Raw genomic sequence first — 142,231 nt, 5'->3', positions numbered from 1 at the left:
ACTCTATAAGCCACACCTCATAGTGCCACGCTGTATGAGTTTATAAGGGTCAATTACATTCAAACTACCACAATTACCTATTTTCATTAGTAAGGCCTTACATACATTTATTTCAATTTGTGTGTTAAAGTCACTTGCTATTATCTGCCTTGTTGCACAAATTGCCCTTGATCTGGGCAAGCTCTTCTAACCCCAGGCTGTGCCAAGCCAAGATAAAAAACCAGCCTGTTCGAAGGATGGAGATAGAGACAGAGACACATATTGGAACACTGGACTTAACTCCCTAGGTTCAAATGAGAAGCAGAGGGAGGGAGATCGTGAGCAAGGAAAGCAGAACCAGAGGGAGCCTTCATCCGACGATGGATGGAGATAGAGACAGAGACCCACATTGGAGCACTGGACTGAGCCCCCAAGGTCCAAATGAAGAGCAGAAGGAAGGAGAACATGAAAAAGGAAGTCAGGACCGCGAAGGGTGCGTTCACCCACTGATACAAGGGGACTGATCGAATGAGAGCTCACCAAGGCCAGCTGGACTGGGACTGAATGAGCATGTGATCAAACCGGATTCTCTGAATGTGGCTGACATGGGGGCAGACTGAGAAGCCATTGACAATGGCACTGGGTCTTGTTTCATCTGCATGGACTGGCTTTTTGGGATCCTGGCCTGTTTGGATGCTCACCTTCCTGGACCTGGAAGGAGGGGGGAGGAACTTGGATTTCCCACAGGGCAGGAAACCCTGACTGCTCTTGGGAATGGTGAGGGAGGAGGAGAGGGAGTGGGGAGAGCAGGAGGGTATTGGGAGGAGGGGAGGAAGTAGAAATTCTTTAAATAAATAAATAAGGAAAAAAAAAGAAAAAAAAAAACCAGCCTGTTTGATCCCAAGGTCAGAATATTCTGAAAGACCTTCTTTTTCTGAAGAACTCTTTCCAGCCAGACCGCAAATCCAACATTCTTATTGAGCGATAGCTCTCAATTATCACCCACTTCCTTTTCACAGTATGGTGGTTTATCAACACTATAATAAATCCAACATCTAGCCTAAGGCTATGCACATGGTAAGTTTTATTGCCAGTTTGTTAAATTAATTCTAGTCCTGGCTTCTTCTCAAGATGATAAAAGTGGGGTGGGTGTAGTTCACAAAGACTTATATATGTGAAAAGTACCAAAAGAGAAAAACTCAAAGTATCCACACATAAAGAAATAAGGAACTAAAAAATCCTTTCTGTTTTGATTTGATCAGTATATCTTGTGTCCATGTGCTGAAATACAATTAGGAATACAATTATTATGTTAATTTAAAATAAAATTGAACAATAGGAAGGGGATAAGAAATACTCTTTTATGAAGAACAGGATAAGATAGTTGGGAAAGCATCAATATAATATGATATTACACTTGGCTTGTGTCCTAGTTTGCTTTCCATTGCTGAGATAAACACTATGACCCAACTTTGGGGCAGAAAGGATTTAACTAGCTTACACTTCCACATCACAGTCCATTATTGAAGCAAATCCAGACAGGAATTCAGAAGATTCAGAAGAAAGATACTTACTGATTTGCTCATTCTTCTTTCTTATATAATCCAGGACCAGCATCTGCCTGGGTTGGTAACACCCACAGTAGACTAGGCTTTCCCACGTTGATCATTAATCAAGAAAATGCTCAACAGACTTGCCTACTACAGTCCAATCTGATGGAGGCCGTTTTTCAATTGACATTCTCTCTTCTCAAATGATTCTAGATTGTATCAAATTGACAAAACAAACAAACAAACAAACAAACAAACAAAATCCAACTAGTTAGCACCACTTACCAATTCAGCCTTCTGGGCTCTTGTATTTTATTTTGTTTTATTTGTACTGGTGGACTGAATGCATTGCATCACTGCACCAAGGCCTCTTCAACTGAGAAATTCCATGAATAGTTGAAATGAGCTACGAGGACTTTAGCTCACTGAATACTCCAAATGTTGACCCAAGTGCATTGAACCCTCACAATAGCCCCATGAAGCAATGCTTATGTTCCAGATTTACAGTTGACAAGTTGAGGGGAGGAACATATTTGACTGGTCACTTAACATGTCATCATCAAATAAGTCTCTTTGGCTTAAAGGTCGTTTGCAGCTAAAGGCAAATCAGACCAGCAAGATAAAGGAAGGATTACTAACATTCCCCCTTTCCTCCTAAAATCAAAGCATAAGCATCCCTTTGTGATGGTCTACTGTCAGTTCCCAATGACTTACCATCCCCCAAAAGGCCAACTCTCCTTTCTTTTGATTAAATCAACTCACTGGCCCACACTTCCCTGAGTTTTACTTTTTTGTATAAACTCTTGTACATGTAACTTATGAAACATGACATTCCCTTTTTCCCATTAATGTGTCTTTTGCTAGTTCAAGTCATTGATCTCTTGGCTACTGAACCTGAGAAGATAAAGAAAAAGTATTTTCCTCTCAGCCACCATGCAGGCAGCTAAACAGCAAAGCTGGAATTTGAGCCCAGATTTCACTCTGAAGTCCATGCTCACTGTTAAGTTACATAGCCTTTCCTGTTGGTGGACTGCTCAAATCTCTTCCCTCAAGCAGTTGAATTAAATATTCATAATTACACATAAAAGAAGAAAATCCTATTTTATTAACATAAGAAAAAAATCAGGATAGGGATCAAATGCTTGGTATCTAGGTTTTAGAAAAAGTTTTATAAATAAGATCTTTTCTCTACAAAGGGAAACCTGAAAATATAGCAAAACCGCACTGGTGCTACTTTTTTAGTCTCATGGAAAGAAAACAAAACCTCCAATTGGATGCACAACTGTTTAACATTTCTTACAAAGCCTGTGTCTCATTCTTTAATGTATGTGGTTTGGGTAACAAGATATGTGCTAAACAGTATTGAACCTTGTGGGAGTGGGCAATTCTTGGTTTTGTATGAGAGAGAGAAAATTTACCCAGACTGTCATTGATCTCACTGAGTAGCTTTGACAGGCCTTGAACTTAATTTAAGGTCCTACATCCTTGACCTCCCAAATACAGTCTCCCACCACTCGGCCCAACTTTGTTCTGCATCTCTCTCTCTCTCTTTTAGGTTTTATTTATTTAGTACATAGTGTTCTGCCTGCATGCTAGTGCAGTGCTAGTGGCCTCTCAGACAATCTCAATAGTTGAAAAACAACCCCTGAGTTTCCCCCCTTGTTTCTATGGCTTCATGGTTTAAAAGCAGCCTGTACCAGCTATTCAGGGTTCTTGGCTTGAATGCTGAGTGACCCTGTCATGACAGAATTAAAATCCTCATACTTTTACATCAACTGCGCTATGAGAGTGTTTTCTTGGGGTGACTCCTCCTCGGTAATTGGACTCTAGGGTGCAACATTTGGTGCATTGGCCTGGAAACGAGTTGCCCCCACACCCACTCTGGACCCACCCAGTTGGAGGCAAGAAAGAACGAGCTCACTTTTATGTCTGTGTGTTTGCTTGCTGTTCCCATTTCTTCTGTTTCTGTGTTATTTTGAGTCATTAATTTAAAAATTGTACCTGCACAGGGCTAGTATTGGAGTGGGTCCAAGCGGGGAGGTAGATGTGTCCTGAGATCCCTTACCCCAGCCCTGGCTTGAGGACGCTCCAAGGGCATTTTGTGGGAAGGGCCACCTTGCCCCTGTCCCCAGGAGGCGTGATCTGCCTCCATCTGTATTTTCAGTTTTGCACCGCACAGCATCTGGTTTTGAGTTTGTGTCTGTCTTTTTGTATTTTCGTTTTTGTGTATCTGTTTGTTTTTTAACTCAAATCTACTGCTATGGGAGCACCTGGCAGACAGCAGTGTCCGGGAGATGTGCTTGCCCAGTTGCCTGCTTGCCCCATGACAGGCCACAGCCGGGTGTACTTCCACCATCTGCGGTGTGCTGCGACCTGCTCCAGGCCTGGGTGGGAAGGCCCAGGGGGGAAGTTGACTGGGGGGGGGGGGGGCTCCACGCAGTGCTCCAACCTCCCTGAGCCTCTGCCCTGTACCCTGTGCCTCTCTGCCCACGTGCCCACTCCCAGCTCTGGGGAAACCTGCCGGGCAGGGCAGTGAGGAACCAGATGGCTTCGAGGGCGAGACTTTGAGCACCTCCATGATCTCAGGCGCCAGCAATTGTAATGGGTTTGCTGCGAGCTGCCCAGCAGGCAGGGCCAGGCAGCCAGTCTCAGGCAGGGCCGGGATGCTCATTTGGTCTCCAGCAGAGTCCCCGCCTGCTAGCCACGTGGCGGCAGGAGAATGGGACAGGCAGATAGGCACACCATACAGAATGAAATTAAACATTTATTCAAAAAAAGTAAAAAGAGACAGAAGCTGCTTCTTCCCAAGAGAGTGGCTGAGGCTGCAAGCAGGAAGGAAGTGGGCATGGCCTGTCTCTTAAAGAGACAGTGCATTACAGCAGCCTGTACAAGTCCACATTTCCTGTTGCCCTAGGAAGGGAAGGACCAGCCTCCATTGCTCAGAAGGCTGTCTATGGGGACACCCCAGATAGTGGTAGGTGGGGAAAACTTGAGAAGGGGAATTAGAAGTTGCTTTTTCTTCTCCTTCCTTGAGAGGAATGTAGCTTTTCTGCATCCCTAAGATCTGCTCCCTCCTGGACCCTCTCCCTCTTCCTCCCCTGGAGGAAGCACTTCCCTCACCTGTTCCTGAGGCCCACTGGAGAACTTCATCCCTCTGCCCTAGGGCTGGCTGCATCTATGCTGGGAAAGGGGAGGTACGTCCACAAGGGAGAAAGGGCCCTCCCAAGAGTTTCTCCTTCACTTGGTAGCAGGCCAACTACAATACCGGCCTTTTTCTGCCTCTGATCTTTACTTTAACCCTTCCTTCTCTTGGGACCCTCAGGCCCTGACTGCACTTATAGAATCTTTTCTGGTTACTCATCAGCCCACTTGAGATGATTGTCAGCAGCCCTTACAGGTGCTTCTTACCACAGAGAAAAAACAGCATGTTTTCTTTGAGGCTCCGAAAAACGTCCCAGGAGCTGAAGGCAGGCCAACCCAATTACTGAACTAGAGGATGCCTTCCCTTTAACTCAGCCCAGTTGAGACTTCAATATTCCAGCTGGTAGGGAGCAGCTTCATCTTTACTGCCAGATTCTATTGGTGAGTTAAAAAGGGGCTGGCAGATGCCCCACCAATTTGGCAAAGATAAGAGCAATAGTACAAAGGTCTGATAAAACACCTGCAAAATTTTTAAAAAGACTATTGGAGGGGTACAGGATGTACACCCCTTTTGATCCCATGTCAGCAGATCACCAAGCTGATGTAATGATGTCTTTTATAAGCCAGTCAGTGAAAGACATTTGTAGCAAGCTGCAGAGGATGGAGGGACTGCAGGGATGCTCCCTCCAGGACTTAATAAAGGAGACAGAAAAAAAGAGATGACCGGAGGGATTGTAGACAAGAGAGAAATTTGACTAGAATCTTGGCTACAGTGGTAGGGGAGAAGGAAAAGACAGAACTTAGACAGATACAGAACCCGGCCAGCAAAGACCAAAGATGAATAAAGATGGACAAATGCCTTGCACCAGGACCTGGCCAGTTTTCACACCACCAATCTAGAGGTAATCCTACTCTAATATGTAGATGACTCGTGCTGGCTGCAGAGACTGAGCAGGAATGTCTCAAGGGTACTCAAGCCTTACTCACCTGACTAGGTGAACCCTAGGCTACAGGGCATCTACCAAAAAGGCACAAATCTGCAAGAAGCAAGTGGCCTATTTGGGGTACCTCTTGGAGGGTGGACAGAGATGGTTAACAGACAGTCAGAAACAGACCGTGGTCCAAATTCCCCCACCCACGGGGACATGAGAAGTCTGAGAGTTCTTGGGGACTGCTGGTTTCTGTAGGCTACAGATACCGGGTTTCACTGAGCTGGTGGCTCCACTGTATCCACTTACCAAGGCCAATGTTCCTTTCTCTTGGGGAGAGGACCAACAATGGACTTTTGACAAAATAAAAAGGGCCCTCCTTTCGTCCCCCGCTTTGAGTCTCCCTAATGCCACCAAACCACTTACCTTATATGTGGATGAGAACAAAGGGGTAGCCTAAGGGGTGCTAACTCAGAAACTGGGGCCCTAGAAAAAGCAAGTGGCCTATATCTCAAAAAAAAAAAAACCAAAAACCTGGACAATGTAATGGTAGGATGGCTCCCTTGCTTCTGTATGGTAGCCACAGTAGCCTCCCTGGTCAAAGATGAAGATAAATTGACTTTGGGCCAGCCACTAACTATAATAGCACTCCAATGCCTTAGAGACAGTTATTTGCCAACCCTCTGATAGATGGCTTTCAAATGCCTGCATAACCCACTACCAGTCACTATTGCTCAACCCCGAACATATCACTTTCGGAAATGCAATGACACTGAACCCCGTCATCCTGCTCCCCAATTTGGAATGCACTGCTTGGGTACCTCATGGCTGTCATCAGATACTGGCCGAGTACCACGGGACCAGGGAAGATTTGACTGATTGCCGGCTTCCTGATGGAGATCATACCTGGTTCACTGATGGCAGCAGTTTCCTCAAAGAAGGTGAGAGCAAAGCGGGGGTAACAGTGGTAGATGGGCAAGACATCATATGGGCAGCGGCACTGCTACCAGGGACCTCAGCCCAAAAGGCAGAATTAATAGCCCTGATTAAGGCACTAGAGCTATCAGAAGGACAAAAAGTAATCATCTACACGGACAGCCATTATGCATTTACAACAGCCTACACCCATGGGTAGGCTGAGATCTTTAAGAGGCAGGGATTGTTAATATCTGCCAAAAAGGAGATTAAAAATAAGACTAAAATCCTGGCATTATTAAATGCCCTCTTCCTACCCCAAAAGGTGAGCATTATTCATAGCCCAGGACACCAAAAAGGCAATGATCTTGTCGCCAGAGGAAACCATATGGCCGATGAGGTAGCTTAGCAGGCTGCACTGGGCCAAAGAATATTGTCTCTGGTGGAGACACCAGCTTCCCCAGAGTCAGAGGATCATTTCCAATATTCCACACAGGACCTAGAAACTATCCAAAAACTCAGTGCAGATTTTGATAAACAACAAAGAGCTTAGAGGTACCAGGGCAGAATTGTATTACCCAAAACTGACGCCTCTGAGCTGGTTACCCAGATACATTGATGGACACATTTAGGACACAAAAAGATTAAATATCTTATAAAAAAAAAGACAGATTTTTATATTCCAGGCCTTAACTCCCTCATACAGCAGATGATGCCAACTTGCATCCCCTGTGCCAAGGTAAATGCAGGACACCAGAATGCCCCGGACAGCATAAAAAAAGAGGGGAGACTGTCCTGGTACACACTGGGAAGTGGACTTCACTGAGATAAAACCAAAAAAATATGGTAATAAACATCTCCTAGTTTTTTATAGACATCTTCGCCAGTTGGACAGAAGCTTGTCTCACCAAACGAGAAACAGCTCAATTGGTAGTAAAGAAGATACTAAAAGATATTTTTCCTCAGTTTGGTCTGCCCAAGGTAATCAGGTCGACAACAGCCCAGCCTTTGTTGCCCAAGTAACTGAGGAAATGGCCAACCAACTGGGGATCAATTAAAAATTACATTGCGTATATAGACCCCAAAGTTCAGGAAGTAGAAAGAATAAACAAAATCATAAAAAACCCTGACCAAATTAGCCTTGGAAATTGACACTAGAGACTGGGTACAGCTCCCCCCCTCAGCCCTGTTCCATGTGTGAAACACCCTGTCTCAGCTTGGATTTACCCCCTATGAGATCTTATATGGAGGACCTCCACCCTTGGTTTCCTTGTGGGCCCCTCATTACCCATCTGCTCACAAACCCTATCTGCCGGAGTCCTCCAGATTGTCCAAGCCTGGGTGTGGAAGCCTCTGGCCGCCACCTACCAGCCTGGACACTTGGAGGTCTCGTACCCATTCCAGGTTGGCAATTCAGTGTATGCCTGGAGACATCAGTTCCAGAACCTTAAAGCTTGCTGGAAGGGACCTTACACCATACTCCTTACAACACCCACCACCTGCAAAGTGGACGACATCGCGGCCTGGATCCACACATCTTACGTTTAGCTGGCACCTCTGCAAAATGACCCAGCATCCTCCCAATAAAAGCATCAGCACATCCAAAATCCTCTGAAGTTAAGACTTGTCAAAACAGCCTAATGCTGTCGGTTTTGCTAGCCCTTGCTTTGATACCCCTGCCCATCTATAGCAATCCCCATGCACCCCAAAAACTGACTTGGCAGGTTTCCTCACAAACCAGGGATCTGGTTTGGACCACTTTCAAAATAGCCCCTCCAGGTACAAAATAGCCTACCCTCACTCCTGATGTTCATTCGTGAGTGACTTAGCATAACTCAAGCTTTAATGCTGACCCTAAAATATCAGGCTCTTAAAAGAGATCTCTAAAATCCCAGGATTGGGATTTGGCCAAATAATAGGAAGGAATGTAGAACTCTGAAATAACTCTGAGGCCTCTCAGCATTAGTGCTTCCCCCCCCTCCCCTGGGAATCAGGAATCTAACAATTACCCACACACATCCTGAAATGTTGGAAAATTTCCATCTCCCTGAGTCTTTGTGAATGTTCTCCAGATAAAACTCGGTTATTGAAATTGGAGCAACATAACCCTTAAGATGTTGACTCAGTTCCTGATGTTTTGACTTAGTCCCTGGGAAGGGGCCAAAGTAACCCTCAAATGTTTCCTCTTACCTCACCTGATCTGGCAACTGCCTTCCAGTCCTGGCTCGGACCAATTATTGTTAATAGCCCTTTGAATAAGCCAATCCAAATAGTTGAAAAACAACCCCCGAGTCCTCCCCTTGCTTCTATGGCTTTTTGCTTTAAAAGTAGCCTGTACCAGCTATTTGGGGTCCTTGCCTTGAATGCTGAGTGACCCCATTGTGACAGAATTAAAATCCTCATGCTTTTACATCAACTGCAGTGTGAGAGTGTTTTCTTGGGGTGACTCCTCCTTGGTAATTGGACTCTAGAGTCCAACATTAGAAGAGGGCATCAAATCTCATTACAGATGGTTGTGAGCCACCATGTAGTTGCTGGGACTTGAACTCAGAACCTCTGGAAGAGCAGCCAGTGCTCTTAACTTCTGACCTATCTCTCCAGTCCCTGTTCTTTATCTCTTAAAACTTCCTCAAAACAGCTGAGAGAAGCTTTTATTCCCATTCTTTTTGTGATAAAAAACTGAGACTCAGACCTATGAACCAATTTTGTCAGAAGTCATGGAGCAAGTTCATGAACTTGAGCTTCAATTCCTGTTCTTCAAAAGCTGACACTTTAGCTATTCTGACAGGTGTAAGATGGTATCTCAAAGTGGTTTTGATTTGCATTTCCCTGATCGCTAAGGAAGTTGAGCATGACCTTAAGTGTCTTCTGGCCATTCGAAGTTCATCTGTTGTGAATTCTCTGTTCAGATCAGTACCCCATTTTTTAATTGGGTTGACGATACAGATGGAGGCCCGCGTTGGAGCACCGAACTGAGCCCCCCAAGTTCCAAACGAGGAGCAAAAGGAGGAAGAAAATGACGAAGGACTGCGAGGGATACTATCACCCACTGATACAAGGGGTCGGATCTAATGAGAGTTTACCAAGGCCAGATGGACCGTGACTGAACGAGCATGTGATCCAACCAGATTCTCTGAATGTGGTTGGATTTTCTGAATGTGGCTGGCCTGCAGTCTTTCCGAGAAGCCATTGACAATGACACTGGGACTGGTTTCCTCTGCATATACTGGATTTTTGGGATCCAGTCTGTTTGGATGCTCACCTTCCTGGACCTGGAGTGAGGGGGGAGGAACTTGGACTTCCCACAGGGCAGGAGACCCTGACTTCCCTTGGGGACAAAGAGGGAGGAGGAGAGGGAGGGGGGGAGTGGGAGGGCGTTGGGAGGAGGGGCGTAAATGGAAACTTTTTATAATTTAATAAAATTACTAAAAGAAAAAAAAAAAGCTGACACTTGTAAACATGATAAAATGTAGAGAGACACAGATACATGATGAGTTTAAATTGATGAGCTTCAGAGTCGAAGGCACATCTCAGGGTCTCTAAAACCAGAAGATGGCCAAAGGCTACTGGGGAAATTATCTTAAAATTTCAGAGGATGCTTATAATCATCATTAACAGCCCTTTATTAAATATGTAAAATAGCAATTGCTGTAGGCAAAGAAGGATAACCAAGTCAATAAATTGCCTGGACATATTGCAGATTAGAGAGGAACATAGAGTCTGTGGAGTCGCAGAAGTGGGTGGTAAATATCACCTGCTCCTTACAAAGTGAGCCACAGCAGAGAATAGGGCTGGCCTGGGAAGGCTACAGTGCCTCCTGCCACAGAGGGATGAGCATCAGGCTTCTCTGCCTCCACCAGACCCTGGCCGCTCTGTCTGACAGAGTGCCGGGCACCCTGCACAGGCTTCGTCCTGAACTGATCCTTAGAGCCCACAAACAAGAAGAGACTGAACATCGGTGAGAGCTCTGTTCAACAAGCCAGGGGTCTTGGCTTGGGAAGCATGCCTTCAGTGACTCAGCGGAAGAGACTGTTTCTTCTGCTTGTACTGTGAATTTCCTAGCGTCCTCCAAATCAGATTTGAAACGTGTTTGGCACTGATGATCGAACCTAGGGCCTCATCTATGCTAAGCCTGTCTTCACTACTCCACTAAACCATTGTGGCTACAGTTGAGGAGAATGTTTGGGGGCCTCATCTGGGCCCCAACTTCCATAGTGCTCTGAGCTTGTATGTGAATGTATGTGTGATATACATATAAATGCACCTGTGTGTGATACTTGAATCTGTGAACAAGTATATGTGTGTGTGTGTGTTTGGTGTGTGTGTGTGTGTGTGTGTGTGTGTGTGTGTTTCCATAGGTGGGTTTGAATGTATTTGCACCAGCAAATGTGTAGAAGTTAGAGGTCAATGTCAGATGTCCTCCATTTTAGACAGGCTCTCTACTGAACCTGACGCTCATGGTTTTGCTAAACTGGTTATTAGTAAGACACCAGGTCTGCATGTCACCACTCCTCTCTCCCCTGAATACCAGGTTATAAATTTACATTCATGCCTGGCTTATACATAGGCACTATGGATCTGAACTCAAGTCCAAATGCTTTCTACAAGCACTTTACCTACTGAGTCATTTCGGAGACATTTCTTTTTTGAGAGTCTCATTTGCTGTGTTGCTAGGCTGGTCTTGAACCCATTATTCTCCTGCCTCAGCTTCCCTGTGCTGTGGTTATAGCATACAATGTCACATCTGGCTCAAACTTACATTCGCAAGAGCCCTTAGCTGTGTGTTATACGGTGAGCTCCTGGAGACAGACTTTATGCTGAGCCAATTTTATTTCCAGAAAGCTTACATCTATGTAACCACGGCCACAGTAGGATATCTCATGGTATTCCCTGACAAAAATTGAGGGAATAAAGTAGTAAGCTCAGTCTTTGATGTCCAATAAAGTAATTACCAGCTACACATGTCAAGTGAAACATGCAAGTATAACTTTATGAATGAGTGACTTAACGTTTTCTTTCAAACAGGGAAGGTCTGTAGCCCAGACTGGCCTGGAACTCACTATGTAATGACTAGACTAGAACTCATGGCAATCTTCCTGTTTCTACCACTGCATTGCTGAGTTTTCTTGATGTGAGACATCTCACCATTATTAATTTTTTTGAGACAAGGTCTTAATGTATCCCAGGCTAGCCTCAAATGCATAAGGTCAAAGATAACCTTGATCTTCTGATCATCCTGCCTTTACCTTCTCCTGTATGCTAGTATTAGAGGTTTATGACATCAGTCCAGTTTATATGATGTTGGGGTTTCTAAGACAATGCTTCATGTATGTTAGGAAAGAACTCCACCAACTGAACCATATCCCCAGCCCTGAAGTATTATATTGTACATACTAGCCCAAGTCTACCTAGCTATAGTAAGCAACTAACTATTATTTTAGCATAAAAAGAAAAGATTTCCCTCACTTCTAAAAGTTTCCCAGTGATCTAGTGGAAATCTTTCTCTCTCCATGTTAAGGATTTGAGTGTCCATGTAACTATAACGTACCATGTGTTGTTGTAGGTGGAGTTTTTCTGTGTCTTGGCAGCTCCTCCCAAATATCCACTGAGGTTTAATATAAATTATAAATGCTTGATCAATAGCTAAGGCTTATTACCGACTAGTTCTTACAACTTAAATTAACCCATTTATATTAATCTGCATACCACTATGTGGTGTTACTTCTCTTTCATTATGCACATCCTGTTTCCTCTCTTTGTCTCACTGGGGACTCCTCTTTCTCCACCCTTCTTCTTTCCAGAGTCCTTAATCTGTTTTTCCCACATAACCTTATCCAGCCCAGCTATCGGCCAGTCGGCTGTTTTATTAAACAAATGACAGTGTAATTTATACCATGTACAGACAGATTATTCCAGAGAAAGCATGTTCTCTTTTGTGTTTGTCTCCTCTGAGTATGAGGGTTTTTATTTCCACATTCCGGGGTCTATTACAGTTCCTGGAAGATGGTGAGTATTCAGTAAATGTTGTTGAAAGCATGAAAGACTCAGTCTTAACCAGCAGGAATGACCTGTACCCATAAACAGTCTTTTGCTCTCACATAATAGAAATCAGTAATATAGAGGCCCCCGTGAAGAACAGCAACAAAATCTCCTGATATAACCATGGAGAACTGAATTAGTTCCAGATGGGGTCAGTGGTTTGTCCACGATCACTAGAAGCTTAGGGCATGAATGAGATTCAAAGTGTGCAATCTTAAGCATTCATCTTTCTTACTTCACAAAACATAGATGCATACACACCCATGTCTAACAGGTGAGCACAGTGATTCCCATGATACCACAGGATGTTCCAAGATATCACATTGCCTTTTCAGTCCTCTGGCTCACGTATAGAAAACACAGAAACAGCAGCAACTCATCCTGTTTCAAATGTTTCCCAAACCTGGCCATGGGCTGACTCCAACCCTAGGATGTGCACTGACCTTCTCATCACAAGACAATGTTCACTCTACCTGATCCAGCTCTTCACTCACTAGAGAAAGGACAACACTCTATTGTTCTGTAATGTCCTCCTTGAAAACTTGGTGAGTAGCAGGGAGAGGGAGGGAACTGCCATGCACCATAGGGCTTGAGTGTGCCTGGGTTCTTCACCAAGCAGCACTGCAATGGTAGGAGAGAAGTCTGCTCCTCCTTTTACAGTCAGGTTAAGCCAGTTTAGATGCCAGTCCTAAAAGCCTGTAGTTGGAAAGTTTGCATTGGAAGCTGTGTTTCTCTGCTTCAAAAAAAAAATGTTCTTGGTAGAGTGACCTATTATTTAGAACCCAGACAAATAGATTTTCTGTTGACATTTCAATACTCAGCTTTCATGTTCCATTTGTTGCCAAGAAACTCAGGGTTGAGTTATGTGTCAGTTAATAATATAGCTTTTTTAGCGTAAGTTTTCTTCATTAAAAATAAAAGGGAAAGATTAATTTTAAGTGTTTATGAGTATGCAAGGTTTCATATAGGGGCCTTGAGTACCAGCCTCAGCACCCCATCAGGGTCTAGCTAAGATTCACTATAGGAAGGAAAAACCTGGCTAATTGAATCTGAGGGTAAATGGTGTGTATCCTTCTGGTGTTAGTTTTAGTGTCAGGAAGGATACACAAGTAAAGGGGTCATGTAGCCTTCCTCTGTGGTTATGGAGAATCACTGAGGCCAGCTTTGTGGCTGTGTGTGAAGTCCCTGTATTGAGGCCGTAAGATGTCATTTTCTGAAGCCATTAATGTAAAGCCTGACTTCAAGAGGTTAGAGGTTCCAGAACCAGGAGACATCTGCCAAGAACCATTACACACAGGGATTAGAACCAACCCAAGAAAGAGAGGCTGTATCTTGCAGGCAACAAAGCAGAGCCATTTAAACCATTTGATAGTAGGAATCATGGAGCTACAGGATTTGGAGCATGTCCTGCTGGGCTTTTGCCTTGCTTTGGTCCAGTATTTTCCCATATTGTTCTAATTCCTCCTGTTTGGAATGGTAATGTATATTATGTGCCAATGTATGTTGAAAGAATCATACCTGTTTTTTATTCTACCAGGGTTACAGTTAAGAGATCTCCTAGAGTCTCACAAGAGGCATTAGACTTGCAAACATGGTTGAGACTGTGAAAGACTACGGAGCTTTTGAAAAGTAGGACTAACTGCATTTTACATTGTGATAAGGCCACAAGCCAGTGGAGGGAATGTGACAGTTTGAATGAGATAGCCTCCCAACGTCTTATGAACTTCAATGCTTGGCCCCTATTTGTTAGGGGAAAATAAGGAAGTAGCCTTATGGAGGAAGTGTGTCACTGGGGATAACTTATGGTTTCAAAAGAGTCTTCTCTGTTAGCTGACTCTCTCTGCTTCCTGTTTGTGGTTCAGGACCCCATGCTAGGAAAGCTTTCTACCACCGAGCTACTAAACATCCTCAAGCCTTATCTTTTATTTTGAGATAAGGTTTCATTAAATTGCCCAAGCTGGCATTGTGCTTGGGATCCTCCTGAGTGACTAGAATAACAGACATGTCTGAATCTACCTTTTCATTCTAATGTCAGAAAACTCAAAAGTAACTGCTGCCTATGATCTGTTCTGGCTTTTTTTTTGTCAGGGTTTCTCTGTAGCTTCGGAGCCTGTCCAGCAACTAGCTCTCATAGACCAAACTGGCCTTGAACTCAGAGAGATCCACCTGCCTCTGCTTCCTGAGTGCTGGGATCAAAATCTTGCATCGCTACTACCCGGCTCTGATCTGTTCTTTTAACACTTTAAGTTCTATGCATCTCAGGCAATTCCTCTGGAGAATTCATGGTCTATTGGTGTCTATACAATTTAGTTAAACTTTCACAAATTATCATCTAAATTAAAGCAGAATCTTAATAGGCAATCCTTAATGTCCTTCTTGTCATGGAGAACTTTATCTCTTGGGAAGAAAAAAAAATTCCCTTTAAGCAAGACTGTATAATACTTTTTCCATAGTGATTAAAGACCATGATTCATTTAAAAAATGTTTAATGTATGTACGTGTGTGTGTGTGTGTGTGTGTGTGTGTGTGTGTGTGTGTAAAATGGTATAATGTAGCCTGTCTGTTCAATAAGTTTCTGAAAATAAAGGCAAACAGTGTAGGGCACCCAAAGCATCCACACTTCAGAAGAGGTTTGCTTCCTGCCCACTCAGCATGAGCGATGGTATGTGGAAGTGTGAGGGTCCTTAGCCCAGGCCACAGAAGAGGCCTCCCTAAGGAATCTGCTGCATCAGCATCATTCCACTAGTCAAGAAGGCTGTACTTTTCCCAGGGTCCCTCACAGAGGACTTGATGCTTACCCAAACACCAGCCTCTTTGGTCTTCGAATCAAGCATGAATTCAAAGTGCCAGGCTGTAATGTATAGGCAGTGCCCACTACATTTACCCAGAATCCTGTTTCTCATTTATTTGTATACTCTGAGCTTCTCTAGAATGAATGACGCAAGCCCTCTACTTTAATGGAATGCAAAACTAAGGACAGTGGTGCAGGACAATTGTCTATATTTTGTCAGTTATGTTTTAAATAAACGCTGATTGGCCAGTAGCCAGGCAGGAAGTAAAGGCAGTACAACCAGATAGAAAGTAGCGGCAGGTCAATGAGAACAGGAGAATTCAGGGAAGGAGGAAGCCCATTACCCCAGTCCTGTCCCAACCACAGAAGAAGGAAAATGTGATTACCCCACTGAAAAAGATACTGAGCCATATGGCTAAAATAGATAAGAATAATGGGTTAATATAAGTTATAAGAGTTAATAAGAAGCCTGAGCTAATGGACCAATCAGTTTATCATTAATATAGACCTCTGTTTGATTTCTTTGGGGCTAAATGATTGTGGAACCTGGTGGGAGGACAGAAACCCAGACAACAAATGGCATCCACGTGGACAACTGCATCCACATAAAACCTAACAGAGCTTGGGAATTCTAGACAGAAAAGAGTAGAATAAAGCATTACTTATTGATAGCAGCATTTTCTCAGATGTACTCTGCTCTGCTTGCTAGCGGCAAGCACTCTCATTTAAGAGAGGCTTCCTAACTCAACTTTAGCTGCTAAACCCTACAGCTCTTTAAGAGGTCCTGCCACAAAACACTTAAATGGTGTTGATAAAAGCTAACTGCATGCTTTTTGGTTTTCAGTTATAGCAGGAAAAAAGTTGTGCCATTTTAAAAGGCCACCTTTCTGGGCCATTCTTCCAGTGCAAACTCTGACTCTTTGAGGGAGGAGGTCTGGCTACAGAGAGAGCATATGAATGTTGTTTGTGGACACAATGTTGCAGCTTGCTTGCTGGCAAGGACCTTGAAATGTCATAGAGTTGTGGCAATGATCATGGTACCTCCACCATGAGCCTGGAATTTCAGAAAGCTAAAGAATTGGCTGGATCTAGCAGTCAAAGCCACAGATTTAATCCTCTCCACATTGCTTAGCAAATTAAAGTCTCATGTGGTCAGAAAAAAAGAGAGCTATACAGTAAAGAGAGAGTCAAAGATGAAGAAAACCTCTAAATTATTTTACAGTGTGTTAAAAATATATGCAGGCTAAAGATTAAAGCCCTTTATGTAAAAAAAATCAAGAGTAGGTGGGTGTGGTGGTACACACTTTTAATCCCAACACTTGGGAGACAGGGGCATGCAGACCTTTGTGAGTTCAAGGTGTGGTGGTACACACATTTAATTCCAAAGCTTGGGAGGCAGAGACAGACAGATCTCTGTGAATTCAAGGTGTGAAAACATACACCTTTAATCCCAACACTAGGGAGGCAGTGACAGACAGATCTCTGAGAGTTCAAAGGCAGCCTGGTCTACAGAGTGAGTTCCAGAAAAAAGATACACAGAAAACCTATCTCAAAAAGCCAAAAAAAAAGTAAAAATAAAAGAAATAGAGGTTAAAATAGAGCCATGTAAAGATGAAAAATTATACAGAGTGGACACTGCCTGTTATTATGTTCTCTTTGAATTGTTGAATGCTGAGGATGGAGCAACAGCTGCTAAAAGATATTTGTTTAAAAATGCTACTAAATTAATACAAGATAGGTATTTTGAAAATACCTTGGCTTCAAAACTGAAGTCAAATGGTATGTTACATCGGAGAAGAGATTTTGCTTTTGTTTCCACAGGAAATGAGAGGTTGTGGATTCATTTTGAGTTAAGAAAAATCAGGTTTGATCAAGGAAGCCCACCTGAGAAATCTCCAGTAGGAACAAATGGCCTGGATGTCTGAGTTCTACATCCAAAACAGCTTCAATACTGCTGCCTGAGATGATCAAGACTCACAGAATACTTCAGTCAGGACTTGATCATAATTCTAAATTTTCTTTAGGTTCCCATAAGATTATCAGCACCCCCAAACCAACAGGAAAACTTTGCCCATATTCCCCAAAAATGGTCTATGTATGTTCTTTTTTTTTTCTTTTTAAAAAGCATGGGAAGTTGTGAGGAACAATTGTCTATATTCTGTCAATTATGGTTTAAATAAATGCTGATTGGCCAGTAGCCAGGCAGGAAGTATAGGCAGGATAACCAGACAGGAAGGAGAGGCGGGTCAATGAGAACAGGAGAATTCAGGGAAGGAGAAAGCCCATTTCCCCCAGTCCTGTCCCAATCACAGAAGAAGGAAAATGTGATTACCCCACTGAAAAAGATACTGAGCCATATGGCTAAAATAGATAAGAATAATGGGTTAATATAAGTTATAAGAGTTAATAAGAAGCCTGAGCTAATGGACCAATCAGTTTATCATTAATATAGACCTCTGTGTGATTTCTTTAGGGCTAAACAGCTATGGGACCTGGTGGGAGGACAGAAACCAGGCAGGATAGAAACCTCCAACAACAAGATAGCCCTTGTCATCAACTTGCACATATCATCTCACAGCAGAAGAAAAATGGAGGGAAGCCACTTCTGATGCTCTCATGTATTCCAACTCTAACCCTATGGTGGTTTGGATAGTAATGGCCCCCACAGGTGCATAGATTTAAATGCTTGACCACCAGGGAGTAGCAATATTAAGAGGTGTGGCCTTATTGGAGTAGGTATGGCCTTGTTGGAAGAAATGTATCACTATCAGTGGTCTTTGAGGTTTCAAGTATTCAAGGCTTGCCCAGTGTCTTTCTTCTTGCTTGCAGAGATGTAGAACTCTCAGTTACCTCTCCAGCACCATATATGCCTGCATGCTGCCATGCTTCCTCCCACAACAGTAATGGACTAACCCTTTCAATCTAATTAAATGTTTCCCAGTCAAATGTTTTCTTTTATGAGTTGTTGTGGTCATTGTGTCTCTTTATAGCAATAGAAACCCTAAGACAGATACCAAATATATGTGCAGGCTATTTCCCAAATTCTTTCTGACAACCAAAGGTCTGCGCACAGTTTATTGCTATTCTGACACTGTCTACCTGGAAGTGGTATAAGATCCTATAGCCTTGGGATACAGTCCCACTAAGATGTGTCCCATGTCAGATGTCTATCAAAATCCAGGCCTCATGTGCTGACTCTGACAGAATGCTTCTATGATTTCTTCCTCTAGTTTGCTACCATGCTAGAATGGATGGCAGAGTCAGGAGGACCCTTTCCTTGTGCTTACCTGTTTATTACAGAGGTTATAACTCAGAACTGCCAAGTGGATGGGATGCACAGGCTAAAGTCCAGGTAGCAGAAATTTAGGAGTTGTCTTGGAACAGTCTTTCCCTACATCTCTACGTGGTCACCAATTTGAAAGTTGTTCAAACTCCTCAGGTTAGAGTTTCAAGGAGGTGTCATTTCATGGGTCTAACTAATGAGGTCACTGACCACTGTTAATTAAAATCACTCTCAGCCTTTCTCCCTTCTCTAGATCTTAGGAGGTTGACTAAATGTCTGGACCCTCTGAAATCGTGGGTTTGAGTTGCTTGGCAACCTATGTCATCTATAAAAATTTTCTAACAATCATTATTTCAGGTATAGTAGACAAGGGCTTAAGTAGACAAAAAAATAGTTCCTTTTACTTTTACCACTCTGGAACTATTTCAAGAGTCAGAGATAAAACCCAGATTTTCAGACAACGGGATGTTTCTATGGCTTTTTGCCACTTAATGTGGTGGTTAATTTGGGGTTGTGTCTTTTTTGTTCATTTTGAAACAGAATCTTGCCATGTAACCCTGGCTCTCCTGGAACTCCTTATGAAGACCAGGCTGGTCCGTAACTCCCTATGTATCCCTGGCTGACCTTGGACTTCCTATGTAGATCAGAGTGACTTTGAACTCCCTATGTTGACCAGACTGGCCTTGGACTCACAAAGATCCACCTGCCTCAGCCTTCCAAGTGCTGAGATTAAGGGCGTGTGCCACCATGCATAGGAAAGGTGGTTAATTTTGAGTGATAACTTTATTGGATTAAAAAACACCTTGGATCTGTAAGATGGCTCATCAGATAAAAGTTTTTCATTTGTGCATGGTGACCTGGAAACCTCTGGGTGGTGACACATGCCTTTAATTTCAGAAATCAAGACGAGAAGCAGACAGATCTCTGAGTTTGAGGCCAGCGTGGTCTACAGAGGAAGTGCCAGGAAAGCCAGGGCTACAGAGAAACCTGTCTAAACAAAAAGAAGATGATGAACCACAACAATCTTGAGAGCTCAGTGGTTTAAATGCATGCACTGCTCTTCCAGAAGACCAAGGTTCAATTCTTAGCACTGACATAGTAGCTTATAACAATCTGTAATGCCAGTTTCAGAGGATCTGATGTAGTAGTCTGACATTCTTAGGCACCAGGTATACTTGTAGTATATAGCTATACATGTAGATACAACATTCATACACATGGAATACAAATCATTACATCTTCAAACAAACAAACAAACAAGCAAACAAGCAAACAAACCACTTTGGGCATTAATGAGGCACACCTTTGGGTATATCTGTGAGGGTACCTGTGGAAGATTTAAGCTTGGTGAAGGTACCTTCTTTTGGGTTGGGGTCTTGGACTAAATAACAAAAGAAGTCTTCTGAGAGACAGCACTTCCCTTTCTCTGCTTCTTGATCTGCCAAGATGTGAACATGGGTGTCATCAAGCACATGCAGAGGGATCTCTTCTTTGCTTCTACCTTACATGGGTTCCGGGGATTAAAACTCAGGTCATCAGAATTGGGCATGAAGTGTTTTTATCTGGTGATTCATATTACTGGCCCTGATTTGATACTGTAAGTTTATTTCATCTTGTTTAATGGCCCAGTGTATGGCCGATCTTGGGAAGTGTTCTATAACAGGCTGCTATTGTTGGTTGTAGTGGTCTAGACTAACAAGGCCAAGATGGGATGAGTGTTTTCCTGTTCTTTTACACCATTATTGGCTTTCTGTCTCTTGTTATTTGCATTGAGAGAGGTATCATAACCTCCAACTATAATTGTGGGTTTATCTATTTTTTATAGGAATTATTAGTTTTTATTTCATCTGGTTTGAAGCAACATTATTAAGTACATATAAACAGGATTTTGTAGTCTCTTCATATATTCATTCTTTTACCATTATGTAAAAAACAGTATCTTCGTATTGTTTGTTCTTTAGCACAAGCAATCAAGTTATGGTATTTTCCCCAGAAATATTTCCTTCATAGATTTATATTTTTTTTGACATAGATGATGTCTTAGCTACTGTTCTATAGCTGTGGCAAAGGCAACCTTTAAAAGCAGGTGTTTCATTTGGGTCTTGCTTATACTTTCAGAGACTTAGTCCATTAACTTCATGGTGGGGAGCATGGTGGCAGGCAAGCAGCAAGCAGGCAAGCTGCTGAAGAAGTAGTTGAGAGGTCACATCTTATCTGCTATGTGGTGGGGGAGCAGAGGTGGGGGGAGGAGAGAACAAGACTGGGACTGGTGTTAGGAAAAGTGTCCTCCAACAAGGCCTCCTAATCCTTCTCAAACAGTTCCACTAACTGTGACCCAAACATCTAAACATAGGAATCTATTGGCAGGGTGGTTGGTTTTCTTATCCAAACCATAACAGATTAAATCATGCTACCCTATTTACTCTCTGACACTCCTCTATTAAGTTTTCCTATAAGGGGCCCACTAGTGAGACTCAGAGGTTGAAGGAGAGAACTGACTTTCAAACATTGTTCTTTGACCTACACACACACACACACACACACACACACACACACACACACGAGGGCAGGTGTACCCCAACCAAAACAAACAAAGCAAAGTGTAATTTTTCAAAAAGTTTTCATTATGTTTGCTACATATATAACAATGTCTATTTTACACTGATATATAAAGAATCATCAGCCCTCTATATCCTTATCTTCTACAATCATTGATTCAAACAACCATGGATCAGAATGCTTTCAAAAACATGTGATGTAAAAACATATTTGATATCCTTGGAGATTAACAACTATTTACCTTTATATTACAGTAGGTAACAGAAGTCAGAGATGCCTTGAAGTCTATATATGTATGTTATAAATATGACACCAATTTACATTGGGGTTTCAGCATCTCCAGAGTTTGAAGTGCTTGGCATCCTAAAACCAATTTTATTGTGGGTACCAAGAGCAGCATGATTACCCATCTCTTCACGTGTGACTTCAGAAGTGAGCATTTCCAATACCTTCCCAGCCATCTGTGCAGTTCCTGCTTTGGTCTAAAGTTACATTTTTGTACTAATTATTCCATTGTTTTGATATACATATACTTCCGAACAACGTCTTATTTCCCAATTCTTGGCTTTTTTTATAAGATAAATTGTACTATATATACACCCCCGTGAGTGCTTTTTTCCCTCCTCAATGTTTTTAGGGGACACCATAATAATCAAGCTGATGAATAGCTATAATTCATGTATCTTCCACTACTGCATAGGAGTCTATGAGAATATAAATGGACGGTAATCTGTCCATTCTTATAGTGACAGACATATGACTGGTCCTAATTATCTTACTTTAATAATGCTTCAACAAGGAATCTGGTGTGCACACATAAGCAGTTCTTAAATCTAGTATTCCTAGGAGTGTAATTTCATGCTTGTCTTTAAATTTCTCATTTTTCTTAATCTTCATACCATTTTAATAATTCTTAATCATTTTTTACTTGCTATATATTATCTCAACCAGAGTATGCATTAAGCTATCTCTCTATTGTGAAACATCTAGAATTTTCTCCCATTTTAGAAACTTTGCACAGGCTGGAAAATAAAAAAAAAAAGTAGAAGTCTCTGCTGTTTTAGGTCCTGGAATTTTTTTTTTTTATGTCAAGACAAATTTACTAACTGAACCAATTAACATTCCATGGGAGAATATCTACTGTTAGAAAAAAAAAAAAGAAGTATTCTCCATCTAGGCAGTTGTTAATCCTTAAACTCAAAAGTGAAAATCAAACAAATAAATGAGAGCTAGATCTATAATTTTGAAGGGTTTCTCAAACCCTCTGAAGCCTGTATGTTGATGGTGCTATTGCATATGAAATATTGTACTTCTCTTAGTCTACCTGTGTTCATATAAAGAAATACCTAAGGCAGGGTACTTTATAAAACTTTATTTAAGTACCATTTCAGGAAACTCAAGGGCATGGTTGGCATTTGCTTGCTTCTAGGGAGGGCCTCACAGTAGATGGCACTAAAAAGGGTAGGGAAAATTCAATAGTGACCAGCAGCAAACATAGAGAAAGGATAGGACTCACCTAGCAAGCTGCTGTCTTGGGACCCCCTTGTGAGAGGAAGCACACACTTCCATGATAAAAGCATCAATACCTCTTAAGAACTGGTCACCTCCCACTGAGCCCCATCTTTTAAAAGATTTCATCACCTCCATACTGCTATCCTCCTGGGGGTGAAGACAGTACAGGAATTCCTAGGTAGACCAATTCTACAGGAACTCTAGCACCCTACCATAACATTACCATACCTAGCCCAGTAAATTCATAAACCAACTCTGCCTGGTTGTAAGAAAAACAAGGCTACAGAGGAAGGCAGGATTAAAGGCCTTTTCATTCAGGTGCAGCAAAAAGTATTCATATTATTTCAAATATTAAGAAGCAATAAGCTCTCTACCAAAGGGCTGTGAAGAATGAACATTCTCAGGATGTTATAGGTAGGGGAAACAACCCTGGTAAAGGAAAAAGTTCATAAGATGAATATATATGGGAAATTATACATGTGCTGAAAGTGGTAGATTTGAATGGTAATATGAGCATGAGAAAGAGCTGAGAGTCCTTATTAGGGACAGAAATTAAAATATCAATATACATGATTTTAGCAGTTGATCTGAAAGCACAAAGGGAAACACAAAACTTCTCCTCCCAAACATTTTATTACAAAAGCTTCCTATTGCACACATAGTAAACAGTCTGCTTTTATCCTATAACTGTGCCAAGTGCAGTACTCAACTCGGCAGCACACAGGGTTTTTTTGTTTGGGGCATGCACATGTGTGTATGTGTGTGTGTGTGTGTGTGTGTGTGTGTGTGAGTGTGTGTGTACATTTGAGGATGCAAGTAGATGCATGTGCACATATGTACTTGGGAGTGTGTGTGGAGGTCCAGAGGTTGGTATCAGATGTGTCCTTGTAGTGTTTTTTATTTTTTGACACAGGGTCTTGCACTGACCCTGTAGTTCACTGATTTGCCTGGATCAACTGGCCAGAGAGCTACAGGGATCTGCCTGTGTCTGATTCCACAACATTGGTATCACAAACAGACACTGCCATATGTGGCCCTTTATGTGAATTCTGGGGATCTGAACCCAAGTCCTCATCTATGTACAACAAACACTGATGGAACCATCTGCCCAGCTCTGGCACATCAGTTTGAAAATTACTGACTAATATAATCCAGTGCATTCTCAAACAATACATTTTGTCCAATGGCTTTCATTTTACAAATAGAAATTTTAGAAAACCTGAAAAATACTTACTGTAATTGTTTTTCATAAAATGGCTTTTAAAACTAAAAGTTGACTTACAGGTGAAACTGACTTTAACACTGACGTAGACTTGGCTTTTCAGGATGCTCACATTAGTAACACTATCAACTTGTGCAAAAAATTTTGTTTTTAATTATTTTTTTTATAATGAGTGGGTACTCATGTGGGCACAGCATGCAGTTGGAGTCAGAAGACAACTCTGCCGAGTCAGTACTATCGTTCACCTTTCCTGGGTCCTGGTGACCGAACTCACATCTGCAGGCATGTGCACCTCTGCCAGCTGAGCCATCTCACCTGTTCTAGTTTCATTCTGAAGATCTAACTGAGCAAGTCTAGAGTCCAGCACCGCAAGAAATATCAGTAAGACAAAACTAATTATAATGGTTGTATTTACAATTGCCTTCACAGTTTAATTACAATAGAGCATTTGATTTTTTTTGGCACATGTCTTACTTTCCTCAGAAAATTAATACGATCAGTTGTGATGATGGAATGGAGATGTCTTTATGGACTTTGACCAGAAGCATAAAAATACTTTATTGTTTTAGTGATATTTTTCCTAGTGACTGAGTTTGTATAAATTTTTTCTCTTGAAAACAATTTGTTTAGCTTTCTGGCATAATTATTCCATTCTCTTAAAATACCCAATTTATATACATTAGACAGGCAGATGATGTTAACTTCTTAAAGTTTGATTGTAAAGTTAAGGACAAAAAATTACGTTTTAAAATTCCAGATTAATTAACTGAAACATGATTTCTTTTTAAGATAGTCTGACATAGCCTAAGATGGACTATAATTCATTATATAGACAGGAAGACCCTGAACTCCTGATCCTCCTGCCTTCACCTCTCGAGTGCTGGGATCACAGGTGTGAGTTATCATGAGCATCTGATTAGAATAAATTGATTCAAGGTTATAAAGTTCTCAGTACAAAGAGATTAGACTTCTTGTAGCCTCTTTTCAAACCACCCCTTGGATGCTTAATGGGATAAGCAGACAGTGTCTCATTAAACATGGTTTAACTGTTAAAAGAGAGCCTCTTCAAGGAAACTTGGAAATAATAGAAAGATGCACTCTTGTTAGGGGTTACCCAACCAACATAGAATATGTTCACTTCCAGACTTCAGAAAGTGTCGCACGTGAAAGTCAGAAATTCAAAGGGAGTCACTGTCAACACAATTTTGATAGATATCCCAGTGAATGGCAGAGAGGACAGAAAGCAACAAGAACAAAAATACATGCTATTGTTTGTTTACTGGAAGTGCTGGGGATGGAACCTGGAGCCATGTGCATGGTATGCAAGTGCCCTACAACTAAGCCAAATCCCTACCCAATACTATCTTTTAATATAGATTTTCAACTCTGGTATGGATTTGCTTTATGATAAGGAATTGTTCCATGTGCTATCTTCTCCCCAAGGCGTAGACTCTCTCAGTATTAACGAACTAATGTACATGAAGGATTCAATGACTTCCATGAAGTGAGCTGACAAATGATCTTCAGGACTTACCTGAAGACTTCTAAAATTTCTCACTACGTAAAAAAGTGAAACCAATCCACAATAGGTACAAATTATATACATTTATTAATAATTTTAAATAACACTCTTGTATAAATTCTTTCATATATTCAAATCATACACAAATTTAGAAATGCATCATGAAACCTAGTACAGTACACATATGAGACATGTTTTTAATTTTGGGTTAGGATTTTAGTGACATAAATATAAGTTTTATGTTTTAGAAACATTCCCTAATTAATTGGGTTGAAATTTAAGAGTACAGAGTGCTGTGCCTAGCATTACAATTGACTAGAAGTCACTTAGCTTTGGGCTAGCTTGAATCTGAAGCTCTGGGCTCATTCCAGGGCTGCTGCAGTTTCTGCATATGCATAAGTAACAAGAAAGATCCCCAAGGCCTTTGAAAAATTATCATTCAAACCACTGACATTTTAATGATATATAACCGTTAGCCATTAGATATTATTTGTTTGACTTCTTCAGCCTGATAACTTTTTCTTGCTTCTTCCCATGGCACAGTCACTGGCTCAGAGTGAAAGAAAACAACGAATTAACCCTCCATCACCTCCACCAACCCTGAGCATAGACACTAAACCCAGTTCAGTTCCTAAACCACTTGCTGTCAAAAGTAGCAACAGTTTAAGTGTGTGTGTGTGTGTGTGTGTGTGTGTGTGTGTGTGTGTGTTTGTATGAGATCACAAAGACTTCTACTACCCTAATGATTACACTGGGTTCTTTTAACTTATTTTGAATATTTTGTCAAGAGAACTTTCCTTGAGCGATACAGAAACTCAATTCTCACCCACACAGTACTTCAAAATGTAAGAAGCCAGAGACAGTCATTTAGAATCAATCTTATGTTTACAAGCAACAACACAAATAAAAAAAGTATAGGACCAGGGTGAATAATCAATAATCAAGCTCCAACTGTCTCTCATCTCCGAAATTACATCTTGGTGATAAAATAACCCAGACTAACTGGCAGGTTATTGAGTGTTGCTTTGATGGTTACTGGCTCTTGGAATATTCTAAGTGATATCATTTGGGACTTACATAATCTTGTTAAGAAAAACAAAGAAAGCCCTATCCTTCTAGCCCATGCCGGCCTTTTTGCCCTCTCTAAAATTCAAGTGTCCTGGGGAAAAATAATGCACTAAGGATAATCAAATAAATAAGAGATTTTACTACCCTTTTTCCTTTTGTATAATTGAAAAGACTTTAAATAAGAGAGCCCTGGGAAGCAGTGTGGAGGGCATCAGTGATAGGGAGGTCAAAGGCATGCTTGAATCTGACGAGAACACTCACCTACGGGAAATGCACAGGGCTTACTAAGAAAGTCAATGAAGAAGCAAGCAAGCATCAGTTCATTTATAGCAGTGATGACTATTTCTCAGCAAGGTTCACATAGGTATTATATTTTAAAAAGAACACATAATCAATACTAGACAAAAATTGTTCAAACATAGATTTTCCAGAGGACACCCGGTGCTGGATGGTGAAGCCCCAGAGAATGAAAACCCTGCATTGTGTTTTCTGATGGTTTTCTACTGTAATTTCAAGAGAAGATTGCCTCATTGTTGATCTTTAGAGCAAAAATATTTCTACAAGCAGAGTGCTGTGGTCACTAAATAATATTATTTAAAATACATTTTAAGGCTATACCTTTTCATCATGTGAAAAATTAATATGACCTAGGAGCCTTAGTTGATAAACATTCTTTGTGGTTTAATTTCTGTGTTATCTTTTAGGATTTGTTTCAAGGAATCTCTACTGAACTGGAATCTTGACTATTTGACTGGTTTTTAGGCGCCTACAAACACTCTTTATTTATTTCTTGGGTAAACATCTGTTTAACAAATGTTTGGTTTTTATCTCCTTACCTTTATTTTTGGCAGGAGATGGGGTATCAGTGAGGTAATCACTCTGCATAATGCTCTGTAATTTGTGTGATGCACTCAGCACACACTTGTGCTGCAATTGCTAGAGGAAGCCCCCCCCATTACAGAAATTCATTCATTTTAATGAACTCTGACAGTTTAACCTTCTCATCATTAATTCTGACTTTAGATAGAAATCCTCATGTGTTCTTTCCACAAAGTCATTTGTAGCTATGTGGCCCTGAATTGTGCTTGCAAAGCACATACATCACACACACGGGGGAGCACACTTGAGAGCACATAAGGACTGTAGTAGAATCATCCACATATGTGAATCTTCATCCCAGCCTTATAGGGCCTAGGGCTAGTAGATTCATATATAGAGAGATTTATCATATAGCCAAATGACTATGCTGTAGAGGTGAGAATTGATTCCAAGCATAAAAATGGTGTGCATTATATAGCCCTGAATGATTTAGTCTCTCTTTGCCTCAGTTTCATCATTTATAAAATGGGTACAAGACCATTTCATTAGGAGGTCATGGCTAGGATCAAAGAACACACATGGAAAAGTGTTTTGTAAATGACAAAGGACAATGAAAATATTGATCTCTTATGTAATTTTCCGGATTAAACCAATAGACCCATATGCTATGCTCATCAGCCAGTTGAAAATGGTTTCTGTACAAGGAGAGGCACTGTTTACTCTAATAAAGAAGTCACATATGCAGAGCACCCTCAGGTGGACTCCGGATCCTCTACTCCAGTCATTTCCAAACCCTGAGACAAACGTGGTGTCTCCTACAGAGGATGAACAAACTGTTTTGCACTGCGAGGAAGGTAAGTCTGAGTTTCCTAGGTCTAGTCTTTGTTTGTATTTCCCTAACCACATGGACTGGGTCACCTTTTTTGACTTGCTTAGTCCACACCTGTCAGTGCATAATGGATGAAAAAATCAGTACTCAGCCTCAGGGGAAAATGGCACCTACAAATAAGGACAAAATGCACACTCAACCAGAGTAACCCTCTGCCAGACAAGAAGAGGGATGGATTCTACACTAAAGAAGTCAAATATCCCTCATGATTCGTGGGGACAGGTTATGCTCATATATCAGTGGCCTTTATTTTGGAGGCTATGGGAGGTACATATGTATTTCATGGGCATAAAAACGAGGTGCCCCATGTAACGTGATGGCTTTTCTTTTTTAATTTAAAAGTTCTGTCCTTTGGAAGACTGTCTTTTACATTCAGGAAAGAAGTCTTTTTCTGAGGATGTTTACACTGAGCAATGTAAAACACACAGAGTGGCTAATTAAGTGAGTATCTAGAGAATGCAGCCTTTGTCCCAGTTTAATAATACAGACTTCAAATCTATTGCTTGAATCTATCATAAGTCAAAGAGCATATGAATCTAGGTTGAGTGAGGAAAGATTAGAAACATTTGACCTCTTATAAATTTCAACGGTGTCCAAATAGGGACAAAAAGTGAATGGTGTTCAACAGAGTTCTCAGCTCTAGCAATATTGCCACCTATTTTACAGTATTTTAACCAATTTCCATATCTTCTTTTTACAACACCATTAACTGCTATACAAATAAAGTCTAGATGATAAAATAGGACATGATTTTTTTACAAATAGATACAAGTACAATGTGGAGCAGGTATGCTACATTAACTATGTACACCTTGTTTCTTTAGAGGCAGGCACCTCCCCTGAAGAGGATCATCAACTTTCTGCTCTCTGGGTGCTGCACCTGCCCTCACCACAGAGGCTTATCCTGTGCTTTCATCCCATCCTTGAAGGAGACTCATGGGAGGAAAGCCAAGCCCTTCTTCAGATCCTCTTGGAACTTTTCTGCCCTTAGTCTACACAGAGCCAAGATTGTTTAGTGTGGTTCAGCCTAGACACCAGCTTTTCATCAATTATAGCTTTTAGTAGAGTGAAATGAACACAATTCCTGCCTCTTCTTAAAATATATGTTCCCAAAATGAAGATGATCTTCTATCAGTCTTTCCCTCCACATCAGCATTTTGTCAGGGCTGGTGAGATGGCCACTTTCCCAGCAGTCCTTTGAGAGGCTGGGTAGACTTGAGCTACTGTGTGGGATTCAGCCTTTCCATACACACATGTGGTTTGCTACAAAAATATACTTTACTTCAAGTCCTCAATGATAATGAGTGCTTCAGATCTTCATGGGGATGAATTAAGAGCAACAGATAGGCTAAGCGCACTACAATTTGTACCTGAACAGTTCATTTGCACGATGCCATTCTCAGCAAACTCTACCCAGGCTACCTGGGGCTGGAGGGCAGATGCGTTTTAGTGAGTATTGTGTTCTGGCACTCCAGGAGGACAGCCCAGCTCCTCAAGCTTTGTAGTTATGAATGGGTGTCGTCAGGGTCAGCTGCCCATTGGGAGCCACTTCACTGCCATCGTCCTCCAACAATCCTGACACATCTGCATTGGGAATGCTGTCATGGTAGCTGCTGAAACTGATATTGTCTTCTTTCAGCTCGATGGTCCAAAAGGGAGCATTGAGTTTCCGGTTTTGGTACTCCCGGTACATATACACAGCTCCTACGAATCCCATTAGCAGCACTACCACAATGATGATGACTGTCAAAATGATGATGTTAAACTGGGTCCATGATACATCAGCGAGAGCTGAGGTGCTGTTTTCAGAAGAACTTACTGAAAAGATAGTCTGCAGGGTTGTGGGGGTAAATGTACTATTTATAACAGGGGTGGGCACTGATGTGGTCAAAGAGGCATTGAAAACCAAAATGGTAGAACCTTCAGGAGTTGGAACAATAACTTCTGAAAATAAAAACAGAGAATGAAATGTAAAAGACAAAATTATCTAGTTTTGAGAAACAATAAAAGAAATACACATGAGAGTGGAAGTTGATGTGGGATGTTGACATGGTACTCTGCCCAGGGTAATGCAAGCTAAAAATAATTTTTAAATAAATATAACGATAAGGTATGGGATCTAGAAAGCCCAGCTATTGCACCTCCAATGTGTATGACACCCATTTTGAAACTTTAGGAAAATTCTAACATAAGAGTTTTCCATCCCTCCTTATTGGATGATAATCTCTGATATTTCTGTAAAGGCAGTAAATGTGCCACCAACATTTCTACCATCACACAGTTAATGGTGACAATTATGTGACCAAACATATATTCAATACATGTGATGGCATTCCATGAAGGTAAATTTTCCTCAGAGGAAGACTAAAAATATATTAAAAAATTACACTTAAATGCTCAGAGATGATGTCAGCCAAAATAGAAAAGAGCTTTCCTTTAATTCCACATATAGAGTTCTTGCTTTGTGTATATTTGAACTATTGACAAGTATTTAACCAAGGAACTACATTTTAGACTTCTCAAAAGCATAGCTCAATGGGAGGATGAAAGCTTTGGTCTTGTTAGGACTGTATTACTACAAGAAAGTCAATCTCTCAGAATTTTAGATTTGTCAACTGTTAAACATGGGTAATAATGCCTGCTTCACAGAGCTTTTGGGAAGATTTAAATGAACATTATACATATTCAATAAAATGATTATAAAAATAGCTATTATTATTCATCACCACAGCACACTACATCAATTGACCTAACACAGGCAAAGCTTGTATTTCTTCATGGCTAATAAATACCATCAGTCTGTCTTCTTGGTACTCGTTGGACTGGATAAGGTATACCTTCCACATGGTGGAATGCAGAGACAACATTTCTACAATCTAATCACTAACATAGTAGAAATATGCCACAGGTCACAGACCAACTGTACCTCAGCTCAGTAATCAGTGTGCATTAGAATATCACAATGAGTAGTTTGTACAAGAACAGGAACTAACATCTCTGTCGTCTAATAATCCTTAAATATCCCTAGCTCCTCCTGCATTCCTAACTAACTTTAGTTAATCCTCACTGAATTTCTCTACAAAAAACATTCTATTGTATGAATGGCATTTTCTTTTAAAAAACCAAAGGGAATATTAATGAAATTTCATATACCACAGACAGAGACATGTCAGCTCAAAGTGTGAAGAGGCTAGGACAAACTCCAGTTTTGCAGAGGAACTTCTAAGCAGACTACAGGTCCCTACCTGAAAAGGTCTTTGATGATTACTGATGAAAACAAATGATGGGACCTTTCAATTATAACAGACAGAGAGGAGGAAACATGAACACGCTTTGTCTCACTGTCGCACCGACTTTGTCTTAGTCTTCATAGTTCTAGAGTTGATGCTATTGTTTCAGGAGATAATCAGGAAGGGAAAGAAACCTCTTTAGGGAAAAACCTATCAAAATACATTTCTAGAAACTCCTCTGGCTGAACTGGAAGGTTTACAAGGCTAATTGCAGTTGTCTAGAAACATTCACCGTTGGCATTAGATACTAAATGTGTAATCTTAGGTAGAGCTTTACCTTGCCTGATGCAGTTGTTCCGGAGGTCTCGAACATACCCTTCTAGGCAGTCCTCACACCAGAACCCAGTGGTGTTATGGAGGCAGTTGATGCATTCACCACTCTCGGGTCTGCAAATCTTTGGAGTTGTAGTTGGGTCCACATGGCCATGACAACTGCACGGTATGCAGATGCTGTCAGAATTGTAAAAGCCATTTTCACACTTATTGCAGTTCTGTCCTGTGTAACCATCTTTACACCGGACACATGTAGGCTCCAATTCACCAGATTCTAAAATAGAAAGAACATCAAAATAATTCAGTAAATTCTCAACTTACATTAAAAAATAGTAAATTATTTGCCCTCCAAAAATGTTTACAAATCTTCCCTGGTATACTCTCTCACTCACTGTTAAGAGAAACAATACTCACAACAGTTTACTAACTTTTCAGCATACTGAAGGAATGATGGGCATGTCCAGAAAGCCTATGCTTGGTTTCTTTCACCTTTCACTCTATCCATTTACTCATGGATAAGTTCACTCACTTGCACAGTTAACAAAGGAAAATGGAGTGTATATCCACTCCATTTCCCCTGTCTTATATTACAAACTGGATATGATATACAAACTGCCTGTATACCTGGGTCCACAAGCTTTTCAAATTTAACATGCATGACTGTCCTCAACACCTTAGTGATGGTCCCAACACCCATCCACTTACCTAGGTCCCAAACTTTAGAACCAACTCTTAGTCCTCCATCTCCTTCCCACTTTTGAGCAGTTAGCAGTTCATGTCAGTGATCTTTTAAAAGACTCCTATATTGGCGTGAGTCTACTCCAGTGTTGTGCTCCTGTGTAAGGCTCGCATCATTTCTTACCTCCAGCGCTCTCAATATTTCCTAAAGCTCTTTACTGTAGTACACTCCTACAGTCTCTAGCATCTCCAGAGTGAATCTGAGTACATATCCTAACAACCTAGAGAAGTTGCTTCAATTCTAATGGGCTGTCAGACTAGTGAAAACTTAATAGAATTTTCTACTGAAAATGATCTAATCCCTGCCTTGCTGCGGGAGTACCTTCCGCTGCTTCAGCCAATAGTCGCTGAAGCACGAGCCCACAGTGCTGCAGGAGAGCCTTCTGCTCCGTCAGCCAATAGCCGTTGAAATACCAGCCCACTGGGGTGTGGTATATTTCTCTTCAAAAGAAGAGCGGCAAGCCTTGGCTCAGCCTCTTTGTTCCGGTGCTTGGTTCTGGCTCCTGCTCCAGCGACTAGGCTCCTTTCCTGACGGTTTATGTGTATGTAAGTTTACCCCCCCCCCAAAAAAAAATACCCCTTTAAAACATAACTGGTGTGGGATTGATTTGCCATTATTTGGCGCCCAGTGTTTGGCTTAAGAACCATCCCATACCCCCTGGCTCAGCTGCCAGCCTCTGGCTTGGCTGCCTGCCACCAGCTCAGCTTGGCCAGCTCGGCTTGGCACGAGCCCTCCCTCAGCCATAACCTCCACACCTCCCAGGATACACAGGTCCAGACAGTCTCTGCTGGCCTACTTTGCCCTGTTCTACATGGACTTCTAAATTTTTCCTTGCAACGTGAGTCAAAGAGCTCACAGCACAAGCTCCCTTTGAAGTTCCAGCAAGCTGTTTGAAACCCCTGCCATCCACCATAACTGATTGGGAGTGCTGCAAGCAGCTTGACCCTTAATCCCAACACAGGGACACGGGGCCCAAAGCACTATGCCTCTTTAGCAACAGCGCAGTGGCTGTGTCACGACCCTTTGCATTGGGTTGAACAGAGCAGCAGGGCAGGAGAGCCCGGCCGGGGTAGGCCAGGCTGCCTTGTTTATTGGCCACTAGAAGCTCTCTGAACTTTTGTGCTCTGTGCCTGGCCTCTGGATTTTTTCTCTGTGTACATCTGACCTCTCAATTGACTCATTTTCCCCAGTTTTTGAACAAATAACAGAGCAGATTTTAAAACAGGATTTGTCGTGAGGCCTACAGTGGTTCCAGTTGCGACTCGGAGACATCCCCATCTGGTGGCTGAAAGGTAAAATGGCAGGTTTCTTTTTTAATGGGACTCTAGGAGCAGCTTTTGCTGCCACTTTGGTAGAAATCACAAGTGGCCTATATGCCTATGGAGGTACCTCGATTTACTGGTTATTAGGTTTTAGTTTCCTTCTTAATGTTATATCATTGTGGAAATATGTGGCATTAATTGATAGGATTAATACTATGATAGGCAAAATTGACTCCTTATCTAAGGGCACTAAGAAATTACCTGAAAGGATCCAGGCTGTTGAATTTGACTTTGAAAAGTTATCACAGAGTTTTGATAAGGTAACAGACAGAATATACCTCCAGGATGACAATTTACATGATATCCAGGGGCAGTTCAAGGAGGAGATACTATCTTTAAAAGGAACCATTAAGACCTTGGAGTCACAAGTGCAGAATGGGGACCAAAAAATTGATACCTTAGTGAAATCACTAGAAACACATGCAGGTCAGGAGATTCAGGATTTAAGAGAGGTGATGATACAAAGATTTGAAATGATTGAAAAAATTATTGGAACTGATGAATTGGGTGAGAAGACACAAGGGCAAGATACAATGCCACCACCACCTGTTAGAACTGACTTACCCAGGGTTTTAGCAACATACCCTGTAATTTATTCTGACAAAGCATCAACTTCTAAAGGCTCAAAGGGAGCCAAAGAATCTAGATGGATGCCAGTAGGTATGAATGACCTAAAGGAAATTAAGCAAGCCGTTGTTAATTATGGCTTGCACTCTACATTTGTTAAGGAAATGATAAGGACTTGGACTTCTAATGTCAGGACTATCCCCCATGATTTCTCACAGTTAGCTTTAGTGGTCCTTGAAGATGGACCTTCCTTGATGTTTGGAGTTTATTTCAAGGAAGAATCCAAACATATGGAACAGCAAGGAAGAACAAAAGTTGTAGAGGTTTCACAGGATCAAATTCTTGGTGTAGGAGCTTACGCTGATCCACAGGTCCAAGCTCTTTATGATGATGAAGTATTGTCTCTATGCCATAAGGCAGCTTTAAATGCCTGGGGTAGATTACCAGAGCCAGGAAGAAAGGTAGAGTCATATACTAGGGTTAGGCAGGGACAGGGAGAACCCTATACTGACTTTTTGCAAAGATTTATTAAGGCTCTGAACACAGGAATAACAGACCCAGAAGCTAGACAACTAATTCTTGAATCACTGGCTTTTGAAAATGCAAACTTAGATTGCAAAAAGATAATTGGGCCTTTAAGGTCTAGATCAGCACCTATGGATAAATGGATCCAGCATACCATGAATTTTCAGACCTTTAATTACAATGACGAATCTTGGGTAGGAGAAGCAATTTCTAAAGCGATGAGGGGACATCAACCTGCCAAATGTTTTAATTGTGGTAAATTTGGACATCTAAAAAGGGATTGCAGGCAAGGTATTTCTAGGAATAACACTTCATCTGGGAATGGCAGGAATAGGAAACCTCGGCCTTCAGGTATATGTAGGAAGTGTGGTAAAGGAAGACATTGGACGAATGAATGCAGATCAACAACAGACAGACAAGGCAATCCAATACCATCGGGAAACTCCCTGAGGGGCCTCTTGCAGGCCCCCAAGCCAAAAGTGGCCCAGTCATTCCCAGTAACCGTGGAGGACATGTCATACCAGGAAAATTAAAAACTCTAGAAGCTTCTGTACAAGATCATAAGGTTCTAAATGATGCAAATTTGGAGGATAAGTCAGAAATTCAATTAGGAAATAAGAAACATGTATTTTGGCAAACTTCTATAAATGATCAGAGACCAAAGCTGAGAGTATGTATAAATGGAATTGTGGTTGTTGTCTTGATAGACACAGGAGCAGATGTGAGTATCATCACTCCAGAATCTTGGCATCCAAATTGGCCTCTTCAAGAGGCAGATGTTCAATTATTAGGAATTGGAATCATATCTCGAGTTAAACAAAGCACGAAATGGGTTCACTGTATTGGGCCAGAGGGTCAAAGAGGAAAGTTAAGGCCATATGTAGCTGATATTGCAATAAATTTATGGGGCCATGACCTGCTACAACAATGGAATACCCAGATTAACATTCCTGGAGTCTCAGGAAGTCATGATTCTAGGAAGGATGTAATAAAGTACTATGCACAAAGGTCACCAGCCATTCAGGCTGTACAAGAACATAAAACAACTAACAAACCTTTAGAGATACCTACAGCCCTACCTTTAAAATGGCTAACTGAAAAGCCAATATGGGTTAAACAATGGCCTTTAGCTGAAGATAAATTGCAGGCTTTAGAACAATTGGTACAGGAGCAATTAGATGCTCAACATATTGAGGAATCCACTAGCCCTTGGAATTCTCCTGTGTTTGTTGTAAAAAAGAAATCTGGCAAATGGAGAATGGTGACAGATCTAAGGGCTGTCAACAAGGTAATTCAACCTATGGGCCCTCTACAGTCTGGACTTCCTCTGCCTTCTCTGTTACCCAAAGGATGGCCTCTTATAGTTATTGACTTGAAGGATTGCTTCTTTACCATACCATTACAAGAAAAGGATAGAGAAAAATTTGCCTTCCCAATGCCTACTTATAATAACTCCCAGCCTACTAGGAGATACCAGTGGACTGTCCTCCCACAGGGAATGCTCAATAGTACCAGCCTGTGTCAATACTTTGTAAGTCAGCCACTGGAAATAATATGTAAGCAATTCCCTAAATCTATAATATACCATTACATGGATGACATTTTGCTATCCGATTCAAACATAAATACTTTAGAAAGAGTGTTTGAGGAAGTAAAGATAATGTTGCCTAAATGGGGATTACAAATTGCTCCTGAAAAGATTCAAAGAGGAGATTCTGTTAATTACCTAGGTTACAGAATAGGTTTACAGAAAATTAGGACAAAAAAGGCACAAATTAGAAGAGACCAGTTACGGACTCTTAATGATTTTCAGAGATTGTTAGGAGACATTTCCAGTCTACGACCAGCTGTTGGGATAACACCTGATCTAATAATTCATTTAAACAAAACCTTAGATGGTGACAAAGATTTGAATAGTCCCAGGGAATTAACAGCTGAAGCAGAAAAGGAACTGACCATGGTTGAGGAAAAATTACAGGAGGCACATGTAGATAGGGTGGATCCAAATCTTAATTGCATTCTAGTCATATTGCCTTCCAGAATTTCTCCTATGGGAATTTTAATGCAGAGGGAAGATACTATTTTAGAATGAATCTTTTTACCACACAAACCAAGTAAAAAATTGAAAACTTATGTAGAAAAGGTCTCTGAATTAATTATAAAAGGTAAACTGAGACTTCGTCAACTAGCAGGTACAGACCCAGCAGAAATTATAGTGCCTTTCACTACTGATGAAATAAAAAAATTATGGGAAGACAAAATGAACCATGGCAAAGGGCTTGTGCTAATTTTTTGGGAGAAATTAATAGCAACTATCCAAAAAGCGGTAGACTTAACCTTATAAAGAGAACTTCTTGGATTCTTCCTCGAATTGTACATGATGCTCCAATAACTGGAGCCCATACATTTTATACTGATGCTAATAAATCAGGGAAGGCTGGTTACAAATCAGATGAATTGAGTAAGGTGGAACAAAGCCCTTATGATTCTGTCCAGAAGGCAGAATTATATACCATTCTTATGGTGCTAAGGGATTTTAAAGAACCTCTTAATATTGTTACAGATTCACAATATGCAGAAAGAGTTATCTTGCATATTGAAACTGCTGAATTTATACCAGATGATACAGAGTTGACTTCATTGTTTATCCAGGTACAAGACATAATCAGGAATAGGCTTTGCCCAATGTACATAACACACATCCAGTCCCATACGGGTCTGCCAGGTCCTCTAGCACAAGGTAATGCAGAAATTGGTCAATTATTGATTGGAAGCATGTTGCAGGCCTCAGAATTTCATAAAAAACATCACATCAATAGCAAAGGTTTAAAGAAAGAGTTTTCCATTACCTGGCAACAAGCTAAGGAGATTGTAAAGAGATGCCCTACTTGCTCTTTATATAACCAAACACCACTACCTGCAGGGACTAACCTGAAGGGTACTCAAAGGAATGAAATCTGGCAGATGGATGTCTTCCACTTTGCAGAATTTGGAAAATTAAAATATGTACATCACACCATTGACACTTATTCAGGCTTTCAGTGGGCAACTGCTTTAAGCTCAGAAAAAGCTGACTCAGTAATCACACATTTATTAGAAGTTATGGCCATTATGGATATACCTGCACAAATAAAAACAGATAATGGTCCAGCTTATATATCTAGGAAAATGAAACATTTTTTTGCTTGTTATAATATTAAGCATGTTACAGGTATACCATACAACCTACAGGTCAAGCAGTCATAGAAAGATCAAATCGAACTACAAAGGATATGTTAAATAAACAGAAAGGAGTTGGAAAATGCCCCCAGAAATAGATTACATAATGCCTTATTAACCTTGATTTTTTTTTAACGCTAATGAGAAGGGAACAACAGCGGCAGAAAGACACTGGATAATGGAAAAGTCTGCTGAACTAAATCAACCGGTTTATATCAAGGATGTGCTGACCTCTCAATGGAAGCCAGGAGATGTGATACGTTGGGGAAGGGGTTTTGCTCTTGTTTCCACAGGAGAAGAAAAATTGTGGATACCATCAAAATTAATAAAGGTTATATTTGAAGAGAAGAAACCTCTTGGAAAGGAGAGATGACAGCATCTACAATGATGATAACCATATAGGTGGTAAGAAAAACATAGAATGGGGGCAGGGTTCTCTTCTTATCTCCACAGGAAAACACTCATCTTTGAAAAATTCAAAGGACCCTGGATGTTTGAATACTGACAGATGGAAAAATAACTACCCAATATGGACTATCAAGAATTGAATAGGTTCTGTGAGTATGAAGCTCTGGAATATACTAAATCATATTTCTGAATTTATAGAGCTGGTTTTGGAGTTGGACTCTTGGCTCCATCCCTCTCTAATTCCAAGCCTGTTGTTAGGAGAAAAACCCAGAGTTTCTGGAGTTTCTGTCTTATGTCAAGAGCCATGATATGAGACAGAAAGAAATATGAGTTTAGAAAACATCTTTGCTTTTCTTCATATCTATCATACTTTTCATTGAATATGTCTCTCATACCTTTCATTGAATATATGTTTGTATATGTCTATATAATTAATGTTTAAGTTTTCCACAATGAACAATGAGTTTTTCCTGCACTGACATTTGAAGTTTCCAGGAAGAAGATGGGACCTTCCATAACAACAACTCCACTTGGTTGATATGACGTCATGATACTGATAGTACTACTACATGTCCTGTTTCAGATATCAGCTGCACAGATGATTCCAACTTGGCTAGCTGAAATGGTGCACATCTTGTACAACATTCTGGCCAGACCTCCACAAAATACTCAGAGACTGTTTGCAATTTTAAAAGACATTGATCTTGAAATTTAACCAACATTTTACTTTCACAGGATCCTCCAGAAAGAACCTCACCCCCATGACAGCTGGAAGTAATTCTAGAGGACGATGTCCCCTTTCTCAGCAAAGTTTGTCCTCAGGTTTAGGAATAATATTTAGGGATTGATTATAATTAGTATACGGTTGAAAGTTGGGAAAGGAATTTTATAAGCTCAGGGATCTTTTTGAAAAAAAAGAGGGAAAATTGGATAGATAATAATGGTATTTGTGAGTTATTGTTTATATATAATTACATCAGCATAGATTTTTGTATATGGATACAAAGTTAAATTATATTGAATATTGTATGTATGCATGCTTCTACCTGTTTAAAACATTTTTTATGTATTGATATATATTGTATTGATATATGTATACCATATTGCAGTGTACATTTCCACCTCTGATTAAGATACTCATATATTGTTTATGTATTGATATTTATTGTTTACATTTAGAGGTCATTGTCCTCATTTATTGCACAGTTGTTTATTCTCTTAGTCTTTAAGTTAGATACATGTTAAGAATTGTAGGTCAATAGTCATCTATGTCTGTCATATTTATGGTTAGACTAATCAGATTCTTTAGATACATAGAGATTATATATAAATAGTCTTCAACCTCTTTGAAGAGCTGTAGAAATGGCATTTAATTTAATCTTAGAGTTCTGTGTAGTGAAACACAATCACTCCTGGCAACACCGACCTATTCCCGAGAGATTGTTGAGCACCAAAGACACTCCACTTGGAGCTTGTCTTCTTGACAAAACTGGCCTCTGGGCAAGGAATTGCCCATACCTCAACTACTGACAAATACACGGTATCCAGAAATGGATAAGCAGAACTGTCAAATCTTACCAAGACAGGGTAAGATGGTTTTGAAAAATCTCTTGCCTGTTAAATTCTGGAAATGGATAAAATCCGGAAATGGATAAATACAACTGTTAAATCTTGCCAAGACAGGGTAAGATGGTTTTGAAAAATCTCTTGCCTGTTAAAAATAATCTGTCAGTTATTCTAGGCCTTAGTCAAAGTTGGTTGCTTCAATGCTGCAAACAGGTCTTTGGTGATTGCCCAGGTAGCCAGTTGTCTCTGTGATCTGTTGCATGTTTTGGAAGTTCTTTGATTGCACTTCCTAATTACTCAGGTAACATTATTTCCCTTCTCGGATCTTCTATGGGGTTGAAGACTAGATAAATGTAGCTACTTTCCTCTCATGACTTGGCCAAGTTATTTATTATACAAGACTTTAGCTAGTTAGAATAAGATATTTGTACTTATTGTATATAATTTTGTAGGTTTGTACTTACTGTATATAATTTTGTAGTAGGCTTAGAACTCTCTTACTTAAACAAAAGGGGGAGGTGCTGCGGGAGTACCTTCTGCTGCTTCAGCTAATAGTCACTGAAGCATGAGCCCACAGTGCTGCAGGAGAGCCTTCCGCTCCATCAGCCAATAGCCACTGAAATACCAGCCCACTGGGGCATGGTATATTTCTCTTTAAAAGAAGAGTGGCAAGCCTGGGCTCGGCCTCTTGGTTCCGGCGCTTGGTTCTGGCTCCTGCTCCAGCAACTAGGCTCCTTTCCTAATGGTTTATGTGTATGTAAGTTTACCCCCCAAAATAAATACCCCTTTAAAACATAACTGGTGTGGGATTGATTCGCCATTACTGCCTCCTTTTCCTAGCTCTTTTTATTTCTCTCCACACTTCATCACCTACTTTGTTTCAAGCTTATTAGATGGCTTAGGAGTACTCCCAGAGACTGCCTGTTTTTTTCTCTGAAATGTTGTATTATGGTTTTGTCAACACACAGCCTAATCTTGTCTCCTCACCCCTAATCACTTTTCAAATTTAAACTGTAAAAATTAACTCAGGTCTTACTTTTCAGAAGCACAAAATGTTGTACCTGATTCTTTGTTTGGGTTAGAGATACTCTGCTAAGTCATAGTTCTGGCCTGGAGCTAAGAAGGGCAGACATGCCTAAAACCCCGGATTTTCTCATCCTGAGAGCGATAGTAGTATTGGCACCACCCCATGCCCCAAGCAGTTAGGCTTCCTCAAATGCATGTGCAGATATGCTCCATATCTGACCACTGAAATATTCCTGGAAGGACTTCCTATATGACTTTATAAGGTTCCTTCCCCTGGCTCCCGTTGCCCCAGAGTATGCAAATGAAGAACCCCTAGATGTTCTTGTCACAACCAATAGCATACCACTGTATGGACCCAACTGGCCATTCCTCCTAGGGTATAACTGCCCCCTGCCCCTTCCAATAATAGCACTGTCCACTAACAGGATCCCAGGTGTCCTTTCCAGTAGAATTCATAGCTGTTCAGGAGCTCCTTTGACCTTGCCCATGCTCACCCTATTTCCCCTCTCTAGTTCAGGCTAGCACTCAATAAATTCACCATGGCATGGTAAAGCAGAGCTTGTGTCTGATACTCAGCCACAACACATAACATCAAAGGGGTAATAATTGGATTAGTGGTCTATCTCGTCCATCACACTAAACACTACTTGTGTTCCATCATTATCTTCAATCTTTTCCTAGTGTCTGGCACACACTGTCTGTTCAACAAATGCTACTTGCATAATTTCAACATACATAGTGAATTCATTACAGAAAGAATAATTTACAAGGTTAATGAAAGTGGCAGCAAGGTACCTCATCTCAGACTCTGTATGAAAAGGTAGATGGGATAATTTAAGTTAAGAAAAATTGGTTAGAAACAAGTCAAGGTAAGTCTGGACACTCACAAGAAAGAATAAGCCTCTCTGTGATTATTTGGGAGCTGGGTTACTGGTCCATCAATGAGTAAAGAATAAGAAAACGAAATACAGTCTCTGAAAGTATCAAACTGAATTAACTTAGAACTTTCTACCCCTACAGGCACATGCACATATTAATTAGATTTGTTCCAACCCAATTTTGTCCTGTTGTGATTTACTAACTTTACGTGGATAAATTTTTAAGTGTCCTCTCAGGCCTTACTTTGCAAGGGCCAGTTTACACATAACTTTTTTCATAAAGACTTTTCTGTACTTCCCAGTAGGAAAAATAAGTCCCTCCAAAGCTCACCAAACACCAGGTTTACATACCTGACTACTCTCTATCCTGAGCTATAGCTGTATCCCTTTCTACTTATTCAGCATGTACTACTGGCATTACCAATACACTGGGTATTTAATTATTAAAATATAGATATCATCTCTACCCTTGTGAAGCACATGGTGTTTAGAAAAGACATTATAAGAACAAAGACCTCAATATAAATCTGACTACACTGAACCTTATAGAAGAGAAAGAGGGAAGCATCTTTCAATGCATGGGTACAGTAGACCATTTTCTAAATATAATACCAGTAGCACAGACACTGAAAGCAACAATAAATAAATGGGACCTCCTGAAACTGAAAAGCTTCTGTAAAGCAAAGAACACAGTCAATAAGACAAAAAGGCAGCATACAAAATGGAAAAAGAGCTTCCCCAACCCCACATCAGACAGAGTACTGATCTCCAAAATATATAAAGACCTCAAGAAATTAGACATTACAATTTCAAATAATGCAATTAAAAATGGGTTACTGATCTAAACAGAGAATTCTCAATAGAAGAATCTCAAATGGCCAAAAGACACTTAAAGAAATGTTTTACATCCTTAGCCATCAGGGAAATACAAATCAAAACGACTCTGAGATACCATCTTACACCAGTCAGAATAGCTCATATCAAAAACACTGATGACAGTTTATGTTGGAGAGGATGTGGAGTAAGCGGAATGCTCCTCCATTGCTGGTGGGAATACAGCTGTGTACAACCACTTTGGAAATCAGTATGACAGCACCTCATAAAATTGGGAATCAGCCTACCTCAGGATCCAGCAATACCACTCTTGGGCATATACCCAAAGGTTGCTCAATCATACTACAGGGACATTTATTCAACTATGTTCACAGCAGCATTATTTGTAATAGCCAGAACCTGGAAACAACCTAGATGCCCCTCAACCGAAGAATAGATAAACTATGATACATTAACACAATGGTGTACTACTCAGTGGTAAAAAACAATGACATCTTGAAATATGCAGGCAAATAAAAAGAACTAGAAAAAAACCATCCTGAGTTAACCCAGACCCAGAAAGATGAGCATGGTATGGACTCACTTCATAAGTGATTACTAGCTGTAAAGCAAAGGATAAATAGCCTATAGTCCACAACTCTAAAGAAGGTAAGTAACAAGGTGAACCCTAAGAGAAACACATATAGATTCCTCTTGGAAGTGAAACTATACAAGATCTCCTGACAAAATTGGGGGCATGGGGGTGGAAGGAGGAGGGGAAAAAAGGAGGAGGTAAGAAGAACTTAAGGGAACAGAATAGTTGCGATGAAGGACAGGGATGGAGAGCAAGAAAAAAGATATTTTGATTGAGGGAGTCATTACAGAGCTAGCAAGAAATTTGGCACCAGAGAAATTCTATCCACAAGGATGACCCTGGCTAAGATCCTAAGCAATAGCAGAGAGGGTGCCCGAACTGGCCTTGCCCTGTAGCCAGACTGATGACTATCTTAAATGTCCCATAGCACCTTCATCCAGCAACTGATGGAGATGGGGCAGAGACCAGCAGTGGAGCACTGGGCTGAACTCCCGTGTCCAGCTAAGAGTGGGACAGGTAAGAGTATGAGAAAAGAGGTCAAGACCATGATGGGGACACCCACTAAAACAGCTTACCTGAGCTTATTAACGGGAGCTCACCAACTCTAGAAGGACAGGGAAGGAATCAATATAGGACCAAGCTAGGCCCGCTGAATGTGGGAGAAAGTTTCATGGCTGAGGCAGACTGTGGGGCCACGGGCAGTGGCACCATGATTTGGCCCTGCTATTTGTGCTGGCTTTTTGGAACCCAATCTCTTTGGATGGATACCTCGTTCAGCCTGGATATAGTGGGGGAGGGCCTTGGTGCCTTTCTCTTTCTAGGGAGTGGGTGGGGTGTGGGCTGGGGGGAGGTAGAAGAAATAGGGGGAAGGGAGGGAGTGGGAACTGGGATTGGTATGTAAAATAAAAAATGATAGTTTGCTTTATTTTTTTTAAAAATAAAAAAGAACAAAGAATTTCAAGTACATTACTTTCACAGGGAAGTTCTTTACACAGAGAAATTCTATATTTTTTTAAAAGATTCATTTATTTCTATTTTACATACATTGGTGTTCTGGCTGCATATGTGTCTGTGTGCAGGTGTTGGATCTCCTAGAACTAGAGATACAGACAGTTGTGAGCTGCCTTGTGGGTGCTGGGAATTGAAATTGGGTCTTCTGCAAGAGCAGAGAGTGTTCTTAACCACTGAACCATCTCTCCAGCCCCTTCTACATTTTAAATTCATCATATGAAAGATAATTCAATCAGCTACTCAATTAAATAATTAAAAAGCAACATCCTAAATAAAGCCCTTTGTTAAAATGTTATTCAAAATAAGCCAATCACTTATGTAGCCAAACGTCTTCTTTGCAAATCCTATAGAAGTCTTAAATCTTAAGTTGTCACTAACAGTATGTTACTATGTATGCTCTGGAATTCTGATATTGCTGATGCAAATTTCAATATTAACACACAATTTTCATACTCCTGACTCAAGATGATAGTCATAATATTGAAATGTTTAATATGAAAACATATATAGTGATAAACAGCAAATTATGCTATGTAAAAGCATCATCTCTTTTAGGAAAATTTAGGGGTTAAGAAATCCAGTCCCAGTGACAATGGCTCAGCCTTCTTCATGTCCTGTAAGTTCATACCCATAAATTTATTTGCTTTGTGTATTTTTCTCTCTATGACACTAAATAGTCTTTTAGAAAAAAGCGAATTTTAGACTTTTGTATTTCTTACCTATCATAATGACAAGCATGTATTAGGTACTCAATTACTATTTGTGAAATAAATGAAAGAATTTTTCAGAGCTTCCTATGAAAAGAGAAATATAGCAGTTCCTATTACTAGGTATAGAAAACTGACTTTTCAGACTCTGTCAAATGTTCCCTACCCCTGGTAATCACATGTTCATACTGGATAGGATAGGCATGAGTAAGTAATGTGGCACTGGGAACATCTCTATGGCTTTGGAAACTAAATGATAAGAATACACTGCAGCTCCCATACTGCCCTCTTTTGATCATTCACTTGTAGGGAAAACCAGCAGTCATTTTGCAAGAATATTAAGTAGCTTAATGAAGAAGTTCACATGGTGACTATCAGAATATTTTTGCCTCTAGCAAGCCATATGTGTAAGTCATACTGAAAGTAGATTATACAGTTCCAATTAAGCCTTCAGACTACTGACTGCAGCCCTGACTAATATCTTGACTGCAGTCTCATAAGAAATTCCAAGCCAACATAAACAATGAGAGAAAATTAAACTGAATGCCCCTGAAATCAAAGAAACAATTCTTTTTGTGCTAAAAGGACATCAAGCAAGTAAAAAATTAATCCATGGAATGTACGAAAATATTTACAAGTGATTATGTTTTAAACCTTTTTTTATTCAAGTGTTTTACAATTCTAAAGAACAAACTTAGGACCTCCTACTTTCTGGGCAATAGCTCCCCCATAGAGATATGTTCTTATTTATTACAAGTCATGCATCTGGTAAGTGATTTGAATCTATAACTCTATCAGCACAAAGATAAAAATACTATAATTTTAAGATGAACAAAAAAATTCAAGAGTTATTTGCTCAAAAGAAATACAAAAGTGGTCAATGAGCATATAATTAGTCATCAGAGACATGCAAATTAAAACCACGATGCAATACTATTTAACATCCATTAGGAAGGCTATAGGTATAAAAAAAGATAGATGTTAAGTGTTGTTGAGGCTGTGAACAATTTAGAATCCTTGGATATTATTGTTACCAATGATAATGTAGGGAATAGAGAGACAGCTGAATCAGTAAAGCGCTTGCTGTGGAAGCATGAGGACCTGAGTTCAGAGCCCCAGGAACAGGGGGATTACACTGAATGGTGCTACACACATCTCTGTTGAAAAGGTAGAGACAGGTAGATTCCTGGACCTTCTTAGTTGACCAATCCAAATCAGTGCGTTTCATGTTTACTGAGAAATCTTGCCCCCCACAAAGCGGGAGGGCTAGAAGAAAAACTCAGTGGTTAAGAGCAAGCACTGTTCTTAAAGAATTAAGTTCCCAGCACCCATGTAGGGCAGCTCGCAATGCCCTATAACTCTACCATTGGGGACCTAGGAAATTGGATACCCTCTTATGGCCTCTATAACCAAAGTGCTCACATGCATATGCATGTAATAACACACAGACACACAGACACAACACACGTAATTAAAAATAAAGAAAACCTTAAAAATATAGGGTGGATGGAGACCGGAGATATTTCATATGTATCTCTGCCTTCCACACAACATGCTGTGCTCACACGAACTTATAAACATGCATGTGCCATCCCCAACAAAATGATAACATAAAATGGTGTTTAATTTTGGAAAAACATCTGGTACTCCTTCACAGAGTTAAACAGAACTGATAAATGACATAAAATTTTCACTCCTAGTTATATACCCCAAAGAAATGAAAACACTTCCACAGACAAACACTGGGGGATTCGATTCAGAGGCACAGTGCTTGGCCAGCAAATGTGAATGAATTCCTGAGCCCAATCTCCAGCAGTGAGCAAAACATCCAATAACCACTGACAGGAGGGTGTACTGACAACATTATATACACAAAAACATGAACAGAAATGTTCATAGCAGTATTGCTGTGTTAGGTAACTGTCAAATGTCCCCCAATCCAGGAGGAATAAATAAAGTGTGGCATCTGTATAATTCAACAACAGAAGTATGCATTACTGATATATATTACAATATAGGTGAACTTTGAAGATATTTTTCAAGAAAGAAGCCAGATACATGCACAGTGTTGGCTATTAGGACATCTGAGGTATCATTTCATACATGTTTTAGGCTTTGGTTGCAAATTTGTAGAAAGTGAAATGACTGTGATTTTTATATCTCATTTTCACTTACATCCTCCAGAACCTAATTCATCAGTGCACTGTAGGTCACCAAGGGAAGTGAAGACCTAGAAAAAAAAAAGTCCTTACCTATGGTGCAATTGCCCGTAGAAGTCACTGCTGAACAAGGGCACTGGCGGCATTCTTTAGTAGCATCTGGACTCTGATAAAATCCTTCTTTGCATTCTTCACAGTGATCCCCTTTGCTATTTTCCTGGCAGTTAAAACAAGCACCTAAAAGAATCAAATAATTGTTTCAGAGTTAAGAAACTTTCAGATTTAATCCTGCTTGCAACAAGAAGACCATAAAATTACATACAAAAAAAATTAACAGGAGTAGTGTTTGCTTTCTATTCTGTTATAAGAAAGAAAAAGAAAGAAAGAGATTTAGGGATGGAGACCACCCTCTTCTGACCTCTGTGAGCATCAGGTACACATGGATACATGCAGGCCCAACATTCATATACACAAAACAATAAAATAGATACACCTAACTTTAAAAGAAGATTAGTTGTTCATGAGTATGTGTGTGGGTGCCTACCCCTGTTTCTGTGCACCATTTGTGTGAAATTGCCCTCAGAGTGCAGAAGAGGGAATTGTAGCTCTTTAAACTGGAGTCACAGGTGGTTGTGAGCTGCCCAGAGAAGGTGCTGGGAACCCAACCTGGGGCCTCTAAAAAAATATTTTTATCTGTGGAGTCATCTTTCCAACCCCTTCTGATCTAGACTTGTCTGAGAATTCAATGTGTCCTATGAGGAAAAAAAGCTGGGTGTGTGCTTATAGTCACAATATGCCATTATTGGCTAATTGGCTACACACTAAAAACAGAGTAACTTTGTACAAATTATAAAAAGATAATATATGCCAATAGAAATGTAAATAAATTGTGGCACTTTCATAGATTGGAATTTGTAGTTAAGAATGAACCATCTACGTATACTGGTGCAGGAGAATTGTCTGTATTCTGTCAATCATGTTTTAAATAAATGCTGATTGGCCAGGCAGGAGGTGTAGGTGGGAAAACCAGTCAGGAAGTGGAAATGATGCAAGGAGAGCAGGAGAATTCTGAGGAGGAGGAAGTTGATTCCTCCCACTCCTGCCCAGGCCACCGAAGCAGCAGGATGTGAGCTGCCCCACTGAAAAAGGTACTGAGCCACATGGCTAACATAGATCAGAAAAATGGGTTAATCAAGATGTGAGAGTTAGCCAGTAAGAAGCCTGACCTAATGGGCCAATCAGCTTTATAACTTACAGAGATTTCAGTGTGATTTTTACTCTGGGACTAAACAGCTGGGGACCTGGGGGAGACAGAACCACAAACAAAACAGGACCTCATTTTATCAGCTTTATAAATAATAGAGATCTTTGTGTGGTTTTCTCTGGGACTAAACAGCTGGGGGGTTGGCCTAAACAGCTGGGGGGTTGGGCGGGACAGAAAACCCCCCAACAAACAGGCTCCCCCTCATGTTACATAATAGTGCCCAACGTGGATAACTGCATCCTCAGAAAGCCTGAGAAAGCTTGGGAAAGACTAGAGTAAAGCATTTCGGTTTTCAGCAGTGGAAAGGGAAAAAGCTGCGCTGTTTTAAAATGCTGGCTTTCTGGGCCGTCCTGCCAGGGAAAACTCTGACTCTTTCAAGCAGGCAGTCCAGACTATGGATACAATGTTGCAGCTTGCTTCCTGGCAAGGACCTTGAAAAGCCATAGGAGCTTTTGAGTGTTGTTTTCTCCATATTCCTTAGCAAATTAAAGACCCATGTGGTCAGAAAAGGAGAGATACACAGTAAAGAAAGATTCAAAGAGTAAGAAAACCTCTAAATGGTTTACATTGTGTTAAAAATATATACATGCTAAAGGTTAAAGTTCTCAGAGTAAAAAAAAAAAAAGAAAAAAGAACGAGTAGCCTGGGAGGCAGAGACAGATGGATCTCTGGGAGTTCAAAGATAGCCTGATCTACAGAGGGAGTTCCAGGACAAAGATATGCAGAGAACCTGTCTCAAAAAGCCAAAAGTTAAAAGTAAAAATAAAAGAAATAGAGGTTAAAATAAAGCCACGTAAAGATGGGAAATACACAGGAAATCTTGATACTGTATGCTATTATGCTCTCTTTGAATTGTTTGAATGCTGAGGAAGGAGCAACAGCTGCTAAAAGATATTTGCTTATAAATTCTGCAGTATTAATCCAAAATAGGTGTTTTGAAAATACCTTGGCTTCAAAATTGAAGTCAAAAGGTATGTTACTTTGGAGAAGAGATTTTGCTTTTGTTTCCACAGAAAATGAGAGGCTCTGGATTTATTCAGAATTAAGAAAAAATCATCTTTGACCAAGGGAGACCACCTGAGCAATCTCTGGTAGGAACAGATGGCCCAGATGTCTGAGTTCTTCATGCAGAACAGATTCAATACTGCTGCCTGAGATGATCAAGACTCACAGGATACTTCACTCAGGACTTGATCATAACTCTAAATTTTCTTTAGTTTCCCATAAGATTATCAGCGCCCCCAACCAGCTGGAAGTAGTCTGGAATACTACGCCCACATTCCCAAAAAAGGACTATGGATATTTTCCTTTGTTTTCCTTTTTAAAAAAAGAGGGGGAAGTGGTGCGGGAGAATTGCCTGTATTCTGTCAATCATGTTTTAAATAAATGCTGATTGGCCAGGCAGGAGGTGTAGATGGGAAAACCAGACAGGAAGTGGAAATGATGCAAGGAGAGCAGGAGAATTCTGAGGAGGAGGAAGTTGATTCCTCCCACTCTTGCCCAGGCCACTGAAGCAGCAGAGTGTGAGCTGCCTCACTGAAAAAGGTACTGAGCCACATGGCTAACATAGATCAGAAAAATGGGTTAATCAAGATGTGAGAGTTAGCCAGTAAGAAGCCTGACTTAATGGGCTGCTCAGCTTTTATAACTTATAGAGATCTGTGTGGTTCATTTTCTCTGGGGCCTACCAGCTGTGGGGTACCAGGCGGGGACAGAAAACACAAACAAGCAATCCCGGCCTTTTCATGTTACAGTATATAAACAGGTATCTTAAAGATAGCACTGGCTGGAAAGCAAATTGAAGAATGGCACATAGATGTTTGGACACAGAGACCAAGGGAGAAACAAATCTGACACCTGTTGAATCACTCAGAGGAAAAGGACAAGCAGAGGGGACAAACGAGCTATGTTCCAAGTTCCAATGCACTAGTGTAGAGCTGACTCAGGGAGATGGAGCACAGCTGACGGAGAAGGAAAAGCAGCCACACAGAAAGAGAGCCAGGAGAATGTGGCATCCTGAAGGAAAGTGGTTCTTGAGCAGTCAAGGCAGTCAGTGAGTCAGGCTGCTGGGATCTGTTGTGTGGAACACTACCAACACACAAAAGGGTCTTGAGTTCTTAAAAATAAGTTTGCTACCTGAAGGAAAAGTTTGTAGTTAGAAAATAACTGACCCTCTTACATTTTCTTTTAAGTAAAGGAAAATGAGATAAATAAAGAAAATCTGGAAAACAAGAAAAAGAACAATAAAAGTTTCTTGAACACTCTCATTAACATTTGGAATACATTTCTTGAAATCTTTCCTTATTATAAAGATTTGGGTTTTGCCACTGAAACATTCTAATTACAAGGTACTTGTCATTTTATAGTCTGATTATTCACACTGTTGTGTAGTTATATATCATAAAAGTCCTGCAATGAAAACATTCTAGTAGATGCCATTTCTTGGCTTCTTATGATGATCAAGGCCCTGTAGATGTACAAATGTATTTAATTTTACAACAACCTACTAGGTGGCTTTGATTTTCTGGGTTCCAAAGTATATATTATCTAGGCAACATTATTAATTACCTATTGTTGTGAATTTGATATCTACTTTATTTTAGGATCATAACTACCATTCTGATGAGTATTTTCTTTCTCAACATGAACCTTTTAATGAATTTAGAATTATTTTCTCAGAAGGTTTCTGAAAATAGAATTTCTGGGTCAGATATTTTAAGACCCTTTCTATATCTATTGTCAAAATTGTCCCTGTGCCATTTTCACCAATTTATTTTTACTACAAAAACAGAACTTTCAAACCAATTTAAAACAGAAATTCCAGAAATATCGGGAAGAACAGCTGAGCAAACATACAACTTGGCCACCAGAGGGCAATCGTATCCTAGCACTGTTAAAAACTCACTTGTTAAAAAAGTTGTACATGAACTGGCTGCTCTAAGTAAGGTAGTCACTTCTTTAAAATGCATTCTTTTTTTTTTTTTTTAAAAAAAAATATGGTAAACATTTGTTTCTTTTAGAAACCAGAATCATTCAAAGGATTTATTTTACTTTATTTCCAGAGCATGTGCATGTGGGGGTGAGAGCTGCCTCACCGTTACAAAGGAAAAGAATCTTGTACATGGCTTTCTGGTACCGTAAAAGACCCGGGAGCAACTAATGGTTCAGGACAATGAAGCATTCTTCTTGTTATCTAATGTTGAACCTCACTGTTTGTGTTCATGTTTTCCCATTCCTTTGCTCATTTATCCAACCAAGATTCAGTGAGTGCTCAGTATGTGCCAATATCTGTGCTAGAGATTGCAGAAATGATGGTGACGAAGCTGCTGTTCCTGCTCTGATGGAACTTACCATGAGAGTGACGGTCATAAGTAAACATGGAAACACCACTGTGACAAGTGCTCTGAAAAATTACAAGTGCACTTGGTAACTGGTAACGTATAGCAAAGGACTTTGTGTTTCGTGAGGAGCATCAGGAAATGCTAATGAAGACAGACCTAAAGGAAGAATATGACTTAATAAGCCAACGGGGTCTGCAGTGTGGATAGAGGTGGCTTAGGAATATCACAAATCATAGCTATGGAATAAAGAGAGGCTGGGATCACACATATATCAATAAACAAGAACAGTAGACAACATCGTGCACAAGTAGGCACGGCCAGATGACACAGAAAATATAACGCAATGTCTTCCAAACAGATTTCTCCATGCACACTTCACTGGATAGCAGAGGATTAGCATAAAGTATAAGTTTCTACCACAGTTTCTTCTGGGAATCCAATCAGTTTCAAATATTCTGACACTCTCTTCTCATAACCTCTTGTGTTTTTCGAACTCTTAAGTCCTGGATTTTTCTGTTGGTGTTTAAAAACTTCCTAACAAGTTCCTCTAATCAAAATGAGTTTGTGCAAACATGGCTTTCTCTGTTATAGGGTGGGTGTTGCTCAGATTGCTGATCTGTAGGTTGATTTTATACACTTTTTTTTCTATTAATCATTTAGAAAATTCCAGGCTATAACTTCCAGAGCCTCCCTTATATTTACGTTCTTCCCAGGTCTACTTGTGTGACCTACTTGTCCCCTGTCATTTCTTCTACTACATTTTATCAAAATGTGTATGTTTAGATAGTCTTTATTGTATTCCATTTGGTTCTAACTTTGTCTTCACTGGGTAAAATCTACTCTTAAATCCATGTCATAAGTTATTAACCTAAAATATCACTAATTTTAAGTTTTAGATTGCTACTTTTTAATGCACGTGTATGTGTGAGCAGGTTTACATGTAGGTAAGTATGTGTTTGTGTGCACAAGTGTAAGTCAGCAGTCAATTTCAAGTGTCATCCTCAAGAATGCTGTCCATTTCTTTTGAGAAAACTCTTTCATTGACCTGTAGTTCACCAATTAGGGTAGACTGGATGACCTGCAAGTCCAAGGAATCCTCCTATCTCAGTTTCCCCAGCACTATGATTACAACTGCATGCCACTGGGGCTGGAGACATGGGTGGGTCAGAGTATTGGCTGCTCTTCCAGAGGACTCACATTCAATTCCGAGTCCTCACGTGGCAATGGCTCACAACTGTTTATCTCTCTAGTTACAGGGGATCAGATGTCTTCTTCTGATCTCCACATACACTGCACATATATGGTGCACAGACATACATGCAGATAAAGCACCCATATATATGGAACTACACAGCATTTTTATATGAGCTTTGGGGTTAGAACTCAGGTCCTCATGATTGCACAGCAAACACTTCACTGAACTACCTACCTCTCTAATCTTCATGATCTCCACCCCACCCCGTGAGTGTGTGCATGTTCAGTGTAGTGCTGTTCTGTAGTAACATTTGATCTCTTTTTACCCATATACTAATTTTAGGTATTCTAAAGGTTCAAAGTTAACTCTTATAACACTATTACTCGTAGTACTGACTCTGTTGCTTATCACTGAACACATTTCTCCAGTTTTTTAGTCTTTGTTATTTATTATCGTATATCATACCTGATATATAAAAGAACCAGAAAGAGTCCTCTTTTCCTGTATTAGGTAAGTATGAGAAATGATAGTTCTAATTCAATCATGCATGAAAGTGGGTTGTATGTAGACTTCAATTTTTGTATCTGTCTCTACTTCTTCATTATTTCTTAGCATGATCTTTTGGATTAAGAATCTAGCAGACTTTTGTCTCCTCAGCTCTGAAAGACTTTGAGAGATTCAGCAGTGGCATTCGAGCCAATCAGACCCATTCCATGAATCTCTAGAGTTTGTTAATGGATTCAGAAAGAGCTGGCTGTATGTTTTAACAAATCCTCATCTCTCTAAAAGGATTTTGTCTCCTCAGCATAAAGAATTTTCTGGCCTTGCCATCTATTTCCCTCATAGTCACCTTGGGGAAACCAGTCTTCTGTTTAGGGCTCCTCTAGTTTCCAACTGTCCTGCAGGCTCCAAACCGCAGTCAAAAGCTCTTCTTCAAGTACACATCCTTTCCTTGGGCCAACCCTTACTCCTCACCCCACACCCAGAACCAGCAAATCTCCCCTGAAAAGAAACATGTAGCCTGACTTAATTGTAGAATATATGAGCCATAACTTTCACGATTATGCCTAAGTAACTCTATGCCCTTATATTATATAGCTCTCCTGCACACTTCAGATTAAAAAAAATAAAGTAGTATGGTAACTAGAACTTCACTACTAGAACCTGTCCAATATCACTAGGAATGTGCCTGGCATCTTTGATGTTAGTGTGAGATAAACTAGCTTCATTCTAGGTTTAATGAGAGTCACCTTTGTCCTTGTAACACTACATAATTTTCACTTGCTGATCCAAGTTGTGAGGACTGGCCAATCTTGCTACCACCCTTGACCATTCTTATGTACATGAGCGTCCAGTAAATTGCAACCTGCAATCCTGGATCTACCCGACTCTCCCTCAGGTCTCATGGATCCTCAGTTTTTTCACACAAAATTTCCCAAGTGATCGTGGCTCGTTTGTAAGAACTCTAACACATTTTCTAAGTCTTCACTTGGTGTTGATCTCCATACTTACAGAACTTTTCAATCAATAGTATCTTTGAAAGTCATGAACTATATTTGTTGTTATAAAAGTTTGGCTTGCCATATGATTTATTATATCTATTAAAAAGAACAAAAATTATAAAAAAGAAAAAATAATATTTGAAAGAATATATAAAGACTTCAAGATCGAACGAATAAAGAGTAATTTCATATGAATTAAGGAATCTACGTACCTGTGAGAACATCACAACTATCAGACCGGTTGTTGCACTGGCAGGGCAAGCAGCCTGTCTTATTAAAGCCATAATGTCCATCTTTGCATTGGTCACACAGGGAGCCAGTGACACCCGCTCTGCACTGGCAATTCCCAGAACTGCAAATAAAATAAAAGACAATGAACAATGAACAAAAGTTCAGTGATTTTTTAAAATTGCATTTTCTAATGCTATACAGATTATCTGAACACAGCCAAGTGTGTCTACTAGATTTTACTTTCCAGAGGCATAGTAGGGATTTTTAAAGGGCTTTTGTTTGTCTGATTGGTTTTGTTTTCTGGAACCCTAATGTCACTGTGTAGCCCAGTCTGGCCTGGACCTCTCTATGTAGCTCAGGCTTGCCACAAGTCATAATCTCCTAGCCCCAGATTTCAAAACTAGAGAACTTCAAGGATATAATTCAGTGAATAGCATTAATAATAATACTTTATGACAATTCCACCCTCTATTTAAAGTACATGATAAAAGATCCATGGAGTTACCAGTGTAAAACCTTTCTTTAATGAGCAGTGGGGGTTTAGAACTTGTACCACTGCTGTATCCCATTTCAAGAGAATCCCACCGCTCTACAGGCATCTGTTCCAATTTGGAGAAAATAAGCCAGTCTTTACTTAACTTCCGTCTCACAAATGTGAAGATTAATATCTTGATAAATGAACCAGGCACAGTGGCACATGCCTTTGTTCCCAGCACTTGTGAGGCAGAGGCAGATAAGTTTCTGCCTCTGCCTCACAACCTGGTCTACGAAACTAGTTTTAGGACAGTCAGAGCTGTTACACAGAGAAATCCTTTCTCAAAACCAAAAACATTCAGAAAATTAGGAAACAACCTTCCTCAAGACTCATCAATACCACTTTTGGGTATATATCCTTGTGTGGGAGTTCCTTCTTTCTATGTTTTGTTTTCATTGGTTAATGAATAAAGAAACTGCCTTGGCCTGCTTATAAGACATAACTTAGGTAGGCAGGGAAGACAGAACTGAATGCTGGGAGAAGGAAAGAGTCAGAGAGACACCATGGAGCGAGAGACACCATGGAGCCATCGGAGTCAGACATGCAGAATCTTTGCCAGTAAGTCACTGCTACGTGGCAATACACAGATTACTAGAAATGGGTTAAATTAAGATGTAAGTAGAAAAAGACAAGATCTTTTGAGTAAATTGTGAGTGTGGGGACATTGGGAGAGGGTTGAAGTGGAAGGGAGAGACATGGAAGGGAGCAGAGAAAAATGTAGAGCTCAATAAAAATGAATAAAAAACCCAAACAAAAAAACTTGAAACAAACAAACAAAAAGATCTTGATAAGTGAACCAGTTCACACTCATTTCTAGACTAGGAATTTGATACAATTCTTTATTTTGAGCCTACAATGTATTTAAATCATAGTTCTGGTAAGTAAGATGGAGTTCACAATTAAGCTATTACGATTAGAATGAGGACATCTGATGCATTTTACACTAAATTGTTAAAATTTTATCTTTATTTATGTATTTGTGTGTCTGCGCATATGTCAGATGCCAGAAGGCGGCCTTGGATGCCCTAGAGCTAAAGTTACAGACAACTGTGAGTTGACAGACATAGGTACTAGCAACTGAACTCTAGTCCTTTGTAACAACAGCAAGTGCTCTTAAACACAAAGTCATTTCTCCAGCTCCTGCACTAAATCCTATAAAAATTCTACGTTGATCATCAACCTCTCGAACTAAAAGTAAAATACTTAAAATCTCTCTCTATTTTCTTTTCATAGATGACCATTATAACACTAATAACCCTCTCCAATTACTAAAAGATAACAGTTTTGGTTATTTTCTTTTAAACACTACAGTTTTTGTTTTTGTTTTGAGATGGAGTCTCTCTATATAATCATGGCTGTCCTGGAATTCACTATGTAGACCAGCAGGCCTCAAACACACAAAGATCCTCCTACCTCTGCCTCCTAAATGCTGGGATTAAAGGCATGTGTTACCACATCCAGTTTAATAAGTCCTGTTGAATGACTCAAAATAGAAGTCAAAGGGTAAGAACATTTATTCCTGTGACCCATGCAAAACAGCCTTCCACTACGCACTGGAGGACATCCATTGCTGTGATCCATATAAGACAGCCTTCACCATACACAGGAGGAGCAGGGCCAACAGTACACGGAGGGAACAAAAGGAAAATGTGCTTATGGTTGTCATCTACATAAATATCTAGTAGAGAGGGTCCATATCAGCATACAGGTTTGTGTTTCAGTTTTGAGGATTTAAACTCAAGGCATGATATAATATGCCAGACAAACACTCAACCCCAGTCCTCAAATGATTGTTTCATAGCAACATACCCCTCTAGATGGAATTTAGGTGGCTTCTAATGTTTGACTAAAACAAGTGCTGGGAACCAGGTTGGGCCTGTGTACATCAATGGCAAGAAGCAGGAAGGGGGTTGAACAAAGGCTCCTTGGGAAATAATGCCATGGATTTTAGGGAAAGCACAGCTAGTTGGGGCAGAAATATACACAGTATTTTGCTGGAGAGTTTGCTCAGTGGTTAAGAGCACTTACTGCTCTTGCAGAGGACCCCAGTTCAATTCCCAGCACCCTCACTATGGCTCACAACCATCCATAGTTCCAGCCCCAGGGAATTTGAAAATCAGATCCAGGGGGATCTGATGACCTATTCCAGACATGTCTGGAAATAATCACTGCCTGGTATATTCTCTCCACAGTCACAGAAGCCATCAAAGTGACTGGAACACATGGCACAGAGCACAGCACTTCAGAACGGCTGCTACAACTCTGACAGCACTTAGTACTCTCACAGTGATCCCTCTGCATATGTTCAACTCCTTCTTCGCACTCCACATTCTTACAATCATTCACCTATCTCTGGTTTATCAGCCGTTTCTGCAAAATTTTCCTCAAGTAACCCTTGGCACAGTTATTTCTTCTGTAAACTTTTCTGGAATAGTTTTCTTCATTTTTACCTCTATAATTTTCACTGCTTTCAGGGTTCTTTTTCCAATGAAACTTTTCCTAGCTGGTCTGCAGAGATCTTGTGGGTCCCATATTTACATTTTAATCCCAAGTACAATTTGTTATATATTCTTTCAGCATGTTAAGCTTTTATTTTCCATTAGATTATAAAATTACAAAAAAGGCTTATCAAGTAGTTTCCTTTTGTCAGGATCTATCACAAGTATAGGGACTTGTACCAGAGTGTTTTAATGTATACCTTGCTATATGGGTATTTCAATCCAAAGGTTGTATATAATTAACCTGGTAACCTCGGAAATGCAAAAAAGTAACTGCCTGGTTTGTTGTACATATTTAATGAATAACTGATGAATGTTCAATGAATAGACAAACAAAAATTTAGAATTAGGCACTGGGAAGAGGAAAAGATTAAAAACACTAATTACCAGAGTTCTTGGGGAAAAAAAACTAAAGAATTCTCTCTGTATCCCTCTTTTTTTGCTAGGGATAATGCTTTTGTTTGGTTGTTTTTTTTTTTTTTTTGAAGATAGGCATTCAGTGGACTTAGTGGGTCATCCAGTCCAGGATGGGCCTCTCCCTCTCTTTCAGCCTGCTGAATGCTGTGACTACAGGCGTGCATGACTTTCGTTAGATGCTCATCTAGACCTCAAAGTTTAGACTTTGTCTGAGCAGATCTTGGCAACAGTCACATTGCATAGGAGACAGTTTAACTGAAGGCTACATTTAAAAATAGAGTTCTTAGAGATTTAGCTTCTAATAGTGAATCCCTAAGGAGTTGTTGATTCAGTTCAGCAGGCCAAGCTAAAACTATTAATACTTACACAGCTCTTATCCATGTCAGTTAATGCAATTCCCTACCACCCCCTACTTCTATTACTGTGATCAAAACAGAAGTTCTAAATTGGAAGATTATTAGGACTCTGGACCGAATTTTGCAGAATATAACTTTTAACCATGGATACCCTACCACAGTTTACAAATATAAAGGTTTTATATATTTAACTAAGATGTGCTTCTCAGTTTACCATGCTTCTAGTCCAACCAGTAAGTTTACCTTCTACCTCTAAGAAAACATTTTAAACAGAGTTGAACTTTGCTTCTGTGGTGGTTAGTGTTGATGGCCAGTTTCATAGGATCTGGAATCATCTAGAAGGCAAGACCTGAGGAACACCTATGAGGGATTATGCTGACTAGGTTATTTGAGGTGGGCAGACCCATCCTAAAAGAGGCTTGGGTTCTGGAATGCATAAAAAGGAGAAAGGCTGCTAAGCATGAACATTCATTATTATTCATTATTCTCTGCTTCCTGACTGGGAGTGCATTATGACCGGCAGTCACAAGCTTCTGGCATCAGAACTTTGCCACCAGTACTGACTGTAGGTAGCCTGGAGCTGAGGGCTGAAATAAGTCCTTTCGGCCATAAGTTGCTTTTGCCCAAGTATTTTTATCACAACAGGAAGAGTAACTAAGACAGCTTTCCTCTTCTTGTCATGCCTATAGGAGAATTGTCAAAAGGAGCAGAAAAGTAGAAACAAAACCCATCATTTTTGCATGGAAAGTTAGTGTACCTTTACTCAAATCTAATCTAGAAAAGAAAGAAAGAAGGAAAGAAGGCTGGTCTTGTGTTAATATTATATACTTACCACTTTGTAGTGATATTTTGTTTGTAATCTAACAAATAAAGCTCGCCTGAAGATCAGAGTGCAGAGCTAACCCACTAAGTTAGTAATAGAAGTCAGGCAGGGGTGACCACACCCTTCATCCCAGCACTTGGGAGACAGAGACAGACAGATCTCTGTGAATTAAAGTATACTCTGAGCTACATGAGATTGAATCTGTCTAGAAGAGAAACAGAGCTCACACAAAGGGGATCCAGCAGTTGGGATCACATGCCTTTACTCCCAGCACTAGGAAGGTGGAGACGAGGGACACAGCTGGGCAGAAAGAGGAAAATAAGGAGGGAAGAGACAGGAGCTCAGATGTAGTCTGAGGTTTTGTAGAGAGAGTATGCAGTCTGATGATTCGTAGGGACATGATCGTCTCTTTGGTCTGAGCACTGGTAGAGGTTAAGAACTCCCTAGTGGCTGGCTCTTATACTTCTCTGATCTTTCAGCTTTAGCCCCGATGGCGGACTCCAGGTTTTTGTTATTAAGAACATTTAGGATTTGTGCTACACCACCTTTCAAGTATTATATCTTAAATAAAAAAATACATTGAATTGCATTTCTATTCAAAGCTACCTAGTCTATTCAGCCATGTAAATTTCTGGCAAATAAGTGAATCTACAGAAAAAAAAACTTAAAATGGAGGCAATACAACAACAACAATAATATAAAAACAATGAGCCCCGCTGTTGAAGACCTATGTTAATAAATAATCTCCTTGTTCTCCAAGTAACTGTTCTAGGTGGAAGTCATAACCTTTACTATGATTGGAGAAGGCAGAGTTATTGTCCATAGTCAGTGGTTGGGTTTCTTTGTCACCATCATTCTGTGAATCCCAGTCATCATAGCTCATTGCCCCACAGTTCTGAGCAGGGATTCTTTTATACTTTTTCTAGAATAACTTCTGTTTCTTTCTCACTTCCAGTAAAATTCATATTTTGCTCAACAGAAGATGAACAATCGAAAGTTTGAAAAGCTGTGGTAGGGTAACAAAGCCCAAGTTTCTCAGAGAATACAATAGCAGGTATTCAGATATGCTAGCTAGACAACAGTTTAAAACTTTGTACTATCCATATAGATGGTGAGCACTGCTCTTTCATAAAATCCAACAGGCATTTAGTTAAGTAAATCCTCTTAAGTAACTATGAAAGCCATAAAAGATACCCCAATACATACTTAGTCTTCCCCAAATATACCTCAATGCTACTGGCATAGTGAATGTACTTTCATCATGTCTGAAACACAAGAGGATTTTGTGATTCAGTAAGAAGGATCACTTAAGTCCTTCTACATGTGAGAAAATCACAAGGAAATATCACTCATAATGAAGATGGCTACCTGCATTTTATTAGCCAAGTTTTAAGAATTCTGAGGCATCTATGGAAACATGCTTGCTCTTCATTTGACTAAGAAATAACTTCATATACAAGTGGATCAAGAGTTACTTCTGAGGATCTACCAAGAGACAATGAATTGCAAATATCCCACAGCTATAATGTAGACATGTTTTCTTAGTTGTTGCTATCTCTATAACATCAATTCTCAACTTGGGGTTCATGACCCCTTTGGAGGTCACATATCAGATATCCTGTATATCAGATATTTACATCATGATTCATAACAATTGCAAAATTACAGTTATGAAGTAGCAAGAAAAATTCATGTGTGGGGCAACCACAACAGGAGGAATTATATTAAAGACTTGAAGCATTAAGAAGGTTGAGAACCAGTGGTCTCTAGGTGTTTTCTCTTTAGAATTCTGTTCTGGGCACTCAGAACACCCAGGTCAGCCGGAAAACACTGATGTCATGTTTTTCCATAGAGAATCTATCTCTTAGTTCCTTATTTTTGGACCAACCAGACATAATTCAGGAATCCTGACAAAGTCAATTGTTGAATCTAGATATCACACTTCACTTTTCATAGGTAGATTTTTTTTCTTTTTTTAAATAATAGGCAAGAAGGTGCTTTCTTTTCACTTAAAAAAATTCGAGGGAATAGAGCAGAAAGTTTGCTTATGGGATGTGCACTAAAAGTGTCTTTCCATCATGTTACTCATGGCCCACCATCAATTTCATTAAAGAATTCAATCACTCAGCAAACATAAAGCTTTGCCTGTGTGACTTCTTTTTACAGAGCAAAGCCATACAGTACCCTTTCATGGATTCCCTGTTACAGATTGCTGAATGCATTCATAAGCAAAGGTCAATGAAATAAATGTGGGGGAAGGGCTGTAAAAGAGGGTTTGTTCTTGAATAGAAATCAAAAATCTGTAAGATATGCTAACAAGACATTTGAGGTAGAAGTTGTTCCTCTGCTGTCGTTTCCTAGGGATTTGAATTTCTCGCATACTTTGAACATTGTACTGACAATAAGTTTACTCTATTTAAGAAAATTGTGCATACACCCCACATATCTTAAACTATCCAAATATGGTTTTACATTTTCTTGTTGTACCAATGCTTAGTTACAAAATTTGCACAATCATTGGTATCAATAAATACTGTAAGATTTTCATACTTAAAAAGTTATTTCTTCAGGAAATTTCAATAATCAGAATGAATATTATATATGAATGATTTGTCAAAAAAACTCAGTGAGAGTTTTAGAAAGTTATTTCTAATAGCTGACAGCACAGCTCAATTTGCAGACCACACAAACACATGTAAGGCTTTGGGTTCAAAAGTCTGGCATCTCAAGATATGACACACATCCATGTAAAAAAGTATTCACTAATCTGTTTTTTTTAAAGGTTCTGTTTTGCTTAAGATGTGTGGACATAGAGTATTCAGAATTTCCATTATTTTATAATTATATTGACTAAGTGAGAGGGGTGGAAGATAGGAAAGAAGTTATCGGAGTTTATGGAAAGCAGCCCAAGGAAATAATGCTTGGTTCTCATCCAGCTTTCCTGGTGAGTAGCTTGCACAAAGCACATACTCTCTTAGCCTACCTATTCTCCTTCGTGAAGTGAAGATAAAAGCATATATACAATGTTAGTACAGACTTCAACTCCAACATGAAAGCAACTGTGAAGATGTTAACAATAGCCTTAGATCATGTTTTTCCCTCAAGACATTAGAATAGGTGGAATTCACAGTATCTAAATAAAGGAAAGACTCCGAGTTAGTTACTTTTTAGATTCAATTTATAAAACCTTTAAAAAAGTGGTACTAAATTAATGGTAAACACTTAATTTTTTCATTAGTTTGGAGTAACAGGTAGCTAGGGAAAGACATATATTATGATACAAGATTACAAATAGTTTCTGGAAAGAAAAGAGAAAACTCTGCAGAGTCCTACCTTATATAGAATCAAAGCGAGCTGGACCATTTGTATTCATCAGCGAATGACTTCATTTATTTTTTTAAATATCAAATATCTTGTAATTTTTTCATTAAAATTCTTAAGATTTGCAGGATATAAACTACATGTTTATGTATACATTTAAATATGTCACTGATTTTAATTAAAATATATAAATTGATGCATTAATGGTCACTAGGATGGGAGGAATGGTTCAGTGATTAAAAGCACCTGATATTCTTATAGGGGAACAGAGTTTGGTTCCTAGTACCTATACCCTGAAGCTAATAACTTCCTATAACTCCAGCTGAGGAGGATTCAATGCAATGTTCTGACCCTCGTGGGCACTCTTATACACACATACACACATCTGCACACACACACACACACACACACACACACACACACACACAGAGAATATATGTTATGTTAACTATGTCTATCAATTTTCTTTTTTTCTTTTTGTTTTAAGAAGGAGGAATGATTTAGTTTGGCAAAAGATGGGTAATTAAAATAGAATATGAAAAAATCTTTGTTGAAGCTGGGCAGTGTTGGGACATGCCTTTAATTGCAGCACTCAGAAGGCAGATGTAGAAGGATGTCTGTTAGTTTGAGGCCAGCCTGGGAAACAACAGCTAGTTCTTGGATAGGTCCTAAAGCTATCATGAAAAACCAAAACCAACCAACCAACCAAACAAACCAACAACCACTCCCCCCAAACTCTGTTGATTATAAACTCTCTCAAACTATTATTCTCTCAAACTATTAAAGTAAGGCTTAAGTGGTAGTAAGAAAATTTAGTGAGTAAAAAAGGTTTTACAAAAGAAAATAAAATAAAAGTTACTGACAATTCTTCATTTTAATTTTGAGCCATAGTTTTGTAAAGGGGATGAAAAATAGCTTCCTGTCTTATTAGCAAAAACATTCAACAATTGGACATTTTGGTTGAAGATTGTCTGTTCCCTATCTTTCTAGTCATGGAAAAGATCATTATACAATGAGCAAAGCTCCTTTTCTGGAGGAAAAAGGGTAGCTTTCTTGTTGAAAACACTGGGCTATTATGCCAAACATTCCTTGTATTTTTTAAGAACAAATAGCACACAATATTAGAGGAAAGTCAAGTTCATACAGAAATTCCTATTAATTAAAATATGTTGCCTAAGTACAAACCTTTTCTGATAACTAATTTTACCATCATTAATTTAAAAGTTTATTTGAAAATGCAAAAGAAAAACAGAGGTGAAAAACAGCAAAAATATCACATTCCCAGAGCTATAACTCAGAAGCTCGCCTTAACTTAGAGAGGAACGTTATTTCTCATTCCCTTCACGCTTTTTTTTTTTTTTTAAAGAAAAGAAATAGAACTCTAAGAATTCTCAGCCCACTCAATTACTTCATTACTTGGACAGTGATTTCTTTCTTTTTGAGACAGGGTCTCATTCTGTGTTCCTGACTGACCTTGAACTTGCTATGCAAATCAGGCTGGCCCTGAATTCACAGAGATCCCCCTGCCTCTGCCTGCTAAGTGCTGGAATTAAAGATGTGTGTCACCATGCTTGGTTTGTTTTCAACTTTTGAATTGTTGTGAACAGTGCTCTGCAAACCTCTTCTGTATCCCTTATGCTCCTGAGTACAATTCCCCCTAAGGAAGAAATTACTAGGCAACTGACTTCACCAGGCAGTGCAGGTTTTGCACTGAAGCAAAGCGCCCTGTGTTTCAGTAATGTTTGGCATTCTTGTGATTATTAAAGCGATGAGGTGTGTCTTCATAACTGCAGGTCATGTGAGTTTGCTCTTCAGTAAAGAGTCTCCCAAGTTCTTTTCACATTTATTTCTAGAAACTCTAGAAATGTTTCTGGAAAAACAGTCCTGTCACTTTCAAATGCTGTAACTGTCCTTTCTCAAAATGTGGTTTCTCTTTATAAGATCTTTTCATTAACAGAAGTCTACATTTTTTTTTACTTTTAATATAGTTAAATTGATCAGAATTTTCCTTTTTATATTTTGAAGACTAGTTTAGCAAAATTAAGGGCATACACATTAAAACAATAATGTTTAATGCATTTAAAAAATAATAACTGGTGAGGCACAGCAGTTCCAAGCACCGATTGATCCTCTAGGGGAGCCAAATTCTATTCCCAGCACTCGCATGATGGGTCACAATTGTAACTCCAGACCCAAGGGACCCTATGTCCCCACTTCTGGCCTCATGCAAGAGATGCACAGATATACTTGCAAGCGAAACACCCATGCAAATAAAAATTTAACTAAAAAACCTGAAAGCATTTTGAAAGTTTTCAGCATAAAGAAATGGAAAAGTAGTTGAGGAGACAGATATATTTAACCAGATTTAAATAAAAAACAGTGTATATGCACTGAAGTATTGTATACATGACACTGATGTACAACTTTTTATATTGTATGTAAATATTGTATGAAAAATAAACACAAAAACACAAACTCAGGAATTAGACTGCCTGAATTCAAATCCTCCTTCTTTCACTAGTATATGATTCTATGTAAATTATATTTTTAAGATTTTTTTTTTAATGAGACTGGAGAGATGGCTTAGCAGATAGAATCACTTGTCGCTTTTGCAGAGGACCTGGATTCAATTCTCAGAATCTACATGATCACAACTATACATAAATCCAGTTCCAAATCTAACACCCTATTTTGAATCCCATGGATATCAGGCACACATGTGGTACACAAACATGGATGCATGCATGCATATATTCATATATATATATATCTATATATATCTAAAAATACTGTTTAAGTTTTTTATGTTTAATTTGTATGTACACATGCACACATACATGGGTGCCCACAGAGGTTAGAAGATGGTGTGGGATCCTCTAGAGCTAGGATTATATGCATCTATCTCTATCATGGATATTGGGATCTAAATTTAGTTACTCTGGAAGAACAGTGTGGTGTTTGAATGAGAATGGTTCCCTAGGCTCACAGATTTGAATGCTTGGTTACCAGGGATTGGTACTATTTGAAAGGATTAGGAGAGCAAGTGTGTCACTGGGAGATGGGTTTTGAAGTTTCAAAAGTTCACAGCAGGACCAGTAGCTGTCTCTCTTCCTGTTGCCTGTGAATCCTGCAACAGAACTCCCAGCACCATGTCTTCCTGTGCATGCCCATACTTCCAGCCATGTTGACAATGGACTAAGCCTCTGAAACTGTAAGCAAGCTGCAATTAAATGCTTTCCTTTATAGGAGTTGCTGTGGTCATGGTATCTCTTCACAGCAATAGATGACTAAGACAGACCCAATCACATTTTGTACACTCCTTTAAATGCTGGAAATAAAATGACATTCTAGGTGACCAGAATAAACCTTTTAATGATGGATCAATAAACACATCAGAGATCTTAGATTTGTTCTTTAAAACAAGACAAAGAAAAGATTAATGGGAAAAAAGTACCTCAGAGGAAAAACCATTTTGCTTAAACCTTGGCATACATGTACATATACACATAAATTTTTTTTGTGTGTGTGTATGTGTGTGTGTGCCCGTACAGGTAGCAGTCTAAAGAAATGATGGGTATTTTCATCTATTCTTTCCACTGTGGGTTTTCTTTTTTCTTTTTGAGAAAGTATTTTTTTCCTTTATCTGAAGCTCAGTTATTCAACAAAACCAGCTGTTCAGAAAGCTCCAGTGACCCTCCCGTGTCTGTCCTCCAAGCGCTTGGATTACAAGTGTGTGCCACAATGTCCAACTTTTTAAATGGATACTGCAAATCCAAACTCAATGTGGTAAGCACTTTACCAAATGAATCACCCCTACCTCAGCTCACCCTCTCTTAATAAATTTGCTTAATCAGTTAAGACGCTGACAAACAACTTTCATTAGCTTATATAAGCAAGACTAGAGGATTCCTCTACCATCCTCTTTCACTTGCGTTTCTTGTTCATGTATGTATGTTGACTGGGTTTTGGCAACATTTTTTTTTTTACTGTCCACTATTATCAGTGGTTCTGGAATTATAGTATGCACCTGAATTATCAGAAGGTTATATTGTAACCTTCATTGTTGAGCCCTATCTCTGAGGTTTTGGTTCAACAAGTCTGGCTTGAGCTTAGGATTTATAGTTTCAACTAATCGCCAGATTATGTTCATATTGCTGATCAGAGACCATAACTAGAGAAACTGTATGAAATTAACTTGAAAAAAATCACTAGATATTTCATAATGTTTACAGTCCTAGCCCTTCCTGGTAAACTTTCCATCTCTAGGCTCAGAATTATACTATTAACTTGACAAGAATTCCAACCTACTTCAGGCAAATGACCCCAGGGGTGTGTCACTGAGCCCCAATACCTTTTTACCTTACTCTCTCTAATCTTCTCAATAATGGAATTACGATTACTGTCTCTAGCATTGCAGTGTTTGGCTATTAGTCCTAATTGCCCTGTCTGCCTTAACCCCACTCCAGTGAATAAATCCATGACACCTGTGTTTAGATCTCCAAAAGTAAAATACCTGCAATTAAAATCCCAAGACATATTCTGACTCTTCAAATCAGTTTGTTATGCCCTACATCTTTTCTTTTCCTTTCAAGTGATTCTCAATATGTACTCTCACTACTTCATATTTCCTTCTATAAAATACTAATTGTCATTGTGGACCAATACGGTTTCTAAATTTATCTCTTCAATGAACAACCCCTACAGCAATGAATCATGCTCACACACACCAAATAGCACTTTCATGAGATACCCACACTGCCATTTATAATCTTGCCATGTTCTATTTCAATGCACAGTGGGAAGAGTCCTTGGGCCAAACAGATCTGAGTTCAACTATTTTTTAACTCTAAGATTCCATTTATAAAGTTCAAAAGCAGTTGTCTAACATATGCAAGTCCTTGGGTTTGTTTTCCCTCAGCTGAAATAAAAACTGTGCTATTTAATAATTATTACATGTCGCTAAGTAACTTACCTTCTGAGAGAATGAGGACTGAGTTGTCAGATGTTGGAGAGTGTGTACATGTAAAGCATCAAACACAGAGGTTTAACCACATTCATTAACATGAATCTCCTTACTCCCCCTGATACCTTTCCTAGACTATGCTGCTTCTTTGAACAAGTAGATCAGTCAAGAAAAGTAATACATTTCCTTGTAAATATCTCCCTAAAATAGCTATAGCATCTGTTGTATTGTACATCCAACTCATTTTCGAAACTCTTTAAAGGATTATTACAAGATTAAAAAGGAAAAAATAAATGATAATGTTATGGTATGTGTTGAAAATTAGACACAGAAGAGAAAGAATTTTGTCATTGACACCAGAGACTATCTTTTCATTATAGTTTTTTGACAACATGGAAATTATGGTTATGTCCTTCCAGTATAGTAATTATAATAAAATTTAACCCTTCGGATATCTTTGAGAACCTATCCAATATCAATGTATCTACTGAAAAATGTACTTATTCAAATATTTTTTGTGTCTCCCTCTTAGTTGAGAACTCTTGATTTAGAGCACAGAGCCTCAAACTAACACAGCACTGAATACCATAGAAGTCTTTAGGGTTTGTTCTTGTTATTTCTTTGTTGTTCTTTCTTGAGACTGGGGCTTGCTATTTAGCCTACGTTACCCTAGAACTTGTGATCTCTTTCTGTTCTGCCCCCTGTATGACACTACAGTTCATGGGAGTTTAAAGTAGTGAAAGAAAATGCAATGTTAGAAGCCATCAAATTGACTCCTCTCAGTCTGGTAGTAATAGGTACCAAACTTGGGCTTATGTAACCTTTTGATTATTATTTTTTTATCTGTAATTTGCTGGATAATCACACTTACCTAATTCTCAGAGTTACTATTGAATCAAATTAGAAGAATACTATGAATTGTAAATTGCTTTATAGATATTATCAAATAAACACTTTCACAAAAAATACTGAATTTACCAATAGAAGTAGAAGTTTGACAAATTCAGTGGAAAAAATGGAAGCACTGCATCATTGGTGGCAATGTATCCTACTACAGCTAGCTATGATGGAAAAAAGAACAGAAGTTCCTTAAAACAATTTAAAAAGAGCAACTATATGATCCAGCAATCCATTTAATCATCATGCCAAAGAGGAATTTTTACTCTCATGTTTATTGGAGCACTATTCACAAGAATCTAGAAATACGAACAACCCTACTGTCCATCACTTGAAGAAAGGATAAAGAAGTATGCACAATAGAACCCTATTCAGATACAGAAAATAATGAAACTCTGTCATTTGTGGTAATATTGATCATTATGTTAAATGAATAAGCCAAGCACAGAAAGATAATACTACATGACCTCATTCATATGTAAAATAGAAAGTTGATATCACTGAAGTTGAAAATAGAATGGTAGTTACCAGAGCCCTGGAGGAGGAGAACTAGGAAATGAGAAAGAAAGATGTATCAGTGAAGGGAAGGGGACTAAGAGTTCTGGTGTGTCACTGCACTTTAAGGTGACTACTGATGTCAAGATGTGCTGTGTATTTCAAAAGGACATAAGAAAAACTTTATTTTTTCACTGTCACAAATGGAGGGAATGACTTAAATTTTTTTAACCATAAAGAAAGGATATATGTTTGAAGAGATAGATATATTTTCATTGCAAATAGAACAATGCATACATGCACTTTATAACTTTTGTTTTTATATAGGAGTAAAAATGTAATTAAGTAAATAATTGTCAGAGTGCATTGTATCATATCAGAGAACTAATGACTAACAGAGTTTTTGAACCAACATTACATTTTGAAGGCCACAATAATACTTCTGATGGACTTAAGCCTTTCTTTTAGAAAATTTGGAGAAATGCCATAACCAAATCCTTTTCCTGGGTTAAAAAATTTAGACATCTTGAGTGGACATTACATTCTGGTAGAAAAAAAAAGCTCTACATCCCAGTAGCTTTGCCTACTATGACACTTTCTTTTTTGGAGGGGAGGTGGGCTGATGGAAAAAAATCCGAGATGGAAAATGGAAAAAGTCATATTGATTTAAGACACAGGAAAATAATGTCTTCTCTCTAGGAACAGAATTCCTTCTATTTCAAACTAAGTCTACTAGCATAGTTCTAGAAAGTCTTCTAAAATCTTAAGAAAGGTAATTAAATTAGCCTTGAGTTAATTGTATATTCTTACCACAATGTTATATATCTAAATGTGCATATACAATGAAGTATATTTATTCCCTTATCTTAAGAAGTATCACTAGAACCAACTCTCCTCTCATGTCAAGACAACAATGCTACCCACATTACCTTTCTTGACTGCTTCCAATAATGATTCTATTGACTTTTAATCATAAAATATGAGATTAAATAAGAGTCTTTAAAGTATACAGAGTTCTCACATACTGTAGGAAGATAAGGCCTACAAGGCCTAGAGTTGAGTCAACCTGGAGTAGATTTGAGGGTCTAGCAACAGGCTCTGCCAGAATCCTGATCGTGTGACTATGCAATGTCAATGGATCTGAACACAGCCTGGGTGCTGGGAGGAGGGTATATAAGTGATGGCCTGTGGTCTTCTGCATTGACTTGGAGAAACACTAATCCTGAGAGATTTCCTTTGCTACAACAGGTCTCACTGTTGGTGTGTGTGTGTGTGGGACTTCTGGAGAGGGAATCTTAATCATATTGTGCCAGGAGATCAGAGCCTACTGGATGCAAGGATCAAGCACCACTACCACCACTATGCCCTCAGAAGAGAAGTGTTTCTTTTATATAGTATATTATTTAAATGTATATGCTACCACAAAGGACAACAGAAGTTCCTGTGCTGTTATATTTATAGCATCTTAGGAAAATATTGTCACTAAGGATTAGCATGTTATATCGCTAGTTTTTCTATAGGTTGAAAGAAGGTAGTTTAATATGAATAAGTGCCACCATTCTTTAACATTTTCTTGATCTCTATTTACTAAGGATTAAATTAAGTTTTCCACTAACTCACAGCTGAACACTTAGGAGGTGGTCTTGACGGGTGCTGCTAGATTTTCTCTTAGCATTAGTCAGCCTCAATAATCGATAGAATATTGAGTCTCATATGTGTATTATGAGTGTATTAAATCTAGTAGCTTAGTGAAGGTTATTTACATGCAGAAAACTGTCTGCATTTACTAGAATATACTTTATCCTATTGCCATGACCAAATTGAATAAAATTGTATATTATTCAAAACTCCAGTTTGAGGAAGAAACTAGGATGAGGTTGGTACTGCTGTTACTGGAATTATAAATAAATTGGTTGGTTTTGTGTATAGGGATAGTTGAGAATATTGGAGCCTATTTTTCTCTTAGTTAACGTTATTACTGCTTTGAAAAATACACCATGACCAAAGCAACTTAAGGAGAAAAGGGTTTAATTTGGCTTACACTTCCATATCACTGTTCATCGCTGAACAAAGTCAGGACAGAGACTCGAAGAGGCAGGACCCTGGAAGCAGGAGCTGATACAGTGTCTATGGAAGAATGCTGCTTATTGGCTTGCTCCACCTGGCCTGCTCAGGCTGCTTTCTTATAGAACCCAAGACTACCTGCCCAGGAGTGGCCCCAACTCACAAGAGCCCTCCTACATCAATCACTAATTAAAAAATGGCCTACAGGTTTACCTATAACCTGATCTTAAGGAGGCATTTTCTCAGTTGAGGCTCCCTCTTCTCCAATGACTCTGGCTTGTGTCAAGTCGACATAATACTAGCCAGCACACTACTCCTTCAGGATTCTGATATACTCTGAAGACCAGCTGAAACATTCAGCCTAGTGGACTGAAAAACTACTGGATTCTTGGACTGTCCATTAGTAGACAGCCATTGTTGGACAAGCTGGACCACAGTCTGTAAGCCATTCTAATAAATCCCTTTAAATATACATATATATAATCTATATTCTAAATATATAGATATAATACCCCTGTATTATATATAGTATACCCATAAACATCCTGTCTTATAGAATATTACAACCATGTTATCTCTCTACATATAATATCTAATAATATATATATTCTATGAGTTCTGTTTTGCTAGAGAATCCTAATATGACTGCTGATAACTACAGATTTTACTTGGATTTTCCTATACTTTCCAACTATGTCTTTCTGTTGCAGGTTCTCAGGCTATCATCCATCATTTACTAGTCACATATCAAAGGAGTCTCTACAATTTTGTAACTTCAATGTCCTTCCTTGTCAATTATGATCTTGAAACTTTGAAATAGCTTTGATTGGAAATTCTACACCAGACTTTTTATTTCTGGATTATGGTTGCTTAAACAGTAAAGTTAATAAAAATATCCAAAATGTAAAACACTCTGGTTCCAAGCACTTTAGAGAAAGGTTATATAGCATGTAGTAGCATGTCAGTAGCGTTTTCTAATTATATGGTATTTTCATCTCAGAAAGAAGTCAGACTATAGATCAAAACTCGTTATATGTTTATAAGGCTTTAAAACTTTTTTTCTCTTTTTATTAGTTAAAATTTTCATATATTTTACATTCTGACTAAAGTTTCTCCTCCCTCCTCTCCTCCAGCTCCCTCCCCACTTCTTCCTCCCATCCACTTTTCCTCTGCTTCTAGTTAGAAAGAGACAGGCCTCCTCCCTTGGGTGTCAACAAAGCAAGGCCTATAAAGTTGACATAGGATTAAGTTCTTTCTTTTGTATTAAGGCTGGGTGAGGCAACCTAGTAAGGGGAATAGGTTCCCAAAAGTCAGCTCAAGCCTTAGGGACAAGCCATGTTCCCACTGCTAGGAGTCCCACAAATAGACCATTCTACACAACTGTCACACATATGTTCACCTCATGCATGGCCTAGGTTCACCTCATGCAGGCTCCTTAGCTGTTGGTCCAGAATATGTAAGCTCATACAAGCCCTGATATATGAGAGTCTTATGTATTTCTGTTGCTTTTATTGACTAATTAATAAAGAAACTCCTTGGCCTGATAGGTCAGAACATAGGTGGGTGGAGTAGACAGAACAGAATGCTGGGAAGAAGGGAAGTGAGGCAGTCGCCATGACTCTCCTCTCCGAGACAGCTGCAGGTTAGAATCCTCCTGGTAAGTGGTACATAGATTATTAGAAATGAGTTAGATCAACATGTAAGAGTTAGCCAATAAGAGGCTACAGATAATGGGCCAGGCAGTGTTTAAAAGAATACAGTTTCCATGTAATTATTTCGGGTAAAGCTAGCCGGGCAGGCGGCGGGAAGAAGCCCGCTGCTCCTTCTACAAAGCCCAGGTTAGTTGTTTCTTTGGGTTTCCTTGTGATGAAATTGATTTATCTGGCTTGTACAATTTTTCCTCCCTCTCGTCAACAGGATTCCCAGTGCTTGGCTGGTGGATCTTTGCATCTGTTTCCATCAATTAATGGATGAAAGTTATCTGATGACAATTAGGGTAGTCACCAATCTGATTACAAGAGAAGGTCAATTCAGGCATCCTCTCTACTATTGCTAGGAGTCCTAGCTGGGGTCATCCTTGTAGATTCCTTGGAGTCTCCCTGGTACCAGGTTTTTCCCTAACCCCCAAAATGTTCCCCTCCCTGTTACTCAGAAACAAACTAGAAGCCCCTCAACCAAAAAAATGGATGAAGAATATGTGGTGCATTTATACAATGGACTACTTACTACTCAGCTATAAAAAAACAACGACATCATGAAATCTGCATGCAACTAGATAGAACTAGAAAAAAAACATCCTGAGTGGGGTAATCAGACTGAGAAAGACAAACATGGCATGTACTCACTCAACAGTAGATATTAGTTATAAAATAAAGGATAACTTGGCTACAAGCCACATCTCCAGAGAGGCTAGGTAACAAGGAAGACCCTAAGTGGAAGATATAGATTTTCCTGGGAAGGATGAAATAGAAAAGATCTCCTAGGTAAACTGGGAGGTGGGCGAATGGGAACATGAGGGATCAGGTTGGGGGAGGGACGGAGCAGGGAAGTAAGGCTTTAAAACTTTCAAAGTGTAATGAAATTACCTATGAGGAAGGTATTTACCTAGAGATTACTTCTGTGGTTTCTTTCTTCTTCAACAGGAGAAACTTATGGTTGCTCTGTCATTTGAACAGAGGTCGAAAATAACATTGAGGCTGATCCTCCTAAACTAAATCCTTTAACTTACTGGGTTTCCCTCAATTATGCAAATATGGGTAGAACTAGTCCCATTATTTGGAGAGAAGAATTTAACAAAGCTCTTTTCATTTCGAATGCCTATGAAAGGAAGGGGGAGAATTTCAGATTTATTAGTAGAAATTCTAAAAAATATTCTTGGCCCTGGCAAGAACACAAGAGGATATAGCAGTCTGTGTACACTAATTGTTAAGATCTGTAATTTAGGAAGCCCAGTTTAGAGCATACTTGCAAGAACTTGGCATTGAAGGATTAAATTCATCCTCCCTTAAAACAAAAAGATCACCAGTACCTGTAAGGATCCAGACTGGTAAAGTACCATCAAAATAGTAAGCATGCATCAGGCATCCAGTTTTTCAGGGACCAAGCTGTCATCAGTAATTCCATATATCAGCAAAAAACATCAATGACCTGATCAGAATCATTCCCTTTATACTTAGTGTCATAGGAGGACTGGCCCCAGAGTTGCTGAACAATGAGTAATTAACTGTTGGAGAATGGGTGACTTTAAAAGGAAAGCACTGCACTTTTTGCTACAGCATATGAGGGTCAAAGTAATTAAGTAGAAATTAAGTGATTACAAGAATGATTTCGTTCAAACTTTGTGAAAAACGGTCAACCATATAAGTTGTTGACTTATGTTTGTACACCAAAGGCCTCCCTACAAAAAATAACAGCTCTTAAAACTCTTTAAAGGTAAAGGGTCCTTGAATTTATATTTAGCAGCACATAAAGAACATGAGAATAGAGGCACTGTTTGATATTCAACAGCAAGACTTGGGGAGATTAAAATTCCCCGAGGTATAGTGGGTATAGCAATTCAACCCCTGCAGCTTGCAACAATAGAATAGAAAACACATAGAGAGGGTATAGACCTGAGAAGGAAGCTGGCACTGCTGCACACTTCTACTAATTCAGTGTATGAACACAAACTACCCTTACATCTGTTTGCATTAATCCAAGCATTAATTCCTAGAGATTATGCACAGGAACATGGCTATTACTACACTTTATTCTTCAAACTACTCTTAATTTTCTTACTATTCTCTCATTCTTGTTGTGTTACACTTATTTCGATCCTTGTTAATTTTCACTTTGCATTTAAGCACTTGCCATTACACATAACCACATTAGATATTGCTACAATACAGTGCTGATCTTACTCCTGCTGTTGAGGATAGCTTGCTAGGGGGTTGGTGATAAGGCCCAGCAATTAAGAGTGTGTACTGTTCTTCCAGAGGATTCATTTTCAGTTCCCAGTATTCATGTTAGCCAACTTAACAACCAACTATAACTTCAACTCCAGGGAATCTAATTCCCACTTCTGGCCTCTATGGAATTGCATTCATCTGCCCAAACCCCATAAGATACATACATATAATTAAAAATAATAATAAATCTTTAAAAAAATATTTAGTGAGTAAATTTCAATTTATATGGCCTTTTGTGACCTGACCCCATAAGAACTTACAAGATTCATCTCTTATCCCTGCTCATTTTTTAATTTGACATCTATGTTGAGTGTAACACTGAGTCATTAACTCTCATTTTCTATTCTAAAATGTCCTCTTTTTTTATTCTTTATGTCTAAATTGTTTCTTTTCTTCATAAACAGGTTAAATGCTACTGCGTCAATGAATCTACTCTGGTTTTCACATATAACTGATGTCTCTCAGCTTCTTGATCACTTTAAATAGTTCATCTTCATATTTTGTGGTATGAGTCAGTTTTTACCTTAAACAAATAAGACCTTGATACTAACTACAACATTTATATGAACTTGATTTTACCATTAGCATGTAGATTAAATACACTAGACTATTAGAGGTAAAATAAATGATTGTTTAATGCTACCAATAATAAAACATTAAAATACTACTTTCAAAATTCCAAACTTTTCTAAAACTGACTTAAACAAGAGGAGTCTATGATAAGATTTAGCAACAGTAACATGGTTGCTCAACGACAGTATCAATTCACTGTGGCACCTCGTCCCTAAGGTCATTAGTGGCTGGAATGATTTTTTTTCTTTCTTCCATTCATTTGCCTACAGCTGCTATCTAGTTAATAATTAGATGACTAGGAGGGCAAATTGTGCCTGCCATGAAATGGAGTCTTTAGATATAAGACACACCACACTTTCCAGACCACATTAGATATGCATTGTTTCCACAAACACCTCAGTGTTCTCAGTGCCCGTTTCTGAACAAGATCCTCTCTGACCACTGAAGAGTCACACTTTAGCCTAACTTGTTTTCCCACAAACCTATGTGCCACGTCTTCTAAAACATAAACTGACAATGTATAAATGCTTATTGAAACAAATAAACCAAGATCAAAGATACAGACTGGTATATACTTCTTTTTACCACAATGATTATCTTTTAAGAAAACGTATATTGAAGGAAAAAAAATACTTTAAACTTGAGGTTTGTGACTTGTAGGAATAATAATTGGTATATAGAATAAAGTTATGATTGCTGTTTTAGTTTTTCTACAAAACAGCATAAAGTAGAGTATCTTATGTGTATACTGCATTTACAAACCTGGATTCAGCAACTATATTATGTGGCTCACAGTCACTTGTTAGTTCAGCTCTAGAGGTACCAATACCCTTTTCTGAATTCCACAGGCACCTGTACTCACATAAACACACACATGAATAAACATATACTCTAAATAAACCTTTAAAAATAATAACTTAGAATATTTCTTTAGTTTATCAGAAAACATATAGGAAAGTGTCAACCAGACATCTCTACCTGAATTTTCTGTCATTTCAATATCTACATGACTAAAACAAAACAGCATCACTATCTTCTTTCAACTTCCCTTAAGTTTGTGATTTTTTTTCTTGTTCTTTTGGTCTGGCAATGGCGGATACTTTCACTACTATGTCCAAGCGAGAAAGACAGATGTAGGTCATTTCCCATTAACTTCATACATTTAAAGTAATCACTTAATCCTAAAATTAGTTCCCTTCTCTGTGCTTTAAATTTGGGCTTCTCTTCTCTTGCTTAAATTGTTATCAAGCTTCCTGTTTAACAGAAAGAATATGCACTGTTCTTCCAGAGAAGACTTACGGGTTTCCTTGTCTGATTATACTCTTTCCGTTCACAAGATGGATGGCAGATGATTTTTCTAAAAAACGAATCTCTTATCACCTCCTATTCAATCATATTTAGTGAATGTGAGGGCACACTAGTTCCTTCATGGTCTTGCTTTATTAATTCTCCATTCATCTATTCTTTTCACTCATCAAGTGCTTATTGGGTGTCTACTACAGTCAAACTTTAGAGATACAATAGAAAATAAACAGACAAGATTCTTACTTTCTATTCTCTTTCAAACCTTCCTCTCTACCACTACCAATCATTGCCTTCAAGAAATAGTGAACCTTTCTTTTTATATAAATTACTGATCAAATTTCAGTTTAAATATGAATTTTCTCCTAAGGCCTTCCTGAATTAACTTGCACACTCTGCAAGTTCTAACATTTGGTTTTCACAGCTACCTTTCTACTAACGTGTGAATTTCTTGAGAATAGGGATAATATCTTTTGCCATGACTGGCAAATGCAATTATCTGTATTACATGAAACAATGGGTGGATGAAATGACAAAGCTTTCCACATTGTTGCTTTCAGTGATCAAAAGTTTTCTTTTCAAAATTTTTAGAACTTTACAAAAAAGTAGTGATTTTGTACCAGTTGTTTCCCCCAAATACTACACACAAAAATTATTTTCTGTACCCTCTATGGACATAAGCCTTGGAGGAGTTCTGGAATCTTTCTATTTGAAATTAATTTTGGTGTTTGTTTATGACATAATTAACATTTGCCTTCTTACTTGCAGCATCTTCCAATAACTGAAAAAGCAAAGTAATAAGAATTTCAAGATATACTATATAGCAGCAAACATGGATTTTAAGGGGAAAAATATTAGATCATCATAGAACTTACCATGTTAAGGTCACCTAAAATACCAAATTATGTATCCTAATATTATGAATATTTAAATATTGCAGATACATTTAATTACTTACATATAAGGTCAGATCTGAAAATATCTTAAGAGCTATATATGAAAAGATTTAGGACATTACTAGCAGAAGTGTTTTTTTTTAAATCAAATATTATCTCTTTGGGGAGACCCACAGAGTCAGCTGACTGAGCTTCTGGGACCCTCTTGGACTCTGGACCGACAGCTGGGGAGTCTGCATGGGACTGAACTAGTCCCTCTGCATATGGATGACAGTTATATGGTTTGGTCTGTTTGTGGGGCCCCTAGCAGTGGGACCAGGATCTATCCCTGGTGCATGAGTTGGCTTTTTGAGGCCCATTCCCTATGGTGGGATGCCTTGCTCAGCTTTGTTATAGGTGGGAGGGGCTTGACTCTGCTTCAGCTTAATGTGCCAGGCTTCAGTGACTCCCCATGAGAGGGCTTACCCTTTCTGGGGAGTGGATGGGGTTAGGGTGTGGTAAAGTGGGGTGACCTGGATGAGGAAAGGGAGGGGGAACTGTGGTTGGTATGTAAAATGAATAACAAAGTTAAAAAATTATTGCATCTTTCTTTATTTATTGAAGATCAAAATGTGATCAGGAAAACACTAGGAATGTGACCCAAATCAAAAATAAAAAAGTTCAGATGCTACAGGTCAACTTTTTCCAATTAAACTGACTGGAACACCAATACTGACATGAGGGGGTGACCTTCTGTCAGTACATAGAGGACTTTGTGTTTGCACACAAAGACACTGCTCAACTAACATCTGGCTCCTACAACCAAAATCTACCCTCACTGAAGCAACTCCCATTGAACATACGGACTGAAAGAGTGGCAAAATGAATTTTTAAAAAGTCAATTGTTTATTCCATAGACCTTCAATGTGTGAAAAAGTCAGATCAGAACTTCTATTCATTATTAACGAGAATAGAGAGATCAAGACAAAAGAAGATTTTAGGTAGGCATTAAGGGACGCGATTTCTCATCTCCTTGTATTATTTTAGGAAATTCTCCAGAATTCGGAGTTACTTCTCCACAATAAGGTCTTATCGCTCTACTTCCTTAAATCAGAACCCAAAAAGGCGCATCTCAGTTCCTTTGGTAACTAAAAGGCTTGCATTCAGATACTGTTATCATTTATAAACATGGTGGGGGAGGACTGATCCCACGAGGGGCAGCAGAGGGTCACCTGAGGCCTTGACAGCAAGTGGGTGGGAGACCACAGTGGGTCGGGTCTGAGAGACAGACAGATACATCATGCAGAGAGTTTATCTAATGGATTATGGAGGGGAAAGTGGGGAAAGCAAAGTGGGGGAAGGGAGAGGGCAGAGAGAGGAAGGGTCCCTTTGCCTCAGTGGAAGGGCAGTTTTGGAGTGAGCGGATTTGTCTCTTAAAGGGACAGGGTACCCAGGTGACAGACTAGGCCAGCAGATAACAGACACTCTTATGTGTTACTTTCTAGTTAGCAGTCTATGTCCTTAGTCTTTATAGAGTATATGTTTCCTGATAAGAACAAATGTATATTTTCACTCCAAGGTACTAGTGTAATGAGAAAGCAACATAAGCACCACAGAAGCTACTTATTTACAGGATTGATCTTTATCTTCTAAATCTACACTGGTATTAGTTAGGATTTAGCATGAATTATCTTACCAGGGTCAGAAGACCACTGGAGGAAATTCCTTAATAATTCAAGTACTCTGAACATTAGTAGTTAAGAATCAGAGCGCAAAATGACAATGCTTACTCTCTTGGTTCTGAGAAAGGATGTATCATGATAGTAGACAGGAGTATGTACTCTAGTTCTAGAAAGTATTTTAGAAACTACTCTCTATCTTACTAGCTACTACCTAGGCAAATGTTCAAAGCCGCAAAGAATGACAATGCTAGTGTCTACTTCATATGTTTGATATGAGGTTTAAATGAAAATATGTGAAGGGCACAGATAATTGTTTAGCATATATTCAATTAATTTTAGATATTCTTTTCCTAAAACATAGAATGTTAGTTTTCAATGCTATAATTGGGTTTATGACAATAGAAAAAAGCAGTTTTTTTCTTTTATAATTAATAATTTCTCCTACAACTTACTAAAAATGACTCCATTTTGTACTCATATCCAAGCCTGCTGACTTAAGCTTTCTCCTTTGTGAGACACTAATTCTATTTCTCACTTTATTTATTTATTTATTTTTAGATTTATTATGTATACAGTATCCTCAGTATTTTGTCTGCACGTATGCCTGCAGGCCAGAAGAGGGCACCAGATCTCATTACAGATGGTTGTGAGCCACCATGTGGTTGCTGGGAATTGAACTCAGGACCTTTGGAAGAGCAGGCAGTGCTCTTAACCTCTGAGCCATCTCTCCAGCCCCTATTTCTCACTTTAGAATGAAACCAAAACAAACAAATCAGATTTAATTCCTAGAGTTACTGAATTATTGAGTCAAACCTATATACAGCTCACAATGTAAATATATACATACCACACAAAATTTAATTCTCATAGACATCCTTCATGCTATATATATTAATAATATTGTATAAATTAAAGCATTGAGATTCAGAAAGTACGTATATCTTAAGATATTAAGGTCGTCAGCAAATTATCAGCTTGTTAGCATCTTGTCTTTTAAAATGGTAGGTGTGTTGGCCTGAGACTATAACTTTGTGGTAGAGTGCCTGTTTAGAATGCACAAGATCCTGGGTTCAGTCACCAGTACCACAATAAAACTAAGTGAGGAGTTTCTAAATTATGACTTGTGTGGGCATGGATTTGGGGGTATAGTAAGAGATTTCTAAATAGTGCCAGGCATAGTGGTGCACAATTTTAATCCCAACACTTGAGAAGCAGAGGCAGAAGTGACAGAAACAGAGGCAGTACAGGAAGCTATATTTCTATGAGTTTGAGAAGAGCCTGGTTTAAGAGTTCCAAGTTATCCAGGGCTACACAGCTGTTTGTTGTTTTTGTTTGTTTGTTTGTCTTTTAAAAAGTACTATAGTCTCAATCTCAAAAACCAGAGTATCAATCTTTTCATTATAGGTGGCATGTGGCATGGTAGTAAAGCCAGGCTTGGACTTGGAAGGCCTAATTTGGAATTCCTTTTCTGTCCTTTAATATCTTTGTGACCTACTAACCTACGAATAAAGAGTTACTATAAGGATTAAGACAACATTAACTTTGAAGATACTGAACATCATAAACATTCATTATTGTTGCATTTCAAAATATAAAGTTTTCAGTCAAATTCTATATTTTAATACAAGCACATTATATAATATTATATAAAAACACAATGGTTTATAAACCACCTAAAATATATATTGGTAAACACTAAAGCATATTTTAAACATGGAACTATAAAATTCTTTTAAAGTTTATCATAAGGAGTGTGGTATAAATATAATAATATACATGGTATGCATATATGAAATTCTCAAAGATTTAATTAAAGTATTATTTAAAAAAATCCTCAATTCACCAATATTCCTTTGGAATGAAATATGAATTTCTTGATTTGTATGTGCTAAACAATTTATATGCACCAACTTATTTCACTTTATAGCAGCCTTGAGAAGAAGCTGAGTTACTGAAATAAGTGGAACTGCACTGAGCACAGTGCAACTCAGAAATGGCTGAGATACTGGGTCCACAGACAGATTACATTAACTCTAAAGTTTATGTTCTTGTCACTGTGAAACGCTGGCTCTTCAGCTTCTTGCTTGAGGTTCACAAAACACCAGCTATTCACTCATACAAGGTCAAAGAACAGGGTATGGTACCATAAGATTAAGTCACTTCCAAATAGAAAATAATTTAATTTAGTATCTCTTCCACACCCATCTCCCCATAAGAATAAAGTTTATTATCTACTCATTAAAAAATAGATGTATGATTGCTGAGATGGCTCAGTGGGTAGAGGTGCTTTCCACTAAGCCTGATGCCTTGAGTTCAGTTTCTAGGACCTATACAAATAGAGATCTGACCTCCACACAAGTGCAATGGCACCCCTCCCCACAATAAGAAGGCAAAACAAAAACATCAACAATAAATAGTGCACACAAATTTGAGACTTTTGATAACAGAAAAAGTCAAGAATATGTTACCTTAATATACAGTCACATCTTAATAAATACAACAAGAATATTCCACTAAACATGCCTGAAAGGAACTCCCTCAGTAAACAGAATCTTTCATTGATTTTTTTTTTCTTCAGGAAACTTAGAAAAACCATTACAAAGCCCAGGTCCTCTTAATGAACTAAAGCAGAAAATGAATGTTTTATAATTATGATATTAAATATAATATACAAAGTGATAGAATTAATGTATATAAAATTTTATAAATCTATGACATAGTGACTTTCCCCATTAATTAAATGGCTCATTCCCCACAGCAGAAACCTTTGTTTTTTATCCTTTTACATATGTGTGTGTGTTTTTGTGTGTGCGTGTACACACATATGTTCGCGCACGCGCGCACACACACACACACACATAGGTAATCTTAGTCATTCCTATCCCCTACTCTTTTCCTCTGACTCCTCCTAGCTCCCCAGTACATTTTTTCCTTACTAAAATACAATGGACTTCACCTCCACCCTCTGCTGCTTACCTGTTGCACAGGATGCTAAGAGATCCATGTGGACTGCAGTGACATGGCAGACAGAGACCAACAGTGTGATTGAGGTAAAAGCCCTCTTTGCAGGTTTCACAATGAAGTCCCTGATAACCTGGATGACACTCACACTGCCCTGATGTCTGGTTGCAGCGCTTCACATCCAAGCTTCCAACCTCAGAACAGTTACACAAATACTCTGAAAAGAGAAGGAAGCCATTATCAAACCTTCATTTTTGTTAATTAACAATTGTGACAAATTTGTAAGGCCAAATAAAATCGAGTCTAGTTTTGACTTCCTTTATTATTCAGTTTATTTAAATTGGGCAACGTATACAGCAGATTACAAAACATGTGTATAGTTCATAATTATAAAGCTGACATTCTCAATTTGCTTTACAGTAGTCCTCATTGTCTACTTCCTTACCCTAAACCTGTGTGTGTGTGTTCTGAACTAAAGCCTCTCAAAGCAGGTTTATTTACATGACTCTCGGAGTACATGCTGGAAATGACAACATGTTAAATCATAAATAACCCCCCTGTGAGCAGCAAAGGCATAAGGGTCTGGTGACTAACTCCAGTAAGCTATACGAGGTCATCTAAAACTGTGTCACAGCTGGAATCAGAAGTTCAATGTTCCAACTAGGAAGAAATGGAGAATTAAAACTCAGTGGTAAGGGAAGTGAATAATAAGCCTAGAGAAGGAAGTACTAGTTCACCCTGAAGGAAATACTAGTTCAAAAGTCAAATATCTTTTTTAAGTTAAATTATTAGAAAATAAATATTTTCTTAGGTATATTTCAAACAGTTCTTTTGGATGTAAACGACTTAGAAGTTCCTAGTTTTAGCCTCCTAATGCAAACATTTGTTTGCAAGTTTTTGCTAGTAATTCTACTCATTTTAGCAAAGGGAAAGTATTTTTAACAGAGTTTAATACAGTACTAACAAGGGCCTTTGCAAGCTTGTTTTTGTAAAAGATGCCCTTTAAATCAACTATAGGAAAAAAATAAAATGTTGTGTATATCCTATAGACCAGTTTCTTTAATTCACAAATATGGATAAACTGGGTGAGAGAAAAATTATTTTTGTGAATAATTAAGGTACTATATAAAATGGCATTTTAATGACAAAAATTTAACTTAACATTAGTTAACTAATCTTAATTAACATTATTCTTTATCATTTTAAAAATTACCAGATAGCAGTAAATCCAGAGTCTTACATAGTAAGTTATAAGGGTGTTTAATTCTGTATTGTAGAAAGAGAAATAAGTTTTTAAAAATAGAATATCCACACAAGTAAAAACAAAGGATTCCACATAAAATCCCCATTAGGCCAACTACCCCTCATGCTTCTTTTCTTCCTAAACTTTGATATCAGTTCATTTCTTCCCATTTCCTTTGAATCTGTAAAGGTAATGAATATACTAGTGGATAATATTTTTTTTGTATATTTCAAGGATGAATGGAAAGCTATAAAATCTAATGGAGAGTTATAACATCTTTAGTCCCAAGATTACGGAAAGGAATCAGCTTTATCACAAAATCATGACTCTTATTTTTGGCCTGGGGATTGTAAACTAGTGGAACATTTTCCTAGTACGTGTGAGGTCCTGGATGTAAGCTACAATACTCACTCTCTCTGTCTCATACTTTGAGTATGTGGGCAGTCTTTTTTGAATATAAAGAAACCACATTCAGTAGTTTGTAAACCTGTCATGACAAGACCTCTGCTGGACAAAAATTAGCGAAAACAAAATAACATCTTTCTTCTGAAATTTGGCAAAAATTCAACATACATCTAACACTTCTTGCTAGATCAAATTTCATTACATGTTAAACAAATAATGCTGGGCTGGACAAAAATGTCTCAAGGAAAAGGAAGGTGAAGAGGCCTTACAATAAACACTTACAGTTTTATTATTCTCTTACTAATAAAGTATTTCTTATTAAAAATAAATCAGTACTCTCAACAAATTATATACAATTAGCAGTATCTTATTTGCTTTTTAGAACATGTTTTTTTTTGTTATATTATTTTATCATTTTATGTGTATGGGTGTTTTGTATGCATGTGTGTCTGTGAACCACATACATGCCTGGTGCCTACTGTGGCCAAAAGAGGTTAGATCCCCTGGGATTGGAATTAGAGATGGGTGTGAGCCTTCATGTGGGTGCAAGGAATCAAATCTGGTCTTCTGGAAGAGCAGCTAGTACTCTAAACTACTGAGTTATTATCTCAATCTCCAATTAGTAGTATTTTTTTTAAAAAATCTAATTAATCTAAGAATGTATATATTTTTTAAAACAAAGTATTTCTTTAGTAGAGTTCTAGTGGATAAACCTTGAATGTCAAGGTAACTGGTTATTTATCATTTCTATGGAGAAAATGAAATGTTTTCATTATTCCCTAAAAATACTCACTAAGCCTATTTCTTAATCTTTGTTCATTTTCTGCTATATTCTTGAAGGTTCTCTCATACAATCAAATTCAACAAAAAGCTAAAATTTGTTTTATCACTGTAAAACAAAATACTACATATTTTCTGTAACTCTCATATGAGAGACATTTAGAAAGACAGGCAAAGAGGTGGTGAGCTAAGGTTTAACATTCTGCCTTCTTACCTTCTAACTGTATAGTTACTCTGCTTTCTTTTTTTCTCATCTGTATACAGAGTAGAATAATAGCATTTATATTATAGTTTCAAATAGAGCCTGAAATACTGTAATAACTGAAGGAAGAGTAGGAAAACAGTGGAAGGTGACACCACACAAAATAGTATAAATGCAATTCAGATGTTAGATTCATAGGCCACAGTTTTGTTATGCTCTATGGGAAAGATCATTTTTGGACAATGTCTGGAAAACAGAATTAGTAATGTTATAATTGTCTATAAATAATGGGTTATATGCAGTACTGATAGATATGCCATGATATAGTGATTAGAATAAAAAAATTTAAGACAGAATGTTCAAGGAGAATGAAAACAATATGTATTGATTAGATAAACTTGGTATTAAGGTGTTAGGCCATACTAACAGTAACAGAGTAAGTGACAAATATTTGAGCCAAAAAGATTGATCCAATAATAGAAAAGATAAAATGATGCAATATCACAAAAATCTCCCAAACATAAGCAAGGACAGGAAGCTAGGACAAATGTGAGAGGGTATATGTGTTTTTAAATTATAGCTCAGAATTTTGGCCTCTATCTCAGAGATGGTCCAAAAATAAAAATTATGCACATCAAATGAAAGATGAGCAACTGCAATAAATATGAAACACTGTGAGTATCCATTATATTATGTCAAGGTAATTTGGTAACTTATAAGAAAAATCTCAGATCTTTTACAATTCTATACATTCATGTGGAACCACAGGCATTAATGCAGAAATAGTGAAATCCCCTTAATGGAAAGCTCTATAAAAATGAATAAAGGAAATTTCAATTGATAAAATAATAGGAAGGACACATAGCCAAAGGCAACAGAGGAAGTACTGACTTTTAATAAGATGGAATCATAGACATCAGAGTAACACAAAGGGGCTATGGCATGACTAATGGTAAGCCATCAATACGGTCACTAATGGAGATGAAATAACAGAAGCTCATCACAGACAGTATGCAAAGCTCATTCAGTTTCCTAGGAGTGAATATGGAATACTGTTTGTCAAGTGTATATCTTCCAAAGCCTTGAAATCCTAGGGACAAACGCTATAAAGATATAATTAGAAGGAGTAATGCAAATGCTCACAGACAGACTACAATATTGGGCAACATTTTGTTGTCTGGCTCCTGATGAATAATGTAATAAAGTGATTTGAGCCCTGAAGAAAAAAACCTAAAATCTGGTACTAAATGGCTTTAATATTTTTTGTTTGTTTTGTTTTTAATGCTTAACTCATATGTACAGGTTTTTGTCTGCATACCACATGGATGCCCCTGGCTTGGAAGATACAGATGGTTGTAAACCATCATGTGGGTGCTGGGAACCAAACTTGGGTCCTCTGCAAGTACCTCCAACCCCTGAGCCATCTCTCCAGCTCTGCTTTAAGTGTTTGAGAATAGAAATGTAAAAGACTCAGAGAAAGACAGTAGTTCTCCTTAGAACTTAAATTTATGGAATGATTTTAATGTAAAAGTATCATGGGAGTCACTGAATCTCTACCCCCATCAGCACATTTCTTCAAGTGTCCCTTTACTAAAGATCAATAAATGAAACCTCCTTGGCTTTTAGGGAAGATTTTTCTTGCAAGTTCTGTGTCTTTTTCATACGCAAACACCTATTCTGGAAGGGCATTATCTTCATTAATGTATAACTGACTTCTTGGGAGCCTTGTACATACTGGGAATTTTTTTGTTTCTCTAACTTTAATAATCTATGTTTTTGTTCAGTTGGGAGTGATGCCATATTCCTACAATCCAAACAGTTTTACAGGCTGAGGCAGGAGGATTATGAGTCTGAGGCCAATCTGGACAACTTAGTGAGACCTTGTCTCAAAATAGTAAAAAGGCTAGGGATGATATAGCTCATGAAAGGGGATTTTGCCTAGAGTTCATGAGGTCCTTGGTTCAATCCCCAGTATCACATATACAGAGGTCAATTATACCCTTTAGAGAACTTTCAATGTTTTTTGGTATCTATAGCTGGGAAGCAGAAGCAAGGTGATGAGGAGTTCAACGCCAATCCTGGCTAAATAGTAAGTTTAGTGCTAACCTGAAATATCTGAGTCCTTATCTCAAAAATTAAACAAACAAGCAAACAAAAACAAAACAAAAATGATAGGTGTGCGCATGTGTGTGTTCTAACACTACTAGCACATACTAGCAAATGTGTGTCCTCTCCCTATGCTGCCTTTAAAAGTTCTTTCTGAATGTTATAAATCTTAGAACTAACAGTGATGTCCAAAAGCTCAGTCAACTTTGTACAATAGTGTGTTAGCCCTTTACAGAGGCAAACAAACAAAAACAAAACAAAAAAGCAGCAAACCAATGATTTAAATGATTTAAATAAGAAAATGAAAAACTTCCCTTGGTCTATTTATTATGCAAATTTCTGAGAAAAGGAAAATTTAAATTTATAATCATAAAATGGTCATAAAATAAACATTGCACTCAAACACAGATACCAAGAAATATACTTGTAACTAACAAAAACTTAAGTGTTGGAACACAATGGGTACTACATAGAGGGAGAACAGGGTGAAAGAAGGTCTACAGTAATTCTGTCCCCCTTATCATATACTATTTCTTTTTGAGATATTTTTAAGTCCAACTTGTTTCATACAAAGACCAGAAAAATGCATTAAGTATAGTAACTTTAGGTGTGTCCAGTTTATCCACCATGGAATGTCACCATTTTCCAAGAAGCATACAAAAACTATCTCTTGTTTCTCAAACTGAAGAAGGAAGGGGAGAGGACTGCCAAAATCAAGGAATACTTCATTGAACAACGCAAGTGATAAATCAAGTGATACTTTTTTCCCTAACTGAATAGTTCTTTTATTTTTATACTTCAAGTGTTGTCAATTTTTTCCTGGCCTCCCTTATTTTTGTGTGAAGCATGTAGGGTTTTTTTTTCTTACTGAGTCTTTGTGGATTTCCCATCATGCCTTTCAATCCTACTTATCTCCTTGGCCCTCACATCTTGCAGCCTCCCCCGTCCCCACCAAAACAAAACCAAGTTTAAAAGAAAAACCAAACCAAACAAAGAAACAAATAAATAACAAAAACAAACAAAAATAAAAATAACACCAAAAAGAAGAATCTTGTGGAAGCTGTAATATGGTCCGTTGAGACACACAGTTTACCCTTTAGTCTGTTCATCTTTAATTGCAAGTGTTCATTATGTGAGTCATTTGTCTGGCTTGAGGCCTCTAGTTTCTGTTACATCACCGATAATTGGCTCTCACTAGAGCTCTTCTTAGATTTTCTGTTTTTGTCCTTTGTCAAGGAGATCCTGATGTTTTGGGTCTTTAGGTTCATCCCCTTCATTAGCTCCAACAGTTCATAGATTCGGTGCATGTTAGGATGGGCCAACTCATAGCCCAGGTTCTGGGCAAGGGTGATAGATGTGTTGGTCAACTAGCTAGCTTTTCCTCATTGTCAATACTCAGATGAGCTCTCCAGCTAGCTCAACCAATGCAGCCTTACAGTAAGAAAATGGAACCAGTTCTGTTCTTCGGTCCCCATATCCTGGTTCCCCTCACTTATACCACCAGGGCCAGTTCTACTGTTTTGCCCCAGCAAGGTGCAGGGCCTTTTCTCCCAATTGCTGTAGTGGGCAACAACGGGGTGGGGGAAAGTCAGCTTTCTTATTCTCATGCCCTCAGACAACAGGGTCAGCTCTACTGTGCTGCCCAGGTGGGGTGCAAGGCCCACTCTCCTGTGTGCTGAAGGTTCTGTTGTTCTCATGCCTTCAGACTGGCTCACCTGTATCCCTGACAATAGGGTCAGCTCTAGTTTGCTGCCCAGATAGAAAGAAGATGCTACTTTCTTGTGCACGGAAGCAAGTAAGGTTCAGGTCTAGCTCCCCTACTTTTGTGATCCCAGGGCCAACTCTCTCACCTATCACAGGTGGTAATTGGTAAGGGGGGGGCATCTTTCCCTCATGCATGTCACCACATGGCAGACAAGAAGGGGCAGAGGCAGTTCTCCTAGTGTCAAACCCTCAGGGTTGGCTCACTTGTGTCCCTGGCCACAAGGTTGGCTCTATTGCGCTTCCCAGGTGAGGGTCACACCTATGGTGAGGGGTATAACCATGTTTCTCAAGAGGTGAGCTCTCCCCTGAGGGGGGGGCAGCTCATTTACTGCAATATCCAGCTTAGGGCATGACCAGCCATCCTAGGACTAATGAAAAGCAGGGCTGGCTCAGCACAGCATGGTTCCAATGATCCCCATGTTAACAGTGCTCATGGACATCACCATGCTGTAGGACATGGGCCCAGACAGGGCCCTTTGTAGAAACTCAGGTCCAGATGCCAAAATGACCCCACTGCCAGCACAGGTTCACCAGATTAGCACAGTCCCAGCAGCAGCATTGTCCATGGTCATCGACCTGGTCCCAGGTGGCTGGCCAGATCCTGGGCATCCACAGTGCCCTTGGTGGCAACTGGAGCCATGGATATTACCTTATACCCCAGCTTTTGCAGAGCCACAGACCCGGACATGACTCTAGGCAGCCGCCCATGCCCAATGTCTCCATGGCTCCAGGTGGCCACCCAGTTCAGCATGGCCTTAGGTGTGACACAGTCCTCAGACACTGACATGGTCCAAGGTGGCCAATCCAGACCCTGGTCCTCCACATGGCCCTCAGTGACAACAGAAGCCTGGGCCATCAACTCAAATCCTGGCTGTTGTAGGGCCACAGATCCAGTCATGTCCCTCTGCAGCAGCCCTGACAGGGATGACATCATGGCCTTGGGTGACAGTACAGGCCACTCTGAACAGGGTGTCTCTGGTGGCAGCATGGTCCAGACACTGGGCATCTATGTGGCCTTTGGTGGCAACATGGCCATAGACATCAATACAGACCCTAACTGTGGTAAGGTCACGGACTCAGTCATGATTCTAAGCAGTAGCCTGGCCAGGATATCACCATGGCCCCAGGTGGCAGTGCAGGTCATCTGGATCAGCATGGCACCTGTAGCAGCATGGCCTGTGGATACCAACATGGCTCCAGATGGCAGCCTAGACTCCCAGCATTGGCACAGTCTTTGATGGTCTCAGAAGTCACAGAAATCAACATAGACCCTAAATGTGGCAGGGCCATGGATCCAAACAAAGGCTCTCCCATGGTCCGGACAATACTATGACCCTAGTTGACAGCCCTTGCCACCAGACTCAGCCTGGCACTGGCAGCAGCACAGTTCTTGGACACCAACATGTTGCAACCCAGACCCTGGGCACTCAGATTGGCATGGTTTCCCCAACAGCAGCGAGGTCCTTGGACACCAATGTTGCCCCACCACAGGCCCTTGCAGGGCCCCAGTGATGACAGGAGTACAGACATTAACTCAAGCTTTCTCAGCTGCTCCAGGGCCTCGGATCAATGCCTAGCTCTGGGTCATAGTTCCAGACATCTCCCTGGACTGGGGTGGCCAACTAGCCATTCATGTCAGCCTGTTCCTCACCACCTCTCTACCCAGACCACAAACCATTCCACCTCTCCCTCTCTTCTACTTCTGTATCCTGTACTCTCTCACCACTATGGTGCCCAACCACCTAGCAAATGGGCTTTCAGTTGGGTCACAGGTGGGACTTGGATGAATACAGCCCACCCCAGCCATAAGGAATGGCGCTTAGCTGTTGCTTCTCCTCTCCCCTATTCCTGGGCCTAGAGACCTCAGGCAGTACTTACTATGATGGCTTCTGATGGCCTGGCATCAGAGACACCAGGACAGCTCCTGGATGCTTGTGGCCCCCACGGACCCAAATGTCTAGGGCAGGGGTGCCATTTGTGCCCTTCATTGATTCAGGCCACGTCAAGTGATTCTTAAAAATGCTCGATGGCAGTGGTGCAGGCTTTTAAACTCAGCACTTGGGAGACAGAGGCAGGCGTATCCCTGTGAGTTCGAGGCCAGCCTGGTCTGCAAGAGCTAGTTCCAGGACAGGTTCTAAAGCTACTGAGAAACCTTCTCTTGAAAAACCAAAACAAACAAACAAACAAAAAACTAGAAAACATACTTTAACCACAAGCCTGATTTCCTAAATATAGGTTATGATCAAAATGTACTTTTTTATTAGAACTATGTTTCACTTTTAGTATATTTGGAGAAAAGGGATCTTGGAAAGGCTTCACTCTAAGGAAAAGGAGCAATCCACTGTTTTTTACTTTCATAAAGGGTCTTAATCAAGCATAGCACTGATATTCGAGTTATATTTCTTGTTTATGTTATGCTCGGTTAGGGTCATAAATATTTAAAAATCTGGGAAACAATGCTAAAGCTGATGAGTTTCTTGAGCTAAAGCAGGCTTCACAGAAATGTGGAAAGTTTAAAAGTCACTGCTTGTACAGCAAAGCTCTAAAATTAACTCTTAAAAATAAAGATGTATCCACAAAACTTCCCAAACACAATTTTCTACAGTGAAACATTTAATTTATTTTAATGCAGACATTTGAGAATAAAGGAGCAGATATTTTACAGAAAATTTTCTGTCTCACAGCGAAGGCTATATTGTTAGTGTAGCTTATCCCTGCAAGGATTCCACAATTCAAGGACAATTCATCTAATTAATGGGATAAAGTCTAAGAAGGTAACAGCTAGCTTTTACTACTAGTAAGAAAATGATACCACCAGTCATTTAGCATGTGCTACATATATCAGACATAACATTAGAAACAACATGAATGGCCTCCCTTGTTATTTACTACAATCTGGGGATATAGGGATTTTGAGTGAGAAATCTGATACTCAGAAGAAGAAATAAATCATATAACTAACTAGAACCAAATAAATAAAAAAATACCATTAGACAAAGCCATAACCACTTTAAGTTATACTTTAGGGCTCATTTGCTAGCTCTGTGCTCTTTGATGAGTCTTAAATGCTCTGGGGCGTGTTCTGATTCTCATCATTCACCATAAAAATGGGTAAATAAAAGGTCAAATTATCTATGGTTACATGTACTGCCTAAGACTTTCTGAAAATACTTTTCTTTACAAAACAAAATGATTTTATTTCCAGATCCATGGACACAGACTGTTTCTCTTCCTCCATTTGTACAACCACTTAACTTTCTCTTCAGTTTCAGTGTCCAGCTCCTTCAAGATGAACTAACTGGTCTTTGCAGCTATGCTCTTTGCCACACCCTCTCCCAGCTCTTTTCATGATTCTCCCCTCTTCACTTGCCTCCATTCACACCTTTTCAGTCTTTCACTTTTTACAGATCAGTCTTCAGATATGTGCTCTAAGAGTTTAAGGTATATTCGCCTTAATTTTCTGTCCCGTATAACAACCATTCATCTTCCAAAAAAAGGTTTCCAAAATGAAATAGATTTTTTTACCATGTGTTTTTTCTTTAATATTCTGTAATCTTTTTCTGAACTACTGAAAATACTCTCTCAAAAATTAAGGATACAAAACATCAGCCTTCCTAAGTCACTTACTACTATAATCTTTGATTACTTCTTTTTTTGGAGGGGGGGTAGGGCTATTGAACCCAGAGCCTCACACATGCTAAGGATGTGATCCATCACTAAGCTACACTCTTATACCTTCTCTTTCCTTTCTGGGTCTTTTCTCCATTTAAGTCTCTAACAACTCTCTGAATATTCACTGAGAACTTACCATGCCAATTCCTATCCTTTTGCTTGTGTGCCTGTCACTGAAGATCCTTATAATATTGTTTCCCAATGAATTCTGCCTGTGTCTATACCTCCTTGCACTGTGATGTTCTCATCAGAAGATTTGGTCTTATAAATGTGGCATAAGTGAGGTGACAGTTCCAAGCCTGGTCTCAGAGGACCTTACATCTTCTGCCTTCATTCGTTTGGGACCCAGTTGCCACAGTGAAACTTGAGCTTTAAAAAAAAAAACCCTATACAATAAGAATTTCTTTAGGCCGTGGTGGTGCACACCTTTAATTCCAGCACTTGGGAGTCAGAGGGGATTTCTGTGAGTTGAGGACAACTTGGTCTATAGAGCAAGTTATAGGACAACCAAGGCTACACAAAGAAACACTGTTTTGAAAAATGAAAAGAAGAAGAAAGAAGAAGGAGGAGAAGGAAGAAGAAGAAATTCTACAGATGGGGCTAGAGAGATGACCAAATAGTTAAGAGCACCTGTTGCTCTGGCAGAGGAGCTAGGTTCAATTCATAGCACCCACAAGGTAGTCCACAATCATTGCTAACTATAGTTCCTGGGGATCTGGCTCCTCTTCTGACCTCTGCAGGCACCAATCTCTCTCTCTCTCTCTCTCTCTCTCTCTCTCTCTCTCTCTCTCTCTCTCTCTCTCACACACACACACACACACACACACACACGCACACACACATGCAGGCAAAATATTCACATATGAAGTAAAATAAATAAATCTAATTTAAAAGACTTTTAAAATAGATTCTGTGGATAGAAAAGATGGCTATCCACACATCCCTAGTGGGGCATCAACCACGAATAAGACCATCTTAGATTCTCTAGCTCTAGTTAATGCACCAATTCAACCACATGGGTTGACAAACAATACTGGTTTGTCACCTAGACACAGATTAGTCATTTGGGAATAGAGAACCTCAATTGAGAAAATGTTTTGATCAGACTATCCTGTGGGCATACTCGTGGGCCATTTCTTAATTTCTAATTGATACAAGAACACCATTGTGAGCAAAATCATCCATAGGCAGGAGGGCTTGGGCTATACAAGAAAAGCATTTTAGCAAATCACTGAAGCAAAACACAAGCAAACCGGCAATTCACACTCCTCCATGTTCCCTGATTCAGTCCCTGCCTCCAAGTTCCTGCTTGAACTCCTGTCCTGACTTCCCTCAATTAACTGGGAATCACTGTGACCTAGGAATTATAAAATAAAACCAACTATTTCTTCCCTTAAGTGCCTTTTGATCAGTGTTTTATCATAGCAACAGAAAAGCAAACTAAAATAATGAGTAATCCCAGAAGAAATCAACAGAATCATCTAGAAACAGAAATAAATCACTAATGCTGGTTTATGACCCTGAGGTTTGTACTTTGCCATCACACAGCAATAGACACCTGATACCCAGTGGCCTAAATAAGACACTTTCATCACAGTCAGCCACATGAAATGGCTTCAGGGCCGAGGATGTAATTCAGTAGTACAGCACTTGTCTACCACATATAAGTTCCATTCCCAGCAACATAAATAACAACATTTTTAGAACTAATTTCCTTTTCTGACTACAGATACCTAACTAAACTCCATCTATTCAATAAGTCACTGTTTGCTTAGCAAGGCCGATATTCTTGAATTACCAGCACTAACGAGATCAAGGCAGAAACATCACACATTTCAGTTCCTTCTGAGCTACACTGCAAAATCCTGTATAAAAAAAAAGAAAAGGAAAGAAAAGAATGAAGAAAGGAAGAGAGGAAGGAAGGAAGGAAAGAAGGAAGGAAGGGGGGAAGAGAGAGAGGGATAGGTTGAGGCAGCACACAACAGACAGAAGCAGGAGAATCTATGAGAATCTGAGGTCAGACTCTTCTATATTGTGAATTTCAGGACAGCAATATAGTGAGATCCTGTCTCAAAAACATAAAGTGTTGGGGAGGGCTTGGAGAACAGAAGTGTTGTAATTATACTTTCTTGCTTTGCTTTTATATTAGTTTTCTCAAAAGACACCTTATACACTGACTAGCTAGCAAAATGGAAACCCGAGTTCAATACCCAGAATCCATATGAAGCTGGAAGGAGAGAATTGAGAGAACTGACATAACATTGTCCTCTGACCTCACACATATACCATGATACACATGCCCACACATATATCACATATATATACACACACTCATGAGATACCTTATAGGATTCTACAAAATAAATTTTTTAGTATAGTACACGGTAGAAAGTTAGCCACCATGGTATTTAATATTTATAATAGCAATATATTATATAATGCAATTAAAGTTCAATTAAATTATATTTGAATAATTTTTAGAAACATTCAAGGCTAAATATTTATACAAAACTGGTTAGTATGTAAAGAGGTTACTATGCCACTAGATGGATATTAGGGACATTTTTCTTATTTATTGGTTTCTTAGTTCCTTGATATTTTTATTTTTTTAAAGAGTTTTTTTTTCAATTGTGGCAAAATAGATATAACAAAATTTACCATTTTATCAATTTTAAGTCTTGAATTAGGTATCATTAGTACGATTACACTATTTGTACAAATACGTTACTCTCTTTGCCCTTACATTTTATTTATTTATTCGTTGTGGCTTTGCTTCAACCCCTCCCAAAGCCCCAAACAAGTCCTTCATAGATATCAACCAAGTTTTAACAAAGAGAAAAACCAAGTGAATGTAAAAAGGATATGCTTCTTTTTTTAAAATCAAAACAAATGATTTTAAACAGTTGGGGTTTTGTTCTTAGTTTTTTTTTTCTTTTTTTCTTTTTTTTAATAATCTCCCAGTTCTAGTTTACAGTCCATCAGTGTTGCGAAGGCACAGCAGCGGGACCTTGAGGAACCTATCCACACTGTGTTCACAGTCAGAAGAAAGTAGCAAATGCATGCTTGCTGCTCAGCTCTCTCTGCCTCATTCAGAGTGGGTTTTCCTATTTTAAATAACTCAGTGAGAAAAATCTCTCAGAGGCGTGCTCAGAGACTCATCTCTCAGATGATTCTAAATTTTGTTAAGCTGACAGTAAACTCTATCATAAGTTTCCACAGGAAAAAGATCAAAATTTGATCTAACCTCATACCCTACACAAATTTTTTTTTTAATCAGAAGAAACATCATCCTAAATACACAGTAAGAAAATACAACACTACCAGAAGAAAACCCAGAAAAATTTGATTTGGTTTGACAAATCCTTGCATTATATGAAGAGCTTTTAAATATAACAACAGAAATAAAATTCACAAAAAGAAAAGCATACAAGTTATACTTTATTAAAACAAAACCAAAAAACACCCAAATGTATTCTTTAAAAGACTGTTCAGAAAATGAAAACACAAGTCACAGACCAGGAGAAGATATCTGCAATCACATTTATTGTATAAATACACAATAAACTCTGAAGTCCTAACCAAAAAATAAACCTTCACATGAAAAGATACTCAGCATCATTCATCGGGAAAATGCTAGTTACAATCATAATGAAATCTAATACTATGGCACATCTATTTTTAAAAAATGACAAGTTCTGACCAACTAAAACTCTCATATATGCTAGTATGAGTCCTTGGAAAATAATCTGACATTATTCTAATAAATATATACCTATTATATGATCCAATAATATTTATCAAGAGAAGTGACAACATGTTCCTGAAAGTAAATGTAACTAAATGCTTACACAGCTGTATTAATAATCATCAAACTGGAAATAACCTAAATGTGCTTTAACCAGTGACTTGGTGAACAACTGTGGTCTTTTTTATATCTTATGTTAACATATTTTCAAGGTCTGGGTTGCTGAGATATCTCAGTTGGTAAAGCGCCTACCATGCAGACATGAGGACTTGAGTTCAATTTTCAGAATCCACAACAAAAAACAGTGTGGGATGGCATATGTTTGATATTACTACGCCTCAATCTTCAGACCAATGGGAGACACTATAGGTAAAAATGCAAGCATGACCTAGCAGCCAGCCTATTTGGCATTCTGTTCCAAATAAGAAACATGGCACATTTCCCAGAAATCAGAATACTGAATTCTGAAGTAGCATGAGTAGTTGGTGACTGGCTTGCACAGAGTTTGCACTCTCCATGTATCCTTCAATGGGCTTCCTCCACATAGAGAACCTGGTATTATAAGCACTCACCAATTGAAGTAATGTGTTAATCAATCACAGTTGATAGGCTGCAACAAGTGGTTGCACATGTGCAATAAAGCAGGCGATCTCAGCTTGCTTTACCTACACACAAACACTGCTGTCTTGAGGCATGTGAGATGGGGTGGGCTGGACAACAGTTGTTGACAGAACTCCTCTCCCCCTCAGGTAGCCACAGCAAGGTAGGCCCCCTAATGTGAGTAAATGAGGAGAGTGGCTTGAGGAATAACACCCAAAGTTGACTCTGGCTTCCACCCACTTGCATATATTTGCACACACACCCACATACATGTAGACCCATATGAAAGCATACACACATGTACACACATACTATACATTTCTAAACATCAAAATCAATTTTTAACTTATTAAATTGATCTGTCTGTACGCCAGTACAAGAAAAATGGTTTTACTAACTATAGCTTTATAACATGTTCCTTATTTGTTCTTCTCCACATTTGCCTTTAGTTCTCCATAATGTAACTGTCTGAGACTCATTTGTTTCCCAGCCACCCAGACCTGAATAATCACACAGAAACTATATTAATTACAACACTGTTTAGCCTACTAGCTCAGGTTTCTTATTAAGTAACTCTTACATCTTAAATTAATCCACTTCTATTAATCAGTGTAGCACCACAAAATTGTGGCCTACTGGTAAAGTTCCAGCATCTGTCTCCTTCAACAGCTACTTTGGTATCTCTTTGACTCTGTTTACTCTCTCTGTATCTCTGTTAGGATATATCCCGCCTGGCTTCACTCTGCTAAGTCATTCGCCCAAAAAACTATTCATCAACCAATAAAAGCAACACATATACAGAAGGACATCTCACATTATCATAATTACTTATATTTCTAAACATGATTGTCACATTCCTTCCAAAAAATACTATAATAATTTTCCTAACAATTTCATTCATCCCAAAAATTAAACTATCAAGATGAGTAGCTTTTACAATATTTGAATTTTCCAACTAGAAGTACTGGTATACCTTACAATTTATTTATTCAGGATTTTTATATCATCAGTAAAAGTTTATAATTAAAAATTATATATGTATATGTTTCATATAAATTTGTGGCGATTACCTCTAAACTGTTTACTCATTGTCAGCAGTGGTTAAAACTGATTGTTTTCCATTTTATCTTCTATCAAGCACTAGTTAATAGGAATTATTAACTTTTATATTTTGAGATACACAGAAACATTCTGATGAACTTATTCCAGATGATTTTTCTCCCTGGTTCTCTATAAGACTCCTATTTCTAAGTTACATGTTATAAGGTCACCCACTGAAGGTTATACTTATCTGAGTTAACAGCATATTTTAACTTTCCTTAACCACAGTACCTTGTCAATAAATGACTTCATACAATTAAGTCAGTATTATGGTTTGAATATGGATATAAAATGGTCCTCAGGGTTCCCAGATGTCCAAGGGGATTTCCCCAGCTAGGTCCTTGAGTAGCTGAGGAGAGGGCGCCTGAACTGGCCTTCTCCCATAGCCACACTGATGAATATCTTGCATATCACCATAGAACCTTCATCTGGCGATGGATGGAGATAGAGATCCACATTGGAGCACTGGACTGGCTTCCAAGGCCCGGATGAAGAGCAGTAGGAGGGAGAATATGAGAAAGGAAGTTAGGACCACGAGGGGTGCGTCCACAAACTGAGGCGGTGGGACTGATCACCAAGGCCAGCTGGACTGGGACTGGACGAGCATGTGACCATACCGGACTCTCTGAATGTGGCTGACAATGAGGGCGGACTGAGAAGCCAATGATAATGACATCGGGTGTTTATTCTACTGCATGTATTGACTTTTTGGGACCCTAGTCTGTTTGGATGCATACCTTCCTAGACCTGGATGGAGGGGGGAAGGGCCTTGAACTTCCCACAGGACAGGGCACCCTGACTGCTCTGAGGAGTGGAGAGGGAGGGGGAGTGGAATAGGAGAAGTGGGAGAGAGACGGGGGATGTGAGGAGGCAGAAATTTTAAATAAACAGATAGATAGATAAATAAATAAAAAATGTCCCTCAGAAGGATCAGATGTTGAAAGTTTGATCCTCAGTTGATGGATCCACATATGGTAAGTAGGTCATTAGGGCTCTGACGTAATCAACAGATTTATCCATTAATGAATGAATCATCTTATGGTATTCTTGAAGGTTGTGGTGGTTTAAAAGAAAATGCCCCCAAATGGAAGTGTCACTATTAGGAGTTGTGAGCTTGTTGGAGGAAGTATGCCACTGTGGGTGTGGGTTTCAAAGTCTCTTTTGTTCAGCTTCCCTCAGTATGACTGTCAGTCAACTTTCTGTTTCCTGCAATGTGTAGGACTCTCAGCTATTCTTCCAGTACCACATCTGCCTACATGTCACTATGCTTCTCATCATGATGATAACAGAACCTCAGAAAATGTAGGTAAGTCACTCCAATTAAAAGTTTTCTTTGTAAGAGTTTCCATGGTCATGGTGTCTCTTTAAAGCAATAAAAACCCAACTAAGACAGGTTCAGATTATTTCAGAGGTGGGGCCTAGTTGGAGGAAGTGGTGTGGGAGAATTGTCTGTATTCTGTCAATTATGTTTTAATAAAACGCTCATTGGCCAGGCAGGAAGTATAGGCGGGAAAACCAGACAGGAAGTAGAGGTGATGCAATGAGAACAGGAGAATTCTGGGAAGCAGGAAGCTTCCTCTGCCATTCCTGCCCAGATCACCGAAGATGCAACATGTGAGCTGACAGCTTAAAAAGGTACCAAGCCATATGGCTAACATAGATGAGAATAATGGGTTAATATAAGCTGTAAGAGTTAACAAGAAACCTGAGCTAATGGGCCAATCAGCTTTATAATCTTATAGAGATCTCTGTGTGATTGATTTTCTTTGGGGCTTGCCGGTTGTGGGGTACTGGGCAGGACAGAAACCCCAACAAGCTGGCCCCTCATATTACAAGGAAGTAGGTACTGGAGGTGTGATCTTGCAGACTGTGTCTTGTCCCAGGCATCTTTGCCTCCTCTGCCACATACTTAACACTACCATATTCTGTTTTACCGCAGGCTCAAAAACCAGTAGCCAAGTAAAAAACCAGTAGATCATGTAATCTCTGAAAATGGGATTGAAAATAAATCCTTCTTCCTTTTAAATAACTTCTCCCAGGGTATTTTCATAGTAATAAAAACCTTACTAGCATAGTCAACCTTATTATTATTAATTACAATAAAAAGTTACCATTCACTATTATCAATAATGCACCAACCTTTGTTGATCATTTTACTTCAGTTAACATTTAGCTCTCATATGCTTTTAAGCCCAAGTTCATTAATAGGAAAACAGAAACTTAAAGATGCACAGTAATTGCCTGAATCCACAGTTGTAGTAAGTGGCTGAGGCAGAAGGCACACTTATGCTTGTTTTACTCTGATGTCCTTGTTCCTTTTACTTCATCACACAACCTTCTTCCTTCAGATAAGAGATGGGCCATTTACCAATTAATGTGTAATCCATCTCTTTCATTTGCTTTCTCTGTAAGCAAGTGACATCAAGTCAAATGATTACCAAATGGTGGGTAGGAGGAAACAGTTGCTAAAGAAACAAAATTAATTCTCAACTGGTGACACAGAGCATCTTGAATTTGCTCTTGGCTTGCAAGTCTTAATATATTATACAGAGCCAAAGACACAATTCATAATTTAATATTTGTCATCACATTATTTTATTTGAATGCACCATTATTACTAATGTAATACCATGAATTAGTTTTCAAGGATCTTTATAAAAGAAATTGTGCTAAATTAAGACCATGACTTTCAGGGATGGACTATGCTAAACTAACAACCTGCTACCTGGACCTAGACAGACAAGCAACAAAGAGCACCCTAAGAGAGACAGACATGGATTCAATCTCCATTGGAAGTAGAAAGACAAGATCACCTGAGTAAATTGGGAGTGTGGGGATCACAGGAAAGGGTAGAAGGGCAACGGTGAAGAATGTATAGGAGGGGAGCAGAGAAAAATATATAACTCAATGAAAACAATAAATAAATAAACAGACAATCACACAACTTTGTGCTAATATTTCTCCAAATGTACATTTTTCAAGGCTACGTGAAAAAATTTCCCATTTAATAAAAACTATTTTTCTTCTCCCAGGTCACTGTCAAATCTAAAATGCACTAAACGAATAAACTTATTGGTAAACTATCTGAGGCCTAAAAAGTATTCGATCTTAGTATCTGCAGGATTGTTACTCCACCATAATCGTTTTTAAATATATATGGGCCTTTTCTCTGAGAGCATTATCACAGTTGCCCAGAGTGTAATGGGATGGAAGAGGTTGGAAGAGTAAACACAGTAATTTTAACAGCCTAAAATCTGGCCTAGAGAACAGTAGAAAGAAATCAGTCTGTTTCCAGTTTCTGGCTATGACAAACAATGCTGCTATGAACATAGTTGAGCACATGCCCTTGTGGCACGATTAAGCATCCTTTGGATATATACCCAAAAGTGGTATTGCTGAGTCTTGAGGAAAGTTGTTTCCTAATTTTTTGATAAATCACCATAAAATCCCCACACTGACATCCAAAGGGATTATACCAGCTTGCATTCCCACCAGCAATGCAGGAGTGTTCCGTTTTCCCCACAACCTCTCCAGTATAAGTTGTCATCAGTGTTTTTGATCTTGGCCATTCTTACAGGTGTCAGATGAAATCTCAGAGTTCTTTTGATTTGCATTTCTCTGATGACTAAGGATGTTGAACATTTCCTTAAGAGTTTTTTAGTCATTTTAGATTCTTCTGTTGAGAGTTCTCTGTTTAGGTCTGTACTCCAGGATTTTATTGGATTATTTGTGCTTTTGATGAGCAATTTCTTGAGTTCTTAGTATATTTTGGAGATCAGACCTCTGTTTCATGTGCCCTCGACCAAAGAATGGATAAGAAAAATGTGGTACATTTACACAATGGAGTACTACTACACAGCAGAAAAAATAACAACATCTTGATTTTGCAGGAAAATAGAAAGAGCTAGAAAACATTATTTTGAGTGAGGTAACCCAGACACAGAAAGACAATTATTGCATGTACTCACTCATAGGTGGTTTTTAAACATAAAGCAAAGAAAACCAGCCCACAAACCATAAACCCAGAGAAGCTAGACAACAATGAGAACACTAAGAGAGACATACATAGATCTAATCTACATGGGAAGTAGAAAAATACAAGATCTCCTAAGTAAATTGGGAGCATGGGGACCTAGGGGAAGGATTAAAGTGGGGAGGGGAGAGGCAGGGAGGGGAGCAGAGAAAAATGTAGAGCTCAATAAAAATCAATTAAAAAATAAAAAAGAGAAATCAGTCTGTGGGGTCAAGGGATTTGGGGTCTAACCTGAGACCACTGTTCATTGCTCTGTAATACTGAATTTCATGCCTGCTTGTAAACCAGGGTACTTGACATCTAACTGAAGAGTGTCTTGAGAATTAGAAGATACAAGGCAAAAGAATATCTACAGAAGTAGTTTCTTTCTCTACCCTATATTATTGTTGTAAGCACTCTTTCTGGAAAGTGGTGTAGGTGTAACTACAGACAGCAAGAACTGTAGACTAAAAAGACCATCAGAGAAATCTGAACACACTCAAATACTCTAAGTAATGTCTTCATCTTATTCCCAACATGATAGAAACATAAGATAAAATAAAATTTCAATTTCAAATACTATTTTTTGTCATTGGACTGAATCTGCCTTTGTTTCCCTGTTTGCAGAAGCCAGCTGAGCAACTTAAAGCCTGAAACTATTTACTCATTGTAATGCCTGGAAAAGCCATTCAGAAGAGTGTAAAGAGAACAAAGGGAAGGTCAGTTGAAAGCTGCTGTCCTGAAGTAGCTGGGGATATAACCTAAGGAAGATTACATATTATATCTTAACACTCAAATGTAATCAACTGTGGAACATATTATTAAATGGATAGCTTACTGGGGACGTATGTATTTGATCTCAGAGTTGGACTATACCATCCTAAGAAACTTTAGGAGTTATAGTAATAGATAGTTGAGTGAAGAGAAGATTTACTTACCATGCTGCAGCAAAAATTAATGAGGAATAATAGAAGGAGAAAAAGTTATCTGCAACCCTGAATCTAGGATAAGTTTGCATTTGATCCTACATGGAATGATTCACCACCAAAGACCCCAGTACCACTAGCTAGAGAGCACAGTGATACACTAATCCCTGGGGTTCATCCAGATCTGGTAGGGTACTTAGGATTATGCTTCACTATAAGTCTGAAATAATACTCTAATGTCTCTGAAAGGTTTGCCATAAGCAAAGGAAAATGCAAAATTCTTGATCAGTGTAATAAGGTAGTGTCTTAGTAAGTGTTTCTATTGCTATAATGAAACACTTGACCACAAGTAAATTGGCAAAGAAAGGGTTTATTTGAATTACCATTACACATCATAATTCATCATTGAAGGGAATCTGGACAGGAACTGAAACAGGGCAGAAACCTGGAGGCAGGAACTGTGTTGGTTACTGGCCTACTGGCCCAATGGCCGACTCTTCATGACTTTCTCAACTTGTTTTCTTCTTCTTTTCTTTTTTCTTCATTTTGGTTTTTCAAGACAGGGTTTCTCTGTAGCTTTGGAGTCTGTCCTGGAATTAGCCCTTGTAGACCAGGCTTGCCTCGAATGCACAGAGATCGACCTGCCTCTGTCTCCTGAGTGCTGGGATTAAAGGCATGTAGCACCACTGCCTGGGTCAACCTGCTTTCTTAAAGAACCCAAGACCACCAGTCCAGGAATAGAACCACCCACAATGACCTTGCTCCTTCTCCATTAATTACTAATTAAGAATACGCTCAATAGTTTGCCTACAGTTTATAGAGACATTTTCTCAATTGAGGTCCCCTTCTCTCAGATGACTGTAACTTGTGTCAAGTTTACATATAACTAACTGAAACAGGTATCCAGAATTCTACTTCAGAAGCAAAAATGAGTAATAATAATAGCAATAAAACAAACAGTAACTACCTCTAAGACTATTTACTGTTTTATTAATTTACTTCCTTATTACACATCAGACATTGTCTTATGTATTCTACATGCCCTAAATTATTGGAAATTTACTAAGAAATTAAAAGAGAGGTATAATATTTATCTTAGGTTAAAATGGTGAAATGGAGGCACAGAGAAATTAAGTAACTTTCCAATGGTCAGATGGTCATGGAATCCATCTGGGATTAGAACAGAAGGACAAAGGAAGGATTGGAAAAATGAAAACAGAGGCAATATATTTATTAGTAAATTATTGTAGCTGTATAAAGGAAAATCCTAGTTTGGGCAGAAGCATTAGTAAAACCATTTCTTGAAACACACAGTTTTGGCACAGTAATAGAGTTTCTCTTTGCGTTATATAATATAATTGAGTCTATTTGCTTGCTTTCTGAATGAATAAATATTGCAAGGAGGAAAATACATCTACAGTTGATGAGAAGGCTACAAGTTTAATCTATTTGGAATCCCTCTTCTTACTACATTGCTGGCTCCTTATCTTACACACATTGATGGAACTCAACCACTTCCTCAGCAATACTCACACTTACGAAATCCTCAAGAGGAAGCTAAGACATCAGAACTCATAATGCTACATTAGCAGCTAAAACACAGATTAAGATACTTCACTTCAAAATAAATAAATAAGAATTTGGAATCACACAGACATCAAAACTCTTAACAGTGTTTCATGTTACCATCATTCCAAAATGAAACTTCAGAAAAAAATGCAAAATACAATCCTCAAGTTTTCCCTAATAATTACCAAGGTACTATCAAAATTAGTAATCTTAGAAACTCTCAGTGATCAATGATTGTTAACTATAACTTAAAATAATTTGGGTTTCTTCCTGAAGTATTTGCCCTGGGGGGTGAGGAGAAAAGGCAGTGTTAGCTGAAAAATCTAAAGGAAGTAAATTGCTTAGTGATGTTTCCCTTCATACTAACAAAACTGCCTACTCTTCTTCCTTTCTGTTTTCATTCCTTCCATTTGCTTTTGGGTGTATCAATAGTCTCAGCAGGACCATAAAACAGTGCACCACTATAGTAAATAGTATTGCAGGCTGTGTGTGGTGGTACTGTCCTATAATTATAGAACTTAGGAGCCAGAGTCATAAAGATCACAAGTATCATGCCACATACAGAAACTTCCTTCAAAAGGGGGTTGGGGAGGATTCAGTTCAGTAATAAAAGCCTTGTTCAACATACTCAAGGCCCTGGATTTGATTCCTAGAACCACAGAAAGAAAGGATGAGGAAGATGAAAAAAGAAAATAGTATGTGTATTAGTTATGTTTCTCATTTCTATGGTCAAATACCTGATAACAGCAAGGTAAAGGAGGAAGTATTTATTTCAGTGTATAGTCTGTAATACATTATGGCAAGGAAGGTGACGCAATTGGCCAACACTGCACTTGAAACAGGAAGCAATGGCTTGTCAGTGATGCTGCTTTACCTGCCTTCAGTCTGGTACCAAAAGCCACCAACATTTAGAATGGGTCTTTCCTGCTCAGTTAAGCCTTTATGAAAACACCCTCAGAGTCACACTCAGAAGTGTGTTTCCATGGTGATTCTAAATTTCAACAAACTGACAATCAAAATTAGCCATCACAGTATGGCAGTTCCTCAAGAAATTAAAAATAGACCTTCCATATGAACCAATATGTCTGAGTGTCTATCTCTGAAGCATTAAACAGGGCTTCAGAGAGAACTTTAAACAGCTGTGCTCATAAGAGCCACAAGGAAGATATGATTTGTATTATTTCCCTTGTCATTAACAGAATGTTTGACAGAAGCAAACATGAGGAAGAGAGGATGTATTTGGGACCATGGTTCAGTGAATACAGTCTATCATGACAGGGAAGGTATGGCAGTAGGTATAGATGGGCACATGGGACCAGGCTTACTCCAAATATCTCAGTGGATCAGGAAGCAAAGTGTTTGGGTCAGAAGTGGCATTATGTATATTCCTCAAGGCTTACATTTCAGTGACCCTCTAGGCTCCATTTCCTAAAGGTCCCACGATTTCCCAAAACAGCACCACCACTGGGGACAAAGTATTCAAATACATGCAACTGTGGGAGATATTTCATTTTCAAAGAATGGCAGAACCTAAATAATCACTGATAAGCAAATGAATTTTAAAAATGTGGCACACAAACACACTCACATGCGCGCACACACACACACATACACACACACACACACACACACACAAACCACAGAATACTTAAAAAATATGGCATGCTATAACATAAGTGAAATTTTCAGTTACTAAGTGAAATAAGCTAATCACAAAGCACAAAAAGACAACAATCGTATGACTGCCCATAGGGAAATTATCTGCAGTAACTAAATTCATAAAAACAAACCACAGAATTGGGGTTGCCAGGACTTAGGGAAGGAGAAATAGAATGGGCACAGAGTTTCAGGTTTGCAAGATAAAAATTCTAGAGATATAACATAAAATACTACTGAATTGTATGACAAAGTGTCAAATTCCATGGGTCTAGCCTAGTTTTAGGGAGGAAACTAATATATAGCATACATTCATGCATTTCTCTGCCAACCATAGATTTGAGGGAGTCTTAAGTTCTGACACTTAAACATCTGCTCACCTTCTCTATCACTCTCTTCTTTTTCTACTCTTGACTGAAGCGTAACTGAAGACAAAAGAAGTATGCATATTTTCCAAACCAATTTTGAAGTAAAGTAGCCTAGAATCCAAACAATGGTTCTAATATTTGTGAACCTGAGTTTTCTAATCTGTACAAAATGCAGGAATTAAACAAAATAATGCACTTTGATCGATCATCTACTAACTATAAAATTATTAAATGTTAAGGTATAAAATCAATGCAGGAAAGGGGGCCTAAGAGAGGCTACTCCTGCTGTTATAGTGCAATTTTACATAGCTGAAGTTCTCCTTTCAGATCTCTGCATGTGCATCTGGGAAAGGCATGGAGGTTCAAAAAGTTCAAAGCAGCATTTTGTTGAATAACTGGGTGTCTTATTTTCTTTTTCTGTTGCTATGATAAAATACCCTGACAAAAGCAACTTAGGGAAGGAAGGGTTTATTTTGGCTCACAGTTCAAGTGTACAGTCCATTGTCGTGGAAAAGAACTAGCAACAGAAACTTGAGATAGCTGGTCATGCTGTGCCTGTTGTCAGGAAGTGGAGAGTGAGATGTTCACCTCACTGTCATCTTTATTTAGTACAGGACCCCAACCTATGGAATGGTACCACCTATAGTCATTGGGTTTTTCCATCTCAGTTAACATAATCCTTCACATGCTTAGCCAGAGGCTAACCTAATCAAGATAATCCCTCACGGGTGTGTCTGGAGGTTGTTTCCTAGGTGATTCCAGATTTTGGCAGACTGACAATCAATGAATGAACAAATGAAAATTAATAGAACATAAGGAGAAAAAGTTCAAGAACACAAGAACAAAAAGCTAAAATTTCTGCATTCACCAAAGAAAAGATTCTGAGCAAAATACATGTCTATTAATCCAATTATTCAGCAAGCTACACTATGCCAGAAATAGAGACTATAATTTCTAGGAAATGGAGATACACCAACTAAGGCAGACATGATCCCTGATCTCCAACAATTTACTGTCTTATAAAAGGAAGAACGAAAAGGAAAGAAGCAATATATCCTGTTAAGTACTACACAGAGATATGCACATAGTGTTAAAGAAAAGCAGAGACATGTGTTTGTACATGCAAACATCTAGTTCAGGTTTTCTGAAGGAGAAACATCTAACCTAGGAACAAAGAATTGAAGAGGTACGACTAAGAGAAGGAGATGGTATGTGGGTGATGAGCAAATAAGAAAGAATATTCTAGAGACTGAAAATCAGTTCGCTGTAACTAGTGCAAGAAGATAAGACAGAAGTGGTGACATGTGAGGACTGAGTAGCCATGAAAGAATTTTACATAAGAATCATAGATGTGCATTATAGAAGTATAACTTGGGAGGCAACGTGGAAAAAGTCCACGTTCAATAAAAAACAAAAAAAAATTTCAGGAGCCCACTAAAGCAATTCACTTGAGAGATAAAGACAATGAAAGAAAACTGCCAAGAATATGTGCCTGCTAATCTAGACACAGGAATTTCATCATCACCTGTACCTGATCGCAGCTTGGGTCTTAAAAACCTAGGGTACTTTTTACTGTAGTAAAAGTAAATAAAGCTTGTCAGTTAGTTAGTAGTAGTGCCTCTTATCCTGAATGTAAGAAGGTAAATGAAATCAAAGACCTTAATAAAACAGTCCATAAAATGTTTCCAGAGTTAGGCTACATAATCACCAAAAATCATTACATGCTTCACATAAGAAAGCACCTTCACCTGCACAGTGTGTTAATGTCTGATAACAATTTTCATCCTTTCTCTTTCCTAAACAATTTTCCTACCCACTTGAATAGCTTCTGAAACCTGGAGATTCGTGCCTGGCTGCCTAACAGGCAAGTACTGCTTTTCAGCTGAATAAACAAAGACAGACAATGAGGGTAATGTGGCAAACAGGCCTGCCCACTCAGATATTTTCCAAAGTAGGAGTTCATGCTGGGCTCCCTCAGTTGGAAAGCATTGGGGAATAAACATTCCAGATATATAACTAAGCTAATAGAAAAGACATACTCCATTAGCACCACATTCTAATTGTCAAGTGGACAGCATGCAAATGTTGGGGGTAATTATAAGGCCCCAGGGCTTGAAAATTCAACAGAAATAAAGATGGTGGGCAAAGTGCACATTTTCTGACAACAACAGACCTAACATACATTAAACAATTTTATTTACCCACAGAGAGCAGTAAAAATAAGCTCACTTACAATGAAACCTATTTGTATCTGAGGATATTCCCTAAGATCAATAGCTTTTACCAAACAAATAGAATGTTTGGCTTGGATGATGCAATGTTTGAGGCAGTTTCCCTATCCTTTTCTCTTATTCAAAATGAACAGTACATTCCTATCCAGGTCTGCTCAGACACCCAGGGTGCTAGTGAATGGCAGTACAGACTCCTCAGTGACTGAGCAACCAATATCCTGGAGTTTAAAAAGAACATTTTGTAATGAAAAGTTCTTCTATCAATAGACTATTTGCTTGAGTTGTTTTCATAGTTGCAACTGACACTTTGTTGGAGACCAAAATTTCTTCTATATTAGCTCTAAGGTTACTCAAGTTAGGTAGGGTAAGACAGAGGAAGAAGAATGTAAGAAAGTACAAGAAATTAGATATTAAAAGACAGAAATAGCATAGTTGTAAAAATTATGTGGGTAATAGGCATTAGAAAAAAATGTAAGGGGTTTGAGAGATGGCTTGGTAGTTAAGAGCACTTGGTGCTATTGTAGAGGACCTGGCTTTGATTCTCAGCATCTACATGGCAACTTAAAACCTTCTGTAACTCCAGTTTGTGGGGATACAAAAACATCTGACCTCCATAGGAACAAGGCACATATGTGGTGCATTTACATATATGCAGGGAAGACATTTATGCACATAAAATTATACCTCAAAAAAGAACTACAAACAGCTTCTTGCATTTAATATATATTTATGGATGAACATGGTTCAAATAAGAAATTTCAACAGTACTTAACACCTTAATATTGGTAAGCCATCTATTTGAACCATGTAACTATTTCCTTACATTCAGAAAGTGGAAAATAATCTGTATCCTACACTACCAAAACATTCCCCCCCCGGAATATCCTTGCTATATCTATCCTCAGTTGGATTGTAGAAGACATTTAGAAGGACAGCGACAATAACAAAAACCACCAATTCTCATAATAACAACAAAAATAAAGGACAAGTTCAGCCTTAGAATTAGCTTTAGCAAGGTAAACGGGTGGGAGTGGGAGTATTGATTGAGGCAAAGTACAACATGGAGTGACGGCAGTCCAAATGGGTAGCAGGTACAAGAAAGGTCACTATACTGTATGTTTTTTATATATCCAAAATCAAGCCTCTAACTGTACCTATAAGCAAGCAACCAAAAATTTCTTTGGTTAAAAAAGAAAACGGCATCTGAATCTCCATTTAATTAGTTTAAGAAAAATTTTAATTTTTTGTTTAAGTATGATTTTGAATGGAAAACCGTTTCTTCCAAAATTATATTCTGAAATATTCATAGATGATACAATGATTGGCATTTATTTCAAAACATTTCAGAATAAGTTAAACAGATGAAGGTATTCATGATCTACATGGGAAGTAGGAAAAGACAAGATCTCCTGAGTAAATTGGGAGCATGGGGACCTTGGGGGAGTTTTGAAAGGGGAAGAGGAGAGGCAGGGAGGGGAGCAGAGAAAAATGTAGAACTCAATAAAAATCAATAAAAAAAGAGACAGTATCTTATTCAGGTGGTTCAGAAAATGCTCGCCCATATGGATAATAGGTGCAAAAGTTGTCATAATCCTATTATTTTCATTTTGGCAAAAGCCCCAATTTTCCCACAATAAAGTCATGTTTAAGCTATTCACATGGCATACTTCCTTGTATCTGTATTTGTGATGACAAAGTTTCTGAGCTCCTGAACAAGAAAGAACAGAGTTCAAATATGTGACAGACAAGGGCTCTTCACCAAGATTAATTTGAATATAGCAAAAGAGTTCAAATGCACTGTTTGGAACACAGATAAGCTGCTATTCCTACAGTGATTCTAACAACTGAGGTCTGTTAATGTTTCTGAGTTCTTACTGTTTAAGTGCTTTGCCTACATTTTCTCATAATACTAGTTTTGGTTTGGTTGGCACTGGAAATAATTAAGGGGGAGAAATACTTCAGGCTAAAAGTGTATAAATACTGCCTTGTCAGGAAAAGTAATGAAATATGGTAGGGGTAAATGAAAAAATATTGAATAGTGCTTATTAAGTATGCATTACTAAATATGACCCTGAGAAAATTCATTATTTCTCCTCAGTTCCCTTACCAGATACTATAAATTTACAGTAAGGTTAGAAAGTAAAATGTACATAAAAGAATCTAACTTTTTTGGTTTTATTTGATTTACTTTAATCATCTAAGTTAAACATTATATCAACAAGCCAAATAGGTTTCAAATGTTTTTTTAACAAGAGAGGATAGAGAACTAATTCATGCCCCCTCTAGTATTATGTTAGCATCAAAGCCCTTTAATCCAGAAAATTGGTGACAGAAAAGAATAAAAGAAATAGCCAGTGGCCTCTAATTACATTTGCTGGGAGTCAGCACACTTTTGAAAGAGCAATGCATTTTCCACAGCAATCTTTTCAAAGCACAAACCTTACCATGTTCGTTTCCTGGGTTTCACTGCAACTCATCATGGCTTTCAGAAAAATTTCTGAAAATGACATGGGAAGCAGTTCATGATTGCTAACTCATTCCAGTTTCAGACTTCACCATTCTCTGTATCATTCCAATATCCAATAATGTTTTAGCCACTCAAGACTTTCCAAATGCCCCATCCATGCCCTCTTTTACCTCTGTACTTTTTTTCCATGTAATTTCCCTAGATTCACCTTCTCTACCACCTGGACATTTCCTATTTATTTTCAAGACTCAGCTCATAGAAAACCTCATCCAGAAAGCTTTTCTCACCTTCCTCCTACATCTTAGAAAACTCTGAGTAGGGAGTCCCTTCTTTGCTACTCTTATTCTCTACCCATACTAGTCTATAATCTAATTTTTGTCATCCTCCACTGTGTTGTCCAGGATGCAAAATCTGTCTTATTTGTCCCCGCCAGTAGCTATATTAACTCAGTGCCTAGTGGAAAACTTACAAAGACCTGATTAATTAATAAAAGAACTGCCAATATAGCTATGAGTAAAGCAAATGCAAAGTTACTACTGAAAGTGTACCCTTTACCTTATTACATGAACACAAATAAATATAGAGCTGGATGATTAGCTGAGTGATTGAAACCTCACTGAGCATGCTGAAGACCCTGAGTTCAATCCTCAGAATGACAATAAATAAGAAGGGAATGTGGAGTTTAATCATGCTAATGAAGTATAGTAGAAAAATTGAGCAGATACATAGAGAGAAACGAACATCTGAAAATTTATATGATTAAGTTAAAAGAAGGAAGATTGCATTGAAAATTGGTTAAATAATAAGGAAACAAATTAATTACATAGTGACAATTGTGATTATCATCCCTAAAAACTAGTAATCACTGATTTTAATTGTATGTATTTTTAAATTGACATTGTTATACAGATTATCAATTAAAAAAGCACAGCAAATACAAATGTTGACTTTCTGAAAAACCATTAAAAGACCTGTTGTTATAAATGGGGGCAAGGGGTTGCTATCGGAAGAGCAATAGCAACTTTAAAACACCTTTTCTTTTCTACAAATGTCAAGAATCTATTTGAAAAATTTCAAGTGTCTTGTGCACAAGTTTAAGATTAATTCACACAAAAGTCCATGCTCAGGTTGTAAAACTTCTGTAGTATATCAATCAGTATCTTCATTGTTACTATCTCCAGCTCTAAGCAACTTATTCCTCACCTTTTATACCAGATGAAATGGCTCTCAGTGTTTGAACATATGATATTTTCCCTTAATGGCAAACCTGGATAATGTATGTTTACTCATCTGATGCAATAAACCCTCTGGAAATCAATCCACCACTCTACAGACCAGTTAGGCTAAAAACAACAACAACAAAAGAAAAATAAAAATGGACAGAGTAGTGTGGGATAATATGCTTTGTTATTTTCAATCATTTGCAAACTTTCTACTATAAACATCACAAATAAAGCTAAAGAGAGTAGTAAACAGACTTATGGTATAGACATAAAGAAACTATGACTAAAAATGAGAAAAGAGAAATAAAGATGTTAAAGGGTGAATGATGCATTTAAAACTAACAGGAGAAACTAGCAAGAATGAAAGGAAGGGATAATAGAGAGCAATAAATTCAATCTCTTTCTAGCATGTAATTTTGCCATTATAGAAGGACTTCAAAAAATATATGAGTTTGAATTCCATAACTAGCATTGCTCAGCCACCTGATTATTGGGCAAACAGCCTAACCTCATTTTAGATTCTGGTTCTTCACTGTAGCAGATAGTGCATCACTAATCACCAGAACTGGAGGATTAGATGTACAGAAGAATTAAGAATTAGATGTAATAAAGGGAAGCAGGTATCCAAAACACAGCAGTGAAAAGAACAGCTAACATTTACAAGGCCAATTTCTGTCAGAAACTTTAGGTGCTGTATATATTAGTGTTTAATCCATATATTAATCTCCATTATGCCCATTTTATAGATGAGGACATTAGGTAAGTAGAAGTAGCACAGCCCAAAGTCATAACTGGATAACCTTGCTTCAGAGATGATAGCTGTCATTAATAATGATTCTCAAGTTAACTTGAAAGCTTCCTTTCAATCTAACCAAATCATACTTTTGTTTATGCCAAAACACTTAACGTCAAAAAGCCACAAAATTCTGGTCTGTATTTCTACTATTTCACCACTCTTACAAAAGTTAATTTCAGAATTATTAAACTCCATTTCTCCAAGTAGAGTGTTTAATTTTACTTTTGTGTGTATACATGGTCTTATAGGGTGGTATTTGTATGTATTCATGCATCTTTCTGTGTACCGAGGCCAGAAGTTGATGTTAGGTGTCTTCCATGATCTCAACCTTGTATTTTGAGAGAGTTCCTTTCTGACCATGGGGCTTGATATTCAGCTGGTGTGGCTTCAGTGAGCCCCAGGAATTCTCCTGTATCTGCCTCCTACAACACCACCCCTGGCTTTTTACACTGGTAATGGGTATCAAACTCAGGCCTGCATGCTTGCACAGCAAGTACTTTACCGAGACATCTCTCAGTCTCTATTTTTAACTTTTTAATGGATTATTTTTAAAAACATAAATTCAAGGCAGTTTGCTCAATAGTTCTTTTTCCTCAAGAATAGACAATAATCATTAATAAAGCCGGTTATAATGGAGAAGGGACAAAAGGGTTTGTATAGAGCAAGTATAGTACCCTCAGGTTATTTTGCTATTGACCATAGTAGCAAGCCTGGGGGAAAATTCCCAATTAACCTTTTCTGGTTATGTTTCTGGATAGGAGGAAGAGGTAACCAAAGACAATAGGCTGTTTCCACCCACTAACTGTTTATAGCTTAATTGGAAACTATGACACAATGCTCTGAACTGACTATACTCATTCAAAGGTCTCTCTGACTACGGTTTCATTCCCAAAGGTAAATAATTTATTTCAGGAGTTTTCTCCTATCCAATAATTACTGAGGAATTACATACATGGAAAATTAATCTAGGAGCCTGTGTTTGGGTCTTGGGGGCTGTCTTTATAGAAATGACATTCAAGAGGTGGAGGTGGGAAGAAAGTACACCTCAGTGCAATATAACCCTCCATGCTGAACATCAGATGATTTCAAAGTGCAAACAACAATAAAGCATGGACTTTTAGATAAGAGGACAGAGAACTAGTACACAGATTGTTGATATTTAAACAGTCCTTTAAAAGCAAGTAATCCTAACATACATTCAGTAATGTTAGAACATATAAGACACAATTGTAGTAAAAGGCAGCATGAATGGTGTTTTTCAAGGACAAGTAAGTTTGTTAGACTCTGTAAGAGGTATTTTTATGTCTGACATTCTTTTCAGCAGATTGCTATTATAATTTCCCACCATTTCAGAATCCCTTTCTCTGTAAAGGAATTATACATATTTTTTTTTAGCCCTGATTCCCCACCAAGTGGTTCAAGCCAGAGTCTTGTTTTTCTGGCCTTCCCTACAAGCAGGACATACACAGTGACAGAATACGAAACGATCAAATGTATCGTCTTTGTTTTAAAATTAGAAACTAGTGATTCAAAGATTGGACATGAGGCCCTTTCTAGTGGCTGAGGCGGGGATGATCTAGTATGACAATGGGCAGCAGTGCCTACTATCAGGGTCAGTACCCAGGTAGCAGTGTTCTCATTAGGCTATAGCTAACACTCAGTAGCACTGTCAGCAGCCCATTTGGTGTTGTGATCAGGCATCACTGTCAGCTTCATGGCCTACATTTGGTTCCCCTGGCAATTTTGTGAATTCCTCCAAATCCTTGTAATCAACTCCATTTCTGCTTAAATCAAAATGTAACTTCTGATACTTACAATTAAGACTCCTATTTAAACTGAAGAGAAAGATATTCCAGGCAGAAGAATGGCATAAAAAAAAACCCAAGAGTCTAGTTAGCTTAATGATTAAGAAAGCAGGATTTGGGGCTAGGAAGATTTGAATGGAAATCAAAGTTCAACATTCTACTAGCCATAAAAAAAATCTGCTCATTCTATTTAAAATCCCAAAACTTCAATTCCAGCTTAACAGAGTGGGGATAATAATGCACATTTCTTATTATACTTTTTGAGAATTAAATGAGGTCATGCAACTCATCTAAACCTTAGTGTCTGACATAGAGAAAGATCTTCACAGACGACTGCTTCAGTACGACTAATGATGACATAAAGTGTGTATATGGCAGTTGGATTTTACTGGTCTAAAGCACAAGGAAAGGGATGTAGGACCTGAAGACAAAGAGGGATAATGAAGAACTTTAAAATCATATTAAGCAACTTGAGCTTTATGGGCTGAGATTACTTACTGCTTACTCACAGGACTATTACACTACAATATAAATATTAAATTACTAATTAGGAGAATGACATGATTTGGTTTTGTATTATATATATGTTCTCTACACCTGAAGTTGGACCTGATCACTGCTCTTATCCACTTGCAGGTATGATAGTATAATTGTTGAATATCGATTCCCCACACACGGAAGCTATTCAATTCTTTTTAGCAAACAAACCCTCCAAAAATTTACACATCATGTGTCAATGTTTTGTGAGTGTAGCTGGATATATAGCTGAAATAATAACTATTCCTTTTCCCGAGAGAAACTAACTTTTCTCTGAGAAGTTCATTAAATAGGGAAATGGTTGTAACCTGAAGTGATTGGCAAAAACCTGACTCATATTTACAAGCATGAGTCTTCTATGACTTTTGTATAGTGTTATGATACATCAGCATCTTGATCTAGAATCCATATTATGCTAATTATGAAAGGTCTTATTGTCAGTCAAGAACAATCAATACTTCCATTTCACAGTGTGTGGTATCGCTTGCCAAATTCTAACAAGAACGACATGGTTGGTCTCAACCGTCTGGTGTTGAAGAAAAATCTCAGTTACTTCTTGATTCTATTTTACATTTTCCATGCTCATGCACCTGTTTGTCCTCATATTATTCTCACCACCAACTCCTCTCTTTACTCCTACTTAGCACCCATATCTGTCTTTGAGAAAGACTCTTTGATCTAATTTTGATTTTTGTAGGAGCTACTGAAAGCAAACATGGATCGGATCACTGCGTATAACTGGAACCAAGTGTCAAGAAAGAAAAAAAATATGAGCTTGCTGGAGGAGGCTAGAAAAGGTGAGAAAATCAGAAGCCAAAATGAGTTTTGTACCCACTTGATGCTTTATTCCATTTTCTGCTACTCCCATCTGCTTTGGCAATGTAATACAGTTTAGTCAGAGGAAAAAATGCATAGACTCTGGAGTCAGGCAGAAGTGGGTTTAAATGATAAGGCTAACACTCAAGAACTCTATTAAGCAGCAATATTATACTCATGTTACAGGGGTAGTATTGACGTCCAGGGAGCTTGAATAATTTGCACTTGTTATATGCAGAGTGTATTTCATATTCTTTAAGAATAACAACACTCTACCAATACAGAACTGAACACATAGACTCTTACTTTCACTTTGTTAGGTCATTTGTGACTATGGCCTGAGACTAACAAAAGATCCCAGAGGCATGTACTTCTACCAGACTGGACAGTGGCTATTCCAGAGATTTCTTAAGAGTCTTACATTTGCATTTGCTGCTGTTGCTTTTTCTTATATGTTTTTGTTTGTTTTGAGGTAGGGTCTCATGTAGCTCAGGCTGGTATTGGTACCCTGATCCTCCTGCCTCTTACTCCTGAGTACTTACACGTGTGTTTTGAAATTAGTTTCTAGATAGCCCAGTGCTAAGCAGTACCAGTACTGTCATGTCTGACAACATGGCATGGGATGATTCTCACTTGAATAATGCATAATCTTTGCGAGAACACTGGTCCTACCCTACATATTAGAAACACTTATTAGAGAAGTTTGATCTGTGACAATGTGTATGTCTTCCTGATCATAACAGTCTTATCAGACTGTCAAGGAAAATGATAAGTTTATTAATCTAGAATTAATAGACAATGTTCTCTCTGATGCTACCCAAACATTACTGATAGGTAATAAAGCAATATTAATAATAATTAAAGCTAATCTTGAGTATTTAGTATGTGGTATCTATTAATCAAAGTGCTGATTATTTAACACTGTCAAACTGATTTATATCATTAATTAATCTAATCCTTTCTCAATAGCATTATGTGATCCTTATATCATTTATATTGATTTCAAAGTTCAAAATTGAGAAAGTACAGTTCATTTCCTAAGACAAATACCAGTTTCTGGAGGGACAGAGCTACATTTAAGCCATTTCCTCAGCATAGCATCTAAGTGTTTGGCAATACATGAGCTGGGCAGATGGGGACCTTGGCTTCTCACCACAAGACTGAAAATACCACATGCCAGGCTTGGTTCCAGACTGCTTTAGGCTTCATGGGTCCCCTTGCACCCAAGAAAAAGCATGTTTGTACTGTAGAAACACAAAAAAGCAAGTGACTGATGTGTATCTGCCTGAGAACACCAAACAAAGTATCATACAGAGTCTTGGTCACTGTCTAAAATAGATTTGTACTCTTTATGGAGAACAGATAAATCATTTAAATAAGGTAAATTTTCCCATGTAGATCTGCTATATATTTGACTTCAGAGTGCTAAATCTACCTTGCATTTTTGTTTTCTTTACAAATAAGTGATCTCATTTATTTCTGTGAGAAATGGAACAATATGCATAGAATAAAATATTAAACTCAGTGATAAAAAGCTTTATAGGATAGATTTCTTCCTGTAAAAATAAGGAAGCACCAATATGTTAATTTGAACATAACAAGCTCTCAATGTTTGATAAAATAAATTAACATAATAAGACCAAAGTTTCTACTTTCAACTTCAGTTGGAAACCATGTCATTTTAAAACACTGAAATGTGAAAGGATGGTATCTATACATTATATCCATACAGAATTATCTCAGTGACAGGGACGGGGAGAAAAACAATGTTAATAAAAAACATTTGTGGTTACCACTAAAATGTCATTATATCTGGGTCCACTTTTAAGCTTTATAACTGCTTATATTTTCTAAAATGAATATATCTTCATATATTTAAATGTAAAAATGGTTAAATAGAATCCATTAAAAACAGCACAACCACGAGCCAGACCTAGTGGCACATGCCTATAACCCCAGAACTTAAGAGGCTGAAGCAGGAGGATCCAAGATCAAGGCTACTCTATTTTCACTCAGAGAAACTTCAGTAAGATATTGAGACCCTGTCCCAAAATCAAAAACAAGAAAAACCCCTCAAAATCAACTGAAATAATACTAAACACATATAAAGCTTAATTTATTATTTTTATTTCATCAGGGTAATAAATAAAGAATAGCACTAAAGTATCCCAAACTTTTAAAAACACAGCATACTTTATTATACAAAAGAGTAAACCAGACCCACTATAAAACATAACATAAATAAAGTCACATATAAATTTGTATGTGTGGTATTTTTTAACAAAGTTATCTTATTCATGTTATATTATAAACAAATATAATCCATGTAATCTGGAAAAATACTACAAAAAGGCTTGAACTCTACAAAGACTTTCTGGTTAAGAAAAACCCAAATTGACATATATGTTACTGCTCAAAAACCTTGGAAGACTAGAAACAATATATTTCATTCTATGGATAGAAAAACTAAGATATGAAAACATCAGAAAATGTGTTCTATATAGAATACAGAATCAACAAAAGAAAGACTGGAATTTAGCTCTGACTGTCATTCCACTGATTAGCTGGACCATTCAGTCCTGCATTTGTGGACAAGTTGAAACAACAAACTAACATAAAAATTAAAACCAGTTAAACTGGATAGGTTTTTAGGCAATACACCAACAATTCAGTATAATAATACCCAACAGCCAAATTGCTTTGAGTATTTGGTGCGCTGTCTAGCTATTCATTATCCCACACACTGTTAGTGGGTGGCGGTTTGTACTATTAATGCTGTACACACAGGACTAGGACTGTAAGGAACACAAAGCCAGATGAGAAATCGCAGCAGCAAAGTCCTGCCATCCTTATTTAAGCAGGTCTCAACGGGAAAATAGGACAGAAAAGCACACGGGAACGCAGAGCACCCCTACTTCCCTCTCATTATTTCCAATAACCCCGCCTACACCTGTATTACATTTCTATAAATGACTGGCAAGGTTGAAGAACACCTAAAAAGCTATTCAGTTCACCCAGTTTCCTCCAGAGTGGCCAATATCCAAACATTTCCTAGAATATACTAAAACAAAAAAAATCACATTTTATGAACATTAAAAAGGAACCTGTGACTATCATATCCTGTTCACTGCTCTCCTCTCTGCCCACATACATGAAGTAAAAGAATCAGGTTTAAAATAAATCATGAAAATGTAAGAAAATCCCTGGAAATATGCTAGTTGTTAAGAACTATGCAAGACTGAGACATGCTTTCAAAATCAGTTATCTCAAGGGCCTAATGTTGACTAACTAAATTTTATTTAACATTCCTCTTGCAAGTTGAAAACATTCCTTTTTCTTATCACTTTCTCATTGACTAAGCAGAATACATTCCTTCTTCCAAATGAATAAATTTCTCCTTTCCTTGGACTTAGTTGTCTCCTTGGCAAGGCATCACATAGAACAGCTGTTCTATTACCAGTATAAAAGCAACCCCATCTGATATAATTGCAAACCATATGGACAGACTGAAACCAAACTTCTAGGGGGCTCTGTGTCTTTAAGGGGAAAAAAATTATAGATTACTATTGGTAAAGACAGTGAACAATGCCATGAATTAAAATACTTTTTAATTTAAACAGTGTTTATTTTAACAAAATAATTTTAATTTTGTCTTATTTAAATTGTTATATATTTTAAAAATTGCAAATAAAAATAACACATCAAAATTAACCAGACCCCAAAACTGTACAACTCAATGAACTTTTATACACACAGAACAGCACTGGGAACAGAAGTTATGGAGCTTCAGATTGGATTTTACACTCTCACTATCAAATATATTTTTATGTATTTATTTAGCTTCAAAAATGAAATATGCATGACAGAATTATAACTAGAAAAACAATTAGCTTTATATCCTCTTTCATAACTTGTGGCCATTTCTTTGCACACAATCCTTCCTCATCTCCTAAGATTTAGCCTTTCTTCTTTTCTACATGCTATACTGTACCATGCATATTGCTTACATATTTACATATATTATTGGCCAGATTATGCATGTGAGGGAAAACATATTTTTTCTTTCTGAAAATTGTTTAGCCATATTTAATATTATACATTCTAATAGTGTTTCTTTATATGCCTAGCAAATTTTCATTATCCATTCATCTGTTGATTGACAACTAGGTTGACTTCAGTTCTTTGCTATAGTGAGTAAAGTAGCAATAAACACTGGGCTGCTATCTCTGTGGTAAGATGTGGGATTCTCTGGGTATATGCCCAGGAATGAAATAGCTGGGTCATATGCTAGTTCTATTTCTATTTTTTTTGAGAAATATCCAAACTAATTTTCACAATGGTTATATTAATTTGCACCTCCACCAATAGAGAATAAGACTTCTTTTTCTCCACATCTTGTTCAATATTTGTTGTGATATTTATTTATGATAGCCATTCTGACTAGGATAAGGTGGTATCTCAAAATAGTTTAATTTACATTCTCTCAATGCATGGGGATACTGAACATTTCTTTAAATAGTTATTGTACATTTGTGTGTTTTTTGAAATGTATATTTTTTCATTTGCCCATTTGTTAATTGGCTGTTCTATTTCCTTGGTATTTAATTTCAGCATTTCTTTGCAAATTCTGGTTTTAAGCCCCTTGACTGATGGGCAGCTGGTAAGGATTTTCTCCCATTATGTGGGATATTTGCTCTGCTGGCTATTTCCTTCACCAGTACATGATGTCCTATCTACTGATGCTTGGGTTCAGTTCCTGTGCTAGTAGTGTTCTACTAAAAATGTTCGTGTCTACCCTATCATTTTGAAGGGGATCACCTATGTTTTCTTTTAGAAGTTGCAATGTTTCAAGTTTTAAAATAAGATTTTTGTTCCATTTTGAATAGATTTCTATACAAGTGAAAGATAAGTTGATTTTAAAGCGCATATTTCAATCCTTTAGACTAAATAAAATGGAGAAAATACCAAATTTCCTATGTTCAGTTTTCCTAAAGAATACAAAGTTAGCCAGGCAATGGTGGCGCATGTCTTTAATCCCAGCTCTTGGAAGGAAGAGGCAGGCGGATCTCTGTGAGTTCGAAGCCAGCCTGGTCTACAAGAGCTAGTTCCAGGACAGGTTCCAAAACTACAGAGATATCCTGTCTCAACAAACCAAATAAATAAATAAATAAATTAATTAAATTAAAAAATAAGAAGAACACACACTTAATCCTTCCAAAAGAACACACACATACATATCTCTGTGTATAATATATATGATCCATCATCTCTACATATCTAAGGTTTGTCAGGCTTCAGTAGGTTTCTTATATCAAGATAGCATCTTCTGCAGATGCTTTCTTCAGAATTACCTCTCACTGATGCTGAGTAAATGTCTCAGATGCACATCAAATTTACTACAGAATTGTAGGTAAATGACTGTGTGATATAATCTGACTTAATCTCTTATACAGAGATTTATCATGCTTATCACAACTATTGTCCATTGTTCTCATTTTATATTTATGTTATGACTACAGAATTGAAATTGGATACAGTAAACAAAAAAAAATCAACTTGGAAATTTCATCAAAAACACAAAGAAAAGACTTAAAATTTACTCACAATTCCCATACTTAGCTTTTCATCAATTACTATTTTGGTAGATCTCTTTCTTGTGTATTTTGCTACCCAGTGAAAGACTTTTAATGACTATATAATAATTCAGAAACTAGTATAATTTATTTACCATAAACTTTTAAGAGTAGTAGAATTCTTATTTAAATCTCTACTGAAAAAAATGTACTCATTATACAAACCAGAGGAGAACAAAGCTTACTGGAGGGTAGGTAGTGTATGAGAGTGAAAAGTTGGGACCGGAGGTTGATAACTACATGAGTAAACCCATTTTACCTCTTGCATCCCAATACTGGACTCCAAAAACACCTGAGGAAGCACAAATACCCACATAGCCCAATTTACAAGCCAGAAGGCTCATCTCATTTTACAAATGAAATTATTTGCACAAGTTGTGAGATTAGTAAAAGGGCCCCAAGTCCTATATCTTATAGACAAGGACTCTGTTTTCTAACTTAGCTTTTCATTCCACGAAAGTCATCAGATTCTCATTTGTTTACTTTAGCTTTTCTTTCAACTAAGAAAAATAGAATGGAAAATGCCAAGTCATAAAGATGAATAATTAATTTAATATATGTGAGTTCTCAGAGTTCCACATGTTCTACTATTATGAGCAAAAGGGAAAGTTAAAGGGAATTTTATTTTAAAAGAGAAAATCATGATTGCATTATTTTCCTTAAGAATCTACGACATGTCTCCTCTTAATTACCAATCACTCCATTTATTTCATCACTAAATACTGAAAATTTAGTTGGGGCTAATCAGTGGAGATATAAATGTAAATAACCTCTTTAAAAATTACATTTATTTATTTATGTACCATGCTGAGTGTGTGTGGGATCATTTATGGGACAACTGTCGGAGTCAATTCCTTCCTCTCCTCTTGTTATATTTATTTATTTAGTGTAGAGGTGGATGAGGTGTTTATGCTTGCTTGCACATAAGAGTGTGCTTGCATATACATGTGGAAATCAGACTTGCGACAGCCAGTTTTCTTCCTCTGCCACAAGGGTCCAAGGGAATAAGCCCATGTTATCGACTGGCAACAATCAGCTGAATCATCTCACTGATCTTTTCCTTTCCTTTTAAGCTTCTTGAGTCCCAGGATTTCCCATCTATAAAATGAAGATGATGACATTAACTCCTTTCTTGTTTAAGAAGTGATAAAATATGTTTTAAATTCCTGACAAGCAATTGGCCATATAAGTACTCCATATTCTTTGCCACAGACAAGAAAGGAGAGGTAAAATGGAAGTTTCTTTTATACCAGCAATTTCATTTGGAGCAACACAGTTGAAGAAGTAAATTAAGATATTTATAAACAGATTCCTATTATTTCTATCCCTAAAAAATATTTTAAAATGAAAAAGAGAAATTAACTTGAGTTTCCCAATCTAGTTCCATTGCTTCACTTGTTATCTTCAGCACCATTTATTTTCAATTATGCCTGGTTTATTATTATTATTATATTGAACCCTATTTAGTGTCAAGGAAAGAAAGATAGACAATCCTAATCTCTAACCACCATCTTTCTGCTAGTGAAATATGAGCAGCTAAACCAGCCAAAGAATTAAACTAAACAAACAAATTCCAAGGACAACAGCTAGAAATAAAAATGATCAAATGTGAAGCCTACTAACTTACCAACAAAAGGATCAAAAGAGGGCAGGAAATAAGCCTTTTTACACTCATATAATACACAGAAATTAACCTAAGATAAATGGAAAACGCTAGATAGTTGAAAATGCTGAGTATTTCAAGAACCATACTTGTTAATTATTAAGTGCATTCTGTTCACTATTAACTTTAATTTTATTTCTACAGAGAAAATTGTCATTTGAAAGATGAAAATATTTGTTTCTCAACCAAATTAAGCCTCATATACCAAATCAATGTAATAAGAAGTAGCTTTATTATTCATAAACAGAAAAGGGAAATTGCTCCTTAAAAGGTTTATATTTGTTATTAGGAAAGTTTCTTTTTCCTTTACTGTTCCTTAGAAGAAATGGAAGGTTGAAAAATGATGAAAACTTCAGGATTGTATATATGACTCAGTGGTAGTGCTTTTCCAGTATTCAAAATTGTGGCCCAGGATTTGATCCCTAGCATTAAAAAGCAAAACACAACAACAACACATATTCTCCATCTTGAAATACTTTCTTCATTTTTTCCAGCACCGTGTACTGAAAAAAAGTACACGTGTTTATTATATAAATGAATTTCCTTATCAAATAGGCTTAATAATCTAAATTATGTAGACTAAAACCAAATCATCAAGAAGGAAGTCAAAGTCACAGGAAGAAAACAGACAGGTTTTGTTCTGCATGAAAAGGGTTCAACCCCATGCACCCTGACACTAAGACATCTTCAAGGACTTTTTGTTCATCTAGAAAGATCTCTTAGAAGAATCAGGCTTTGAGGAGGCACTGAAGGAGGACAAAGTGGTAAATTGTTCACTAGAGAGAGTAATTTGGCTCCTTAAATAACACGGAAAGAAGGGTTGGGCCCAAGAATGAGACAGAGTAAGAGAAATACAAGGAAAAGTTTGCACTGAAAACATTAGCAAATAGAGAAGGAAAGTAGGGAAAGAGTTCTCTGACAGTAACTCATGGAAAACTAGCATTACTAAAGAGACTATTTTGACATAATTTATTGGACATAACTTGGGCAGAAAGACCTAAAAGATTACTGCTTTTGAGTAAATATTTACTGTAATTTAAACACATATGGATCTTGGTACAATCTTTATCTTCTTTATCACAATTTTTTTTTAAAAAAAACTCCTTTTAAAGGTACAAGTGAAGATGGTGTAACTGTTTCTACTTAAAAAAAAAAGAGGTAAACTGAAATCTGTATTTTAAAAAGACTTAAAAGTAGCCACAAAAGTACCTGTAACATAATGCCAAAATTAACAATAAAGATTTTTTTATATCTAAGGAAAGCAACAAAAAATCAAGACCAAGGCAAAAAGTATAGATTAAAGTTATATAAAACTAAAAATATTATCTAACCTTCTTTCAACCAAACAAGATCACCTATCTCTATTTACTTCTCCTCTATAAAATGTCCCTAGAGCAGTAATCTCTCTACCCATAATTTGTCCATCAGTAAAAACAGCTGTATAATACTTTCGTCCATTCTTTTTTTAAGGGAACCAGGATGTCTGGAAGGTAATGCACACATGTTTAGAATGTTGAGATGAAAAGTAATGTACTTTAATTTTATGAGTCTTTAGTTAAATCAAGATAAAAGACCTAGTCAGATTATTTCAATGTGTAAATTTTTAACTATCCAGAAGGCCTCCTGGAAATTTTATTTGAAAGATTCTAAACTAATGTTATGGAGTTTATGATATTCCAGAAAGTAATCAGATGAAGGAATTTCTACACAAAACTAGGCACTAAGGCAAAGAATAAGACACAATAAAATGTAAGAATCCCTGTCTGGACCTAAAGATAATTCAGACGAATATATCCATCAAAGCAAGATAAATCCTAATAAAAAAGATGAGCTATAGTTTAGTATCAGAGCAATAAACAATTATAAAACAAAAAGTTAAAGATGGATGAGCAGCACACAATAAATACCAAAGAGCACTGCTTCTGGGCCTGCTTTATTTATTTATAAAACAGGGGTTGAGTTTATAGCCCATAGATAGACTATATGCTTCTCATGTGCAAATACCTGGATTTAATCCCTAGCATCAGAAAAAAATAAGGATCATAATATATAACTCAGTATCTCACTGTTCAAAGGATTAAATAACTTAACACATGTAAGATATTTTGTGCCAGGAGCAGAGCATGTTTGCAATTACTATTACAATGGTTCATAGCCTTCAAACCTAAAGCTAAATAATGGAAGATCCAAAAATCAAATATATTTTTTTTCTGTAACTTTAAGTAGCAAAAGATACCAAGATTTAGAACAAATACCAAAAGAGGCTGAAGCTTCATTAGCCTCAAGTAGACTCCCTTTTAACAACACCATGGAGAGGCACCAGCCACCCTTAATCTCTTCAGGGTGCTAAGGTTTATACACCCCCATACTTCAGTCTGGCCCTGAGGCAGTAGAAACATAGAACTCACTAGACTCCCATTTTGGCTTCAAAGGAGAAGGCTGTGCAGAGCAATTCTCAGTGTCCGGGGCCCACATGTTGTTTCCCTCTAACTTACTCCAGTTTTTGAGGTATAGAGGGTAGGAAGGCAGACCAGTTCTAGGACCAAGCTCCAACTAGTCCAGGGAAGGGACAATGTTTAAGATGGGCTCCCAAACTATAGCTTTGATGAGGAGAGTGCTGACAGAGAATCCCCCAACTCTGAACGATTCTTAATATCAGCGTCCTATAGTCCCTCTCCCAAGGCAGAAGATTCTGCCTCGGCTCATATAGCCCCTTCCTAGGCAGGCACAGAGAACTATTGACCATAAAATTTTTCTGTTCTCATTTGGCATGGTTGAGCTATTACCTTACTTTTGCCAAATGGCCAACACCAGAGATAGGGCTCAAGAGTAGCTCTTAAATATTCACTATCTGCTGAAGAAAAACTATTATGAATTCAGGCATACTGGTGAGTTCCTGTAATTCTAGTTACTTAGGCTAAGGCAGAAGGATGACTTGAGTCTTTGAATACAAGGCCAATCTAGGTAGCATAGTGAAACCTTATCTAAATGCCAGAGAGAAGTGCTTGCATGTATTCCAAGACAGGTAAAGAACCATGCTGTCTGTCCTCCAATCCCTTCCCTGAAAGTGCATGTCAACAAAGCCTGACCTGGTCAGATGCAAGGTTACTTACAGTCTTTATCCCACTAAATGTGCATGTTGATAAGGAAGTCTTCATTAGTCTGGTTAGTAGATATTGCCCTAGCTTCACCATGATGTATTTGTCAACTTTCTAAAATCTGAAATATTCTCCAATATATCAAGACACAGGTTTTGGATAAAAGACTCTGAATCTTTATCTTTGGCGCCTATAGAGTTTGTTTTTTCATAAAATAAATGTTACAGTCACAAATAACCACACATAAGACAACTCTGGGCTTTAGTAGTAGAGACTGTTGGGATAAAGAAAATATTTTCTGGTTCAGCCAGGAGGATCCTGAGTTTCTAGAATGTTCCTTTCAAATCGATTCTAAAGAGCCAGGCATAGTGGCACATTCAAAAACCAGGGAGACAGCAACAAGAGGGTGACAACTTAGAGGTCAGCCTATCTGACCCTAGCCTAACTAGACCCTATCTTAAACAAAACCAAGCAAGTAAAGAATCCATTTGTAATGTTGCATTCATACCTCATAGCAGTTAGAGATTTCAACTGGATTCTCTGACTTGGCTAAGCAACATCTATTCTTGTAGTCTGGATCATAAATACATAATTAAGATTGTTTATGGGGTACCTTGAATCATATACATCTAATCATCACAAAACTTAAGAGCTGGAAGAGAGAGACCCTTAAGAACTAATCTAAACTATTATCCCTTTCCTTCCAAACTGTTTTAACATCCACGAATTTCTTTTTCCAGTGAGGTAACTATAACTTGCCCTGACTTGTGCTTAGACTTGGTCTGTAGGAACACCCTGCAAGTCATGAACAACCTAGGTGGAGTAAACAGACAGACAAATCTGGTGTAAAAAAGATCATCTGAATTTAACATAATCAACCTTAAGAGCTTGGAAAATGTTTTAGATTATATTTTTAGAAAACTACAATAATTTCTAAGTTCAGATAAAAAAGATGTTTCTAACATATATTTTTAAATATATTATATATAAGTTAAAATAGTCTGATATCTTGATATAGTCAATGAGTCAACAACGTACTTTAGCTGCCAAAAAAAAAAAATCTGTGCTTAGGGAACTAAATACATAATCAGTACTGAACAATGGTAACCACTCTACACTGGAGTACAAGTAGATTATTAGGTTCAGTTCAGTTTTGTTTTAGGAGAGTGACACAAAGACTGAAAAGATTCAGAATAGAGGTGACCAGGATAGTGAAGAAATACAAAACCATGTCAAAGACCAATTGAAGAAGCTGAAGTTATTTAGCTAAGACTCAAAGTATGATCACATCTGCAAAATCTGAAGAAATGCACAGGGAAAGCAGACTTGTGCATGTTCCCAAAGACCAGACTCTGCCTAGTCAAGTGTCAGGTACAGGCAGAGGTGTTTCACCTAAAACTATAGAAGTATTTCTTAAAATGTCAACCCATGCTGGCCTTTAGTGGCTTCTAAGCTCCTACCTGCCTCAGAAGTCCATTTAAAACAAGCAAGCAAGCATTTGTCCTTACCTCAGGGCCTTACTGCTGATTATTACTCTCTAGTAAGATCACAGCATTTCTCTCCACTCTTCACCCAACCAATCCATATAGTGTTGTACTAGGTTTGTGAGAGGAAAGGGCCTGCTTGCTGGGTAATTAGTTTCAGTTTGCAGACCAGTGACCCTGTAAACAACTGGGCCCTAACTGAAGGGTAGATAAGAGCTTTCAGCTAAATCTCCAGGAGAGAAATTCTTACTGATTCATATAGCAGCTATAAGACCTGCTCAACCAAATGATATAGTAAATGGTACTCAGTCCTCATAGAAATGTTGAAATAAAATTCTACAACCGTCTTCTCTAATGGCAGGATATCCAGCTTTGCAAGCCAAATCGGCTTTTTCAAATTCAAATAGAAGTTTACCTCTGCCGAAGAGCTATGCTCACTATCTAAAGTAGAATGGAGCTCATGCTACAATTAAAAAGTCCCACTTAATTATATCACTGTAAGGCTAAAATTGCCTACCAGAAGGCCACAAAGTCAGTCGAGTCTCTGAGAACTAAATATAGACAACAGAATAAATTCACAGAAGAGTATAAACTGCAGACTATTTAAACAAAGGTGAATGACCTCAGTTTGATATCCTGAATGTGTTTGCTACAGAGAGACAACCATACGAATATTAGAACATGGAAACAAGTTCAGGTTGGTAAACATTCATCACCCCAGCTTTGTTTTACTTCAAGTTGATTTGAATTCTATGTATTGATTTGCTCTCCTAACTTTTTCCCATTTTTGTCTTTCTTGATAGAGTTTTGGCATGTAGTCAAGGCTGGTTTTGAACTGATCTTGTCTCTGCTTCCTCAGTATATCACTGTACACACTCAGCACAACTTACATAATTTGCACAGCAAACCTATAAGGACTATGATAAACTTCATCTCAAGGCTGAAGAAAGTGAGAGTACAAGGACTAAGTGACCTGTTCATACTTACACAGGTAAAGGGGGACAATAAGCTGTAATTCGAACCTAAAAATGGACTTCAGAGTCTACACTTAATTACTAGTCTAACTTTAGTAATATGTCAATCTCTTTATAAAAGTCAAAAAGTATTTCAGGTCTAAAAAAATGGCTAGTTAATATGTTCCTTGAAACTGAAAGAGATCCAAATGTGCCTTCTTGCGGGTGAATAATCTGCATTCCTACTTATGCCTTTGCCAAGCTCCAACTACAATTCAAGACTTAACCATCAGGGAAAATCCTCTACCAGCTCAATTATAGTCCAAAGTCCATACCTGACTCCACAGTAAACCACTGAGCCAAAGAATTAGGTCAATGATCAGATCAAGCTAGACAAGAGCTTTAGGCAAATCTCCACCCCAACGCAAAGCAAAGGATCTCAGAAACTTGTCAAATGTCTTAGAGAGGTAGGAGTTATTGGTTGAGCTCCTGGCCCACTTAAGATACAAAGGGCGAAAGAATAGGCCTCTTAACTTTGCCTGAAGAGTTTCACTAGCAGAAGAGCTGTATTTCTTACTGTGAGCGCAAACAGAAATTGGCATGTCAACATCAGCAGTAAGGAGCATCCTAGATTTAAAAGGACAAAAATGGACATCCTTGCTTAAATGGCATTTGCCCAAGCACTGACCTTGGAATTGAGACAAAATGAAGTAGTGCAAGGAAGGGATTTAACCTAATTTATAAACGTGTTCAACCTAGATACACACCTGTCCCAAATGATCTACCAAGTCTATTTACTTGTCTTGCAGAGAAGATATGGATTACAATGTCATTTTTATTTTTGATTTCAGACCCAAAAGTGACGTGTTTGTAAGCAAAATTCACTTTGTATGACTTCCACCCCTGCTCCCTCCCTCCACACACCAGTATCTGTTAACTACACCAATAAAAAGAAACAAACAAGGAAAATGGAACTTCGGAGGAATCCCTTCAGGTTTTTACCTGGGGGTTGACAGAGCACCATTCTGGCTTTCAAACTTTCCCCCCAAATAACCCAGGCAGGATGGCCTTCTGAAGGGATCCCAAAAGTTTGTGTCCATTCTGGGACTCTGACAAAGGCCAGAAAACCCTGTTTTAGGAAGAGGCACTAAGCAGTCTTTCCCTCTGGATGGAGCACAGCACCGGGTGAGGGGGGACAAAAGGCTTTCTAGATTTGGAGGATTGGTGTTGAGTCTTAGCTGGAGCCTGGATCTTCCCTGGGAGTCTATAGGACACGAAGTGGCCAGAACAGGGTGACAGGGGCTGGGCTGAAGACGGGCAGTGCCTGGGGAAAGGACAGAGAGCAAGCAAGCGCCAAGACTCACCTGGGGGAGGAGGCGCAGGGGCTTCGGTGGCAGGTGCGGTGGGCGGGACGCTGCTGAGGCTGCTGCTGTTCCAGGACTCGGCAGTCGGGGTCCCGGCAGTGCTAGGCGCCTGAGCGGTGATGACTATGGGGGTGGTCGGCACCTGGCCAGTTGTGCTCTCAAGAGTGCTGGGCGCGGGTCCGGAGGGTGGTGGCTCGGTGGCGGGACTGCGTCCCTCCTCCAAAGGGGTGGCGGGCGAAGGGCCTAGAACCGGGAAGGTGGTGGCAGCGGGTGGCGCGGTGGGGCGGAGAGGGGTGGTCTCCGGGGAGCCGGCTGGCTGGGTCGCTGCCCCGGCTCTGCGGACACTGTTGCGCGGGGGGCCGCTCCGCGGGGCCTGCGCCGTGGGAGCCGCGGCCTTCGGGAAGGGGTGGCTGGTTTGGTCCCGCAGCCCCGGGGTGGGCGACAGGACCACCTGCCCCTCCGCCCCGCCGCCGCCGGTGACATTCCCAGCCGAGGCAGCTGAAGCGGCGGCGGCCGCCGCGCAACACAACAGGGCGAGGCCGCCCAGGCTCGGCAGGCTCCTCATGGCGCGCTCGGCTCCGCCATTCATTCATTCATGCGGTCGGTCGGTCAGTCATCTTCTCCTCCCTGCCGTCCGACCATGGAAGCCGTCGCCGCCACTGCCGCCACCGGGCGCACCATCGCCACCTCCCTCTGACAGGCGGCCGGCCCCGCGGGCGGGCCTCAGAGCGGAGGGAGAGACCCGGCGGAGCGCGCACTGCCCGCCCTCCCCGATAGACAGCCGGGATCCACCAATAGGAAGCCGCGCCCACCCACGTGACCCGCTCGCTCCCCGGCCTCTTTGTAACGGTGCGGACCAATCAGAGGACGCAGAAGGGAGCAGGCGGAACGTCGGGAGGCGCGAGCGGCGCTGGAGCCGGCCCGGTTCGCGGCTGCCCCGGCTTTGTCTACCCACAGAGCGGGACGCGGGCCTCGGGCACCCGGCGCCGCCGAGGAGACAAAGGACGCGCCCCGCGCGGCAGACACCCGGCCAAGTCATCTGTTCCACTGGGCTCCGAATTGGACTCGGGGCGGGGAGTCCCCTGGGGGCAGCATCTCCGCCCTCCTGAACAATGGGGACGCCGAGCGGTACCCCGACTCGGGCGGGGACCTGACTGCACCGCGGCGATGGGTGCGGGAGGTGGCAGCGGTATATAGATGGGTACTCTACACTCACTTTGTTGCTTAAGAGAGCCTGGCCCCCGCCCTTCAGTGTCAGCACTGCCACCCCCATTTCAGAGATGGGGAAACTGAAGCTCTTGCTGATGGCTTCAGCAAGTCAGTCCTAGAACCCCCAACAGACACCTGCTAGGGGTCTGGCGCTGAACTAATTTGAATGGGACAGTCTAGAGTCCCATCGTGAGCACAAGGTGCAAGCTTCAGGCGCGGGGGAGACACACTCGCATACATACTTTGCGGCCCGAACCTGGGGAAGAATAGGATAGAACCAGGTTGAATTTCAGCTCCTCACCTCTTGCTGAGTGTTTTTGTGGCTCAAGCAGTGTTCTCAACCACTTAAATGGTGAGATGAGAGGACACACCCCATTCCCCTCACAGAGCTGTTGTGAGCATGATATCATGTACAAGAAGGGCTTAGTACTTGACCCACCCTTCTAAACCATCATTAATGCTAACCACTCAGGGTTGCACCATGTCAGGACACTCCTGAGGTTGGAAAGCAGCCTGCACTGCCTCTACATCCCCAGAGATTCCCGCCTGTGGCTGGCCTTGGGGTGGGGCTGATAGCATAGCTTGACCCTGGATGACATTAAAGTCTGGAAGACGCTGGAAATCAGGCAGGCAAACTTACACCATCACTAGGATCCAGTGCAGTGTTCGACTCCGTAGCCTCGGCTGAGCAACTTCTAAATTCAGCCTGGCAGATCAAGTTTCTCTTCCGATGGTTTAGTCCCATCCTACCAGCCTCACTGCTAAAGGCAGCCCTGGCCTCTCCTAGGATGCTTGCCTTTGTGCATGGTTTCCCATTAGTCATTCGCCTCTAACCAGACAGGCAGGGTGAGATTTGTGTGTGAACTCGTGCGTGTTAATGAAAGCATGCATTTATTTGCCTGAATGAGTGGTGGGTGGAGAGAGGATATGTTCAAGCTTGTGTATGAAAGCATAAACACATTTGTTTTTCTGAGATTGGGTGTGTGTGTAGTCTGTGAATATAAGAACTTGTGTAAATTCATATGATATGTTTAACATAATAATGTGTGCATGTGTATCAGTGTTGTGTTTTGGGTCAATCTTCTGTTTTTGAATGTGACGTTGTCTCTGGCTGTGTCTTTATAGACCTATCTATATAAGAAAGGGGGCAAAATGGGAGGGCTATATATTGTTCTGAAGATCAATATTTAGCAAGTACTGACCAGAGTTCTATTTTTACTTGTCCTTAATAAGGGAGTGGACATGGCATTCCCTCCCAAGCCATATTCTTTCGGTTCCTCAACCCCAACCAAAATGCCACATCCTCTAGGACACTTAAATTTCTGAGTGGGAGTTCACCCCCCCCCCCCGACACACACACACATTTCCCTACTGTCCTTTGTTTATAACCATGCTCTTTCAACCCCTGCCTCTTCCTAAAAGGATTAATGATGGCTTTCAGACATATGTACCACAAATAAAATGAACCACCCACATGACTTAATTACTTCTCCTGGGCACTAATCCACCTTAGGACTAGAACTTGTGATTAATACCCCTGTCTTCCTCTTCCATCAGGCTGTCTCTGTGCCACTGCATAGCAGTGAACACTAGTACATGCTGGCTAAACTGAAAGATCCTGTTGTGCTCATAGGGAAAGCTGGGTCTTTACAGCCACAGATTCCGATCAAGTTTCCCTGGAGGAAAACTTTACCTTCTCCGAACCTCAGTTTCCTGGTCTATAAAAGGAGGCCATTAATTCCTTAAACAAATCAGAACTCTTTTAAAAAAATACCCTGACACACAAAATGCACTCTGTGTGTCACTTCATATTTTGGTTGCTATTGCTAATTCTGAGTTTTGTTAGCTGAAAGACTAACAGACAGAAACCTCTGTCTGCAGAGACCTCTGTCCCATAAACTACAGATCAGGTGACATGGTTTGACACTTGCCCTACTGGATATTTCCAAATGGTTTCTAAAAACTGCTGGGCTGGCCTGGGCTGTGCTGTATCAGAGATTCTCTGCCACCGGAGGAGAAAAGCTGATTTGGCTTTTCTGCCAGGAGGATCCCAGAGCAAAGGCGTAGAAGACCTTGCAGAGTGACCAGGTCTCCTGGGCCTCAGGTAAGGATGTTTCAGGCTAGGTTTCTCAGGTGGGACAATTAGCTAGAAACATGGCAAAGATATGTTGTTTTATCTTTATGATAAAACTTTGAGACAGTTTCCCTTTATAGCGTAGACTGGCTGCAGTCTCCCAAGTGCTAGCGTCCAGATATATATACCACTCCAGCTCTGTAAAATAACTTAAACATACTATTATTACTACATTCAACATTAATTTATTACTTTTTAAAAGTTTATTTTGTTCGTGTGTATGCACATGATCACAGGCATGCCTTGGTTCACATGTAGAAGTCAGAAGACATTTTGGAGGAGCTGGTTCTCTCCTTCCTCTGTGTGGGTTTCACATGGAAAACTCAGGTTGCCAGGCTTGGTACCTAGTGCCTTTGTCCTCTAAGTCATCTCACCAGCCCACAGTTTTTAATTCTGCTTTGATTTTATCTCTAAACCACAAACTACAAGATGGCTTGTTTTATTAAGTTTTCTGAAGCAGAGTTTTACTTTGTGATCCGGGCTGGCCTGCAACTCCCTATGTAGCCCAGTTTAGGTTAGCACTCACAATAGTCCTCTACCTTAGTTTCCTGAATACTAGGATTGCATCATGCCCAACATGACTTATTTTGTAAGTAAACTTTATAGTTCACGTTTAAAAATGGGAAATACCATATATATCCAACATCAGAAAAAAGGAATACATCTGTTCAATTTAATTATATAACATCATATCAGGGTGGGTATCAAGATAGTAGAGCTGATATCAATGCCAGCTAATAATAGAGTGTGCATGTGCTAGTCATGAGATCTGCATGATTTACTTCAGTGAACCCTCAGAACCTTACTTATGTCCTAGACTGTTTGGGTTACTATAACAAAGACTATGGCACTTACAAACAATGCCAATTTGTTTCTTACAATTTTGGTGGTTAAGAAATCCAAGATCAAGATGCCGCCACCTTGTAGAGTGTCTGGGAAGAGCCTTATTCCTAGTTCACAGATACCATCCTTTCACTGTCTTATTGTGGAAGAAAGGACAAAGGAGTTGTCTAGGATCTTGTCTAGTTGTCTAGTTGGCTGGATTCAGGCTGGCACCATTAACTGCAAAGGGAGAATGCTCATGATATCATGTTAGGAAGAGAAGAGCAGACAAAAGTGGTGACTCTGACGCTGTGTATCAGAATGGGGTTCAGTATTTTTCCTGTTGTCCCACTATGGCAGTTAAGGTCACAAAGATGCAGAGAAGGTCTGCTCAGAGTCTGCTTGAGCAGATGCTAAAGAAGGGACAGTCTAATTCCACTTTGTGCTAGGCACTAGCTAAGCATGAAATCCACAGAATCAGCTCAGAAATTCTTGAGGTAAGAGGAGTCTTGTGATGGGGCAGGCACTGTTCCGGAGTTTTATACTCCCGGAATCTGAGTAGAGTGAGTGCCTTGCATGCGTGGGACGTTGAATTTGATCCTCAGCACCATAAAAACAGAAACACATTCATTCCTTATAGTTGGGACTGTCATCTATACTTGAAAGAAATAGGAAAATAAATGTCTAAAAGGTTGAGACTTGCCCAAGGTCTGCCTGACTTCAAAGCCAATTCTTGTCTCTATACTGGAGTCTGTTAATGTGGCCACTGGCTGTTGCACATAGCAGGAGGCCAAAGGCAAATACTGAACAAAGGTCAAACACATTCACCAAATTTAGCCCTCCTGCTAGAGCAGCAGTTCAGAAAAAAAAGAAGTATTGGAAGTCAGAAAGCATAAAAATATGATAGCAAAGGCTTAATGATACACAGACTCTTTGCCCTTTGTGGTTTCACTGAAACATAAGTGCTAATACAGACTCTTACTAATCCTTCAGGAACCTGGTCTCCTATCAGATGTGGCTGAATGCAAGGTTTGGCATCTTCTGCAGACAACTGTAGGGTTATCAGGTCCACTATTAATCAAGTCTGTCTAGCAAAGAACACAGTAGACAACTCCCAGAAGAGGAAGCGCATGACTAAGAAACAAGAAATGCTGCATGTGCGGCTAGAGTAGTCAGCAATGCAATCTAAGATGGCAGATCACTATCCTTTTAAACCTACTGATTTGCATGAAATAAAAATATTTTAAGAACTACTTTTACTTGCTACTGATCAAACAGTGTCACTCACAGTTGTTAGGACTGTAAAAATGAATAGAATGAAGTCTTTCTAGGGAGCCTTGAACTTGTTCATTCTTATTTTTTGACTCTCTTCTCCTCCTCCTTTTCATTCTTCTTCGACTCTTAATTATAACTAAGATTCTACTCAAATAAAATAAATATTTGTGTTTGTGTTTTTGTGTGTGTGTGTGTGTGTGTGTGTGTGTGTACAAAAATTGAATGCTTGGAATGATGGCAGATGCTTATGATCCCAAGACTTCGGAGGTAGAGGTAGAGATTAAGACCAGCCTGGAGATCATGCCTCAGGGAGGGAAAAAGGTTAGTAAGAATTAGAAAAAAACCTAAACAATTAAAAAGGAATTGATTAAGAATGTTGTGTTCTATGCTTCTTTGTTGGAATATGAAGCATCTACAAACTGAAAATGAATTTATGGGGCTTGGAGAGATGCCTCAATAATTAAGAGCACTTGCTGCTCTTGTAGATGACCCAAGTTTGGTTCCCAGCAACATCTGTAACATCAGCTCCAAAGATCCAACACCTTCCTCTGGAATCCTTGTATACACACACACACACACATACACACACACAATCAGAGAGAGGGGGAGAATGCAAAGACATAAGTAAAGATAAATAAATCTAAAACAAAAAAATAAAGTGAATTCAATTCTGGTAGTATGAAATTATGGAAAACATATATTACGTGACTGATATGATTACAATTATGTAATACATGTAAAATGATAAGACAGAATAAAAACAAGTCAAAGTACACTGATCTATAAGCATTCTTTGTTTGTGAGTGACTGCACTCAGGATGTTTTAAATTTTTCTCCACATATTTCTGCATTTTTTTTTACAATGCACATACATTGTTGTCATAATTAGTAACAATCAACAACAGAATTAGCTTTAATCTAAAGTGCTTTTCCTCCATGCCCTTGGTTTACCCTCTGGTACCTCTAAGTCAGAAGCCTTTATTCATTGAAAAACACCATCTCTAAATAATAGTGCTAAATGTTGAAACCTAGCTTCAAAGTCCCTCTGATGTTAAAATAAGCCTAGAAAAAGCGTTTGCTGCACAGTTCTTGAGATGTTGAAGGACGTCATTCACAGTGGGCACTGAGTCAAACTTTGCTCGTCATCACTGTTGGCAACAGAGCAAAGAATTTGAACCATTCTGGGGGGGAATGGGATCTGAGCTTCTGGAATAACTCTTTCCCTTAGACTGCTATAATTGTAACAAAGGAGATTGCTGACAAGCACACAGCAAACATAACTTTCCCAGCCGCTTCCTCCTGTCAGCCTTGTAAGAGCCCTGGAAGGAAGAAGGAAGTAATAGCAGTAGCAATAATACTAACAGTGAATGGCATTTACCGAGCATTTATTGCATGTCAGACACCAACAGGAAATACTTGATATGTGAAGTTCTTTCACATTATACTGTGAAGTAAAGATTGATTATTTCCATGTTATAAGGAAGTATCTTGTCACTCAAAGTAGTCAAATGATTTGTCCTAGGTCACCAAGGACTTTAGACCTCAGGTCCAAAGTGGTGTCCACCACTGCCTACTACATTCCCTCCACTTTGGTTATTTTTTGATGGCTGTTGTTGTTAGGACAGACATCAATTTGGCAGTAAAGAGTCCTTGGGTTCAATCCTGGTTATTCTAGCTTTGTAGGTTCAGTTAAGCAATTTCAGCTAACTGTCCTGGTTTCCTTCTTGGTAGGATAAGCATCGTCAAACAAAACCAAATATATAAAGCATTGAGCCAAAGCCTAGCTAATCATGACTATTCAAGAACCGTTGTTATAGGGCTGCCTTTCCTCAACTGCCTTTCTTTATAATAGGTGAAGGTCAGGAGAATCCCATGTCCTTGAGTCTCTACTGCCAGAATTTCTAGACTGACAGAGAAGTCACACTCCTTCCATCCTGTGACCTCTGCCTTCTGCCCTCTGATGAAGTTCCTTCACCACAGCCTGTGCTTGCCAGAGGGCAGTACCAGCACTGAAGGAGGATTTGGAACAGTGGACACTTAACTCTGCTTTCTATTTGAGGTGCCCTGAAATCACTTAGGTCTTTGGGACTTTGATGTCCTCTGATTGACTATTTCATGGTAACTATTGATTTTATACTGACTTCTAAGGGCTGGCTTCTCAAGGATAGACAAAACCCACCTTAAAGAAACAAACAAGTCTCTGAAAGAGTTACAGAAGGAACAAGTGTCAAAACAGAATGGATCACTACTGAATGGTCACTATTAGGAAGTTTTTGGCTCAATGCTATATATAGGCAGTTTTGCTTGGTAATGAAATAGCTTAATTGACCTACACAGCTAGAATGATCTTGAGCCTCAGACCCTCTAAACATATGTATGTGAATGATAAGCCAAGACTTACAGAAAAGGCGGTGGGGGGGAGTCTTGACAGTATCTCACACTGAAAAATGGCTGCTGAATCAAGGTCAGATTCTAACCCCCCCAACTCCTAAGTCACCATCAAACTCAAATCACTCCTTACATGGGAGGCAGTTGAGGGCCAATGAGAGCCTCAAGTCTAGCTGGACACCCATGGGCCTTCCCACTTCTGATCTCTGCGCCAGGGTTCTCTTCACATCCCAAGTTCTCTCTACAGAAACTGCCATTCTAGAATCATAGAGATGGTTTTCAGCTGCCAGCTTATGATCAGTGAGGGAAAGCAGGATTTTATAGTGGAAATAACTGGGCCAGCTTGCAAACATCAGCAGTGACCTGAGAAAAGACAAAATCTTCCAAATTCAGCCACACTGTGAAAGGGAAGTAAAAGCATCTTTGTCATTCCATCAGTCCAAACTTAGAACAGCCTCTGAAGAGGGTCCTAGATCAGGCCTTCTTTCAAGCCCATGGGTCTCATTTCCCTTCCCAAACAATCACTGCACTGTTCACTGCACTGTTCTGATGATCACTGGGTGTGTGAAATGCCCAAGTGCAGTCTGGAATTTGGAATTGGATGTAATCCTTAGCCACATGTTGGCAGCTCTACCTCTTTAAGAGGTAGGAACACTGGAATCTCTGCCATCCGGTTTCCCTTTGGGGACTTAGTCTATTATTCAGCCAAGCTACATTTGCTGCCCAGAATCATTTCCCTTCAAGAAAAAATGTTCTGGTGGAAAGTTCACAATTTTGTGGGCTCAGATGCACCACTTCCAGCCTATGGTGTTGAAGGTAAAACTCAATCTCTCGTAAGGTCCTATAAGGAACCCACAAAATGCGCATCAAATGTGTGGTCTAGGAGATTTCATCCATCCATCCATCCATCCATCCATCCATCCATCCATCCATCCATCCATTTATTCACTCACTCACCCACCAAAGATGTACAAGCTATAACTCAGAGACACTTTAGAAAACAACCAAAATTGAACTTTCACTCATGGTACTTAGAGCAAAGCAAGTAGGGTCAGTGATGAACACAGAAATGGACAAATAACTCAGATATTTAGAGAAGATAGCAAATGTTACAAGGGAAATTAGAGAACACCAAATCCTTTTACAGTGTTCAAGGAAAGTCTCTCTGAGGATGGAATATTCTTTCTGAAATCATAGAAAGGAATAATGTATACATTTTCACACATAAGTAAATATAAACATGTACATATACACAAACAAAAGCATGTACACACAGGCACACACATAAACAAACACATGTTTACACATATAAATAGACACCTGTACACATAAACACATAAACATGCACATAAACATAAAGTTACATACACAAGTACATACACATATAAATATGCACATGTACACACATAAACATACACACAGACATGAAAACATAAATCTATACATGTCACATGAAATATATATGCATACACATAAACATGTATATTACACAAAAGTACATATATAAATATACATATGTACACATACATAAGCGTATACATGGATATAAACAAACATGGACATGTACATACAAAAACAAGCACATATAAATATATGCACAAATATAAAAACACATAAGCATACACTTGCACAGTCACATAATATTCACGTGTACACATGTATAAATATAGACATGTGCACAAATATTCACATGTACACATTATATACAGACATAAGTATGTACAAGTAAACATTAAATATTCACATATGCAACATAATTATAAGCATGTACACATGTAAGTATACCCATGTAAACACAAATAAATCTAAGGAAGCAATACATACACATGTACATGCATAGATATACAATTTTACATTCTTGTAAACATATACATACACACACATAAACATACACATGTACACACAAGTATATGTATATACATACATATAAATACTCATAACCACAGACAAATTAATATACACATCTATACCCATGATTATATATTCATGTGCACTCACATATATGTACATATACAAAATATACAGATGTACACTGAGAAATATGCACATGCATAAACTCATAAATATACTCATACATACATACATACACACAGGTACAAACATGATCATACACATATATACACACCTAAAGATACATACACACGCATAAATGAAGTGTGTATACACATGAATATACACATGTACACACATAAACATATATAGACATGCACTTGTATAAACCCATAAACATAAATATGTATACATAAACATGAATATAAAATGCATGCACAAATAAAATACATATGTACACACATAATAAAAACACATATGTGTGCATGCATAGACACATGTACACACACGTATAAGTGTAAACATATACACACAAACATAAACATACACACCTATATACCCATAATATGTACACATAAGTATACAAATATACACGTACACATAAACATACACATGTATACACAAATAAATACACTCATATAAACACATATAAACACACATAAGCACACACATAAATATACACATGTATACACTTAATTATCCACATGTACACACAAAAAATGTTCACATATACACACAAAAATACACCATGTAAACACATACATAAGCATTTACATGCAAACACACAAATATTAATATACTCATGTACACATACCACCATAAACATACACCTTTGTAGACACATGTAAGTACACAAATGTACACAAAAATAATTACATGTACATAATTATACACATGAGCATACATAATCTGTGCATACATATCTATGATTATGTATGTATGTGTTTATGTTAATGTATTGTACATGTGTGTGTTTATATAATGTTTATATGTGTATATTTAAGTGTGTGTCTGTGTGTATATTTATGCATTTTACAGGTATACATATTTGTGTGCATATATGTGTGTTTTTTTGTGTGTTTGTGTTCTTGTTGGATAACAGTTTTCTTTGTGACTGAAACATTACCATCCTTAAGCAGGAAGGTAAATGACTCAAAATCTCTTCAGGAAGTCACTGAAACTGACTAGATTCACTAGGTTTCTCCCTATAAAAGCTGAGTGTCCCTCTAAGCTAAAAGAAAGCTGAGCTGTAAAGAATACTCTAACATGAAAAAGCTGTAAGAAGACTCTTTGAGTCCAGTCGAGCTGTCTGTAAGAAGCAGAAACCAGTTGAGCTGCCCGGAAGAGGTTTAGACTAACCGAAACATCTGGAAAGACATTCTTTATGCCTGCAGGCTGTGCAGTGTGCTCCTGGTTCCCATGCTGAGGTGGACTTTGTTTATGCATCTGTCTTTGAGTCATTTCTGTTCCGTAAGTAATCCCTCACCCATATTCCTGTATGGAACTCCAATGTAACTTATGGTTCTCCAAGTTGGACTGTGCTAGTATCTGTACTTTGAAACCAGGGTCCAACAGAACCAAAGTTGAGTTGGGGAGGAGTGGGTGCACTGTACTGACAGCAGCATGTTACTGAGGCTGAGAAGCCTGAGGGGGGAGCATTCATGGAGGAAATTATGGTACAGTTGCCCTTTTCTGTATTGTGTATGTTAGTGTGCCTTCACACTATGACAGCAGTTGCATAGTTCTTGTTACAGGTAGTGAGACATAAAACTAACGGTGAGCCATGAGTATTAGGA

At 38.7% G+C, this 142,231-nt stretch overlaps 1 protein-coding gene across 1 annotated transcript; it reads right to left on the bottom strand.

Annotated features, from left to right (window-relative positions):
- Positions 1–25,510: 25,510 nt before the first annotated feature.
- On the bottom strand, positions 25,511–131,511 carry LOC125412618 (multiple epidermal growth factor-like domains protein 9). The gene is made up of 6 exons (XM_087904931.1): positions 130,778–131,511; positions 82,574–82,775; positions 54,831–54,970; positions 47,410–47,553; positions 31,786–32,055; positions 25,511–30,162 (listed from the first exon to the last, which is right to left on the bottom strand). The coding sequence occupies exons 1-6, from the start codon at positions 131,364–131,366 to the stop codon at positions 29,711–29,713; spliced, it is 1,797 nt and encodes a 598-aa protein (XP_087761057.1). The 5' UTR covers positions 131,367–131,511; the 3' UTR covers positions 25,511–29,710.
- Positions 131,512–142,231: the final 10,720 nt, after the last annotated feature.

Source organism: Myodes glareolus, chromosome 3 (assembly GCF_982192425.1).
Source record: "Myodes glareolus chromosome 3, mMyoGla1.1, whole genome shotgun sequence".
In the NCBI taxonomy this organism is placed as follows: domain Eukaryota; kingdom Metazoa; phylum Chordata; class Mammalia; order Rodentia; family Cricetidae; genus Myodes; species Myodes glareolus.
This window is presented reverse-complemented; position numbering and strand designations above follow the sequence as displayed.

What these genes read in the sequence shown, in the direction of transcription:
- LOC125412618 (XM_087904931.1), bottom strand. Translation starts at nt 131,366, where the DNA reads ATGAATGGCGGAGCCGAGCGCGCCATGAGGAGCCTGCCGAGCCTGGGC. An exon ending in CCCTGCGCCTCCTCCCCCAG is followed by an intron (nt 82,776 to 130,777) that starts GTGAGTCTTGGC and finishes TTCTCTTTTCAG; the next exon opens with AGTATTTGTGTAACTGTTCT. An exon ending in TACGGGCAATTGCACCATAG is followed by an intron (nt 32,056 to 47,409) that starts GTAAGGACTTTT and finishes TTTCTATTTTAG; the next exon opens with AATCTGGTGAATTGGAGCCT.